This window comes from Haemaphysalis longicornis, unplaced genomic scaffold, assembly GCF_048455015.1.
Source record: "Haemaphysalis longicornis isolate Haplotype H1 unplaced genomic scaffold, Haemaphysalis longicornis Haplotype H1 scaffold_9, whole genome shotgun sequence".
Lineage (NCBI taxonomy): Eukaryota > Metazoa > Arthropoda > Arachnida > Ixodida > Ixodidae > Haemaphysalis > Haemaphysalis longicornis.
In genome coordinates this window covers 11,658,633-11,780,528 of record NW_027526460.1, presented here as the reverse complement: position 1 = coordinate 11,780,528, position 121,896 = coordinate 11,658,633, and the positions used below count along the sequence as shown (strand labels likewise).

Sequence of the window (121,896 nt, the reverse complement as noted above, 5' to 3'; positions counted from 1 at the left end):
GACTGACGTTGCTGTTCGTTTCGTACCACTGGTACTTCATTCTGGTCCGAGTGGTCCACATCAACCTTTAACCGTGCTGTACTGTGTGTCCGTATTGTCGGCGTGTTGCTTCAGTTACTAACGAACGATTTCTGTGAACATGTAGGTATAGCAGGCTCCGCACGTAAAAATCATGAACAATTCCGCTCTGTCAGCACACGACATAGAGGTGACAGGAAATTAAGGTTATAGGTATGAGCGAGCGGAGCAACTTTATTAAGAATTCCTGCGGAACGATTAGCCGTCCCATGTAAGGGAGGCATCACCGTGACGCGGCCATGACGTCATCCCGGCTGTTGACACCTCTACTCCGGCCGCGGCCTGACTACTCCCTTTGGTCGACTGCGCCTGCCCCTGTTTTGGGGTGGCAGCCTCCCTCCGGTTTCGCTCGGTCGTTGCTTCTGAGGGCCGCCGAGATCTGCTGGATGGCCTGGGCTCGGACCTTTTGATTGTAGCAACGCGTTGCGGCCTCGAGCCGCGGTGGGCTCGTTGTAATCGTTGTAGCTTTGTGCGGGTTCTTGGCACACTCCCAAAGGATGGCTCTCTCCTTTCGGCAAACACAACACAGGTCACTGACAGACATTCGGACATATGTGCTTCATCAGTACAGGGGTGCGTAACGACCCTGTCTGTAGTTGTCGATATATCACCGCTTCCTCACGGGTCAAGCCCGGATGAGGTGGCGGCATAGTCCTTCTCAGTAGATTTTCCCCCCACCAAATCGCAGCCTGTGATATATCCTACCTTCACCATCTACCCGCCGCGGTGGCTCAGTGGCTAAGGCGTTGCGCTGCTGAGCACGAGGTCGCGGGTTCGATTCCCGGCCGCGGCGGCCGCTTTTCTGATGGAGGCCAAAAGCAAAAACGCCCGTGTGTACGAGATTTCGGCGCACGATAAAGATCCCCAGGTGGTCAAAATTAATCCGGAGCCCTCCACTACGGCGCGCCTCATCACCTGCGTTGCGTCGGCGCGTTAAACCCCACAATCAATCAAACCTTCACCATCTTGCCTGCTCTGCTGGACACAACATTAAAATGCAGTGGATACCTGGACACAGCGGCATCAAAGGTAACCAAAAAGCCGACGAAGCGGCCCGTAAGGGCCTTGTTTACCGAAAATACCGCAAGGTGTATTTCACAAAAACAGAAGCTTCTGCCATGGCTCACCACTTTGCGGTGACTGAAAGAAGCCGTCTATGGAGCAACTTACAAAATACTCGATGCTTTTTGCACACTATTGACCCAGAATTAAAGCCAAGACTACCGACACAGCTTCCTCGTAACCTGGAAACATTGTACCATCGTCTACGCCTGAACTGTGCCTACACAAATAGCTACCTATTTTGCCTTGGAGCGACGCCAAATCCGCACTGCGACAATTGTGGTTGCGTCGAAACAATTGAACACATTTTATTAGAATGTGCGGCCTACATGGAACCGAGATCCCACTTTCTCGAAAGCATGGAACGTCTAGAACAGGGACCAATTACTCTCAGAAATATTTTATGACCATGGATTCACCCGTCAAAGCAGCGCCAAGCTCTACGAAGTTTATTCTCTTATTTGGATGAAATTAGCCTAATTTCAAAATTGTAAATTATGTGGCCCAAGCTCAGAACAAAAGTCCCCTACCACGCCAAGTACACGACAGTTTTTTTTTCCTTCTCTTTCCTGCCCAGCTCTTCCTTGGGCCTTTTCTTCCCCCATCCTTAACCCACAGCAGAGAAGCATGTAGGCGTCTGTAAATGCCGGCAAACCTCTCTGCTTTTCCAATAAAGAGCCTTCTCTCTCTCTCCTTCTCTAGTCTGTACCACTTCACAATTAAGTTGCAAGAGGTCATTCTGTCCTTGGTTCGTCGGGTCGACGCAGTAGCAGCGGCACGGTTGGTTAGTCCTCGCGCCGCCGTGTTCGCCGTCTCGTTGTGGTTTGCGATGACGCGATCCTACACATCACTGCCCATGTGCGCGAGTGAAAGTCGGTGTGTTGTGATCAAGTGGTTAAAGGTATGAGCAAATTTTATTTCCTTCGATTGTTGACGGCGGCCATCACTAATATAGATACATGCCTTTGCGCAGAGGCTTTTATTTTCTCTGTACGGACCTTGAAAATGGTACCTGTTGTTCAGAGGGGAGAAAAGGACTCGTGACTCCAGCACGTGCCGCGCCTGCGAAGTAGAGGAGCGGGGCGGTGCTCTATCAGTTGTGGTTCGAGTAAAATGAAAAGAAAAGGAAGTGCACTAGGGATACTATAGAGCTCGGCACGGAGTTCACGTTATTCGCATACGACTTAGTGCGGGTGGGGGGAAGTAGAGGAGGAGTAAAAGGGCAGAGCAGAGGGTAAAAGAGGTAGGAAAATCCAAATCTTCAAGGAAGAAGTATTCGGCTTCCAGAAGCCCTAGGATTTAAGGGTAGAATGTAGGGAGTTAACTTCAAGGCTGTCGACGGGACGAAAAGAAGATTAGAATGCTGGTGGACGAAAAACAGAGAGGGGAATATTGCCTAGGACAGCGACCACCTGCAACAGAAAAAAAATGTCCTCGAGGCGCGCGCTAGCAGTAAACGAAGAGTATAAAACAGATATACTAGTTTTTCTTGATAACATGACACGTCATCACTCCGTTTCAAAGGGGATACCACAATCAATCAATCAATCAATCAATCAATCAATCAATCAATCAATCAATCAATCAATCAATCAATCAATCAATCAATCAATCAATCGAGAAGTAAAGAAAGAGAAAAAGGCTGAGTTAGGTGGGCGGCACTCTGGCGCGTTACTCATGCCAGAGTCCTTCAATGCTTTTCTGGTCACGAAACTCCGGCCGAAGTTTCATTCAGGGACAAAAGCTGCCGCTAGGATCGCCCCTGTTAACGTGAAGGCTTCGCCGGCGGGCGACGACGCTTGCGGGCCGGCTGTTTCTCCGTCGGCAACGCGCCTACTTTCACCTGCTCTTCATTTCCACCAGTAAAAATGCGAGAGAAGTTTTTGAGTCAGTTTTTGAGTCAGTAAGTTGTTTTTGAGTCAGTTGTCCCGTAGCTCAGCTGTGAAACTGAGGCAAGACCACGGGTGTTACTGAGGCGGATATGTTGCAGTGTTCGTTTTTTCCGGCAAGCACCGCTGCGTTCTCGCTTCGAAAAGGCGGACATCTGGCGTTTTCAATTTTTGACTAGCCTTTGAGCCGCCTGCATGATTTGAGTGAACTAGCGCCAGAATTAAATCTGTATTCAGCCCTGGGCGCGACATGCTGCGCTGAGCAAATAGGTGTGCAAACGTACAGCACGTTGGGTTAGCGCTGTGTTAGCGCTATTTTATAGCGCGCTAATAATGTAAAACAATAATCGAGATTCGGGAAGTTAGCGTGGACCGCAGGGGAAAAAACGCTCACGAATTGGAAGCAAAATAATGGGCGCGCTGAGGGGCCAGGGTAGGAGTAAATGCAACAGTTTTGAGCTACTTTCTCGGCTGTTCTCATAGGCATAGGGTGTCAAGAGATAAAAACTCGCCCGCTCAGTGCCTGTCACACCCCTCCCACCCAAACGGCAAGTTAAAAAACATTGGTTAATTGATTATGATGTTTAACGTGCCGGCGCTACACAGGCAATGGGGCGCGCGCCGTAGTGTAGCGCTCCGGATTAATTTTAACCGCTCAAGTATCTTTAACTTGCGCCGAAATCTCGAACACACAAGCGTTTTCTTTTTTCTCCTCCATCAGAAAAGCGGCTGGGAACCCGCGTCCTTGGGCTTATCAGCACAATGCCTTAGCCCCTGGGGAAGCGCGGCGGGCAAGTAAAAAAAAAAAAATATATGCAGGCAAAGATAGCCATGCTCGGCTTTCCAAATTCAAAATATCTGGTTGGATAACCAAAATCACAGTAGCTGTAAGTGTCCGATCTTTGTGCGGCGACGAAACGCGACGACGTTTAGCAGACGGATTTTCTCGTTGTGAGCGCGATCGTGGCTTGGGCTTCGTAAGATACGCCGGCAGGCAAATATCCGGGGCGACGCGGAGCTTGAGCTTCTCGCGCTGCAGAAGCACAGGCTGTTCACTTATTTTGAACTCATCGGCTCGAATAATGTCCGTGGGGTCGAAAAATTTCCCGAACACACGAACGGCCTTCGACTCGAAGCTGAAAGCGTCCGTCTCCTGTCGTGGAATGGCTCGCTCCCACCTGCCGCGTTGTTCGCGGTCGCTTGGGAGGCAGAACAACGAAGCCTTTTCCGTTGTATTCCGATAGCCAGAGCGGCAACCAGGTACATAGCATGTCAGAGGCATGGTAGTTCACATAATTTGCCCTTCGTGATGAGTTTAGAAAGCTATATCACACAACAAACACCAGCAAGCTCGCGCTCCAACGCACTGCAAATACGGCCGCCGCCGTCCAAGCCGCCTTCACCAGACTCGTAGCGCCACCGCGCGGGAGCGTTGGTCCCCATATGAAGCTCTCCCATAGCGTTACGGAGAAGTTTCGTGACCAGAAAAGCATTGAAGGACTCTGCTCATGCTTAGCGCGCGGGTGTCTGTGCTCCAAGCCTGCTGTGTGCTCCGAGAGAACCTATCACACCGAATCTTTGGCGCGTGCAACGACGATAGAAAGTCCGATCCGAAGTGGACTGAATTAACGGACTGGAACATCGAATACAGTTCTTAAGATTACTACTTCAAGCGGAGAATGCCGACCCATACACCTACCCACCCAGGACGATTTGTCAATGGTGATTACAATTGATCATGAAATAACCTTGTTCTTTGCTGCACCATCATTTCGCCTACAATCAACGAGGACAATTTTGTTTCTATTTCTTACCCCCTCCCCCCCCCCCCTACACACACACTTTTTTTTTCCGATAATTTACTGCAACGTTGAAGTGCAAACAGAGCCAATCGAGCTTGTCACCAGACCTTGCAGCTGTTTATCTAAGCCTTAAACGTGCCCCCGAAACCCGCAACTTCGCGCAGTCTCCGCATAGGGTCAGAAAGAGGAGGCCAAGGTTTTTATCAGTGGTGGTCATCTTAAGGGAACAACGAGTGTCGAAAAACAGGTCGCCGTTCTTCGTCCTCAATAGATCATTTTCGTTGCCGTTTTGTACTCACGGCGTCATCGATTGCGGTCCTCGAGTTAAAAATTCGTCCGGGTGGCGCTGGAGTGGCGCGACAGAACGGATGAACATGTAGCGGCCGTGTTGCCCGACGACCATCGACCGACACGGCACGCACGCTGTGTTGACCCGCATGATTGCTCGCTCGCCGGAGACAATAGGCGATCCTTCCCGCCCTACGTAGACTCCTATTTTCCGGCCCCCGGCACACAACGCGGCGGAGTCGCTCTGTCATTAGGCGCCGATTGCCCGGGCAGATAATGTCCTGCGAGAATACGATAGCGGATTCTTTTATGCGGTCCCGCCGCCGGCGTTCTGGGTGTACGCGCCTAGTACGAAGGGAAAGGCTTATTCCCGCCCGAAGCACGCCGTTACCTTGGTGATTCGCGGGAAAGGCGAAGTGCGTGCTTATGGGATGTTTTTCGTTTGACTTACCCAGGCGTTGTGTTCAAAGTGTTGTCGGTCTGGCCAAATCTTTCAATTTGCTCCACAGCACATACGATGGGACCTGTTTCGAGCTACCATTTCATTCCTCCCAGTGTAGTGTCATACACGCTAGCCTATCACCCACCCCTCCCCGAAGTACGCTCGCTATAAGATACGTTGTTTTTCTGGTAATTCAAAGTGTTAGAGTGCCTCGAGGTATCCGGCTCCCACTACAACAAATCTCACGGATTAAAAAAATTTGCAGAAGTTCACAGAATTATCTACTAATGCGTAGCATTCTTATGCCACTTATCTTGAGTGTGAGTTTATTTGCAGCCAAATTTTTGGGTTTTCCTATATCCTGCCCGACCAATTACCTCCGTTTAAGCTATTATAACGATTAGAAATTGAACATTCGCGATACCTGCATTATTGTGGAAATGCAGGGCGTTAGAGGGTTTCCTACTTTCCGCAATTGCGTAATATTTTTCTAATATTTTAGTTTTTCAAAATTTTGTTCGGCCAAGTATCTCCATTTACGGTATTATAACGATTACATTTGGAACGTTCCCATGATCTGCAATATTGTGAAAATGCAGGGCGTTACACGGTTCGCCAGTTTCCGTAATAATTTTATAGTCTTCTTATTTCTTCAGTTTTTCAAAATTTAGTTCCACCAATTATCTCCATTTACGCTAACGATTACAGGTGGAACTTTCGCGAAATCTGCATTATTGTCGAAATGCCCTGCCTTATACATTTTGCCATTTTCCGTAATTTTTTAATATTTTCTTAGTTTTTATTTTAAAAATGTCGTTCGACCAGGAATATCTATTTACTCTATTATAACGATTACAGGTGGAAATTTCGCGAAATCTACATTATTGCGGAAATGCCATGCCTAATACGTTTTGGCATTTTCTGTAATTTTGTAAATATTTTTCTTATTAGTTTTTCAAAAATTTGTTAGACCAATGAGCTCCATTTACGCTATTATATAACAATTACAGGTGGAACTTTCGCGAAATCTGCATTATTGTGGAAATGCAGGGCGTTACACGGTCCTGGCTGTAGGGTATTCGACAAAAAATGCTACGCATTTAAAACTGTGCAAGCTATAGGGCATACATGAAAGCAACAGCGGCAATCACGGCCAAATTTGTGCAGTCTGAAGCCGTCTTCTGCATCTTCGAGAGCCGGGAGGAGAGTCGCGTTTGTAATGTTAAATTAAGAAAATATCTTAAAACAGGATGAGAAACCTGTCTTCAGTGCGTGGTCGCTGGTTCAAGTTAACAGAAACGAACGAGCAAAGTCTTGTGAAATTTCCGTATTGTAAACTATAAAGGTTAAAATCTGAGAACTTGTGACCAGAGCTGCGCTAGCACTCTCCAGTTCCTGTCTGGAGGTCGCTTAAAAGGGCGGTGACCTGTGTAAAAACAGGAGGATATCAATAGGAGCTACACCCATGTGGCAAAGTTCAACGACGTTAAACAGCTTGCCGTTGTATATGATCGCAAAAAAATTTGCATGCGAGAGGCGCCGACATCTGTCTTCGAACTAAACGGCCCCAATTTTGACTCCTCTGAAGTGACGACAGCCCTTCAAGGGTGGCGTCGACCCACGTGTTCGGCATCAGCGCTTGCGCACAGCCAGCAGTCCCTTGGCGGCGCTGAAGGGCGCGTGATGAACGTACACAGTGCAACAAAGTTAGGGGCTCAGTGTCACATCCTCCTCAGCAGCGAAGAAAGAGCAATGTTTGTTTACTGCGTTTTTCTGCTGCACCGCAGGACGGCATGAAATATCTTCCTGCGCCCAACATCTGGCCGCCAGCTTGGGAGGAAGACGCGAGCAGAAGAACTGAAGTGTCGGCATCGCCGAATTGCTCCCGTATGCGCAAAAGGCGAAAAAAGTCACAATAACCAAACAAGCGTACAAGGTGTTGTTCAGTGACACCTTAAATTAAGCGGCGTCATTTAAGTTCAGGGACTTCACTTAGCGTGTTTTCATCTCACGAAAAACACATTAATTATTAGCATGACGTAATAAATGGCCCCGGTAAAGTACAGAGAAGAAATCATCAGCTATTTTAAGGACACTTCGTTTATGAAAGAATGGCGCGAACTTGATTGATTGTAGGGTTTAACGCGCCGACGCAAAGTAGGCGATGAGGCGCGCCGTAGTGGAGGGCTCCGGATTAATTTTGATCACCTGGGGATCTTTATCGTGCGCCGAAATCTCGTACACACGGGCGTTTTTGCTTTTCGCCTCCATCAGAAAAGCGGCCTCCACGGCCGGGAATCGAACCCGCGACCTCGTGCTCAGCAACGCAACGCCTTAGCCACTGAGCCACCGCGGCGGGTAATGGCGCGAACTTGCTCGCTCATTTAAAAAATTTTCGCACATGCCCATTACAGGAGACGTAGACGGCTTTTTTTTTGTGTGGGCATCTATCGTCCCATTGCTTTTTTTTAACACATTGTCGCGCAAAAACTTCCGATGCTCTTCCTGCCACTGCTATTTAAACAATAGAGTTCAAAGCGTTTTCACCCGTCGAATAATTTCGTTAACTTTTGCAAGATCATTGCAGAGAGCACAAGGGCATACAAGGCCGACTGCATAATTGAAATAAAGGAATGTGACCGCGTAATTCTAACCATAGCCGGAAAACAAACAAACTAAAATACTAAGAGCTGTTGCTTGTATATATCCATTACAAAGACGTAACCTTCAATTTCCTGCCTTCCAAAAATTATGTCTTTAAGGATTTCACCCGAAAGCATTACGCTTCCCAATAACTTTATCGCCATTAGGTCTAGGCTAGAGTAGTACTGTTGTAAACCGTTTATTTACCAAAGGAAGGCACTATGCGCCAGACGGCTATAGTATAAAAGCATCGTGTGCGAGCCGCGCACTGAATACAACATTGAAAAAAAAAAAGAAACTAATTTATACCTAGCTAATAACACCTCCTCCCTCGAAAAAGGCAGGCTTCCCTTGCTATTGCTTTTTAATCACAAACTTTCCCTTTGGCTTTCCTTGTACCCAACCAACGCCTACAACACATCGCTAACGCAACCACTAACCTTGCATATTGCGAGAGCGACAGTATCATTTTTGTGTGCGTACAGTATTACAGAATTAACTTAATCATGCTCTTCAGGTACTCATTAAAATGCCTCATTTGTTTTGTATTGTCAGTGATGAATTTTAACCAGGACTTCTATCAGTTCATCTTACCATCGTATCAAACAAACAAACAAACAAACAAACAAACAAACAAACAAACAAACAAACAAACAAACAAACAAACAAACAAACAAACAAACAAATAAATAAATAAATAAATAAATAAATAAATAAATAAATAAATAAATAAATAAATAAATAAATAAATAAATAAATAAAGTATTCACTGGCAATAGGAGGCAAGGAGCTGGGATTATACATTTTATCTTGAATACTGAAATGTGATCATAACCGCCTTGGCGGAGTAACAGGACCCACAAAAGTAATTACACAACGGAGGGTTTTCGCCGAACTCCCGAAGGATGCATCCCACGGTCGCAAGCGATGTCCTATTGTTATAAAGGGCCCGCAAATGCACTGAGAGGCCGAATACTTAGTGCTCAAGGGGATCGGTAGGCTCCCAGATATAGATGGGAACAGGGGCTAGACATTAGCCTTGTGCACAGAATTCGCGTGTGGCCCGCGTTTGCCTCGAAACGGCTCATCACCGGAAGCTTGTGGAAAGGAATGCCCGGCGCGAGCTCCTTTTGGAAAGTCTCGGCGTGCTCGCTGCGCAGCGCCGCTTGCAAGCAACGGTGCAATGCGTGGCTCCCTTTCACTGTTTAGCCGGCTGTCGAGGTGGCGTCTGGAGGCAGCTGGCCCCGAATCACGTGCACGACTCGGCGCTTTGAAAAACCGCAGAGCAGTGCGCCGAAGTGCAGATAGCGGAGATGGTGCGAAGCGCTTCCGAGATGGGAATTTCCGCTCCTACAAATTACCTCATCTTTTTTTTTTGCACTTGCTTTCCTATCGTACCGGTCAAATTACTCCAGGAGAGGCGCAGAAAATAGTTAGAAATTACCTCCTCTTTTATTTGTACTTCGTTTCGTATTGTTCCAATCAAACTACCTCAGGAAGGGCGCTGGAAAGAGTCAGAATAGCAATTGGATTTAGCAACCTTCCCATTTCGGGCTTTGGAACGGAACGGATATGGCCATGCATACGTAACCCGGTACCAACATACGTCGCGACTTCGGTGAACAGTAAAATTGCCTCCGGAGCAGAATAGATTGCACAAGCGCCCCTTTGCGATTCGCTTGGTCCAAAAAGAACAAAAGAAATGCTATAAAACAATAAGGACCCTGAAAGTCTCCTTCTGCAAACTTTTTCAATGTGACAATGTTTGTAAACTCGGTGAGGGCAGCATAGGTATACGAGTAACACGCGGAGCGCACTGTATGCAGTTATTTGCATCCTAAGTCCCTCCAAACAGGAGACCCAAACCTGTGTGATTCTAGGCGCACGCAAGCCAACGCTTTGAAAGAAATAACTGAAATGGAGATTCCTTTGCTATGAAGCAGCAGTGCTCGTTTCTACCAATTCTTGATCTTTGAAAAATGAAGACTTACCACTTTTAGGGTGAGCTGTAATATGTAAAGGCAGGCAAAAAATCTTATTTTTTGTTAGAGAGCGTTGGGTGACAGGCATCTATAATCAATTTCCTTCGCCTGCCCATCTCGTACACACAACCCGCTTAACTGTACGTACTAAGCGCCTAGAAGGACACAACGAAAATTCTGCAATTCAGCCCGGTATTCTCGATTTCAACTGATCAGGCATCAGGGTTGCTGTACTGGTTAAGATATGAAAAAAACAATTACACAGTCTTCCCGTGGGGAACCATGAGGAGGATGCGAATCATCATGGGGGTTCAGTGTAGGTTCCATTGTGTTGCCGTTATGTTGTTTCATTTATCGGAGCACGAATAGGAAAGTAGTGTGAACCCGCATGTAGAAACAGAGAAATGTAGAGAAATGTAGAGACAGCGAAGAGACCGACACCCGCGTTACCTGATCGAACACCTCCTGGTTCTCGTCTTTATTGCGTGCACACGCTCCTACCCCGCTGCCCGCCCTCTTCGTCCTCTTCTCTGGTTGAGCTGCAAGGCGCGTGACACTTCCCGCCACAGCTTTCCCGTGGGAAGTTTAACATCCTCCTCTAAAGTTTTCAGTTCGTCGTTTCCGTTGGCGTTCAGCTTCGCGTGCTTTCGTTGTATCAGTAGCTTCTTGACGTAGTTTGAATGAGTGAAGGACATAAGGCGCGTTCGTAGCGCCTGCTCCCGTCCGAGTCGGTTTGTAGCGCAGTGGGAAGAGCGCCACGTACCACCCGTTGCGGCCAGAGAGTCGTGGGATCGAAACCGGGCGCCGCCTAAGTATTTCTTTTTATAGTGGACTGCGCTGACGTCAGCCCAAACGCTGACGGGGGTGAAGAGACGCGCATGCGGAGTAGAGTTGCGGACGGCGGACAACAACGATGGAGGGAGGGACACAGCCCCGAGCATGAGATGCTTCGCATCTAAAAATTGTGGTCGATTCCTCTGTCATAGGGATCGGTAAAACACGAAAGTGAAATGAGCGAAATCTGCAGCTGAGCATGGTTTGCAGGTCGGTGGCTGTCTTGTGGGTGTGCTTGGCGAGCGACGTCCTGCTGGCGGGTCGCTTCGGCAAAGGTGTAATGGCGTCATTTCCGTGGCGGATATGACGTCAGTAAAATCTTGGGGTATCATGGCATCAAACACTTTTGTGTTAAAATATAAAACAAGAAAACGAACAACCCTGAGTATAACGTACTCCTTTGGTTCTAAAGGTTGCTTCCCAGAAAGAAGACCTGCAGGGGTGCACCCTTTACAGGCCGCTTGCTTCGTTATACTGGCGTCACTTCCGTGACGGATATGACGTTACTCAAATGTTTGTGTATCCGGGAATAAAACAATTTCGTGTTAAATACTTGACTCACACCCCACATGAGGGCGCCTCGAACGCTTGATGCTTCTTGATGGCAGGCGGCGGCCTGGAAACTGTTATGAGGACGCAATAAGCTGCAACCAGCGTGCGCAGAGGAAACAGGGCCCGGCTACTATGGGGATAGGTATTAAAGAGAGGGCAGAGGCTCCACTGTGACTGAAGCCTATGACACACCGCTCCACACTACCACCAGGGGTATTGTTACGTAGCGAGGGTAAAAAGGAGCGGTAGAGAGTGCCGAGCTTGCGGTGAAGTCGACAGATGGTCTGGCGTCTTGCAGTCAGCAGGGCTAGAGCTCGCGCAGCTGGCAGGCAGTTGGCGAGCGGGAGTAGGACAAAAACTTTGGAAAGAAAGAGAGGGAGACGGAGAGGGGAAGAAGAGAGATAGATAGATATATATAGAGAGACAGATAGATAGATAGATAGATAGATAGATAGATAGATAGATAGATAGATAGATAGATAGAGAGAGAGAGAGAGAGAGAGAGAGAGAGAGAGAGAGAGAGAGAGAGAGAGAGAGAGAGAGAGAGAGAGAGAGAGAGAAAGGGAAGCTTTCCTGAGAGAATGTATTATTGCTACAGTACCATTACAAATCCTACGTGATGGAGTATTCTTTTTCGATATCTTCCAAGATGAGCTTTTCCGAAGAATCGTACTCCATGGATTTTCCAGCTTCTCCCGGTGACAAGCGATGTTCCCTGAAATTACGAGCGAATGTGTCACATCACAGTGTCGAATGCACCAAGCAAAAAGCTCTGTTCGATTTACAATAAGGCTATTGCAATGGTTTGCTTACAAATTGTTACAAATGCTTTGAAACTAAATAAATCAAAAGCACTGTTTTTCATTTGGTGCGAGATTTCAGGAAAATTAGGCGACAGGCATATTCACTGTTGGGCACCAATACAAGCTGCCCAACTGCGGATATTTCGAAGATCTCACAGCCCGGTCATCTAGTAAAAGGCGTGAGAACAATGGTTTCTCTGAGGTCAAACCAGTTCAAAAAGAAAAACTTGCACTCAATCTTTTTCTAGGGGGGAGGGGCGGGGGGGGGAGGGTGCCTAACACGCCGAAGCTGCCCCTTGGCTAAGATGCGCTCCGTTGTGGAGGGTTTCGGGTTAATTTTAACCCCGTGGGGATCTTTAACCTGCACAGAAAGCCCGACACACGTTTTTTTTTTCTTTTCGCTTCCATCTGAAAATCAGCCCCCACGTCCGGGATCGAACCCGCGTCCTTGGGCTCAGCAGCACAACGCCTTAGCCACTGCGCCGCAACGGCAGGACCAGTTCGAAAATAAATACAAACGCTGGAAAAGAAATATTGCGATGTACCGACCGGCCGACTTACCGAATGACCGAACTAAACCGACAATAAAAAAGAATTTGGAGAACATTTTATTGCTAAAAAATTTTATGGTAATCTGCTTTTGATTTTCACGCCTCTCTTTGAGCAGTTTTTCTTTATAAACCAACGTTTGCTAAGCGTCTCAACGCTTCCGATCTTTATCCCGGTATTTTTCGTGGCTGTGTTGCGTCCTGAATTTTTACGCGTATTTGCAGAAATCACGTTTAATTCGTTTTCTTCGTATTCATTTCTGCGGTGCCGTGCAAATTGAATCTTTTTTTTTTACATTTGTTTACCTGAGTGCAATCGCAACCTCTTGACTTTGGGAACCTCATGTGTTGAACCTTACGTCTTGTACTTCTATTGCCTGAGACTATAAATTTCAGTTGATTTGATTGACTTGGCTTGGCTTGCTCTGACTTGAATTGCTTGATTTGATTTGATTTGGTTTGATTTTATTTTATTTGATTTGGTCTGATCTGGGGCTGGGTACCGGAGACATATTTTTGGACACATGAGGGTCAGAGCTGAAGAAAAGCCAGCCCGCATCCCAAAATAACGGCCGGAACAAGAACCCACCTTGCAACCTTGGTGGTGTTTTGCCGCCTCTGCATGCTGGGCTCGACGGAAGATGGCGCTGCTGAGCCGAAATTGCGTAATAGCATGAAAGAAAACCAGAGATTTTAAGATGGCGGCTAGGTGCAAGTTATTGGAAGTAGCGTTCACAGGAACGTTGTGGCACTGCACGAAAAAGAACTTACCAGCCCCAAATATCGAATTTCCCTTCTGGTGCGAAAACAGCATTGAAAAAAGGCATGAACGCAGAGAACGCTAATTAAGGTACGGCTGGAATGTACCAGTGGCAAGAGACGTTGAAATTACTCGCCTGCTCACGTTGGTTGGCCTGATGGTACTTGCTAAAGTCGTACGTGTCTGCATCGCTCTGAAACGCGGCCAAAGGAAACGACAAAGTGTGAACCAAATTCTCTCGTAAGGACTTCGTATCCTCACACAAGAGACTGGTTGGTGTGAGCTAACCTCGTACATCGGGAGGTTCGGTCTTAGCTCCGGGATTCTTTTGGCTAGTCAGCCTTACTAATACCTTAAGGAAGACAATTCACTTTTCAATCTACCCAGGAAGATGATATTTGTATTTCGGTGTCAGTGCTTACCCGGCTGCAGCTACGCACGTGTCTACAAGTAATAGCGGTATGAATAGCTCCTCACAGCGAATGCAAAGTATAGAGGGTTATCCTACTCGCGTTGCAGGATATCCCGCCTATCATCGTGGGACATCACCAAAGACATCATGCGCAGCATCACAGAAAACATTTTTAGTTACTTCAGTCACGTCGTCACATCATCTTAGGCAGGGTCTGCTGGCTTGTCCCAAAGCACCAGCCCATTAATGTAACTTTGCTTGGTTTCATGAAGTAAAAACTCCTGCAAACTTAAACATTGAAAACAAGAGTGCTGCTCAGGAAACTTCTCCCGTTGCTTAAGGACGCCATAAGCACTGAAAGTACTACTACGATGACGCGAAGTAAGTAACTGTTATGCCCCTGTTTACGTTTGTCTTGAACCGGCATGTCTCTTTTTGCGCGCCAATAGTGGTCAACCCCTGCCGATCGCTGCCCCCAATTCCACGCCATAGGGGGAATGCGGCCAGTTCTTCTTTCTTTTACTGGGAGGGGGGGGGGGGGGGAAACAACATCTTTACTCGCCGGCTAAAAGGTCACGGTGGCTCTCACTCCCTCGCTAGGAGGGGGGTGCCGGCCGCGACTGCTGGCGTGTGATCGCCGCCAGCGCAAACTGCGCGGCGGCTTTCTTTTACTGGGGCGTTAGGGTCACTGGTGTGCAGGAATGAGCAGTAGGCACCCCTTACACGTTATGCAATGCTTATAAAAACGTTTTTTTTTTTCACACTACTCAACCAAGTTGGAAGAAGACGCACCTTCAAAGAATTTGCCCTTAGACAAATCGGTTGATGCCAACTACTTTGTAAACATCGTCCGTCTAAGAGATCAACCATCCACTGGCTGCGATGAGTTTACTGCACGCAGTGTCGAACAAAGACGTCTGGGTTGATGTCTTGCCAGATAGCATTAGTTTAGGTATAGCAGTCTTTCACTTCGAGAGTACTGAGTGTGCTAGAGGCCACTGAGAGTAGATGGTTATGTCACTGCCGCGTGCGTGAGACTACTTTGGCTGTCTTCCCCGTCCACTGTGAACATCCAGGCTGCCCAGAAAGCTTTGTGTCAACATGTGCTCCCAATCCGCGCAAACTTACTGCAACACTATGCCGACCCTGTGAACTCAAAACGACCACTTATGTTCTTGAAATGCTAAAGTTTGTCCCCCCCCCTCTCCCTCTCCCTCTCCCTCCCTCCCTCCCTCCCTCCCTCCCTCCCTCCCTCTCTCTCTCTCTCTCTCTCTCTCTCTCTCTCTCTCTCTCTCTCTCTCTCTCTCTCTCTCTCTCTCTCTCTCTCTCTCTCTCTCTCTCTCTCTCTCTCTCTCTCTCTCTCTCAAAGTCTATTGCAGAGTCTTACCCGAGCCGCGGGCGCCTTGGATGCGGTGGTCTCTTGCTTCGGTGTGAGACCCTGGAAGGGGCCTCGCGATGCGTCCGGTCGCCGATTGGCGAGAGGGGTGCGGGACTGAGCTCCGCCATAGCGCCCTCCGGATGGCACGCTGGCAACAGGCTGGGACTGGGACCTCACGTCGGACCCGGTGCTGCGGCTGTAGGCTTTCTGCCGGTGGCTTCCGCTCCTGAAGCCAGCTGCCGCTGCGTCCCGGGGATGCGACGCCCTGTGCATGAGAATATGGCATTGCCGTGAGCATTGGCTGGACAAGGAGCAACGTGAGTTTAAGTGTGCGTAGTTTTCGCCATGCCTCAGTAAATAACTCGCACTTTTAAAGTTAGAAGAAGCCTGGTACTCTTTTCGTCGTTGGCAAGTCAAAACATAACATGAACCGAGGTTTTTAGATTAACATTCACGGACTTAGGCAGACTCCCCGAGAGGTATACCGACATTTGATTTTCATACGCCGAGGAGAGTGCTCGGTCTGGCATCGATTAACCTATCCGCGGTGAGAAGATCCCCACTACACCGGCAGCATTAAATGAATTATATCCGCTCTCAGAAAAGCTCGCGCACATGAATCGGCTGTTCCACTCTAAACCTCCTACGCGCGAGAAATACACAAATGGCGACGTTCGGGGCACCAAGGCAAGCTTTCTGACAATTGCGTGTCAGAAAGTACGTTGTTGCAGACTTGGGCACCGCGGATATCTGTTGACATGGTAGCAGGACAGGCATTTAATAATGTATATAAAGAAGGTATGGAAGTTACTTCCCGAAGATAAATGCACTTGGCGTAGCTGTTGAGAGCACGCTTCGAAAAATTGGATTTAACAAGCTTGCACAACCAACAGGTGTTCATTATCTGCAGCCTCCACGTTCCTCGATCATTTTCGCACGTGGCGTTACACATATGGTCCTGACCACTTCGCTATCGCTTCTGTTATCTCGAAAGTTGGCGAATTAAGTGGTACCTGCGGCTCCCGTGGCCCATTGACCTTGTCGGAGGCAGCTGCGTCCTTCCGAGACCCGCAAATCTCGCCGCGTTCGTGAAGAGGCCTCGCTCGAAGGAACCTCGTAGAGGCAGCCCCGTCTTGCCGGCATCCAGCTGCCATTTGGCGCCTTCCGAGGTCGTCGTCTTCACCGTCGGGTCATGACCCGTGCTGAAGCCGCCCAAGTTCTCTGCCTCGATGTCCTCCAGTATGCCGTCGGTCATCTGTTCGATCTCTCGAATCTGACTTTCGAGGTCGCTGTGGTGATGCGGCTGCACCGGCGGCTGATCTTCGCTAGGGTCGCTGAGCCTCCGCATGGCGCCCGGCAGCTTGGGCATGGGGCTGTCGGCGCGGATGGAGTGGCGGCGGTCGCTGCCCGTGGCGGAGACTCGGGTGGTCTTCACGATGGGGACGTGGGACGCCTTCGAGGCAGGGGGCGGGGAGGGCGCGACCAAGTCGCCGGCGGGTCGCGGAGGTGGCGAGGAGATGGGAGGGCGCACGGGGGACGGCGACAGCAGTTGAGGGGTACTGTTATCCTCGCTCGGACGTGGCTGCAGGCGGCTGCTATGCTGTAGAAAAGGACTGTGTTCCGGAGAGCCGTCTGACTGCACGCTCCGACCAGCGCCCATTGTCGATCCTCCACCTGGGAACCCAGAAATCAAGATACCAAAGGAGGCACGAGTGTGATATGTGTGCAAGCAGAAGGGAGGCATGATTTACTCTTGCGAAATTGAAAAAAAGAGACGCGAAATCCTGCAGTTAAGCGCTCTACCGAGAAAAAAAAAACTCTGCAGGACGCGCTTTCAGCTATTAAAATTTGCTATGAAATGCCTACACTCCAAGTATCCAGTATGAATTTCACGGCGATGCTATTAGGTGTCAATACCACTTACGAACGTGGATGGGGTGACGGAAGTAGAAAAAGTTCCTACGCAGATTTGCACGCCAGCAACATTAGGCGAGAACGGAAACCACTTGTTGTGCAAACAGACAGTGGAGTAGAGTAGTACTTGAACATATAAATCGCGCCTTGCAGCCTTTTGGGTCTGATAATACGCTCTGCGATAAAATGCCCGGTTTTTGTTTCGGATTACATTTCGTTTTTGTGCACGCAAACGAAGGCTTAAGCGTCATACTTCTTGGCTAGCGTTGCCACTCAAAGTACGTACCCTCCGCGATTAATTTGAGCTCCTTATCACCCCATTTTTACAGGACGTTTCAACAATCATTATTTGCGCTTCAGGCAACTCTAGTGATCCATCCAGGTATACGTAACATTCACAATGCCGCTTTCTTTCGTTAAATTCGCGTGGCTTCGATTGATGCTTGCTTGGTTCTCAGTTGCTCGTCGTCCACAGCAGAGACGTTTACGCATCGCTTGGCTGTTCCGGGGCAAGTAGGCATCACTGTTTCATCGCCAACTCACACGCAGCCCCAATGCCGTTTCGGGCGTCCCGAACGGGAGGGCGGGCGGCGTTTGTATACGGCGCGTAGGTAGGTTTGGGGGAAGTACCGATCGGCGGCCGCGGTTGCCGCCGAGGCGTCGCAAATGGACAACAGCCGCAACCGACGGGGCCGCACTCACGCCAGATCCTCGGGGAGAGCATTGAACACAGTCGCGTGACTCTCCTTCGATGTGGGTCACGGTGGATGGCAAACTTTGCATAGGAGCCACGCGACGCCACCTTCGCAAAATAGGGAACCGCGCTCTCGCCGATTCGCACTTTTGTTGTTTCGCCTTTGACGTCATTAATCACCAAGGAACCGCCACACTGACACACCTACCGTTCACGCGCCAGTAAAAGAAGGGACCTCAAATTTTACGCCCCTTCACCCCAACCTCAAAAAAAAAAAAAAAAAACCCTGCCCGGTTGCATTTAGTGCGCTATCTCCTTCTTGTATGCAAGATAACGCTTTTAGTATAGGAAGCGTACCTTGATGACAGTTCAAAATCTTTAACGGAAGGGCAGGGTTTGGTTAAGGGGTTCTAGCTCAAGTTCGAAAGCAAACACACTTAGCAGAAATGTACAGCGCTCGGTCGCTATATGAGAGCTTGGCCGCTTGGCCAGAGTTTTCTTCGGCAGGTTACGCCATGAACCATCTTTATTCGCTTTTCAAAAAGGGCATAGATTTCACGTTTCTTACCACTTCTGGCAGTGCGCTCGCATTTTATCTCTATATGAAAGCTTGAGGTTCAAGTACGCATGTGTATGTACATGTACAGATACACGCACGTGTATAGAAACCTGCCGACGTCAACAGGCCGATGATAAGAACCCCATGAGTTTGTTCAACCCCACAGCGCCCAGCCTATCAAATTTGATACGAGGTGTTTGAGACGCCAGAAAGGGACGATAAATCGCGTTATGCTAAGACAAAAGCCGAGAGTGTCGTTTTTAATACCCTGACGAATTTTCCTCATGTGAGTAGTTAGAAAGGCGCTGGCGGGGGACTGCTGGCATTTCGAGATAAATGACCGCAACCGGGAGCCCACCGTCATCATTTTACTCAAAAACGGTATTGCACTCTTTCGTCCTGAAATTCTGGCCATTTTCTTCTTCAGAAAATTTTGCAGGATTAAACTGTTCCCTTGGTTGTCATGTTTGAGGCCCGCCCACATTTTAGCGTTGCTTCAAATTTTCGTGTATCATAATTCGATACAGTGGGCCTTCACTGATGGCACAATTTTCGTATCGCTTTTGGTACGTTTTACAATACAGCTTTCCAGCATAAACATTTTATCTGTTAGCTGTTCTTTCATTTTTCAGGGCCTGAAGTTAGGAACATATTGGACCACATCGTCGCCAACGAAGATGTCAGCGATGTTGGGGCTTGTCGGAAAGTGACTATGAAGGTTACATTTCATTAGCCGTCCCGAACCCCTCCGAGACCAGCGGTAATGACCGTGAAGTCAACAAATTGCGAAAAGAATTGCTCAAAAGCAGTCATACAAACAGCCCATCCAACACGGATATCTAATAAATATGGAGGGGCGCACCAAGCAGCTTGTACCATGCTCGCGCGGGCCGTGGCACATGGACGTTTCACTTACGGCTTCCCGGTCTATGAGCTACGACAGTCACATGTTAATGCTCTTCACAAGATGAATCGGCACTTTCTCCGGATGATTAGTGGCCTCCCCTCATTCACCCGGGTAGATACTCTCCACGAAGCAGTTCCTCTTCCGCCTCTCACAAATCTCATTGAAGAGACCAAACTACGTTTCCAATATCATCTGGACCATTCGCCACAGGGAAAAAGACTTCAGAAATGGGTCCGCCTAAACAGCGACTCTGACAGCACGGATTCGCCGCCAGCAATTCCTCCGTGGGAACGCCCCTCCATCGGTATTCCACGTCGACGCCCGATCCGGCGCCATAACCGAATAGTGCGCGAACAATACGTTCGCACGCTCGCAGATGACAAGGCAGGCGACGAAACTGACATTTAAACCGACGCGTCTTTGAATGGGATGATGGCGGCCATTGCCTGGACATCTACAGACCTGCCAGAATTGAATGGATCCCGGCAAATTTCCAACACATACGGCCTTGTAGAAAAAGTAGAACTTCTGGGAATTCTGGCCGCCACCCGACACATTTATGACCATTCCGCAAATCTTACCGAGAAGAAATTTCGCATTATCACGGAGTCTTATGTTGCTGTCCGAGAATTGAACCGTCCATTTTCCCCGAACATCACGGCGACACATATCCTGACCACGATACGAGACCTACAAACTGAAGGATTCAAAATTCGCATTGTTTGGACTCCGGGACATACTTACGGCGCACAAGGCAACCGCATGGCTCACGACGCAGCCAGGGAGAGGGTACAATCACCTCCCACAGTGCCCGCTGCGCCCGTCCCCTCTCTTCAAGCAGATTGGCAACTCAAGCTACGTCTCCTCAAAAAAGAAAGCCGTAAGCGTTTGCAAGCTGAAACTCCGGTTGGCATCCTTGCGCCCCTCAAGCCCTTTTCACGTTCGGGCGAGGTATTTGCCAATAAAGTGTATGCAAATGCAGTGTACACACCACACGTTGTACATAAGTGGTCAGCCCCGGCAGGCTTCCAACTGCACCGACGACCCCACTGCAATCTCTTCCACTTAATTTGGATCTGTCCTATATTCGCCCGTAACCGCTGTCAACTGCTAACTGTGGGTCCTGCACCCACGACTGAACTGGAGCACGTTAGTCGTGTCCGTGAAGACCCCGCTACTCTAGAAATAATTACCCAGTACGCGCTTGAAAACGGTCTGTACAAGCTGGTATAGCGGTCTGACAGACTTTCCCGGACTGGACATTCCCATCCACGACCAATGTCAACAGTGCAAACTGTGCATTTTGGTGCCACTGACAGAGTGAACTGTGCATCTTGTGAATAGGACCTTAAAACTAGAAGTGTGTACACTGTGTGAATTGTGATGAATTGTGACCTCTCCCTTTCTGCTCCCCCTCCACCATCCTCACTTCCCCACAGGGCCTCATGGCCTCTCGTCCTTAATAAAGTATTTCACTCACTCACCGGTGAAACGGTATGAACGCAAGGCCAAAATCCATGTTGATTGCTTCTCTGCAATTGTTCGTGTGGACAACAGTTTTACGGGGGATTGACCAGCGTAACTATCAGGTGTCGCTGTCCAAGTACACCATTTTCTACAGGCGCTGGTACATGTGTCTCATAAACCATGCTATCTTCATCTGCGTCGTGAATGTGTGGAATGTCCCCAGGTGCCAGAGCCATCCATTGAAGGAGCGGCCACTCAAGCTGAAGATATTCATTGCCAGAAAATCAGAAAGCCTGACCTCCACAGGAAAAGCGCCAAGAGGGTGGTCGACCAGTCGTCCTTCTCCTTCTGTGAAGAAGGCGAAGATCTCGCCTAGCAGGCCAGAGATGACTTCCGAAGAGACGGGGGTTCGGCATCTTCCACTTGTGACGAGCAAGCGACTTCGATGCAGGAGCTGTGTACCAAGCGCTAGCACGCTTAGCACAGTTGTGCACGCCAAATGGAATGTCACTCTCCGCCTGAACGTGCAACGCAACTGCTTCTTTGAATACCACACGCCAAATTTCCGCAGCTGGCATGGAGATAACAGAATCTCCCACTGTATCGTATATGATACGTTTAAAATTTTTGATTGGTTTAAAATTTCATTTTGATTTTTGCATAAATGAAGTCACATTATCCCTAAGTAAAGGTACACACGTTTCTGGAATTTTTATTTGCCTGGAAATATGTTTGGGCTTTCCGGGGCCAAAGAGGACCCGTGACGTAGGCTGTTAAAAATCAAGATGTAGGCTGTTAAAAATCAAGATGTAGACAGTTAAAAATCACTGAAGGCAACAAATACTGCTTGCAACTAAAAAATAAACCAAAGAGTAAAACGGCGCTGGAGACAGCCCATAAACACGGGAACACAACGCGCCACCTGTAGCGCGATCAATTTGCCAGCCCTGCACCCACCGGCGCGACCACTGCCTGGAATGCGCTGTACGACCTACTTTGGTCGACATCGCAACGACGACAGCCTGAAAAACAACGCGAGGAGCATATTATCGGTATTATAATCGATCGTAGTCAAGGGAGTTTCTTTTGTACTGCGTAGATGGCCGATGTGATACAATTCTTTCGGTGTCGTTTTTTTTTTTTTTTTCACATGACAGTGAGCTGTCTTTACAGCTTACTGCATCTGGAAGCGAACAAAACGGTCATTTGGCGCTATTGTTGATGCTGCGTTCGACCCTGCAGCGGCGGAAGCGTACCATGAACGGCAAATTAGATTTGCATAAAAATTGTCTTTCATTGAACGCGGGCGTACACTAGTATTCTATTCGGTGCAGTGTGAGAGCAGCACGATTTAAATTGACAGTAAAACGTAACCTAAACGGGCTTCACATCACCAAAACGTGAAGTGAACAAAGTGTTCTGAAATTCGCCACTGACACGGTACCCAATAGAGACATGTTCCAGTGGCGCGAGTTTTCGTTGCAGGAAATTTTAGTTTAACCATTTATTGTTTTTTCCCGAAACGACTTTCTGTCTTGCTCCAGTGCGCACGCCACTTAGGCGAACAGCTTCCACATTTTTCCTACATTTTAGTAAATTCAAACATATCTTGTAGAACACCGGCAGGTATCTTAGGAACCATTTTTTTGTCGTTGCTTTGCGACGCATATGCTGGCGAACCCGTGCATGTTTTTGGCGCAGTTTTTTGGGGGGCGGGGGCGGGGTAGATTTTTTTACAGTGTCAGAAGGGAACAGGAAATTTTCTTACGTTGTTGGTACTCTATGGAAATGCAAAAATATATGTCCTCCGTGCTCGACAGCACGTGCTCGAGATCACGGTCGGTCACGCACCTTCAAAAGTCACCCCAAATTACTCTTCCTTCCTCGAAGAAACACGCCAAATGTGAGAGTCAGTGCATCATAGCCCCATGAACTTAGCCAATTAACGAGAGTTCCAGCCTCTACGCGAGAGCTTGAAATTGACAATCGGCGGCCCTTCAGCACAGGCCAGGGTGTCTGTAAAAAGCAGACGAACGCTTAGAATCGCACAGCAATGTCTGCTCAGCGCTCGCGCTGGACAGTCGGCAGCGGAAACCTGGGGTACACGGTGCTGGGCATACGTATAGAGGGAGAGGGGCGTACTATCTTGATCACAGTTGGGGTGAACAATAGAGTTTCATATTGAGAAACTCTATGGGGCGAATACGGGAGCTTGTGTCATTCCGTACGCGGGAGCAGCCTGCCGGCGTTCCGGGTAACTTCGTATGCATGCGCAGTTTGTTTGTAACGAGACTATGTGTTCACCGCGCGCATCCCGTCGCCAAGGCACTCGCTTGTCGTCTGCTATGCCGATTGTCGTCTGCTCTCTGCTCTTTGGTTACGTGAGCGAAGCAATCCGCTGCGTTGTGAAACTATTGGCAGCGGGCTGCTTTAAACGGCTCGCTCGTTTTATTGTAGTAAACAGGTTTTGATTGTAGGGATTAACGCGCCGACGCAACGCAGGCGATGAGGCGCGCCGTAGTGGAGGGCTCCGGATTAATTTTGACCACCTGGGGATCTTTAACGTGCGCCGAAATCTCGTACACACGGGCGTTTTTGCTTTTCGCCTCCAACAGAAAAGCGGCCGCCGCGACCGGGAATCGAACCCGCGACCTCGTGCTCAGCAGCGCAACGCCTTAGCCACTGAGCCACCGCGGCGGGTTGTAGTAAACAGGTCACGCAGTGAACATCGCTGTAAAAAATCAACAGTTTTATTTGCTACAAGCAAGGATAAAACCACCGATCTTTTCCTGGATCTCTTTTTTCCCTAAGAAAACAGTGTTTTAATTTTTTAGCAAAGGCCGCACTTGAAATTAGTAGCGCGTACTTTCTCCGTCCGCGCAATAACAGCAGAAATCCGGGAAACAGGTGACTCGTAAAGAGCAGAATCTTGGAAACAAGACAAAATCAATTTTAAAGGCAGCATCAGTGGCATATACCAGAATTTTCGTTTCGTTTATTCCAAGCATACAAAACTGCATATTTATTACCGACACATCCACTGCGCGACCTGTTAATTACAATCAAACGAGCGAGCCATTCAAAGCAGCCCGCTACCACTAGATTCACAACGCAGCGGTTTGATTGGCTCACTCACGCAACCAAAGAGAAGAGAGCCGACGACAAGCGAGCGTCTTGGTGACGTGTAGCGCGCGATGAACACATAGTTTCGTTGCAAATGAACTGCGCATGCGTGCGAAGTTATCCGGAACTCCGGCAGGCTGCTCCCGCGTACGAAATGGCACGCGCTCCCGTGTTCACCCCAACTGTGATCAAGATATATAGTGTCACGAAGCCAAAGATGGCGCAGTTGGCTTAAAGGAAAAACAAGTTTATTGGAGCGAACTTGTCCACCCCTAACAACTGAAAGAATACACAGGCGGCGAAGCAGCAGTCAACAAAGTGACGTGCGCAGCCGAGTGTCGGTGAATCGAATGCCGCGGCGCCTGCTCTGCGGGCATTTATCTTTGGTCGCGAGTGTTTCTCCAACCATCGATTTCATCCAGGACACTGTAGATCACAGAAGATTATTCTAGGCTGTTGACATTAGTTCGAAACGTTCTCCCTATCAAACGAGATAACACGTGCGGCATAAAAATAAAGAACTGAACACGGGCTTCACTTGGCACGCGTAAAACACAGATAACATAGCCCGGCGCAGCCGGTCGGCAAAAACAAAACATAAACAAACCCAATGCATGGTTCGCGGCAATAGAACCTGGGTCATTTTAGGCAAGATCGAACAAAGCATGGCTGGTCGACCTCTTCAATTCGCTTGAAACTTCTTTATCTCATTTCCGCACGTAAGTAATGGGCGGATTCTCAAAAAGTTTCGGCGGAAAAATTTTTTTGGAACGCACGCGCGTGGACTCCGGCCGTTTTCTGCCCCTGCGCCGCGGCGACATTTTGTGACGTCTACCAAAAAATATACTCTTTAGGCGCCAATGGTAATTATTATGCTTAATCTACGTCTCCTGTACATTTCCCCTCAAAAATTTCGTCGGCTAGAAAAACGCATATTTCTTGTAATAAATTTGATTGATTGATTGATTGTAGGGTTTAACACGCCGACGCAACGCAGGCGATGAGGCGCGCCGTAGTGGAGGGCTCCGGATTAATTTTGACCACCTGGGGATCTTTAACGTGCGCCGAAATCTCGCACACACGGGCGTTTTTGCTTTTCGCCTCCATCAGAAAAGCGGCCGCCGCGGCCGGGAATCGAACCCGCGACCTTGTGCTCAGCAGCGCAACGCCTTAGCCACTGAGCCACCGCGGCGGGTTGTAATAAATTTACAAATCTTGCTCAGACCGCATTTTGTTCTGTAGTTTGCGGGCAAATATTATCGTAAGTACTGGAGCTAGAGCGTTCAAATTTTTTAGTGAGGGCTGCTCCTGGAAAGTACAAATAAGGGCCGTAAATATCGTGTCTGTGCAAGCTACGGTTAAAAACCAACCGGCGCAAAAGTTTGAAGAAAAAACGAAAACACTCCAAGTTCAGAGGCTTATTTTAAAAGAAAAAAGCACTTCTTCAATTTTTCTGAAATTCTCCCCAGATGTTCGCCTGTGCATGTAATTCAATGATCATAATAACATGTTGCGTCATTTTGTTCCTGGCGCTCCTACAGCACGAGAAAGAGTCCTCGTCGGCCAGGTCTTCACAAGGTCCTGAGACACGAAACAGTGAGATCCACTTCCAGCGCATGTGCCGATATTTTATAATTTTTTTGTACCAAAGGCAAACGATTACTTATAGATAATATTACGGAGAATTTAAAAGCGAAACTAAAATTTTTATGTGAATTTTGGAACGAAAATAAACAATCTGGACACTGCTCAACGTGTACAGTTTGAAGAAAAAACGGAGGAACTGCAGGTTCACGCGCATATTAAAAAAAACGTTTCTTCCAGTTTTATGAAGCTTTCCACAGATATTTTCCTCTAAATTTACTTGCGTGAGCCATTAAAAAAACTCTCGCTTCATTTTGATCACTGAAAAGCATGAAAAGCCTTGTCAAGCAGGCTCGTCACAAGGGGCTGAGGCATGAAACGGCGATTGTGACTTTCCGCAGGTTTCCTTTCTTTATTTTGTAGAAAGGGCTGAATACCTTCTGAGATAAAACTAACGAGAATAGAACAGCCAAGTTACATTTACGAAGCCTCCTTGCCTCAGACTCAGGCAGAGGTGGCTACTACAAGCGTGGTCGTAAACGTGAAGCAGCAGCAGCTCTGGATCGAGCGTAAACGAACTTTTGAGTGTAAGCGTCAGTTTGGAGCGTGCGACCCAGTGTCTTTACCCTGGATAGAGACGTGAAGCGACGCCCCGCGTTGCGCTGTCGGGAAAATGAACTGTGAAGACGCCTTCCACACATACGTTTTTTCTCTCTCTCTCTCTCTCTCTCTACGTTTTTAAAGGGGCCCTGAAAGGCATTTTGAGCACACTAAATGAAGTAGCGCAATCGTTAGATTGGGTCGTCAAGGTCATCTGGGCCAAGTATTACTCTTTTACGCGCAGCGGAAAGCTCACACTTTTGTTGCAAAGTTTGTCGCTTTTTTCTCACCCTTTCCTTCGTGTTTTTGGGCGCCGCCATCTTCACATGTCTACATCATCGATTCCCAGATGTTCGTCATGAGCTAGACATCCTGCTATTGGGCGGCTTTTTCACGCACTTCCGGCAAAGAGATGAGTCGTCTGCTCAGCGTCGACTCGCCGGCTGATCTGCCAGCGTAGTGCCGGAGTGCTTTGACATTTTACGACAAACGAAACAAGTGTAAACAAACGCTTAACCGTTCGTATTGAATGCATCACGGCCATAACACGACATGGATATTCTCTTACCTGAGTACGTTCCATAAAGAAAGCGTTGAAGCCCCGTGGCACTTCTTTCGTGCAATCGCAGAGAACGCCCTGAGCCGAATGCCCGGGTTTGACGGATACATTTTTTTCCACTTCAAAACAATCCAGAGATGCGTTTCGAACGAACACAACGTCACAACATGCGTTGCAAGTCTGAACCGCGATTGACATACTATGGGTTGCCTCCTCCTGCCCGTCGTAAATTCGGCACTCACCTCGAGCGCGGTTTGCGGGGACGAACAGCAAGTCACTTAACTCTGGCGCACAAGCCGAGATGGCTTTTAGCCACGCACACTGAACATACCCCATGCGAGGTTGAGTCGTACGTCGCCCGAGAAAGATAATCCAGGCCATGGGAAGCACTATTCACCCGCAGAAGCACAACGCCGCGTTTCATCGCGAAACAAAGGCGTCCACAACACACACGCCATCACCTCCTGTAATATCAAACGCATCTCGCACTTCCAAATGGGAGTGAGTGGTACGCCTGCAGTGCCCACATGTCGCGAGGTGGGTCCCCGAGCTGAACCGGGATCACGGAACCGTAACTGACTTCTAGAGCGGTTTGTGCCTTGTTGCCAAGGCAACCGATGTTTGAGATCGTCAAAGAAAGGCGCTCGCTCCAGCGCTAGAAAGCTCAGAGCCGCGCCGGAGCATGTTTTGCCAACGTTGCCGCTCTCCACCACGCGTCGCCCCAAGCTGAACTGGTCACATGATTGAAGCGTTTTGTGCACGGGTTCTATATCGGTTTAGAAAATCTTTTTCATATGGCGCCGGCAGGAATTACCACCACCGCAAAATAAGACCCGGCACCAGCGGGGCCACATCTGAATACGGCGCTTTTTGGATAAACAGTGCGCGGTGCATGAAAGGGACCGAGCGCAAGATCCTCCCCAGCGGCTGCGAGTTCGCCGCCGATTAAAAGTCACGTGCTGCACTGCAGCAACGCACACCGCGAAAGGGCAAGGCCAGGCCACCGCACACATGCGGCCAGATTTTTCGTTCGCTTACCCATCCTTGAGCGGAGTGCGGAATTCATGGTGTCAACAAAACTTGCCCGTAGCAGACGGCAGTCGGAGGAGCGTAATGCGGAAGTACGTCACCGCTGACTAGCGCAGCATCATGGGACGGAGTGCTCTCGCGCCGTCAACAGTTGAAAAGAGGAGGAAACGCGGCGCGACGATAATGGGCGGTTTTCGATTTACGATTTCTCAGCTAATACTCATCGCTTTAACAAAATTCTTGCGGGAGGAGATTGCTAATACATTGTCTTATTTGGTTACATGTACATCCATGCATCGGCGGAAGGTATTTCAGGACCCCTTTAAATGCGACGCTCAGAGCATCTTTTGTCGGCGGCCCTGTCCTTCCTGCGTGCGTCCGTTGTTGTCCGCAGCCACTCTCCCGCTCTCCTCTCCAATAGCGAACACTCTCTCGCGAGGGGCATTGGATTGGATTCGATTGGATTGGCTTGGTTTGGCTTGACTTGGATTGGATTGGATTAAAGTGGATTGTGTTGGATTGTGTTGCGTCATAGCCGCGGCAGACGCACTGGCGCCGGCGCGTGCCCAGGTGAGAGCGTGTGCGACCCAGCGCGCTCTCACTCCGCCGGTGGGCGGCGCTGCGCGCGGTGCTGCGCATGTGCAGTACTCTCTCTCTCTCCGCGGTCTCCTCTCCTTCGGGCGCGCTGCGCATATAACCGGTGTGCCGCTCTCCGGCGGCCTTTCGGTCGACGGTTGCTCTCCGCTTGCGCTTGAACCCCCCTCAGCGTCGCATCACACCAGGGTTCCCGCGAGGAAAGGTGGGCGTATTTTTTAATGCTCCCGCCATACGAAGGGAACTCAACTAGAGGGAGAATATAGATTTCAGAACTAGTTTAACGGAGCTCGATACCACGACCAAAACTTCTATTCATGTGGTCCTTGATGAGAGTCATGATTTATATAATCGCCTAAGCAACCCGTTCTCGGACAACAAAGTACCGCTTCCCCCTTGTGAGTAAATCCTTTGCAATACAGTAGAAATCGAGTGGACGTGTAAAACCATTCGCGATATCGGGTTGCAAAAATCAAGCGCACCAGACGCCAGAAACACCAGAAGTGATTGTTTTCAAAATTCCGTACATAGAATGTTTGCGCGCAGGGCTGTAATTGCTTTTTTTTACTTCAAGGGTGGCAAACATCGGTAAACTGAAGTCTCAAGATCCGTTGCTGTTTATACGTTTAAATGCAAATGTATTCTCTTTAAATGACAGGGCTTTCTTGTCACCTTTGGTTGTGAAGATGCTTTTGTAAGGTTCGTATATATATTTTTCGGGAGCTTTATACCTAGTCCGATAACTAATACCTTAAAAAAGACATGCTCCCATCTCCGCTGTGAAGGTGGTTGGAAAACATTGTTGTAAACGACAGCCACAACAATTTCCCATGCGACGTCACTTGAATTCACACCCGTGGCTCTACAAAGAGTGAAACCAGAGACTGTGCTTGCCGTTACCTGGGATTGGTGAGCGCCCAAACGCAACAGCGTCGGCCACGGCTGGACTAGAGCGGCGGACGCCACCGCTGTAGCTCGGCCGTGCGTCGGCGGAAAGAAAACGGAGAGTAGCGTCTTTCTAAGAGTGAGACAGCGGAACCTAGCCATCCTGATGAGCTAGCTCGGGGCTACACCCCGCGCGACACAATCACAGATACCGAAACAATTCGGCATGTGAGCTTAGTGATTACCATTTATGCCAATTTAAACTAGTTAGTTTAGTAAGTTTGAGTATTGTGAGAAAGATGAGGGAACTTTTATATTCGCTATTTATCAGAACCAGCTTCTCCTTTCGCCTTTTGTAATAAAACACAACCGAATAGGTATTTACCAATATAGAAACGCAGTCCCGTTTGTGGCAAGCAGTGCGCAAAAGGTAGCGTTTCTCTAGCGGACAGACATCTGTACGTGGTCTCTACATTTTGTTTTCCCGCCCTGCAAACCAATCCTTAACGTGTATTTGCCGTACGACCACTTAATTCCGTCGGGTCCGGGTTACCCAGGAGGTGCTGTCGAACGAGTACTGTGGAACGAGGACGTGAAGCTGCGCTAAAACAGGCCAAGAAACAACCGTCGCTAAAGGAGACGGCAAAGCCGACGGAATGGGTCCTGCCGACGCGCTCGCCGGGGTGAGCAGCTCCGGCGCGCGGGGAACGCTGGGTAATAGCGCCCATTCTCCGCGCCATCTACACTGTGCTCCGTGAGTAAAAAGCACGCCTTCCCTATCCCCAGCTGCGCTGGGAGTTTCTTGTCGCGCACGCCACGACGAAACTGTCGGCAGGTAGAGGTAGAAAGCTTTGCTTTGAAATCAAAGCCATTTTCTAAAATGAAAGACGGTTAAAACGCCAAGCTTTTTCTCATGCCACCTGAGTCAAAGTCCGGAATCCAAACTGCTTTTCCCGTGTCGAATGGCGCATCATTCCACTTCCGGGCATCGTTGTGAACGGTCGTGTAATCCCCCGCACGGGGCACCTTGAGTAATCTTTGTGACGGTGAGTGGCGACACCGCGTACCCCGAGCCCCCCATACTTAAGCTGTTACCTACCGTGGCGAGAAGTTGAAAGGTGAAGGGTTAGAAGCCGTGAACGGTGGCCGTCGGAGCCCTGGTCAAGCTCCGGCCGATGGGCTCCCTGTCTGTCTATCAGGCTGGGAGCTCCGGGACCTCTTTGACCATCAGGGTAACGTCAAAGAAGAAAGTACCCCAGTTCCCTGCTTTATACTATGCCGCATGGTACTTTCGAAATCCTCTCTTCCAAATGATCGGGCCCCAAAAAGGGCCCGCACCGATGTAATTTTCAAACCTCTGCCCAACATGAAATTTAACACCCCGGACAACTTTCCTCGCTTCTTAGTGATACAATCTAAGAACAAGGAATCTCCAGTTACCTGCAAGTCGGTCTTCTTAATTGCCAAGTTCATTGAGAGTGTAGTTGGCGCGAACTACAAGGCAAAGAAGCTGACATCGGGGGACGTGCTTGTAGAACTATCTACTAAAAAACAATCTGATAGTCTCTTGAACCAGACCGACCTACTTGGCCTTGAAGTAGCTGTAACGCCACACCGGAGCCTTAACAGCTCGCAGGGCGTCATATCTGAGATGGACCTGCTCAATGAAAGTGAGTCTGACCTCCTCGAGGGCATGCGTGACCAGGGCGTTACTGCGGTAAGAAGAATAATGATCAGACGCGATGGCAAAGAAGTAAAAACGAAACATGTGATCCTAACTTTTGACCGAAGTGTCCTACCGGAGTCTGTCACTGCAGGCTTCCTTCATTGCAACGTACGACCTTACATACCCAACCCACGCCGCTGCTTCAAGTGCCAGCGGTATGGGCACAGTACTACCACCTGCCGCGGAAAACTGACATGTGCCAAGTGCGCAGGACATCATGACCCTTCAGAGAACTGTGCTTCTAACGTATTGAAATGTGCCAACTGTGAACAACCCCACGCTGCATACTCTCGGTCATGTGCTAAATTCAAAGCCGAGAAAGAAATCATAAACATGAAGGTCACCCAGAACATTACCTATCAAGAAGCACGACAGAAACACTCAATGTTTTCGCAAAGGTATGCCGATGCAGCTCGCCGGGGGGCGGAGCGGCGTCTAGTCACGGCGGCCACCCAGTACTGCGAAGCAGACTTGGTGCCGTCCCAGCCCCCCCAGGTGCTGCCCAAGGCAGCCCAACCATCCGACACGACACCTGTGGCGCCCGCAAGTGTTGTGTTAGCTGCGAGTGTGAGGAGTGACGGCTCTGCCGTCAGTCCTCCTCTTCCGGCTGCCAGACTGCAGGCGGCCATGGACGTAGATGTGGTTGGTCCCACGACCACTTCTGTGTCCAACAAACAGTCGGGGACGGCAGGGGCTCCTGCCTCCACTTCGAACATATCCCGAGGCGGAGCCCGCAAGGACTCCATCTCGTCACTGTCACACCACTCAGATGATGACATGGAGGTAACACCGTCTCTGCCAGTGCCAAAGGCGGAAAGAGAACAGCGCACCATGGCGGGGCGAGGCAAAAAGCCACCAGCCACCCATGTCACAGGCCCAAGTCAGAACTGATAGATAGTATACATCCAGCCCGAGTCCTCATCTACACCAGGTAAAATCTCCTCCCTAAACATTTATGGTAGCACAAATAATTACACAGTGGAACTGCCGGGGCCTTATTAAAAACCTAGATGATATATATGAAATCCTACACAAAACGCAATCAGCCATCCTATGTTTACAGGAGACACACTTGAAACCTAAGCACACCAATTTCCTGAACCAATACTCAGTATTTAGGAGAGACAGAGATAGCTGCACGCACTGCTCTGGTGGCGTAGCTATAGTTACGCAAAAATCTATCCCTTGCCAATCTCTTCAATTGCGTACCGCCCTAGAAGCGGTTGCAATCCGGGCAATTATTTTCAACAGATTAACAACAATTTGCTCACTATACATTCCCCCTGAATATCGTTTATCTAGCTCTGAATTTGAGTCTCTCATAGATGAGCTGCCGGAACCGTTCCTACTCGTAGGTGACCTGAATGCACACAGCCCACTATGGGGATCTGAACGCACAGATTCCCGGGGCCGCTTGATAGAAAAATTCCTCTTCTCATCCGGAGCTTGTCTCTTTAACAAAAAAGAGCCGACATACTACAACACTACACACAATACATACTCACACATAGACTTGGCGATCGGCTCTTCTGTCCTCTTTCCGGCTGTTGAATGGGAAGTGGACGACAACCCCTATGGGAGCGACCACTTCCCTGTCATCTTGAAAGGCATTGATAAAGCCCGTAACAGTTCCATCTGCCATAAAAAGTTTAAGGAATCTGGTGCTGATTGGTTAAAATTTAAACAATTATCTCAGCTTTCGTACACGTCTTTAAGCTATTTGGGCATTGACGAAGCCTGTGAACTGGTGACTGCACACATTCTTCATGCTGCCGAGGGCTCAATTCCGCAAACATCTGGTGCCACACCTAACACTAGGAGGCCGTGGTGGAATGAAGAGTGTAGGCTTGCACGGCAGGCTCAAAATAAGGCGTGGGGTGTCCTTCGCAGGTACCCCACTACGCAAAACTTGATTTCCTTCAAACGTGCAAAAGCACAAGGAAGACGCATTCGCCAGCAAGCAAAAAGAGATAGCTGGCGCTCTTTTGTGACTTCTATCAACTCGTACACAGATGCAGGCAAAGTATGGAACAGAATTAAAAAGTTTAATGGACGGAAAACACACACCCTACCTTTGGTCAACAGTACAGGCGATACCCTAGAGGACCAGGCAAACACGCTTGCGAAATACTTTTCATATGTATCGAGTTCTGCTCATTACACGAATGCTTTCTTACGACACAAATCATCTATGGAGAAGAAACCGATTCGTGATAACAAAAGATCTGACGAACCATACAACTCGGAATTTTCCATAACAGAGCTTTTGGTCGCCTTGGGAACATGTAAGGCTTCAGCGCCTGGGGCAGATAGTATATCATACACAATGATACAACATCTGCACCCAGAAACTCTCCGAACACTCTTGCACTTCAACAAAATATGGGCGGCGGGATACTTTCCGATAGCTTGGAGAGAAGCAGTTGTAGTTGCCGTATTAAAACAGGGGAAAGATGCCTCACTACCTGCCAGTTACCGACCAATAGCTCTGACAAGTTGCTTAGGAAAGGTTTTTGAAAAAATGGTAAATAAGAGGCTAATCCATTTTCTTGAATATAACGGCATCCTGGACAGTTGTCAGGCAGGTTTCCGATCAGGTCGAAGCACAACTGACCAGCTAGTTGCCTTTGAGTCGTATGTCAAAGATGCTTTTGTCCACAAACAGCACTGTCTTTCTGTTTTCTTTGACTTAGAAAAAGCATACGATACAACTTGGCGTTACGGCATACTGCTTGATCTCAAGGCATTCGGTGTGTCTGGACATATGCTAAACACTATTGAAAGTTATTTGTCGGAGCGGACATTTAGGGTAAGATTAGGGACAGTGGTATCAAGAACATACATACAAGAAAATGGGGTTCCCCAGGGTGGAGTATTAAGCTGTACTCTGTTTATAATTAAAATGAATTCACTTGGGAAATCGTTGCCACCCTCAATCTCCTACTCAATGTATGTTGACGACGTCCAAATAAGCTTTAGGTCATGCAATCAGTCCATATGTGAAAGGCAGATACAGTTAGGTGTGAACAGGCTTGCAAAATGGACGGAAGAAAATGGTTTTAAATTGAATCCTCACAAAAGTACATGTGTGTTATTCACAACACAGCGTGGAATTCGTCGAGAACCCGATGTCACACTGAACGGAGAACGGATTGCTGTCAAGAAAGAACACAAGTTTTTAGGTGTTGTACTTGACGGAAAACTAACGTACGTACAGCACTTAAAGAAACTCAAACAAAAATGCCTAAAAACCATTAACATTTTAAAAGTGTTGTCACATCAGTCTTATGGTGCTGATAAAGACTGCCTTCTACGTCTCTTTGTGAGTTTAGTTAGGTCACGTATAGACTATGGAAGTGTAACATACGGGTCCGCGTCTAAAACTGCCTTAAAAATGTTAGACCCAGTACTACATTTGGGCCTTCGCCTTGCCTCTGGAGCCTTCAGGACAAGTCCAATCCAGAGTCTTTATGTAGAATGCGACCACTGGTGCCTAGAGCACCAGCGTGCTTATACAGCACTCCTCTATGCTATTAGGACAATGTCTATGACGAATCACCCATGCAATTCTATTGTGAATGACATCTCATCCGCCCATTTGTATTTAGCGCGCCCGTCGATCCCTGCCCCTGTAGCCTTGCGTGTCAAAGGCCTTGCAGAGGAGATAGGGGTGTCTTTAGATGATGGCATAAAAACCTGTATCGCCGATATAGTCCCACCTTGGGACATGTCAACTATTCATTGCGACACATCCTTTAATCAAATTGACAAGCGTCGTGCACCCCGCGAATTGATTTTACAGCATTTCTTAAGTTTACAACACAGATATCCATGCGCCTCTTTTTACACAGATGCTTCCAAGTCTTCTTCTTCTGTGTCCTGTGCTGCACATGGCCCGGACTTTGCCAGCACAAGGACATTGAACAGAAATTGTAGCATCTTTACAGCAGAAGCCTATGGTATTCTAATCACAGTGGAACACATTACACAGAACAAAATACAACAATCAGTCATCTACACAGACTCCCTAAGCGTAGTAACTGCATTGGATTCCTTTAAGCCCACAAAAAACGTTATTCTAAACCGCCTTTTTAAAGCTCTTATAACTGCCTATAAGTCAAAGCTAAAAATACTTGTTTGCTGGATCCCTGGACACAGTGGCATTCTGGGCAATGAAATTGCTGACCAGAACGCCACTTTGGCGGCCCTACGTAGTGGTGTTGATGTAGCGCAGGTCCCTCACCTCGATCTGAAACCAGTAATCCGGAGGGGAATCCGTAAATGCTGGCAGCACATGTGGGACACACACACAGACAACAAGCTCCACTCAGTAAAACCAAACCTAGGAAGATACACAACAGAAAAACAAAACAGATTCATTGAAGTATCCATTTGCAGACTGCGAATAGGCCACACTTACGCTACACACGCATATCTTTTGAATGGAACACTCCCACCTGTTTGTAACAAGTGTGGGGAACGGCTCACCGTCCTCCATGTATTAATTGAGGGCACATTCTGCAATGAAGCCAGAAAACGGCATTTCCCGAAAATATATACCTACAACATTCCAATACATCCTTCACTGTTTTTAGGAGATGAACCTATGTTTACAAACAAAAGTCTTTTAAGTTATCTTGCAGACATCAAGTTTTTAAAACTCATCTCGTACAGTGCGTGACCTCAGAGCCTACGAGCAGTGAGTGAGGCCCTCATGCTCCCTTTGTCCGCACGGGAGGCCCACTCTCGTCGCATGCTCTTTAGCTCGAGGTGCATCACGTTGCACCCATAATCCATTTAAGCCACCATTATGAACATCTTCATGCTTTAGTGGACGGGCCCTCTACACCCATATATACAGTATTTTAAGATGTATCATACTCATTTCATACATATTTTAAGCACAAACATGACTATTGAAAGACCACATAACATAGTTCTGGCGCTCTTTGGTCTTAGAAACCCTTGCGCCAATAAACCACAAACATACATACATACATACGGTCGTGTAATCATGATCTCGTACCGAGCGACGATAGCGGCCCATGCCCTCCGAGAAAACAGAAGCGAAGGAAAGGAAGACCCGGATTAGCAGATTATCTTGCCGACGTTGCCTAACCGGCGCATTTTGTTAGACACAGTGTTCTCCTCGCTGGCTTAAAGGGACGAACGCACGGTTACGCGCCGAGTCGAAGACTTCAGGGATTCACTGGCCCAACTTGGTGCGCTGCCCGAGGTAATTTCCTTGGGGACATATCAAATCAACCACGTTTTGGCACTGACTTTCCAGAGTGCAGAAGCAACAGAGAAAATGCTGACCACGACGGAGGTGGCAGTGAAGGGGCGTCGCTGCCTCGTGATTGACCCGCAGAACCACGAAGTGAAGCTCAAGCTTCCCTAACTTTTGCTTGGTGTGACGGGCGAATACATCCACTCCGCGTTCGCGCCCTACGGCAGAGTGAGTGAGGGGACGAGGAAGCGGTGGCGGGTTGCTGGCGTGAAACAAAATACCTCTATCAGACGTATCAGACGTCTAAAAGACGTCTACCAGGCGTCTCAAGCTCAAGTCCGGGCTCGAGCTAGGCGATCTGCCGCGCCAAATTCGCGTCACCGGGGAGCTGGCCCTCGTTGTGGTGCCTGGGCGGCCTATGCAATGCCTTCGCTGTAACGCCAAAGGGCACGTCAGACGTGAGTGTAAGGTGACGTGGTGCTCTCGGTGTTGACGGTTCGGTCACGCTGACACCCAATGTGAGCGCTCGTACGCGAGCGTTGTCGGACCCACTGGCACCGACGCGGCTGCACAGCAAGCACATCATTGACGCCGCGGAGTCTGAGGAAGCTGCAAAGGGGGCCGGAGACCTTGAGTCGACTAAGGAGGCGGCCACTACGGCAGCGCTACAGCAGGGTTGGTGGCAGCGAGATTCCATGGAGAAGCCTGGTGATTCCGGGACCCGTCGAAAGACGCGGTAACGCGAACGGATGACCACCTAAGGGCAAGCCAGACCCCCGATTGACGGATGGGAAACCAGCGAAAAAAGGAGGCAACACAGAAGGAGAGACGAAACAACACAACGCTGGTCTCTCCGTCTCGTCTCTCCTTCGGTGTTGCGTCCTTTTTTCGCTGGTTTCCCATCCGTCAATATGTACCAACTGGCCCAGCAAGTTGCACTTCTTCAGAGTCCCGATGCCATGGAGGTGTCCGGTAATCCTGTAGCCAAGCGTTCCCACGTCGACATTGCCGAGGGTGGCGCCGACAACCTCGCAGCTCAGGCCAACCAGCCGCCGATGAAGACGGCACCAGGGCGTCGTTCGACTTCGCGGCTCAAGCCAAATGTCTCTTTGGGGCGCAGGACGGCAGAGGTGGCGGGAGCGTCACAAAAGCACCTCGATACCTGTGGCCCAAATGCATCACCTAGCGACCCACTGGACGGGAGAGGTAAGTACCATGCCCCAGGATTCTAGTTGCTGAGTCTGAAAATGGAGCCTCTTGAGCCCTTGAACCTTGCAATCCTAAATGTCCGAGGTCTTTCGAGTTAGCGATGGCAGAGCCAGGTGTACCGCCTGTTAACATACCTGGACGTAGATGTCCTATAAAGTGGAGTGGGAGGCGGAGACCGGGGGTATATGGTGCGAAAATTCACGACGCGGTACTCTCCATGTGTCAGTCATGCAGTTGGCCTTTCCGCAGGCTCCATTTTGTTAGTTAAGAACTCGTGGGGCTTGTTGTTCAAGATGTTGGCTCCGGATTATCGAACAGGTTTGTGATTTGTGATGTACCGTTTGGTAGTGCGCAATGGTAGTGTGCAATAACCGGGTGGTGACAGCGATTTCTCGTGCGCCCTGTTCCCAGGAATGAAGATAGGCGGCTGATAACAAGCGAGAAAGGGTTGTGTCGCTCTTGCGGGAACATACTAGCAGACAACGATTGCAATGGCGGCTTTGTTCTGCGCAGGCGAACAGTGAGATGTAACACTGCTCGTTTCGCCGCTTTCTACCGTGATAAGGCGCTGACCCACCCGCTGGTCGACGCTGCCGCGATATTATTAAAAAAAAATTCCCGCGCCTTCCCGCGAGGGGAACACGAGTAAATGCAGAGCATTGGGGCCTCAGTACTGATTGGAGGCAGTGTTGCTTCCATCGCTTCTTCCGTGATGCTGGAGTAGCAGACACGAGTAAACGTGGGCACGAGCGTCAACCAAGGAAGGAAGGAGCAACGCAGTGACTGAAACACGAGCGACCGCTAGCCGCTATATTTGCAGCGCGCGCAGTAGACGGAGAGCAGTACGGGGGGGGGAGAGCGCGTATGCGCAAGCAGCGCGCACCCTTCCACGCCCCACCGCGCTGCTATCACGCACCTGTTAGGCCGAGACCGCGACGGAGCGAACGGGCTGACTACGACGCATGCGCGCGCCAGCTGCTGTTGAGAGAGAGGAGGGAAGGAGAGGCGCACCTGCTGCGGACGCGAAACTGTTGACACCGTCCGACGCAGGAACAGGCGAGGCTAAGAAATGCTCTGCATTTAAAAAAAAATGTTACGGCTGTACGTAACGTGGGCTGTGATTGGGAAATGTGAAGGGTATACCGTAAAACCCGTATCCTTTCCGGACCCCTGCCTAGTCGTGTGCAATCCAGGACTTAAAAAAAAAGCAAGCAAACAACCCTTTACGCGGGAACTATGGAAGTTAAATGACAAGCTGCTTCTAGACGAAGATTTGTTGAAACAGTGAACGGTGATTGATTGATTGTGGTGTTTAACGTGCCGATACAACGCAGGCGATGAGGCGCGCCGTAGTGGAGAGCTCGGGATTAATTTTGACCACCTGGGGATCTTTCACGTGCGCCGAAATCTCGTTCACACGGGCGTTTTCGCTTTTCGCCTCCATCAGTAAAGCGGCCGCCGCAGCCGGGAATCGAACCCGCGACCTCGTGCTCAGCAGCGCAACGCCTTAGACACTGAGCCACCACTGTGGGCCAAAACAGTCAACGGTGAAATAAGGAAAATGGAGGAGGATAAAATCGGCGAACAGTGGGAGTTATGTAAACGAGACGGGGAAGGTCAATCCCTTTTTGCGGACAATTTGCCAAGTGCGCCTCTCTGAAGCGTTGTCGAAATTTGCTGCATCCAGTACCCGCACGCAAGGGCGGATTTTGGGTTATTTTAAAGAGGTTGCGTGTCGGTCAGGTTTATCACAACCCACTTTCTATGAATTGAGTACAGTGTCGCGAAAAAAATCACACGAGGATTACAAGACTCCCTAATGCGAAATTTGTGCGCAGCGCGAACTGCCGTCTTCTCGGTCACAGCGCATAACCTGCTGCGTCTAAGGAAGTTATCGCGGGATCAGCGAACGCATGACGGTGCACGCTACTCTGCCGTTATCCCGCAGTGTTTCGCTGCCGCCGAGCATGCCGTTGCAAATCATGTTCGAACCTCCCGCGCAAATGTCACGCGGTTTACACGAGGAGAAACGACTGGCGAAAGTGTGAGGGGGAGGGAGCTCCTCGGCGGCGACTCATGGTGAAGTGTGAGAGGGAGGCAGTGAGACACTGAACAGCGGCGACGCGCTGGAAGATGACGCCTTAGCAGCGCGTGCCGCCCTCCCCCTCACACTTTCGCAAGCCGCCGCTCCACCGTTTTCTTCCTTCTGGGGTGGCTAATTCGCTCGATCGGTTACGCGGACACCGCCGTCTTTACCTTCGCCGCCGCGAAGCCCCTGTACCGGGCGCCAAAGTGGTGCGCACTAAAAAAATGTATATGGCCGTATGCGAGAGCCTGCTCCCGGTCCTGCGCTCCAGAGCGCTGTACAGTGGAGACCCAGGGCAGGGCGTACACATCATCATCATCATCATCATCACCAGCCTATCTACGCCCACTGCAGGGCAAAGGCCTCTCCCATTATTCTCCAATTGCCTCGGTCCTGTGCCAACTGTGACCAATTTATCCCCGCAAACTTCTTTATCTCATCTGCCCATCTAACTTTCTGCCGCCCCCTGCAACGCTTGCCTTCTCTAGGGATCCACTCTGTTACCCTTAATGACCAGCGGTTATCTTGCCTTCGCATTACATGTCCTGCCCACGTCCATTTCTTCTTCTTAATTTCTACTAATATGTCTTTAACACCAGTTTGCTCCCTGACCCATTCCGCTCTCTTCCTGTCCCTTAATGTTACACCTATCATTTTCCGCTCCATTGCCCGCTGAGTCGTTCTCAATTTAAGTTGAACCCTCTTAGTGAGCCTCCAAGTTTCTGCCCCGTAGGTGAGTACCGGTAAGATGCAGCTATCATACAGTTTCTTCTTCAGCGACAATGGTAGGCTGCTATTCATTATCTGAGAATGTCTGCCATATGCACCCCACCTCATTCTGATCCTCCTAATTATCTCTGCCTCATGGTTTGGATCTGGGGTCACAACTTGGCCTAAGTAGATATATTCGCTTACCACTTCCACTGCCTCACCACCTATGTCAAACCGCTGTACACAAGAGAGTTAAAAAGATGACCGTGTGATCAGGGGAGAAGTCTTTTCTTAAGGTTCATTCAGGGACACTAACAATCAAAACTTGGTTAAAAAAGGATTAGAAACAATACGGGGTACAGAATGCACAATTTTCAAGCAACCAGAGAACATAAAACACGCTTTAATACACTGTTGGATGGGCGTATACTTTTGGGATGAGATGCAAAGAACACTACGCTTTCCATTTAATTCGCACGGTATCCGGAACCTATCCACAGACAATGAGGAAGGGGTCCCGTGTGACATAGTAAGGCTTCTGGGCCTCCGTAGGATCTGGGGGTGCACGCATTACCCAGCTTCATGGCGACGTGGATGTTCGCCCGGCGCGGCGGTTTCTTCGGGGAAGCGCTACACAATTTGTCGAGGGCAGAGAGCCGGACAGCCAGTTCCCGACTGGTTGCGCTTTGTTGAAACACTGACTGTAATTAAGTAATGACCTAATGACAACGCCAAGCCTGCTGGCTGCTCTATATCTGTGCCTGTGGTTTTTTTTTGTGTTTAATGATTTGATTTATGTCGAAGCCTGGGAATAAAGAAAACAAGAAGTGTCGAAAGGGAGCAATCGTATAGACGTCGAATTAACAACGCGAGAGACCGAGGTTCGATTCCGACCACGGCAAACTTTTTTGTTGAAGCGCTTGATGTGCCTTCGCTTATCATCATCACCATCATCATCATCATCATCATCATCATCGTCGTCGTCGTCGTCGGTTTGTGATACCCATTGTGTAAAGTTGGCTTTTCTGCAGTGCGTTTTGGAGCGACATCCAACGCCATTAGCGAGACATAGAAGGCTTCGCTTTAAAAATTGAAATTATGTTGTTTTAACGCGTCGAAGCTACACCCACGGGCCATGAGGCGCTCTATAGTGGAGGGCTCCGGATTACTTTCAACCACCCAGGGATCTTCAGCGTGCGCCCATATCTCGACACGCGGGAGTTTTTGTTTCTTGCCTACATCACAAAAATTGCCTCCATGGCCGGGCTCGAACCTGCGCCCTTGGGCGCAACAGCGCAACGCCTTAGTCACTGAGCCACCGCGTGAAAGTAGGCGTCAAGGTACGTCAAATACCGTAAAAAAAAAGGTCGCCAACAGGTTCCAGGGTTTCATCAATGTGTAAGACGTGGGTGCACACCAAATATTATTTCCCCCAGTACGCCACATTATGCTAACTGCCAACAGCAGCAGAGCAACCAACGAAGCAGTGGTCTGTACCATAGTGGTTCTTCGACGTTCAACTTCGCCACCGAGGCTAACTTTGGATTGAGGAGGATTGAAAACGAAGAACATTTCTTCACATTATTGGGTGGCCTGTAACACTGCGCTTACATTCGAAACCAATTTGAAATGTAATCGTTAGGCACTGAATATGCGAATTCATTTGAATGCCTAACTGAGAATCAGAGTCGCAGAGTGGCCTGGCCAGTCATATCAGTGACAGTTACGCCTGGAGAGTTTGCCATATAACGCTGTGCGTTCTATAAATATTCTGAATAGACAAAAAAAAAAAATGGTGTTCGGCAGTTAGGACAAAAAAACTTCGCTCAGAAACTGCTTCGCCTGATGCTGCTCGGTAGTCTGTAATCGTTGACCACAATTTTCGTAATTGATAACATAATATTTGGTGCCTATCATTTCTGTTTTCAGTTTACTGTTTCAGCGCCGATTTTATTCTGTTGCTGCTCTTTGGCGGACCACCTGGTTAGTGGTACGTGCCATGGTATGCGCAGTAAATTCATTGGAGTTGTTTTTTAAGTTAGTACGAAGACAATTTTAGTTGTTCAGATGTGAACAAGGAGAAGCACAGGTTTCCCTTTTCTCTCTGCTTTTCCAATTATTTGTGGGTTGTGTTCTTCTTTTACGGCTCTTGAGTGTCAGCAACAAATTTTTCCTTGAAAACCATTACACACTGTTATCAGTTTATTTCGGGAAGTAACAACATCGAGTCTTTTGCCCGCAAGCTAGCCACCATAGGTTTTGCGCAGCCACATTTGTGGTCCGACTGAGCTGGGCTGCAATAATTCAGCCGACCAACTCATCAATAACAATGAACGACGGGTTTGCCCGCCTCTGTGTGGATGCAACGTTTTCAGTTGGCTCTGAACATCGACTAAACGCGCACGACTGTAATCCAACTCTATCAATATCCAACGTTCGTACAAAAAGAACACAAGAAAATTAAGAAGAAATTGGATTACAAAAGCGGACACATGGAGCAGCGCGATCTATATTATACAGAAGTGGCGCGCAGTGTGGTTGAGTCATTTTTCGATGTCGCAGTGTATTCCAAGAAAACGTTTTTGAAAGTACTTTAGAGTTGGTGGGGGCACAGAGCTTTAACAAATCGGTTTAGTGTCGCTCAACGATTGCCAAAGCAGGCACTGCATGTTAGTCTGTCAATAAACTACAGCGAAGCCGATGAGTGTCCTCGTTCACTTATACAGTTCGACGAGTTAAAATTAGGAATCCTAGTCTAACTTGTTCCACAAAGTACTTTAATAAGAACGTGATGCAGTCGAATAAATGTTCGCGCAAAAAAAAAAAAAAACGATCTGGTGAACACGGCGACTAAAATGGCACCGTCATTAAAAGATTTCGCGCAAAAGTTAGCACCACGCCATGAACGGCTGGAGATAGCAACAGCGCTAGATAGTGGCAATGCATTGGCACTGCTGCACACACGCAGAAGAGCTGCACGTGGCTGTGCCTAGTGTCACCAGATAAGGTTACAGAGTACCGGCACTCTTTTTTCCTATTGTTCCGCGCCGCCGCCGTGATAATTGGTCAGTTCGCATCACGTGACATTTGTTTACACTGCGATGGTCCATGGCATGGAGGGAAGAGTACTGTTACGGTGCAGCCTTCCTTCGCAAAGTGGTGAAGCCACTGCTAGGTCGAGAAATCGCCCTGCACGGCATGTGGCCAATCGTGGAAAACGAGAAAGACGACAATGGGTGTGGCGCCCGGTAGGAGCTAAAACGGTCATCCGCTGTGTCGCCAATTTCCCCCTTTTGTAAATAGTGTAAATACAGCTAATTGTAACCGCGTCTACCTCGTCTCAATACTCAGGCCAGGCCCCTAGCATCCCAATGCATCGCAAAAAGTGTGGAAGAAGTGACGTCATTTTTAATGAGCCTACAGACAATGTTGCCTAGTTTTTTACGAGTGCGGCGGCTAAATCTGGCTAAATGCCACGGACAATTTTTTACGGCGCTTTGACTGTGGCTGCATTGCTACGCTGGCGACACAGCGCAGTCGCTACGGCGTCGTCGTCGTCGTCTGCAATCTGTGCACTACAGCTGATTTCGCTGTTTCTTCTACTGCCGTTTCCTTTGTGGTCTAATGTTCCTTTCAAGGAAAAATTCGATTTTTAATGATTGAGGTCGTCGTGGATCATAATTGCCGTTTTCTTGCGGCGATATCTCGTCAATGTCGCGCAGTTGTTTTCCATCATTGTCGGTCTTCTGATGAGAAGGTGCGCGTTGGCAGCGACCGGCGACTGGGCACGAAACAGGGAGGCATCTTGCAAACCACTGCAGCCACTTATCCACGTGAGTGAAATTCATCGCAGCTGAGACGTAGCGCACAAAGAACGCCGTGCTGTACGGACGCAAACACTGCTGCCGTCGTCTGCTTTCGATTCCGCGAGCCACCCGTACTGCCCGTACCGCGAAGGTGTTATCAAACCGGAAACAGCAGAGGAGGATGGGAAAGAGTGCTGGGCTCATCGACATGGCGGGTGCGGCTTCACAAACGTGACGTCAGTGCCTATCCTAACCTTTTCTTTCCTCCATGGCTCATGGGTACCGTAATTTTGTTGTTTGTGCCTTTTGTGTCGGTCAACTGTGGTAGTATCAGCTTATCCTCCCTGCTCTGCAGCTGCGCGCAACTGGTGTCGCTCCGAACGCGAATCAAAGAACGCTTCGCAGCATTTAAGCTGTAGAAATGAGTCCGAAGATGCCGCGTGGCGGTCTTCGACAGCGTTGTTTAAAAGTGGCCTCGTCAAAGTTAGTGGTGAGGACGCCGAAGCGATATCTGGCAACATTGAGAAACACCAAAATGGCTACCGTTGCTAACTTGCGTGCCTCAGTGACGGTAGTCTGCATGTGTGCCGACTGCGGTGCAAGGTGGGCTTCTCCGCCCTGCCTTTTCTTCAAGGCTGCTCTAATTTGTCATTGTCTATTATGTCGAACGCATTGGGATTATTCCTTTCAGAATTTCGCACCAAAGTTGTCGGCCCACAGCTGTATTTGTTGGTGGTTTTGCGTTCTACATCTCAAAGGAGTAGCTACGGAGTAATTGTGAAAGTCCACTGCAGATAACCTGTTGATTTCTGCTAAGAAACAATCAACACTTTTGAATTGGAGGATGGCACAAATAAATGCCGCCCTCACGATGATGTTTGGCTTGCTTTTTATCGTCGGTATCCGGCTGGTCATGTTTTTATAACTACATTCCTACTGATTCGAACCTTATACGCTGCAGAGATATGCACACATATTCGAAGAAGATATGCCCGTGGTCAGGGAGAAAAAATAGTAGCTTTCGGCTGATGCAGGCGGCATTTTCGGGTAGACAACCCCGTAACTGTGCTCTAGGGGGACGTTTTGAAATTTGGTTTTGATTGAAAAGTATCGGTATTAAATAGTTGAATAAGGTGATTAGGATTGAGCGACAAGCGTTTCGCTTTTCACTAACCTCTCACAATCCATCATGAACTACCCATTTTGAATAGTGGGCGGGAAAAGTTGCCGACTCAATCGGAAGGACTGCACGAGGCCCGCGTTGTGCTACCGTCTGATCCACCCTCTTGCGGCAACTTTAACCATGGTTGTTCGCAGTAAGCAACTTACCAACTTTCCCCAAACTTAATCTATCAGCATTCAGACAAAAGCATTCACAGACACTGAATGAATATCAGTGCCGTACTGACTGTCTGAAATATTTTTTTTTCCACTAGCAATTAGTGAGTGGAATAATTTGCCAATCAGTATAACAAACAGTCAATCATTGGAAACTTTTTCATCCCTGCTTGAATGTTACTTATTGTCTTTGGAATGACAAACTGAGTTTTTTTTGTACACTGTTTGAAGTGCTCACTATTTTTTTCTCAGTACTAGTTGGTATTGATGTCCTATGGTATTGATGTAGTTATAATTGTAGTGATGTAGTCATAAAATGTATTGCAGTCGGTTTTGTTTCACTCCTATTGCAATATTTCAGTGAGTATTCTTTGTATAAATCCTGTACTTCCACAATGTATGTGCCCTTCCTGCAATAATTCCTAATTGGGGTTGGCAGTATGTGTAAATAAATAAATAAATAAAATGTTCGTCACTACCCCCTGCTTTGTTTTTATAAATGCTGTCTATTAAATCGGCAATAACCTTCTGACTCGAGGTGGCATCGTGTTAGTGAACGTATCGATATCACGCTTGTGTGGGCCTGGAGCACGGTTCTGTTGATAATACAGTGCGAGCATCACAATCCCGTCTTTGGTTTCTACGGCGCAGACGTTTTCACAGTTGGTGCCATTGTCTTCAATGAGTGAAGAATGTATCTTCATTTTTAATTATAAAGTCTCAACATGACCAATGTGCAGCGGTTGGTTCATTCGAATTTTTTCACTGCAGCTCTTTCACTTCACTTCACTTCCAACTTGAACAGCACGAACCTGTGGTGCCTGGCTTGCGAACATCCATAACCACATGTTTCCTTATCTGTTCCCATCTTCGCTCTTCGTAGGCACGCTGCTCTTCAGGAGTCTTAGCTATAGGTTGTATTCACTAGCGAGGCACGCGTGCAGGCAACTATGTGCGTGTGCAGTCACTGGTTCGTCGGGCTCCGCGGGATGGCGGTACTTGTCCGTGCTAAGCACATGACGTGTGTTCGACGTTCCAAACTCTACCCTACCGAACGCAAAGTAATGCCTCGACTCCAGTGTGAGTGCGATTCATAACATCTCCGTTGACACAGGGGCGGTCCCAAGGGGGGGGGGGGCGAAGGGGGCGTTCGCCCCCCCCCCCCCCCCAAACAGGTCATCAGCTACCTTTTTTTTTGTTTTTTTGAAGCATTCCACTTGCACGAGGTTAAATCCCGCTTGTGCGCGGCCGTAAACATGTAGCGATTATCAGAAATGCGGGCTCGAGCCAGACGTTGCACCGCCTAAGGGGCGCTAGAAAGCACTGTGTCGCCAAGTGATTTGTACCCAAGCGGGTTACACCGCATACGCGCACATGCCTGCATGTTTATCACTTCCTCCGCAGAATTCGCGCAAAAAAGGACCCCCCCCCCCCAAAAAAAAAAAAAAGAAAACATTCGCCCCCCCCCCCCCCCCCTAAAACCAATTTCTGGGACCGCTACTGCGTTGACACCACTGTTAAGAATAAGAATCGGGTTGAAGGGGAGCAGAAGACACACGCCGGTGTAATTTTTTTCTGCGGCGTGCGGACGCACTTGCACAAGCCGAGCCATGTCCGTGGAGCTTCGGCCATGTGCGTGGCCGTTTCCAGTGTTGCCAAGTGAAGAAATAGAAAGCTAAACTTTTCAGTGAATACCGACTATACGTAACGTGGCATTCCCACAGCGTCGCCACAGAATACAAAAGGAATTATTCATGCACGTGCGGGTTTTGGGTCGCGGGCATAAAAAATCCTACTATAGTCTAGCCACGTACAGCTTCGCTGCAAAAAAAAAAACTATTTTTCTTCAAGTTCTTAACAACAGTATTCAGAAAAGGATACGCTATTGTCGAAAAATGCAAATAGGCTAAAAATAAGCGTTGTAAACCTATACACTAAATTACGGTTTTAACAGTCTTTAGCAGTGAAACACCATTTGTGAGGACATGGAAATATTTGCTTTCCAGTAATTCTTGTGAAAGCACCTTCTAATTAAAAAAGGATTTTTAAAATGAACATTGTTTCTATTGTTAAGCTCGTACTGTTTTGTTTCAGAAGAGAGCGTTTCACCACTAAGGTATCAAAGTTACTTTCTGTTTACGGCACATGTGCCGCCCCTTTGAAGCAGAGGTTGGCAATTTGTGGCTGGCAGGCCTGCATCTGCATGAACAGCGGCTCTTTCTACACGGGTCGATATTTAGGCCTATAAATACAATCTGAGTGCTGTAAAGACGCACATGAATTCGGCATTTTGTTGCTACGAGCTAGTGACTGCTGCGGCTGTCAACAAACAGAGTAGCTTACAACTCTGAACGACTTCTATGAATGCAGGGACCGGGTTGCGTGTAATAATATGTTTTCTGCATAAGATATGTACACATTCTGCGGACTTTAGGCTCTCTCTTGAGTCCCCCATTACTTCTGTGTGCTGAAATGGCCTCCGTTAGGCGCTGGTGCATTCCGAAATTAATAAATGCAGATGACGCTGTCTTATGTCGTTGTATTGGCGGTGAGATCTTTGAGTGGCGCCCCCTGGCTTTGACGTCGGCTTAGGGATTCGCGCCGCTGTCGTCTGCTACACTCCGCTTGTGAGGGGCAACAGTGCCTGGGCTAGAAATCGCCCGCTTCGTTGCTGTAGTGCGTTAAAAAGCGTATTTCTAGCGACTTAGTTATTTTGCCAGCTTCTGACGCATCTGAATAATTTGAAGCTGTATCCTCCACAAGTTTGCAACACACGAAGAGATAGAGAACAACGTTCTTCAGAGTATCGGTCAGAAGATTGTGTGTAACTCGTCCTTTCTTGCTTATTCGCGAGGATCAGCGATCAGAGCTTCTCGATAAGTATTCAAAATGCGTAGGCTTCCCTGCAGTATTTTTGAGATGCTCCTATGAAGACTCAACAGTCTAATACTACGTACCAAGCAGCGGCCTCTACGCGCTCATCGCACAGCAGGAAATAAAGCGGCTTTCTTCTGTTTCTTTCGTTGTTGTCTTGTATCGGATTAATGTTTCTTGCTTTTTTTTTTCTGCCCAACGCATTAATTTTTCTGCGCCGTCACCAACTATTAGGAGGTTTCGGGATGTTTGGGAGCCTCACAAAGGTCGTGTGGATATTTCCTTCATTTTGTATGGCATACATTCCCTTCTTCACAAATTGGCTTTCATTACGGCTGCGTGCAAGAAGGTGCATATCCGCAGCGTGCTTTGTTTATATACATGCAAATACAATGAGAAGGTTTGTGCTACGCCACCGCGATCGCGCCCTAAACAACGTGGTCCACAGTACTCGAAAGTGGCTTTTGTGCTCCGAATCTCTATCGTAATTATATCGTTATCATAACGAACTGACTCTCAACTCGAACAATGATGACATGATTACGGTGTTGAAGGCATGATATACTCGCTAACTAACGTAATAAATAGTATACCTGCATATATTTCAAGACTCGAAACCGAAAAAGAATTCCAAGTAGCCCTTTATTGCTTTTCAACCCTTCCAGGCGCGAAGAACAAATCCTATTCTACTCGGGATGGCGTTCTATGATTTGAAGAAAATTACTTTTACTCTCTTGTCCTGTACTGAAGACCCGGCCCACTAACCAGATCGATTTAATTGTTAAACAAAGTTTTCCCCTCCTCCCCTTACTCCTCCTCCTCCTCTTGAGGGCAGTTTTCCTATAACGCATATCCGAATATCGGGAAGATATGGCTGTGCAAAATGTTCCGAAATATCTCTCCAGCTCTTAACAAACATATATGTGTTACTATAAATTTAACGAAGACGTGACTCGTTTTGCTCAATAAACCTCCATACTAGCTGGTTAGATGCATAGAATCAGCACGCGCGTATATACACACTGGGTTATTTGGAACTCAACCTACAGTTTTTGCAGTCTATAAGTGCATGTCGGCAAACTTTCATGCCTTGACAACGTAAAGTGATGTGACAAAACGCGTTCGAGCGTTCGACAAGGTTGCAAAAACTGTTGTACCTCACATATGATTACCGGGAATCGTGATGCCTTCTGCCAAAGCCGACAGCCCTGAAGGCCTAGAATTTGTTTTGGTCTTCCATTTTCGCTGTTGTCGGTTATTAGTAGCTGACTGTTCCTTTTGTTCGAATGCTTACATGAGAAGCTGACGCCTAGCTCCGACTCTTCGCGCTCCGCACAGGACCGGCTTCGCAAGGAATGGGGTGGCTCCGGCAATGTTTCTCCCGTAGCGGTATCCAAAAGTATACTTTAATTGACACCATGAGCTAGTGTATGCGATTTTAAGCCTATTATTATGATAAAAAGTTACCCACACGCCAATTCTGGTGCGGACAAGCATCAGACGTTGACCGAGCGCAAAGAAACAGCAGGGAGAGCGATCCTGAGTGAAGCAGACGATAAATGCGAGAATCCCTAAGCTGACGTCACGGAGGCACGCTTCGCAGCGCCGCCTGTGTTCGCGCTCACCGCCAATAGGAAGGACAGTGTCATACCCTCTTTCAGTAATTGATGACAAAACAATGAATTATACTTCAATAAAATCTGCTGTTGGCTAGTTGGTTCATTATGCCTTACAAAATATAGCTCAATTGGACACACAAAGTGAGGATGACAAACAATGCGCATCGTTTGTCTGCCTTTCTTTGTGTGTCCAGTTAGCGCTGTATTTTGTAAGGAAACTGAGTTATCATTGGCTATTTCGTTCATTCAGAGTTCGATCAGTGCTGTGCAGGCAACAAAAAATCCCGGGACATCTCCACTAACGTGAAATCTGGGGAGGGACGAAGCATGCAGTGCATAAGTGTACTCTTGGGGCCTCGGCGTTTTTGCCAACGGAGATGAAACCGTTGGGTGGTAGAGGTATACAGTTTGGCTGTAAAAGTGTCTTGTATTTGAAGCACGAGGCTCTCTAGCGCGACGCGCAAATGAGTGTCCCGATGTTTTTTTTAGTACGCGTTACGAAGCGCTCCAGCGCGGGGCGTAAACGATGCGTCCCGGTGTTTTTTATTACGCGTTACGTTCTAGCGCGAGGCGTAAACGAGTTTCCCGGTGCTTTAGTACCACGATTACATGAGAAGACGATTACGACGACGACGACGACAGGAGACGCCAAAAGCCCCAGCCTCTAAGGTGCTTCGCCCCTAAAAGCTCAGTTCACTTTCTTTACAAGCCATATTTTCGTAAGCTTCCATTATATAAACGTCGATTCATAGCTTTTTGAGTATTAACTGCATTCACACTTGGTTTGTTTGTAGAAGGAATTTGGTGTAATACTGACAGCTATGTTAAACATTTCTTTCAAGGGCATGTACAATTTTTTGCATAGCAGAGGAATAGGGGGAGGGGGCTGCACATGTAAGAGCTGAACCTGGCCTATGAAGTGCGCTTGTACGAAGTGGGAAGACTACAGGTTAGTTTTGACAACCTTATTTTTAAGACTGATTTTGATCTTTAGTAAGGGCCAAAGTCTCGACAGATGGCACGTTTGGTTTTCGCTTCTACCAGAAAAAAAAGGCGGCGTGGCCGGGTTAGAACTCGCGTCCTCGGCCTGAACTGCACAACGTCTTAGCAACTACCCTTCCGCGGCGGGTTAAAGCGCGAAGTAGATTGTTAAAGCCATTTTGAAATGACGCCCTGATTCGAGCATTCCCGCTTTAGGAACACTTTGCTCCCTTAGGCTGCATGAGCTTAACAAAATTCAGTTCATATTGAAAAGTAGCTTCTCGTTTTTCTGCGGTCATTAGGCCCCGGCAGTTCACATAATTCCCTATTTCCGTTCGCGGTATAATTACAGCTAGCCTGAGTTTAACAGACGCCCTTACTCCAACCAAGATGACGGAGAAAAGCATTGTGCAACACACTCTTCAGGACATTTTGTTCTTTACTTCACGTCTTTGCATAAGTAAAAGCTATATTTCTGGCAGAGAGTGAGATCTGCGTGAGAGTTTTGTTTGCAAGCACACAGCGGGCCTGATTTGTTAACTTGCGAAACTGCGATAAAAAGCGAAAATATATTCTGGTCGGTTTCTTAGAAAGATCGAAATCCCAAGCATTTATTCCCTTTTATCAGCTTCCATTACACGTCGATTCAGTGTTCTTGAAGTGTTAACGAAAATTCAGGGTTGATAATGAATCTTTCAAGAACAGCGCACTATATCAGAGGTGAAAGAACGGTAAACGTGAACAGCGGCCAAAGACATCAGCAGTCGCCGTTTTTTTGTTTAGCTACTATGATAACAGTGACTGAAATTTGAAGGGAAGTATGTTTAGCTGGTTTGGCTGTGTCATGCACGTGCACCCTTTGCCAAAATTTTCTAGGCCAAACCTAAGCCTACTAGAACACGAAGAATTCATAAAATAAGTTTACCTTTAAAGGTGACAAAGTTATTTTATGAAAGTAAGAAAAAATACGTGTTTTCTCTAGCTTTCCGCCATAAAACGTTTCAGCCTCGCTCGGAACGTAAGCTTGTACATTGAATTTCTTGCAGCCTGCGTACTTCCGGCTTGGCCTAGAAAATTTTGGCAAAGACTGTACCTACGGGATTTTTTTTCACCAATGGTCCATCATTTTCCACAATCAAACCGTTTTTCTGAGGGCCTTTTTAACCTAAGAACAGCCGTCTTATCAGTGGGCAGGGCTACTGGCGCAGTCGACAGTATTATCGAACTCCCCATGCGCAATACAGCCCAGAGCCTGTCCTGGCCTTATCAAAGATTAGGGGTGAATAGCTTTGTACACCGGTAACATAACCGCGATACAAAAGTAACTCGTGCAGCAGGCTGAGTCCTAAACTGTCTTGGGGATCAGCTGCTATGCGTTAGCTGGACGATGTATCGTGTGGCATGGAATAGGGCACAATGACCACACGTTCGCACGCACGCGCGAACAAACGCTTCGCTAGAACCATTCGTGCGTCAAAAGGTCAACCTATACTCGAGGAACTGATGAATCGCCCGAGATACTCAGAAAGCACGCTCGCTGCAAATTGTTTCGCAGCCTTTTGCACGTGTTGAAAGTGCGAAAGGTACTTCTCAGAAGGGAAGAAAGTGGCGCTTTACTGGGACGTCGAAACTCACCAGATATTGCGTTGCTCCGTAAGTATCGCGTGCACGTTCGAGCGTTGCATAAATGCGGAAACACAGCCCCCGAAATTCGTGCTTATCCACAGGTGTGCGCGGCCGTGAGAGGACGTCGGCGCCGCGTCATGCCGACCGCGGCCCAGTGTTCGGTGGCGACGAGTGCCTGTCCCATCGGCCCTGTGTCCCAGACCTATAAATATTGAACGCTTTGACCGCCTGGCATACTTGCCGCGTGCGGCCGACAGCCGGCATTCAAGGAGTCGTCTGCTGGCCTCCCGTGTATCGACGCGCAGGAGACTAGCGACCTCTCAGCGGAGCTTGAAGAAACACCGCTAAAATGTGGGCGCATGGTGTGCGCCTGTGTTCGTGCGTGTGTTAGTGTTAACGATTTGATTGCGTAATGCTCCTAGTGTCGTGATGATGCATCGCCAGTACAAAAAGTTCAGACGGCTCAGGTAATTTCGCAATTATTCGCTGCTAATATACTTGGCTCCCCGTCGTTCCCCATAGCGTTATGTCTCATTAGCAAGTTAGTTCTGCTATTTTGGGAAGCACGCTAATCAAGACAGGTTTTCTGATGTCTGCATTGACAAGGAAAAAAACGATTGCGTGCTGATTTAAAAAAAGGTAATGTGCCCAAGGTGGCAAGAAAACTATGGCAAACGAGGAAACACAGACTCAACTTTGGTTCTACAAAGTCTGTAAGAATACCTTTGTTTCTCCACTTTCCCCTGTACTAATAATTTATATTGGTTCGTGCGCAATGTAGGCGAAGCCTTGTTTGAGGAGTGTTTTCTTTTCAGGTTTAAGCGAGCCGCCGCGGAGAAAGAAAACGCAACCGAACGATAGAAAATTACGCAATCGACGTGTTCTTTTTTTTCACCAGCGTGAAGCCGGAAAGCTTTAAAGCGTGTCCATCGTTTCTCCTCGTGGCTACACTACGAGGGATACGCAGCCAAGTGGTGCGTACGAACCGATAATAAAATGACCAGAACAATAGCAGCATTCATAACGCGAGAGCGAACAAAATGCTAAATAAATAAAACACGGGGAAAAAAACAGAACGGGTAGAAGCGCGAGCGTCAGAAAGACCACGCGCATTTCTGCTCCGGATTCATAAAGGAACCGACGGAGCAGTTGAAGACGTCCGCAAAAGTTTGAAAGTTCCGTAGCGCTCCGTTCACAATATGCCACGCCGGTGGCTCAACCCCCGCCTCGAGGAGGCTGGCTAGAAAGCGGTCGTCGTTGGTCTCGCAGTAGTTGAGCGCGTAATAGATAAAATATAGCTTCTCCGAGGAGAGGCGTTCGAGGCCCTTCAGGTAAAGGTCTCCGTCAAGGCTCGCAAGAAACGCCTTGAACGACGGCGCCGCTGACAGGACGTGCGCCAGCAGCGGCCAACGCATGCGATCCGACCTTAGGGACATGCCCTCCGGCGTGTCCGAATCGCTGAACTGGCTCCAGACGCACGAGCGCGCGTCGTCCAGAAGCACCCAGGACTTCTGGTGGCCCGTGTGGTAGAGGAAGGCCAGCGCCTTGTCGAACACGTGGCGGTAGACGCTGTTCAGGAGGCGCGGCGCCAGTCGGGCCACTTGGAGGGGAGCCAGGGAGGGCTCGTCGGCGTCTGCGCGGAAGAAGTCGAAGGCCCCCGGTGGAACGTCGACCCGGTCCTCGGTGACGCCGGCCGAAGTCGCGAGCACGCCGCCGGTCCAAGGGGCGTCGAAGAAGTCGCCGGTCAGGTAGCGCTGGTACTGGTTGGCGTTCTTCAGCCGGATGAGCAGCGAGAACTGCTGGTGCACCGGCATCCGGCCCTGGGGCGCAAGAATCGGGGCATTGTCACTGCATTTACGAGAGCATTTTTTAATCAGGCGTCCGGTCTTGCTACTCTTTGTTTTAGGGCGCAGCCCTTTGGCGGCCGTCTCTGGGCTGAGCCGCGTCGCCGTCGTTTTTCTACAGCCCTCTAAATCAAACACCCTACATCGTCCCATCGACGCGCATATCTCACCGCACTGCCCGCCCGTATCAAATTGCCCGTCCACATGCTCGCACTACTACTTTCTCTGCCTAATTTTTCCCCTGTAGCAGTGGACTGGAATGGCCTAGCTTCCCTGTGACGTTCCAGCCATCACGTGTTTATTAACATTTAAAGAGTAGGTGACCACGCACATTTCCATTTGACAATCTGTGTGCATTAATCTGTAACCCACCCCTTATGTAGTACCCCCTACATGGGGGTCTTTAAGGTATTAAAGTGATGTGATGTGATGTAACCCGGTGAACGATGGCAAGACCGAATATCGAAAGAAAGCAAAGAAGGAGAGTGTCGCGACATTGTGAGGGAAGGGCGGTTCGCCATGGCGGCGCGAGCGCTCTCCGAAATACCAAGGCGTTGGACTGGGCTAGTTGGTACATGTTTGAATGGAATACAAACCAGCGGTAAACACGGTAAGCGGTAAGCAGTAATAAAGCCAGCTTGTCCTATCGTTTTCTTCTGTGTCCTGTGTTTACCGCTGGTTTCAGAAGCGAAACAGCTTATGGTCGAGCCTGTTCCCTCCGCCATTGTGTGGGCGCCGTTGCGCGACGTCCGCACCCCCACTGCGCATGCCTGGCCAGGCACCGCTGCTGATGATTGTGGCAGGATGCCCCTAGAGATTGACCAACCAAAGAATCCATCACGAGATAGCTTCGCGTTCAACCACCGTCGTCATCTTCCCGTAGGGGAACCCTGAGTAGTATGCAAGGCATTCCTCCTCTCTTCTCCGGCATTCCTTCTCTCCTCTCCGAAGCTCCTCTCCTCTACGGGATTGCGCAACGAATGGCAACACCTGCGGCTCCGCGCGCGACAATGCGAAGCAGCTTAGGGTTAGAGACGCGACGGTAGCCGCTGCATACTCTTCTGGGGGCGCCACTGTAGCTCCGTGGTATAAATGTCGCGCGCGCGCGATCCGCTCCCCTCATTCTCCTCCCTCAACGCCGCGAACGAACTGAAAACTAATGGGAACTTGAGGCGACCCCATGGCTGCTTCCCATACTACTCAGGGTTCCCCTACGAGAAGATGGTGAAATTTTTTATTGCATTCGCTTTCCGAAAGTTTGCGGTGAGGGAGGGGGGGAAGTATACTGTAAGGAGGAGAGCGTCGCGAAATTGTGAGGGGAGGGCGGCTCGCCGTGGCGGCGCGAGTGCTCCCCGAAAGTGTGTGGTGGGGAAAGGGGGGCAGTATGCTGTGCCCGCACGAGACGCTCGTCTGCGCGACACTGGCGAAAACGTGAGGGGGGCGTACGCGTGACGATGGTGTGCGCTCCCTGTCTAAGACGCGGGTCGCGGTCCTTTCCTGAGACGCACTTCGCGCCGCCGAGGCAGAGGCTCATCATCGCTGCCATCGAGGGAACCCACGAGTGAGTGCTGCCCCAGCGCACTGCTGCTGCGCCCAAATATCACACTAGGGGGTATCGTAATCGCCAGCCAATTTTTTTTGTATGCTGACATGGGTTGTCCGCTTGTCCGCTCAAAGCGCGGTGCTTATTGCTGTCGAATACTGTTGCTAAATTATTCGCAGAAAGAGCAAAGCAACTTCACTATTTCTAACTCAGAATAACGAACAATGCGCTTTAAACATCATCTAATAAAGATAACGCTAACCTGCCAAGGTATCGCTTGTTCTAAACTATCATCCCGACAAACAAAAAACGTTTCGCTTGCGGCTGGGCAATCAGATTCATTGAGTAAACCAAGAAAATTGGTTAAATCTATATATAAACCATACGACGATAGCGATATATAGACATAAAATATATGAATACTTAGGAATACGTGGAATACATAGATAGGAATATATATATATAGGATTACGTGAGCTGCTTATAGTAATACTGTAGAGGAATACATTGGCTGTTATGCAGGTATTTAGAAATAGCTCCATGGGACAGGGCAAGGGACATGTAGAGCGATTGTTCCTACCCTCGTGAAGAAGTAGTCGATGTATTTGGTGCGCGGGCGCTCGGCTCGCACCCAGTCCGGCATGAGGGCGGTCCACTTGGCCGACTTCAGCGCAAGGCTCACGTGCTCCAAGAACGGCTTGGGGAAGAGCGAGGCCATCTCCTCCAGAACGGCCTTCTTCACCGTCCCCACGAACGTCACGGCCCGAAGGCGCCGCATGCTCTGGCCGATCTGCTCGCGAGCCGCGTACAGCGACAGGGCGGGCTCGAACCTCTCGAAGAAGCGCAAGCAGTAGTGCTTCCTGCTCAGGGATGGGTGCCACTCCGGAAACCTGGGAGATTGGAAAGAAGCATTCGAAAGCGCAGCAGAGAGCTCGTATGGGGGATAAGCGTGCTGCCTACTTGTCCTCTCACTGTTCATTACTTCTCATCCAAGCGGGGTCGTGGAATTGTGAACCAATCTTCGCGTGTAATTTCGCTGACCTTTGCAAGGACTATGGATGAAATAAGAGGAAGGGTGTTCTTCACACCTTCAGTTATATAATCTTCAAGCTAAACTTGATCGTGCAATCGTGAATTGATTTATATGCTGCAGTTACAACTTACTAGCGTAGCTATCGTCCCTAGTCTTCTATTTAAGAAAGATGGAGCATGGGGGCCATTATTGTGCGATGAAGTTTATCCCTTTTTTTGGAATACATATAAAATAGCCCCAAACACCATGCCTTCTGACGAAAGCCAAAAGTGTGCTATCTGTTTTGTTACAGATGACCCATGACGTTGAACCCGCCGAATGCCCTTTATATGTCTGCGCCACGGCATGGGATTGCACTGTTTGACGTGCCACTCCGCTGCTTCTAGCCTCTTTGAAGTTAGAACTTGCTGTTACAAAGTCCAACATTAACACATTGAATAGCACATTACAGGTATTTAGACAATATAAGTGCCAAAGTTCAAGTTCTGTTGTTCTACCACCTATGGCGTTTCGCACCAGTCACCGATATCATAACTGCGGTGCTTTTCGTAACACAAGCCAAAGAATCTAAGCTTCCCTTCTATTATGCGACAGACCCATAGAAAGTGTCGTGGTTCGTGCCTTTGTTTCACTGCGATGTCTCTGCACTGTTTTGTTATATCTACTTCTGTTCGTGTGAGACACCGTGCTTAGTGCAGAGATGTGGAGTCGAGCTGTCCCGTTAAGAAATCACGTGGATCACGCGCAGACAAAAGCTGGGCATCAGTTAAAAAATTTAACCCGATTAATCGGCAGGCTTTAATCGGTTAATGGATCGATCAATCGGGTGCGTTATTTGGGAAGAAAAAAGTAAAAAAAAATTTCACATTTGACGGGTGTTTTTACTGTCACGTGACCGACACGGTCAAATTTGTGTAATTCCAGGCATTGTTCCATGGCGGGTAACAGCATAAAAACTGGACGAAAACACGAAAAGGGAGCGAGCTTGTCTGTGTCTCTCCTTTTTCGCGTTTTCGCCCAGTTTTCGCGCAGTTACCCGTCATTCATAGCGAGTTAGCATTGCTCCGTTTGCAAAGAAGTTTGTTAACACTTTCGGGCATCAGTATACTTTTAGGCCTGCTCAGACAATTTAGATGAGGTATGCCGATTGATTGATTGTAGGGTTTAACGCGCCGACGCAACGCAGGCGATGAGACGCGCCGTAGTGGAGGGCTCCGGATTAATTTTGACCACCTGGGGATCTTTAACGTGCGCCGAAATCTCGTGCACACGGGCGTTTTTGCTTTTCGCCTCCATCAGAAAAGCGGCCGCCGCGGCCGGGAATCGAACCCGCGAAGATGAGGTATGCTGATCATCATGCATGCCGCTGATGCGGCCGGGACGCTCATCACCGTGTTTGTTGTCATTCCCACTAGCAGGAACATCGGCACTCATCGATGCCCTCTCCTTAATTGAAAAGGGCTCTGATAAATCATAGTTTACTTACATTAGTTAGTCAATCCAACGGCAAATTCCCGGCCGCGGCGGCCGATTTTCTGATGGAGGCAAAAAGAAAAAAAAACGCCCGCGTGTACGAGATTTCGGGTCGCCGCTGCGTAAAAACTTCAGGCAGTTTTCACGCAGTTTCAAACTGCGTGAAAACTGCCTGAAACTATGGCTGGCGTATCCGAATGATTGCCAGACCAAGGGTTTCCTCTCCGCTAAAAGATCGAAGGCAAAGCAATGAGTGTTATTACTCAAACATACGAGCCGTACTGTTTCTCTAAACACGCTATTTTGGTTCTTTTAGCTACTAAATACTGCTTCTTACGAAACCTGAAACTAATAAAAAGCAGCACTTACTCTGGTTACATTGACGAAATAAAAAAACGCAGGTGAGGCTCACGCATTGCTGCGGGTTATCGAAACAAATAACAAGCTCACTGTTCCTACTTGCATGTTCTGCGGTAAATGTTAAATAATTTGAAGCCTCTTTGTTTTCTTGCGGGTTTGGGATCACGCGAATGTTATAGAGATGTGAAAAGTGTACTATGTGCTATGCAATGTGTATGTATACGTGTGTATTATGCTTGCACTGTTGTCTATTGCATGAATTGTGCGTTGACAATGCCTTAAATGAAGTGTATGTTGCAATGTTGCGCTATGTTTCTTCCCAATCTTCCCATGTTTCCCTGTGTTGTGCTATGTTTCTTCCCAACGCGCCGCTGTACACATGTGTACAGCGGCGCGTTCGCTCTAAGCGTGAAGGCGGAGTGCCTCCTGGGACGAATGGATGAAGTCGCGCATACGGATGGCTTCATGGCTTGCTAACCGCACTTCTGGTGCTCGGTAGGTATTGGCTTGCTTATTTTAGCGCACATTAAGCGCACACAATCACAGTAACCTACCTATTTGTGTTTCCTCAATCCTCAAACCGATCAGCTTACTAAGCCTTCTCCGCATAACAAGCCTTGCTCTGTTTAGGGGAGGAATGTTTGTCCATTAGCTCACGAAAGGGGGAAATCTTCCTCCAACTCCGGGGTAGAAACACGCTCCTGCCTTTTGAAAGGAGAAAATTTCTACCTCTTAGGGAACAATATATGATACATTTCTGCTTCACCCTTAAGGGAGAAAATACCACTCCATTTTTTCTTGGAGTGCATGACAACAATCGATTAACCGATTAAACAAATAATCGCGACAAAAGCATTAATCGATTAATTGGAAGGTTAATAGATCAGTCGGCCACCCCTGGCGCAGACGCAACGGGACATGAGGGTGGAAGCAACTCACTCCGACACCGCCAGGGCCCCGAGCAGAGAGAGCGCCTCGTCGTCCCTGAGTAGCGGGGCCAGCACGAGCTTGGTGCGGAAGCCCAGGTAGGCCATGATCTCCACGTCCTGCAGTTCCAGCAGCGCCTCCTGTAGCGCGTACAGGTAGCGCATGGACTCCACCGAGACGTAAATGGAAGAAAAGTTGAGGTCCGTCTCTGCCATCATGGCTCGGAACACGGCGTCCCACTTCAGCTTGCCTGCGCTCGGGAGCTCGCGGACCTGGAGGAGCCTCGGCGAGTCCGGCTGACCAACGGCCATGGCGCGAGCAAGGGTCATCTCGACGTTCAGCACATTCACCTTAACCCCGTGAGTCAGGTTGCTCTGGCGCAGTATGAGGTCCATCGCCTCCGATATGTAGCTGTAGTTGCCCCGCGTTGGGGGAAGCAGGAAAGAGCCCATGACCAGGGAGGGAAGGCCGATGGAGATTAGGGTCTCGTTCGGGAAGTCGCTGTCCGTGGTCGGCTTGATGGAGAACAGCGCCGGCTCGTTTATCGTCCGGTAGAACATCCCCACGCGGGTCGAGAGGTTTGTGTCCCCGAAGTCCTTGAACAGGGGCCAGACAGAGGTACGAAGTTTACTGGCCATTGTCCGAATGCTGAGGAACCAGCTCACGTTGCCGAACCCGCGCATCAGTCCGTCGAATAGGGGCCGCTCGAAGTCCCCGGACTTGTGGCTTCGGCACTCGTTGTACAGATCCGCGACTCGCTCCAGGTCTTGCGAGTAGTGCCGAAAGGCCGCGTCTACGAAATCCGTGAGAAGGTCTTGTGTCAGGCTGTCTACAGAGACCCTGGCCGATCCGTTGGGAACGGCGACCCGCTGCGACCAACGGCGGCAGACGTGAGTGTAGAAGTCGTCGCAAGGAGAGACGGAGTCGTCGAGCTGTTCCGAAACGTTCAGCGCCTCCCGTTGGCAGGATTTTGAATCACACGGTTTCGGGTACTCCATTACCTGCACACGAGAGACATGGTCATTTAAATATATTGTGGAAAATGTGTGCTGCCAAGAGCTTAATGTCTTGCTTCAGTATATTCTCCAGCATATATAACGCTAGAGATAGTCTATTCACGTTAAAATCAATACTTTCGGTCACATTGTTGACTTCTTGTAAGCCTAAATGCATTGTCTTGATCCTAGTGCTTGGTCAGCACATTGATTAAGGAGCCGAGCAGGGATTATGGTGATTAAGCTCTAAGAAACGTCATGAACGGGAATCGTCACATGTGCTAGCATGCCAACGCATCTGCGCATACATGCCGGATTGAACCGCGCGAGCTTCTTGCTTGCTCGAAGACGGGATGCAAGCAAGTGTCCGAAGATCCCCTGCCATGGATGTTGTCAACCGGGCGACAGACACGACCACCCCACACCGATGACGGGGAATAAACGACAGCCTAAATTACGGGGTCGCTATTGACACAGTGCACCTTATAAAATCAGGAGCCATTCCGCTCCGAAGGAAGATGACCAGCGAAGCTGCTTAGCACACCACATGGAGGTAACACAAAATTTAGGCGAAAGATATGAGCAAATCTTATTTCTCCTAGCGTTCATGGCAGTAATCCCTAAGAGAGACACATACATACACGCGCTCACTTATTTTGACTCTGCATATTAAAAATGAATATCCAAAGGACGAGACGTAGAAGGTTGAGGTATAAGTCATGTTGTGATCGTGGAAATAATACCCGAGGTGATTATACAATCGACGAAACGTAAAAGCTTTATATTCAAATCTTGATTTGAACGGAACACAATCTGGGTAGTGACCGCTTGCCAATAGCACACACACCGGGGCGTTCGTTTTCCAACGTTTCGCGCTATAGAACGCCTCGCGTTGTAATAAAAGGTAGAGCCTCCGAGTTCTCGTTGACGCGTAAGAAAAGTACACAGAACCCCAGCCATATAAGCATATACACCAATAACCGGATCCATCTCGTTACACGTGCTGTCTGAAGAGCGTGTATGATCTGTATTGTGTCCCATTACTTCCGTTCCCACACCGCCTTCTTGCTGCGGGGTCGTGTTGCCTGGTGTTGGGCTGCTATCACGGTGTAAGATACACTATTGCTGCTATGCACAAGGTGGTGTGTTCGATCCCTAACCATGGAGGCATATTTTCTACGACGGCGAAATGAGAGAATGCCCGTTACGTACACGAATTTTCCCCTCGTTAAATATACCCAGAGTGTCTTACTAAATCAGAGGCCGTCCACCTCGACTCGCGTAGTAACTCGGGCCTAGTACTCTTCGTGCGTTATACTTTAGCAACTGAACGAGGCACCCAAATTCCCGTGTGAATGTGCGCAGCTTAAAAATGCGCGAGTTTAGTTATACGGCACGCACTACCCAAACTTGTTTTCCTAGTTAGTTTTAGGGGCGCAGCGCCTTAGGGGCTGGGGCTGTTGGCATCTCCTGTCGTCGTCGTAATAGTCGTTTCATGTCACGGTACTAAAACACTGGGAAGCTCGTTTACGCCTCGTGCTAGAACGTAACGCGTACAAAAAAAAAATCATCGGGACACTCGTTTACGCCTCGCGCTAGAATGCTCCATAGCGCGTGCTAAAAAACGTTGGGCACTCGTTTTCCAACGCCTCGCGCTAGAGAGCTTCCTGCTTCAAAGACAACAGGCTTTTACAGCAAAGCTGTATACCTCTACCCCCAACGGTTTCGTCTTCATTTGCAAAAACGCCAAGGCGCCAAGAATACACTTATACACTGCATGCGTCGCCCTTCCCCAGGTTCCACGTTAATGGAGATGGCGCGAGATTTTAAAGCAAAGCTTTACTACTTTCGTCTACCGGTTTCGCGGAGGGTGCACAAGTTAACCTTTTCACCGGAGACACACACCCGGCAACACATCCCTTGAAGCGCATCGCGTGATTCACCGGGCCCGCTGTCAGTGCTGCGCACAAGACCCCGTTTCTGTTCTGTCGTTGTGGTCACGTAGCGGCGGTGGTCGCGACGGAGCGGCCGCTCAGCTGATCGGTAGCCGACCAAACCCGCAGCCTCCCACACATGCGCCGCTGGGTCATCTCGGGCTATGTGACTCATCTTGCGCCGCGTTCGCCATGAAAGAGGAACGCCGCGTTCGCCGAGAATGAAAGCGAGGCCAGGCCTCCTCCTGTGAGCGTTGCACGGGACCGAACGGCTTTGAGCCGTGGCCGGCAAAACAGCTACATCCAAGCTTAACCAAGCGAAACCAAGACTCAACCAGACTAAACCAAGCTTTTGCTCTACATATCCAAGGTTAGCGGAGCTAAGCCGCAACCATTTTTTTCTTTTCATTTACAGCGTTTTTGTGGTATACGCTGTGTAAAAAATTGGTTGGCTCCTTAAATTTGAGCTATCAGATGTGCGAACACATTGCATGCACAACCCTACTTCTTCCACATTGAAACGTGACGCGTAACTTAACTTTTGATATGTTGCTAAGTGTATCTGACCTGCGGGAGCAACTTGTCTGGCGCAACAGGCGTGTTGTGGTGGTGGGCAGTTGCGGGACGAACCCGGTCGCCAGGCAAGGGCCGGAGGGGCTGTACGGGGACGTGTTCAGTATACAGATGGTTCGCCAGAGAGCGCTCGCGGTCAACGTCGCGCGCCACCACGATGTCGAAAGCAGGGACGCCTTGTTCCGGCATTCTGTTCGAATTCGTCGACTGAGCCCTGCGAATGAGAAACGCATGCCTCGTGTGCAGGGTTGCCAGGCCTGGCGATTTGCCGCCACACTGGCGATTTTTCGAGACTGATTGATCATGAGGTTTTACGCGCAGACCCTACACAGGCGATGAGGCACGCCTTAGTGGAGCGCTCAGGATTAATTTTGACCCCCTGGGGATCTTTCAACGTGCGCCGACATCGGGAACGCACGGGCCTTTTCGCTTTTCGCCTTCGCTACAAAAGCAGCTGTCGCGGCCGCGAATCGAACCCGCGTCATTGAGCTCAGCAGCACAACTTTTCGAGACTTGTGTCAACGAAGATTTCAGTATAGCTAATGGGCTACTTTCCGGATTTTTTAGCATTGTTGATTTTATGTATTTCCGGGCCCTTCCGAAGTCCTCCTTTCCAAAAAAAAAAAAAAGAATCCTATATGACTTTCAGTGCATTTCAGCCGTCGAGACAAACTGAACAAACAGAACAGAACAAACTTTTAGGCAAATGGTGGGGAGCTGGCGAAGTATAGAATAGGTTCCAACGGATCAGTTACTGCAACACACCACCGTACAGAGCGGCTTACCGGAACAAATCGAAATGGCTCCTTTTAATATGCGGCACCTGATTGCATATGAGTATCATCAAAGCCTTCAAGCAATGCCTACGTTTTAAAGTGTAATGCTTCAGGAGTTTACCGAAGCTTGAGATTTCATGATGAGTGGTTGGAAGTGCGTCTGACGATGTATAATAGGCCTGGGAAAGTATAGAGGCAGCGAAAGTGGCAAAACATGGTGTGCAGCGAACGCCCGTTCCAAGTCATTCATATTCTTTGAATGCTCAACCCAAACATGCATATTTTAGCTTTTTTGAGAGATTATTGGGCCACTCAGACCATCAGCTTGTTTCAGCGTTCCAGCAAGGCATTCAAAGCAGTGCTGACATTTCTGTGCAGCCGCGGCCTGGCAGCTATATTGTAGTTGAGGCCCGTAAGGATGAACTTTAACAAGGCGTGTTTTGTATACAGTCAGTCAGTCGGTCGGTCGGTCGGTCGGTCGGTCGGTCGGTCGGTCGGTCGATCGTTCGATCATCGATCGATCGATCATCGATCGATCATCGATCGATCGATCAATCAATCAATCAATCAATCAATCAATCAATCAATCAATCAATCAATCAATCAATCAATCAATCAATCAATCAATCAATCAATCAATCAATTTACCTGCCTTCAAATCTCCAGAGGAATGTTTAACGCGTTCGCTGTAGGGCATACCTGAATGGCCGGCTGTTCTGGGATGCGAACAGCGCCTGCGAGCTGCTCAGAAGGGCAGCCCTGAAGGCCACGAATGGCAGCAGGCCCGCGAAGAGCACCGTGACGGTGGCCAGCACGAGGAAGGAGAACTTGCTGCGCAGCAGGTGCCGGCACAGCGACCGCTGCTTGACCACGGTCCGCTCCGTGCGAGGCTCGCGCTCCAGGTCGTCGGTCGAAATGGAGATGATCTCGTCCGCCGCGTCGTCCGTCCACATGGCGTTCCGGCGGGGCGTGACTTCGAGAACACGAGGAAGGGAATGGCGGGGCCGGGACGTTCTTGGTGACGCTTGAAGCGGCTGCCGGAGGTGCGAGATGGTTGCCTCTCGCGCGGGCGAACTAGGGCTGAATGTTGTTGTTGTTCCTCTTCTGGTGGCACATACCTACGTGGGGGATTGGCCAAGAAACGGGGTGTCTTTTTGGGGCTAAAACGACCACCTCATAGCCCTATACAATCAGCCTGTAGGAATTGGCGAAACGGTTACCGAATTATGTATTAGATCTAGAGAATAATCAGTGATTGATGCCATTTTTGAGAGAAAAGGCTAAAAAATTTTGACCGGGTTAGCAGGACATGCGTCTTGTCTCTGATATGTACGGATGAATGGCCGCAATTATCTCTCTATGACAAAACCCCAGGGATCTGGCCCCGAACGAAAGGAGCACAGGCATCGACAGAGGAAGGCCAATGCGTTGAACTGGTGCGGCTAGATACCGTTTCCGAAGGAAAGAAAAACCGCGGCAGTACAGGAAAAAGTGTTCAATTGTTTCAATTTCACCGCAAGCAGCACAAACACCGGAGGAGGTGAGACCAGCGTGACGCAAACAAAACTAAGGAACGCCCATGCGCGTGATTATGACGATGATGGTGAGAGCCACTGAACACATACGCACTCAACGTGGGGGGGATCAGATGCTATGCGAGTGCAAGAAGAGTCAAGGAAGGAAGGAAGGGTGCAGAAGGAAGGCAGGAAAGTTAACCTGGCTAGAGCCTAGTTTGCTATCCTGCACGTGGGGAAGGGGAAATAGGCAAAAAAGAGAAAAAAAAGAATGAAGAAAAATTGGAGCAGACACGTATGCCAGCGCTGAAGCACTGACACTGATTGACACTGGAGGCGTTCAGTCTATAGTCTGGTGTTTAGGTTCGCCGCCCGTAGAAAGCGTAAGAGTTTCTCAGTTGCCTTCTGAGCGGATGACAGAGAGGGCCAGTGGCACAGAATCTTCTCCTCCGAAAATGGCCGCAGAGAGTCCAGGTTCCTCAGTGCTGACGACAGTTTCTTTCTTTCAGGCGAGTAGCGTGGGTACTCGCATAAAACCTGGCGTATCGTCTCCGGCGTGCCACCCGTTTCGCACTCCTCACTTGCTGCCATCCCTATTGTGTATGAATAAGCATTTGTGAAAGCCACCCCCAGCCAGAGACTGCAAAGAAGAGTTGCGTCAGGCCATGGGAGGCTTAGTGGAAGGGGGCGTTGCAGGTGCGGGTCAGGGGCACATGTGAATTCTTCTGGATATTATTGAAAGGCTGCTGTTCCCCGGGCAAGTATGCGGAGGACCCTAGCTGCGTCCGTCCTAGACAGTCGAATGAGTACAGTCGTCACTCACTGTTTGATGCGCCAACCGGGCGGCAGCGTCCGCACTTTTGTTGCCGACAATGCCGCAGTGGCTGGGAAGCCACCGCAGGGTGACATCATGACCCGCCTGGCCAGCACGGTCGTACACCATTCTTATTACTGTCAGTAGTGGTGGTGGTAAAAACGTTTATTTGAGCTTTAGGGGAGAGGGAAGGGGAAGTGGTCAGCCTCCCATGTCCAGGAGGCCGCGAGCCCGCGCCGATTCCAGAGCTCGTTTCACCAGGCAGAGCTGCTGCTCCGGTGACGAGCTGGTCAGAGCGGACTCCCACTGCTCAAGGGTGGGGGAGTGAAGGGGGGTTGGGTGCTGCGGGCAGGAGAAGACTAGGTGGAAGGTGGTAAGAGGAAGGTCACACGATTGGCAGTTATGGGGGAAGAGGGATGGGGAGATGTGTGAGAGAATCGTGTGATTGTAGAAAGTTTCCGTCTGAAGTCGGCGATAGACATAGGCTTCATGTGGGGTAAGGGATGGGTGGGGATGAGGGTACCTTCTTCTGTTGTTTGTGTAGTGGGAAAGGATGGAGCTATAGGTAGAGTCCAGCGGTGTTAAGGTGGTGCTTGCAGAATCTGGACGTCCTGTGGTATCTAGCCTTGCAGAGGGGAGTGCCCGGTTGTGGAGAGCGCGGGCTGCGGCATGGGCCGCTTCATTCCCAGCAAGACCAGAGTGGCCAGGGGTCCAAATGATTGTTATTTCTATTTCTTCGGGGAGACAGTGAAAGATGGGAAGAGCTTGAGGGGGTGCCAGGCCAGCTTGATACCACCGGCATGCTTGCTGAGAATCGGTGATGATGGTTAGGTAGGGCTGTTTTTGGTGGGTGGTGGTCGCATGAGCGACGGCGAGTGCCTCTGCTGTGGGAACTGGTAGCTGCTTGTAGGTGGCTGCAGTGGCGAGATGGCCGGTAGAGTCCAGGGTGACGAGGGTGGTGTGTGAACCGTTGGGAGTATGGGCGATATCCGTGTAGCGCGTTTGGGCGTCGGTTTCATACCGCCTTGTGAGTGTTCTGACACGAGCTTCTCGCCTTCCCCTATTGAACGTCGGATGCATATGTTTCGGGATTGGGGCGACCCTAAGCCGCTGGCGAATGTGAAGAGGGATGCGTTGAAGTTCGTGAGTTGCAGACGGGGTGGACCGCCCAATGGTGCGAAGCACGTTCCTGCCAGTGGGAGTAAGGGCCAACCGTTGTAGTTGTTCACGCAAGAAGAGTGAAGGATTGCTGGATTGTTAGGGGATAAGAAAGAATTACAATTAACGTAGATATAGCGCCCTGTTACCGTCTTGTCTTTCCTCCTTGTATCCTTCTCAAAGGTAGCCCCGGTAAAAAGCGTGTACGGGATGAAATTTGGGGCACAATCCAGCGGACATACAATAAACCTTTATTCATTAAAGAAAGGGATGCAAACGCCGCAGTTTACCTACAGGGTGGGGTGCTGCGACGCGCTACGTACGACCTCACGGGTTCACTTCACGGCAGTGGTTTCTGTATGGCTGAGGAGACTTACAAACAAATGTGCCAGCGTTGGGGATTTCGGAATATTGTCACCGCATGTGTCCGCAGCTGAAGAATGGGAAGCAAGTACTGTACGTAGCCCCAAGCATTGTGGACATGTGCTATGGCTCAGCTAAAAAAGATGCCGGACACGCTGGGGCTCCGAGGGGCCGCTGGAGGTAAAGGAAGAGGAGACTTGTGCTATACGCCTCGAGATTCGCGATCGCTGCGCCGCCTGCCGCCGCTTCTCCGCGGCGTTTGCGGGATTAGCGCTGCGTGGCTGATAGGTGGTCATGCAGTGTTTTGGTTCTCTTTCGCTTCTCTTTGCCTTTCCGCGCACTAAATAACTTGTTATGGTGACGTCTGTAAGCTAACTGAACGTTTAGGGCGCTTAAAAAAACAGCTGCGTCTTGGTAGAGCGCTCGAACGCCAACAAGAGCTACCCGGGTAGGCGGTTCTGCGCGCTTCTTGGCCGCTCTTGCGGTCGTCGGCGACGGCAGCAGCATATCACCGCTGTCGCCTTCGAACACGTCAGCACAAGTGAATTCTATTTATTGTCACCTCGTTTAGACCTGACATTGGCACTGTAAGAGGTTGGTTCGTTTTGCAGCTCAAACAACAAATGCGGCTTTGCTTCGAATATGTACGGCGTAGAAAAATATATTTCGGGGATGTGATAACCCAATAGCTGACAAAAAACTTGTGCCTTTTATGGGAATATAAGCCACGCGAAAATGTTAAGTACACTCAAAGGCTGTGCATTGTCAGATATGTGCCCACTCATGCCGTATAGTAAGAACCAAGGTATATGTTAATGAAACCACGGGAAAATGAATGGTCTGCAAGTCAGGAATAAATAGAATAGTCGAAAAAATCGAGAGGAGCTTCTGAAATGCTAAAGTCGCTTGTTTGAGCAAGGTAGTATTTACCAGACCAACTAGATGCGAAATGCACTGATATTTCGCTAGACATGGGGGGGGGGGTGAGGAGGAGGGCGCTCAACTATCGTTTGTTTACAAATGCAGAGCGAAATCGACGAACGAACGTTTTAGTAATCACACACACAAGCTGCGTGTTCACTTTTCGTTTGTTTTTCGCCTTCAACGATCGGCTGATCACTCGGCGGACGCATTTTTCGAAGAATACAGGGTAGGCAGTTCACAAGAAATACGAGGTGTCGTTGAAAGAGTTGATTGATTGATTGATTGATTGCAGGGTTTAACACGCCGACGCAACGGAGACGATGAGGCACGCCGTAGTGGAGGGCTCCGGATTAATTTTGACCACCTGAAGATCCTTAACGTGCGCCGAAATCTCGTACACACGGGCTCGTTTGAAGAGTGTCGTATATGATAAGGGTCTCTGATTTCGGTTTATGCTAGATTCTGCAGTCTCCCTGTGTCATACGACGATGTTTCGAAGAAGCGTTTGGTCGCGGTCGCGGATTACTCTATAAGCCCATCTTCGCGATTCTCGTGGAGGATAAATGTAACAGATGATTCTTTGCGAGCGCTCACCTCGGGACAAGACGACCGAGCATTAAATTTGTCGTCGTGTGCTGACTCCGGAGTGTAATTTTGCATTATCCATCGTACTTCTTTGGTACAATGTTTGCGAAATTTATGCCGCATTGGCTTGTTGCAGGGTACTGAGCAATATCTGATATGTGATATTGGCAGGCGTAACTTGCGTGGTGTCAGGTATGAGTGCTCCGCTAGATTTTGTGGTGCACAAAGTCGATTTACATGTGGCCGCAACATGACCATCGGAGGAAACACTGCTTACAGAGACACTGCCACTAAATTTCAGGGCAGCGGAATTGCAATCAGCTGCATGCAAATGCTCGCTTCGGGACGCTGGCCTGTGACACACGCCCGGCGCTCATACAGATCTTTCTAAGATCGCGTCATAAACGTTTATACTCTCGTGAACCCACCAGGCTTGCAAACAGAGTGCCCGCTCCACGTTATTCGGTATTTCGAACGGGGACAAACGGTAAATCGCTGTCTTGAACGAGCCCCAAAAGCAACGGCGACAGGGGGGAGCGGGCCGGGGACTCCCGCTCCTGCTTTCGAAACGGGCCGCTAGGGGGATTACAGTGGCGCCCCTACAGGCCGCGCTCGAGGCGTATAGCCAACACGGTGCTCTCTTGGCTGTGAATACGTGTGTGTGAGGGAGGGAACCCCCCCCCCCCCCCCCTTCGTGTTGGTTCTTTTCAGGTATTCAGTGGCGACTGGAACTTGCCACAGTGCCAATAACTATAGACGAGGACACTTGGAAACGAAACAAAGAAACATTCTTGAGCGAACACCATGAAAGCAAACATGAAAGCTACATGCGGAATGACAAACGGCAGCCAATCACCGCTCGGTGTTAAACGACACGTAAATAAAACTAGGAAATACACAAGTTTTAGAGAAAACATAAAATACAGTCCCCACCGAGTGTTCACCGTGATGAGGCGCTGCCCGCAGGGCATCGTGGGTTCTAGGGACGATGCAAAGCGAGGCTTCACGAGGCTACGATGACGTCATCGCGTGTGCCGTAACGTCGTCGAGGAAGAAGAACCGTTGTCCTGGTAGACAACCAGGCCTCTCAAGCTTGGACGTTCCCTGTCTTCCCTATAGGCGGCGTAAAAATCGACGCCCTACGTGACCAACCTAAAGCGCTGTTTTCGACCATCAAGCCCACCAGACGGCGCAGGCAAAATGTTACTTTTGGTATAGAATACAAAACATTCATTCCGTGACTCAAAGAGCCCACACAGTTCGCTTACAATGTGTTATTTAAAAATACTATTAACAAGTTCCGCATCAAACATCCGTTGAGCAAAAATGTACGCAACTTTTTACGAACAGCCGACTGGTGCACCACCTCGTTTCTGAATTCGCAACCACAAAGCCGCCAATTCAAATTGAAACCGCTGCAACGGCCGACCGTTTCAATGTGCGCGGAGCACCGGTTTCGTGACTGTTATTGCTGTTATGTGCTTTTGCGTCCATCAGTTGTTGAGAGGACTGGCAAAACACGGGAATTGAGTGCTTGTGGAATGACAAATGTGGGAAATTCCGCATCGGAAGGCAGCTGTCGAGGCCAGAATATTCGATTCTTCCAACAGAAGGTGAGTGTTATGCACTCCGCTAGAAAGACGGTGCAAAGGAAACCGTTGTCGCCGTCAATACTTCATTTGTGCCCTTCGTTCGAAATCTTAGCGCAAGTGAACGAGTTGTTATGGCAAAAAAAAAAAATGTTGTCACGAAAGCGACGTACAATTGCAGCGATCGAAATGAAATGATGTCCTGGCCTCTGTAAACTTGCGGATGTCAATAAACGATTTGTTCTCACTTGCTGCTCACTGTGGTCTGTGCCAGTCGAGGCCATCTGGTCACCTGGCGTAACATCACTTCACTAGCGCGGCGCAAGTAAACACGCGACCAGCGTGCCAGCCAGGAGCCAGTAGGAGCAGCCACGGCCGGACTCGACGCCCCTTTCGCGCGCGGGAGGAGGAGAGTCGAGTCCGGCCGTGGAGCAGCGAGCCGGCGGCCGCCGTGCGAGGGCAGCCATGTTATTAAGGAGCTCAAGCGGCCTGTGCAAAAAGCATCCGCCATGTTTACAAAGCCGTGTTTACAGCGCCATCAAGCGGGCGTACTGGGTAGTTCACGACGCCGCCACTACGCTTTTTCTGGCACTACAGGCAAAGCTAGACCTTTGCTTCTCTAAAATCCTCCCTGTTCTGTGAGACAACCGTCCGCTTGGCACACGCTCAGGATCGAGCACTCTGTTGCAGCGGGCAGGAAGCAACCGGCCACTGCCGGTAGACGACGGGTAGCAGGCAACGGGTCGTCCAAGAGCGGAGCACGCCAATGGAGAGTTTTAGCTGACCGTTTTTCACGATCCGCTCCGCTCCGATAGCAAGCGCGAGCGCCATTGCGCATGCGTGCCGCGCTTAGCCGCGAACGGCATTGGCTCCGGTTGCGCTGAGCGTGCCGCTGATACCGGAGCGGACCGTCGAAAACGGTTAGATAAACTCTAATGTTGCGCGCCTCCACGACTCAGGAGTCGCGCCGCGGCCCCGGAATGCCAAGGCGCCCGGGTTAACGCTTCTCGAGCTCGGGTCCCGAAAACCCGACGAGCTTCGAGTCAGGTGGCAGTCGCGCTCCTCGAACGTGCTCCGTCCACTCCTCCCGGCGTTCTCCCCCGTTCTAGCCTCGCCTCCGCAGCTCCTTGCTTGTGGCCACTTCCCATTGGCCCACGTCATTCTCTCGTGTGGATTTCAGCTTCTTTTTCCTCGGCGCAACCACACTGAGGGTAGTCCCAGCAGCCCGACTTCGCGCCACGAGCACTGCGAGGGCATGTTTCGACCACTCTGTCGTCGTCGTCACCACGAGCTTTAAGCTACGTGCACACAAGCGTCGAAATTGCCGTGCCGTTCTGCCAACGGCTGCCAGCGGCGTCGCGCCGCAGCCTTCACCCTCAGCGCGTCGCGACGCCGCTGCGGCCGTCGGCAGGGCGGCACGGCAAGTTCGACGCTAGTGGGCACGTAGCTTTACAGTGTGTTAAATGCACCTTTACTTACACGCCTTGTTCACCGTAACAATATTATGAGACGTAGGTCTCTTCTATGTGGTGCACACCGTAACTGATGTTTAGCTTCAGTTTCTTAACACTTTTTTAAGGAAATCGAATACCTAGGTATTAGCAACGATGTCAAAAGGGACCCACAGGAAGCAGTGTGGCAGGCTGTCACATTCAAGTTCTGATTTAAAGAGTTAACGCACCACAAAACTTCGCAGTTCATAACGCGCTACAATTTTGTTCAGCGGGAAACCGTTCTACAATGCAGAAATTACGTATTTTTGTGGCTTTCTTCTGAGTTACATATCACTTCCTGTTTTCATATTTGAATGATCTTCACTGGGCCCTCGTACCCTCAGGTGATAATATATACTGACGACGTTGCCCTGTCAACTGCCGTATCTGGTTGTATGCATATGAAATGTAGATAAAAAATTTTCCGTTTCATATTTGAATTGTGACCTGCTTCAACAGCGCACAAGAAACTCAACTTGCGGTCATTAAAAGTGTGAAATGGTTAACTATACGTTGAGTTTCTTGTTTGGTACTTGTTCATGAGGCCTGATTTATTTACTCATACAAGTAATCTTATTACTGAGCCGAAGCGACGGCTCATGAGCTTTTGGACTACGAGCTGTATGTTTCCTGGGGAAGAGTGGGTCAGACAATGTTTCAAAGTATTCTTCAAAGACAATCCGCAGGGCGTTCCAAAGCGTTCTCAAACGTTGCTTATGACGAACTTCGCTAAAAAATAGCCTGTTTGTTGCATGAAAATTTACAGAACTTCGCCCACCATCCATTTATCTAAGCAACAGCTGGTACATACAGTTTCTGCTCTTAATGCAGTGAAAAAAAAAAAAAACCTGCCGTTTTCCACCCGTCTCTGCTAACTTAAAAGCGTGGGTTGCTCGCACTTACTAAAGGCTAATCTAATGTCAATCCACGGGAATAGTTCATTCGCGTTGAATTAGTGGAAGTGTCTATCATGGACTGCCCACACTAGCGTCTCCTCCACCGTCATACCTTCCAACGTCTGCCTTCCGTCATACCTTCCAGCATTTCATAAGCGGTTTGCAACAATAAAAATTCCGGAGACCACTTTTAGACTTCTAAGAGTAATGGCAGGCCCCACAATTCACTGCGTCGATTGGTGTCACAATGTCAAACAATTTGCAGTTACAGTTACAGTTACAGTCGTCCATACACCTACTAATTAGTGCGCACCTTTTGTGTTTGAGTTTTATGCTGATGCGGGTCATACTGTCCAATGCTTTGCTCTTGAAGCTAAAAGCCGTCAGACACCTATTTATATTGGCCTCGAGGACATACCCTGGCGCCACCTACAAGTGACGTCCCTTGTGGTACGCCGAGTTATGTTGTCGTCTGCTAGAACACATTTCCTGCCATTACTAGGCAGCATCGTAAAATCGGCGTTAATTCTTGCGTTCATCATGAGCGCTAGAATTACGTGAGCGGCAGGGAAAGTGTTCTGTGTAATTTTTGCAGAAAAATGACTTCTGAAACTGTTAGATAAGAAAGAATAGCAGCGAAAACTACCTGCTTCCTGAGCAAGATCCGGATCTCACACGTGGCACAATTAAACCACATTCAAGCCGCCGCCGCCGCCGCTGGCAGGGCTCCCTACCGCCAACAGAGCGCAGTATCCCCAGAATGCGCTCGCTTCCTAACGCCAGGTGGCGCCACCAACCTTAGCACCAGGACTGATCAACCACAGTATAGATCGACGGACAATATTTTGCGGAATCGGCTTCCATTGGAATAATGGGTAATTATTGTGGCAAAGCCAACTTTCAGTATAAAGCAGGTATCTAGAAAAAAAAATTAAACTGTAATCGATCGCGGCAATAAATCTACCATTACGCCGAGTTTCATTTACTTGCCATAAATAGATAGTTTATAGTGAAGTTGCAATCGTTACTAAATTACCGTCTGCTGTCTATACATGACCGTCTTCGGAGGGAGTATGGTTACAGAAAACGGTGTAACTCTGGTTTTAAGAAATTTATCCTGAAACAAATTATAAAAAAATTTGCCGCTACGACTACTCTAACATTACTCCGACTTTCCTTTACTTGTCGCACTTACTTATTTCACTCTGAAGTTCTAAATGTTACGCAATGACCATCTACTGCAACTCCTATTTCATCAAAACTATCCCCAAGGAAATTACATGAAAATTATTCGCTAAGACGACTCGAACATTACGCCGGGCTTCATATATTTTTCATTGTTACGTAGTTCACAGCGAAGTTGTGAATATTGTTCAATTCCGTCTGCTGCCAATACACGGGTTTCTACGGGAGCGAAACAGACATTCCCAAGTTTGTTAGCTACAATTGCACTTTAGTCCTTGTGAGTTTCATTCTTGAAGATAATTACCTAAAAAAGTATGCCCAATCGAAAATTTTAAAGGAGCGTATTTTGTTTCGTCCACTCCTTCGACGGCGACCCCAGCTTCGCTGGTCATTCTTGGAGTTTCAGTTTTCGCTCCCACAAGTGGTAAACCATGCATTCATGGCTGAGTCGCTCCACAGTCGTTACATAGATGCAGAAACTACGTTTCGCGACATATTGGTCAGAATCTGTTCCGACTGGTACACGGTGTCAAATTCTGCTCAAACACTCATGAGATCCATGCAGTTGAAGAGATATTCCACATAAACAAATTCGCGTGATTGTAAACGAATTTTGGAGCAAAAAAAAAATAACAAAACAAAAGCAAAACAGAAACAGTTTGCGCCGTATATATCAACTTCTGAAGGTAATTGATGGGAACGGAAGGAAGAAAGAGGAAGCCAGTTATTGTTGATATTGATGGTAGGACAAGTTGTTTTATTGTGGAAGCTACGTCGTCCAAATAGAAGTGGTGCGAAGAGGAGACTCTCTCGAACGTTCGTCTCGTCTCCTTGGAAAAAAGCTATAGCGGCTCCATGATGACCCTCTATGAGTCTGGTGAGACCCACGTAGGGCGGATCCAAGTCTTGCATGGCGCCTCAATATTTGGACAGGTTTCGTCCCCCCAAAATTATACATATTTTATCTCAAACTTCGAACACATAATCAAGATATTAAATAAAACATATCAAGCAGGGCCGGCTCTGACGTCCCTGCTTGACGTGTGCATATGACGTCACAGAATCTTGTTTGTGCGATGGGCGACCACCGGCATAAGCGACCGCCCAAGAGACATGACCGGGGGATTAAGGTGGTGACTTTAGTTTCTTTTTATCGCATTCCGTGAATGTCAGTGTGTAGCGAACGCACCTATAATTATGTTAATTCTGATAATTCTGGCCCATGTGAAACCGATAATTCCGGCCCATATTACGTCCGCCTGGTTACGTCACTGTAGACCGAAACTGGAAAGTTTTTTCAACACGAAAGGTTTTATTTTGGGATAACCTAGAGTTCACTGACGTCATATCTGTCACTGAAAAGACGCCAGTACAACGAAGTAAGCGGCCTGTAAAGGGTGCACCCCTGCACACAGGGTCTTCTTGCTGGGAAGCAACCTTTAGTACTAAAGAGTACGTTATCTTTAGGGTTGTTAGTTCTCGGGTTTCATATTTCAAAATGAAAGTGTTTTTAGGCCGGGATACACCAAGATTTCCCTGACGTCATGTCCGTCACAGAAACGACGCCAGTACACCTTTGCCGAAGCGACCCGCCAGCAGGACGTCGCTCGCCAAGCACACCCACAAGACAGCCGCCGACCCGCCAATCATGCTCCGCTGCGGATTTCGCTGCACATTTCACTTTCGCGTTTTACCGATTCCTATGACAGTGTAATCCATCGCGGTTTTTTAAATATTTGTTGCTTTTCTCGGTTAATATGCGTCTTTCGCGGCTAAAACGGAGTTGAGTGAGTTGCCAAAAGCTAGTTCTTTTTTCAAACTCATCAAAATTGTACTTTGTTTTCATGGCCCTTTGCTCGTAAAGCGCGACGTTCCCAGAACTCATAATGGGCCCGACAGTCTCAGAGCAGATGGCCGCGTTCGGTGGTGTTCGATGTAAAAAATAACCACTTCCATTAGGTCTTTTTAGGTGTGTAAAGAGCACAAATAATCTGTGGCATATCCCGAAAACGTTTGAAATTGTTGCTTTCGGGGCAGTGGAAAGACTACGACAGCGCATTCTTGGACTAAGTGAAGGGAAATGGTTAGAGTACATTTTTATATATTGCGCCGACACCCGGCCACAGTTTATGTACATCCTGTCGTAAATATTTAATAAAAATAATAGCAGGCGGCCGTACGGAAGTACGAAGAATGTGAACCCGGACGTTTCTTTACGAGTTCCGGTGATCGTGCCACCCTTTGACAGCGCGTAAAGAAGCGGACTGCGAGGAAAAGTCACGCGGAGTGGGGCGAGACGGCCAGGGAATCTCGTCACGTCCGTCGCCCCAGCAGTGACAGAAACGGCTTCACGGTGCGGCAGCGCGGACAACGCGATATAAACGGTGACGAGGGAGCGAAAAAGAGATGAAAAAAGTCGACCGAAATGAATGCGACTCACTCGCGCCGCCTGCAGGGTTGGACGTACGTGCAACCTAGATTTGGGATCGGATGGGCCTGGTGCGGCTGCTGGCCTGCTTATTATTTCGACAATGTGCCCCTACCATGCAGTTTGGGTGCTCGCCCATGAAATGCTTTGCTAGCGGACTAACCTACCAGGAAGGGCGCCAGTACCGCAGCCGCTTTGTGTTCCGCCGCACTGCTCGCAGTCACGTCCGACAAATACGGTAGCAAGGCTAGTTACACTCCCTGAGCGACTCCTGGTAGGACCTTGTTTTTGTCTTTTGGAACAGCTGCTCGTCCGGGTAATTTGAGCTTTGGAAGGTTAGCTTTGCCTTGAGAACTAAAAATTTCATCATCATCAACAGCCTATTTAGGTCCACTGAAGGGCGAAGGCCTCTCCCAATGACCTCCACAAGCTCCTGTCATGCGCTTCCCGAGTATAATTCTTGGCCTCCGAATTTCCATATTTCGTCTCTACACCCCCATAGGATAGACCGAGTGGGTGCACGGACCCCGTCAAGCCGCTTTTGTTGGCTTTTTGTCCGCGCTCCTGACATCTGTATTATGGTCCCTAGTAATATCTGTATTTCGATGTCGAATAAACGTGACTTGACTTGACTTGACTTGACTTGGGTGGCCGAATTGCTACATTATCTCTCAGCGAATACGAGGTTATGGTGTGCGCTCTTGGTTTGTACACCACTCGGCTCATATTTGTGCTATTGCTCAAAATTTCAGCGCAATGGTCAAGAACTGAAACTCGATTTCAGTAAACCTAATTGCAGCCCAGCGGGGGGAATGTATTTGAGCAACGTTTCTACATGTATTCAAGTTGTTTTTACCCGCTATTGGTGGCTCCGCCATCTCTTAGGCGCCGAAAACAGCAGAAGCGGGCGCAGGGGCTGTAGGGAGTGCGCCGATGAGCCCTCAAAACGCAGTGAAACACTGGTGACTGCTGTGCCAATGGTTGAGGCAGGTGTGTGGTGTGACGTTCCCCCACTGAGCATGCGCGGCAAATCACGTGTCTTCTTTCCTCTCTGAGGCACTGTCGTTCGTTCTTGAGCGCTCAGCGCTCACGCCGCAGGCTTCATGACTAATATATACGAACACCTTTCGGGTGCGGGCTCCTTTTCGCTCTATGTATAGTAATGGCACATATAAGGCTTTCGCGTTAAAAATTATGGGGTATGCTTAGAGCGTTATAAGAGTGGGAAGGCGAAGTCCTAGATGGACCTTCTTTTGTAGCGTAAGCTACACTGGCCGAGGTTGAGCAGTTTCGCGTGGACTTTGAAGGGCCGTGCTGCGCAAGTGCGAGGGGTATTGGATTGGATTGGATTGGATTGGATTGGATTGAAAATTCAATCCAATTGGAGTACGGGTGTGTAGAGAATTGGGTCTGCACATTCGCCGGTCCGCGCATTCCAGAGGAGGGATGTCATAGCCGCGGCAGACGCACTGACACCGGCGCGTGCCCACCTGAGCGCCTCCGCTGCGCAGTAGCCAAGTCTGACGCTGCGCCGGAGCCGCTTGATAGGCGTTTTGCGTGGCTCCTGGAGAGCCGTGCTGCGCATGCGCGAGGAGCAGTGACTGGACTGGACTGGACCGGACTGCACTGGATAAGATTGGACTGTACTGAATTGGATTGGATTGCAAATCGTTTTAGCAGCAGTGAGCATGCTAATCAGCTTATCCTAGACAACCAGGAAACCTAAGAATAATCAGCTGAACCTTAGCTCATGCTACGTATACCGTGGCATAGCAGCGCTAAGCCAGTGCTGATTTTTTATCTCCTGTTGGACTTGAAGGTTCGCCGCTAGGGGGCCGACACGGTCGGTTCGGTTTCGTATGGGCTCCCGCTCTGTGTTCCCGCTACAGCGAACCAAGGCAACTGACCTTCTTGCGACCACTGCCAACCCATTCCTGGCGTGCTAAGGAACATTTTGACACTTCGTGGACCCTCATCGACCATCTGGAAGACCGACAGCCGCCCCAAAATCAAAGCAACGACGGGCCACGCTCCTACCCCCCCCCCCCCCCCCCCCCCCCGCAAACTGGTGCGGCTAACCCTAATCCGCCCGCTCAAGTGCCCCTGCCACGACTGCCGCAAGAGAACTAGACGGTTATCTACCGCCCACGCTCGGGACTCAACGTAGCCAAGTGTACCCCCGCACTCTCGCTATGAGTCTTGCAACGGCAAGTAACTTTCCCCGCCAAAGTTTTCTCGACGAGGTGATCGTGCAAGCACAACCCCGAAACAACCTTCTTGTGGCTAGCACCGCCAACGCACATTTTGCGCTCACCCTGAGCCGTATCACTCGCATTCAACTCGACAATACGCAACACGCGCTCGAACCGTACATGAAGCCACCGCCCGATACCTGTCGCGGTGTCATACACAGACTAGAGGAAGGAACAACCCCAGAAGTTCTCCAAGAACTGTTAACAGCGAACAAACCACCACAACTCCACGCGCGCATGATGGGCCGCACTACCTCCGCACTGCTAACATTCAACGGAAGCAAGGCCCGTTCTACGTGCGCGTAGGCTGCATTCTCCACCGCTGCCGACCTTTCCGACGGACTGTTCAAGTGTGCCGCCTCTGCGGGGACATCGGCCACCGCAGGGACATCTGCCCGCATCCGGACTCCATGAAGTGTTCATCCTGTGGCCTCGCCAATCCTACAGGTGCGCACCGATGACTGTGCCAACAATCATCTAACGGCCGGCAAGGACTGCCCGAAACGCCTCGTCCCCAACCGCCCAGCCCCCAAGCCCCCAACGTCTTCACACCCCGTTGTTCCACCAGCCGTCCGAGCACCTCCAACCCAGCAGTCCACTACAGGTAGGCTGGTCCACTATTGTGTCACACCCCCCCCCCCCCTTGCTCAGGACTTCCCACCCCTCCCCTCGGCACCCCAACCTCCCCCCATCCCTCCCCAATCAACCACCCAACCACCCTTCTCCGAGCCCACATTCCTTCCTTCCCTAACCAAACTTCTCGAAAACATTCAACGCCAGCAAACAGAAATCATGGCTTGCTTAGAAGCACTCGAAGCCGCCAACACCCCAGCCCCCTCCTCTCCAGCTCCAGCTTCCCCCCAGACACCAGATAACCCCACTCCCCTATCCATCCCAACCGAGATAATCAAATCACTGGTAAACGAGCAACTTCAGACACAAGTGCTTCCCACTATCGATCAACGTTTCGACGTCGCCCTAACCGAACTCAATAAACAAATCACGAATTCAACGGCAACAATTCAGCGACTCACTGACGCCCTGACCTCCCGCCTCAACACTCTAGAAAAAGCCCTCTCCACAACACCCTGTACCACTACTCCACAAACCAAGAAAGTCAAAGTGTCCCCCGCACGCGACGATTACTCAGTAGCAATGGACACAGCCCTCCCGGAAGATAATGCCTAACCCTTCTCAGCTGCACATCTACCAGTGGAACTGCAGGTCCCTCAATAGCAAAAAAGCGCAACTAAACCTTCACATCGCACCCGAGCCGCCTGACGTGATTGCGCTACAAGAAGTGGATACCCTAAAACCCGAGCTTCGCGGCTATTGCTCGTATACACAAGACCCAGGCCACCGAACAGCTGTTCTAGTAGCGCAGCATATTACTGCGCAAGAACACCTCATTGCATCAGAAATCGCCCACACCTTTATTGAAATTCTCTCTCCCCGCCCAAATCTCCCAAGTGCCTACATCCTGAACGTGTACAGTCCGCCGCTCTCATCCCTGAAGACCGTTGACCTGTTTATTCATGAAGCAAGCTGAAAGTCGCAGCAAAGCCCTCTCATTGTACTAGGGGACTTCAACGCCCCCCATCACTCATGGGGATATCGTCAAGCCTCTAAAAAAGAAACAGCCCTCCTCCATGCAGCACAAAATCATTCCCTAACCCTATACAATGACCTCGCCACCCCCACCCGCCTGGGAAACAGTGTCTCTAGAGACACAACACCTGATCTCACCTTCGCCCGGAACGTTCCCCATTTAAGCTGGTCCCTCCGTACGGATACCCTTGGCAGCGATCACTATATAATAGAAATCAAGCTGCCCAACCTCCAAACGGCTCGCAAAATCGGAAAAGCCCACATAACAAACTGGGCAGCCTTTCGTAAAGAACCTACATCTCTTCCTCCAATCGAAGAAAACTTTGAAGCCTGGACAGAAGCCCATGAAAGTCTGGTCCGAAAGCACACCGGCACTGTCCCTTTAACCGACAAAAACCCAGTAGCAGACGCCCACCTACAGCATCTTTGGGCAGCCCGCCACGGTCTAGTTAATCGTTGGAAGAAAAGGAAGTACAACCGGTCCCTCAAAAAAAGAATAGCCGAAATTACTCAACAGGCAGCAACTTATGCCAAGATCCTCCAAAATCAATATTGGCATAGCTTTTGCGATCAACTTCAGGGCACGCTCACTACCGAAAGAACTTGGCATATTCTCAAGACGCTCCTAGGCGACAAAGCACCTCGCTAACTAGGACAGCAACAAATCCAACGTCTCATTCATAATCACCGCATCCCCCCCAACAAGAGCTGCTCGATTTAATTCGCACCCACCTCTTCGGGCACCCAACAACTTACCCACCCCCACCTGAACAGGCCTACACTGGACCCTCAAATGACTCACTCGACGCTCCGTTCACTTCATCTGAACTACAAGAAGCACTCGGCAGACTCACACGCAACACGACCCCAGGAAAAGACAAGATAACCAATAAATTAATCCCCAACCTAGACGACGAGGCCCAAGAGGACTTACTGACTCTCTTCAATTATCATTAGAAGCATGGCACTGTACCTCCACAGTGGCGCCACTCTGACATTACCCTGATCCCCAAACCTCACAAGCCTCTAACAACAACCAACCTCCGCCCAATATCACTGACCTCATGCCTAGGCAAGCTCTTTGAGCATCTAGTACACAACCGCTTGACCACCTACCTGGAAAACCGTGACCTCTTCCCCCACACTATGTTCGGTTTCCGTAATCACCTTTCCACTCAAGACGTCCTAATTCAAATCAAGTAGCACATTATCGACCAACTTAGTAAAACCAACCCCAGCTGTGACCTGGCCCTAGAAGTTCAGGGAGCTTTTGATAACATGACACACGAGGCTATTTTGCAAGGCCTTCAAGAAGCCCACTGCGGCCCGGCCACGTACAACTACGTCAAGGCATTTCTAACCAACAGAACGGCCTCCATCCGTCTCGGTACTCATCAGACACCTACTTTTCCAACACCGGCCAAAGGGATACCCCAGGGCTCTGTCATTTCGCTTCTATTGTTCAATGTCGCCCTGTTGGGCATCCCTAAGCTCCTCGCCGAAATTCCGGATCTACATCATGCATTCTATGCAGATGACCTCACTTTATGGACAAACAAGGGTTCTGCCGGGCACCAGCAAGACAGTTTACAACAGGCAATTGATACGACAATGACGTACCTCACCACTCGCGGGCTTACGTGCGCACCTCAAAAGTCTGCACTTCTTATCCTTCGAGCCCGCACTAGAGGACGCCCCCCACAACCTACTCCGGATCCGACAGTTTTCATTCAAGGCACCCCTGTACCTCAAGTTTCGACACTCCGAATACTGGGCGTACCCTTTCAGGCTGACGGCTCTGGCGCTGCCCTCTTACCACAACTACACCGTACAGTCACACAACGTATTCATCTCATCAAGCGAATTTGCACCCACCAGCACGGTCTTCGTGAGCAAGACACCTGCCGCCTTATACAAGCCATTCTCATCAGCCGCATTACGTACAGCACCCCATATGTACAGCTAAAGCCTCACTCCAAGATTGATTCACTCATCCGTCGGGCGTACAAAATCGGCCTCGGTCTTCCTGCCTTCACACCCACCCAGAAGCAACTGCAGTTAGGAGTGCATAACACTCTTGCTGAACTCCTGCAAGCACAGCAGGTAAACCAACTCTCCCGCTTGGCCCTGACACCTACCGGCAGAACGGTCCACCGATCTCTGGATCGACCAACCCCTCCACCAGCAGAGACACTCCAGCATCTCCCGCAACCTATACGTAGCTTCATCAGAGTAATCCCCATACCGCCCCACATGCACCTAGAGTACAACAAGGGCGCCGTGAAGCTCGGGTCAATTACCTCAACAGACGTTATTCTGGCCTACCAGACAGCAGATACACCGACATCGCGCACTGCATTTTACATCTCGTGCCACCCTGGCAGTCACGGATTCTACAGGTGCTATACTCACCTCGGCCACCTTACCTAACACCACAACCGCAACAGCAGAAGCAACCGCCATAGCCCTGGCAGCCACCACCACTACAAGTACGGGCCACCTCACCATCTTAACAGACTCTCAGCAGGCCTGCCGCTACTACCTTCTTGGCCGCATTCCCTAACAGGCTCTCAAGATACTTCCATCCCTCAAGACTCCCCCAACCATCCAGATAGTGTGGACACCTGGCCATGCCTTCCTACCAGGGAATGAGGCGGCAGATGCCGCTGCCCGTGAACTCATTTTCCGGGATTCCCGTCCAAGGACAGATGACTTGGCATTCGCACCATCCCTCCACCCTCTGCCGCTCAGATACACCGACCTGCTTGCCCACTACCGCCACACTCGTTTCCACTACCCCCACCCGTCGCTCACTACAGCAGAGGCACGGACGTGGTGCCAGCTACAGACAGGCACATACTTCAACTGTACCGTACTGTCGCACATCTCCCCTACCACATTCTCCTACTTCTGCCATTCCTGCAACCTCCCCGCCACAACAGCCCATCTTGTATGGTTCTGCCCGCACCATCCCGATCCCCTCCCTTCCCCATCCCCTGAGTGGTGGGAACGCGCACTGACCAGCCTGCACCCGGAGGACCAGCAACGCCTGATCAACCGGGCCACCCGGGCTGCGGAAGCGCGCGGCTTCCTGAACTGAGGACGCCACCCACCTTCTTCTTCTTCTTTTTGCTGAATAAAACGTTTTGCCTCCTCCTCCTTCTCCTGTTGGACTTTCTGTTGAACTTGGCGGCTGCGCCCACCACCACTTGACCAGCCCCTGGACAGCCCCCTGCGAAGCTCGTTCGGCTCGCGTGCCATCACCAGAAGCCACCTGCTCGCCCCCGTCCACCCGTCAAAGGGGCTCACATTTGGGGTTCCGGGTTTTCGGAGTTTATTTCTGGTAAAATTTAGAGGGTGTTTTTTCGAGTTTATTTTTTAGCGAAATTTCAGACGTTTTCGGAGTTTATATCTTGTAGATATCCGACACACCGAAATTCGATTTTATTCTGATGTATTTTAATTACTCCAGATAATGGGTTAAATGATATCTGAATCCACCTGATATCCACCGCAGAATTCTCGGACAAAATTTCGTTGCAAAGATGCGTCCAATGGCTAGGCCTCAAACCGTATGCTTTCCATGCTCGATGTTCACTGCCGTGCTGAAACTGGGATAGTAGAAATCAAAGCTGCTTCGCAAAGGGCAACCTCAAAGCGTTTTTTTTTTTTTTTGAAAAAAAAAAAAAAGACACGTGTTTTTAAAAAGTGCTATAATTTGCTCACGAATAGCGCCAAAACATTATTTTCACAGAAATGTTACAAGAAGCATGCCAAGCCCTTCGTTAAATGTGCGATAGGCGTGGTCTGCGAGGTACTGTAGGCCTTTGGTAAATTTTATACAGGCCAAACCGACCAATGTATTAATGACCGCTTTCGAGAAAGGCTGTTCAGATAAAAAGCGGGACACTAATACTTTTCGTTTTATGCAAAAGATTGTAACTGTGCGCCCGACCTGATAAATTCCAGAATAGGGAAAAAGCAGGCATCGCACGGCACGTGACGTCGCAGAAGCTTTTTGTGTCCAACCAAATCAGGGTAGATAAGCTCTTGTTTAGGCAAATGTACTGGTCTTGAAAGAGGTCAAAGGAGCCTTCTTGTGGGACCGGTGGCCATTCGTAGTTATCGCCGAAAAGTGCGAACGGCCAGGAGTGCCGATAACTTACCCGATATCCTGAAGTACGAATTTCGATCGTCATTTTTTGCCGCCGTGTGCTCTAAAATCGGTGCTCGTCGGATAAATCCGAATTGACCATTATTTCACCGGCGAAGGTTTCTCGGATTTTTTTGGATTAATCCGAAAACCCGGGACCTTATCGGAGTCATATTGCACGTGCGGCAATGGCCTACTCTGTCTAGGCGCTGCTGTTTCCTTTGTCGGCGCGCGCTTCAGTGCTCGCTCCTATATTCTGTACAGGTCTCGCAACATGCTCCATAAAACAAAGCAAGTCTTTCGGCTCAATATATTCCCACAAAAAAAAAGCTCCGGGTATTTACACAATATTCATTGATTGAATGTAGGGCTTAAGGCGCCGACGCAACGCAGGCGATGAGGCGCGCCGTAATGGAGGGCTCCGCATTAATTTTGATCACGTGGGGATCTTTAACGTGTGCCGAAATCTCGTACACACTGGCGTTTTTTATTTTCGCCTTCATCAGAAAAGCGGCCGCTGCGGCCGGGAACCGAACCCACGTCCTCGTGCTCAGCAGCGCAAACTTACACAATATTCAAGTTATTCTTTACTTCCACCCATTTGTACGGCGCATGAGCCTTGGCTATGATTTTAAAGACTTAAAGTTCTCACTTCATGCTTTTATGTCGCCAGCGCTCTCTTCATCTGTTCCGTTCTATATTCCGCGTTAGGTTTAATCCGTTTCCTGGACTACGAGAAAGTCGGAGGTGGTGCCCTGCTTCCACGATGATTTCGACGCTCGGCAGAGCATTCCCTGCTCGCCTATCCCCATTTCTTTCGCATTGCTGGCAACCACGTGTAACGGCCACGGACCGGAGATGAAACTGTCGAGAGTGCAGAGACGGTGAGGAGAAGGGGAAAGGTGGATGGGACGAGCTGTCCCGCCCTGCTAGCTCCCTCGTTCACCCCAGCGTCATCAATCATTTCTGTTCCGGAATTAGAAAGCAACGCAGAGACGGATCTGAGGGAATCAGCGCGAAATAAAAGTTTTCTTTCTCGATAACGAACGACGTGCCGCACCGCCCCGTCCCTTTCCGGGTCTTATTCTTCCCGACAGTCAGAGGTACGCCTACTTTTTATGCTCCTAGGAATGTAAGCGGCCCTGCGTCGAGAGTAAAACTGGGTCCGTGTCGCGAAAGTCGAGGTGTACAACGCGGTCCACCGAAAAAAAGTGCTTGCAAAGATTTTAGAGAAGTTGGTTGTGGTAGTTCAACACCACATACGCGCGCACACATACAAGGAAATAACATTAAGGTATCTGAAAAAGAATTGTGACCGCCTGCTAGACTCTACTTAGCAATATTACGTCTACCAAACGCAAAATGGAATTCACCGAAGGGTGGAAGACAAGGTAAAAATCGTCAAAATGATTTGTGAAGCTGCAGCAGCGAATTTTCCTTTACAATGGCAGATCTCCAAGTTGCCGGTTATTTGACTGCGCGTTTTTTCTCTAAAGGCTTTCGCGAAGATAGTTTTTGCCATCGGCGAGTTCTGTACAACTCTTTATAGGGCACTTAATAGAGCTATGACGAATTTAGAGCTACCTGTCTGGAGTCAAGCACGGAGCCTTTGCATTAGTTTTTCTCTGTTCTCGTGATTTGAGTTGTTTGTTGCCAAAATATACTTCAACCAACAAATACATAATTTCGCAGAATTGCGTCATGCTCTGGAAGACGCAGCTACGATAGCCTTATGTGCTCAAACCATGCTCAAACCCGCAAAAACTGGCAAATAGTTTCAGGCTAGTTTTGAAGACAGGAAATCGTGCATGCAGCCAGGACAATTGGCATTTATTTGTTCAACCTTTGGGAACTTTGTTTCAGCAGAAATTGCTGTAGGTAACTCTTGCCTATCCTCTACTGTATCATTGCCCAAAGAACATGATGCGGCTTCTTCCACCCTCTTAATTCTGATGCCAGAGCACGCCGGCTTCGCCCATGAATTTCTTATCTCACTAGCCCGTAATGTCAAATTGTTTGAAAACAAATGATCGGTTATACGTAAAATTCACTTTTTAAAGATCAACTGCTCTCGCCTGCCCCCTACTCCTTCCCACAACGCTAAGGACTTAGAATGTATAGGGAGCGGTCTTCCGGAGGCTGAGATGGTCAGTAAGACAAATTTTTTGGTAACTTTACCACTAACGCTACTCGAAGATTTTCAACGCTTCTCAGATATCTTATGGCTTCAAAGTTGTATACTTAAAAGGTATTATAAATATTCTACACATATATGGAGGAGAGAGAGAGAGAGAGAGAGAGAGAGAGAGAGAGAGAGAGAGAGAGAGAGAGAGAGAGAGAGAGAGAGAGAGAGAGAGAGAGAGAGAGAGAGAGAGAGAGAGAGAGAGAGAGAGAGATAACTATTCATATCGGGCCTTGTTAGGTAGGGCGGGTGGCCAGCAGCCACAGCTGCTCAAGTGACCTTGGCTGCTCTTTCCGTCAGGGCTTATTGCAGCGTCAATTGAGAGCAGCCTCCTATAGCTCTGGAGGGGTCATGGGGGTAGGGAGTCATCGGGCCGGGCCCACATGTGGTTCTGTACGGTGGCCTTCGTGCCGCATGATGTGGAGTTGGGAGAGGAGAATCGGGAGGGATGTAGACCGTGAATGAGAGGTCTGTTAGGTAAAGATTCTGTTTGTAGGAGTCGCCAGAGCCGCTCTTCCGTGTAGCTAAAGGAAGAGAGGGCGGGGGGGGGGGGGGGGGGGGGCGGATCGGAGGCGAGAGAGGCGGTAAGACGTGGGGATTTCGTAGTAGCCCAAGAGGCTGCTGCGAGCTAACCTGGCTCCGTGGAAGCAATGGGGCTGGGGTATGACCGCGAGGTGAGTGCTCGGGCTCTTGCATGAGCAGCTGTGGGCAAAATGCAGGAAGCTCACACCAACGCGTAAGACTTCAAGGTGGTGAAGCTGTACGCAACTGTCAGGACCATTACGACGGTTTAAGTCCACAATTGCATCCGATTCGCTTCCTCTTCGCCGTTATAGCAACAAAGATGTAATAAAGGTCGTTGCGGCAGCGAAGAAGAAGCAAATCGGCTGCAAATCGTGGACGACGCGAGGAGAGGGTCTTCTTCTACGAACGAACGAACGGAACGCGTACACTTAAACTAGGCGCCGAAGGTGCAACCTGTACACTGTCACGTGTTCTGGCTCGAGCTGGCGGCTTGATTCCTCTCCACAGAGTCGCGGCCGAGTGAGTAAGACGACTGACTCTGCCAAACAGATTCTGACGTCCTGGCCGTTGTTGGAGTTTTCTTTTTTTTTCGGCGTGGGGCACGTGCTCACAAGTGATACGGCGAACGCTGGAGGTTTTTTCTGGCCAATGTTGGCATATATCCCTGGGTAGGCTTAGTTTGACGAATGTGTGCTCGAGGCACGCGTGCAGGTGCGCTCGGCATTTTCTTGGTATTTTTAACTGCGGACACCATACACAAACGGTTTTCTCAACAGCTTCGCTGTTAAGAAGTACTTTTCAGTGGATTAGTTGCATTTCGGATTTCTTGTTAGCCTGCCCTTAGGTGGCAGCTGTTGGCTTGACAATGCGATATTTCGTCCACGGCCAGCCCTCCCAAGGCAGCACACCCACAAACGTCGTTATTCGAGGACTGTAGGCGAGGATTATTGTGAGCATTAAGTGCAGAGAGGAGTGAAACAGTACGGAGAACTGCGCATTTGGAGCAATATATTATTTTTTTTTTCTGCAGCGATATCACATGTTCCACCCGCCGCGGTGGCTGAGGGGCTAAGGCGTTGTGCTACTGAGCACAAGGACGCGGGTTCGATTCCCGGCCGCGGCGGCCGCTTTTCTGATGGAGGCGAAAAGCGAAAACGCCCGTGTTTAAGAGATTTCGACGCACGTTAAAGACCCCCTGGTGGCCAAAAATTAATCCGGAGCCCTCCACTACGGCGTCCCTCATCGCCTGCGTTGCGTCGGTGCGTTGATTGATTGAAGGGCTTAACGCGCCGACGCAACGCAGGCGATGAGGCGTGCCGTAGTGGAGGGTTCCAGATTAATTCTGACCACCGGGGAACTTTGCCGTGAGCCGAAATCTCGTACACACGGGCGTTTTTGCTTTTAACCTCCATCAGAAAAGCGGCCGCCACGGCCGGGAATCGAACCCGCGACCTCGTGCTCAGCAGCGCAACGCCTTAGCCACTGAGCCACCGCGGCGGGTATGTCGTTGCGTTAAACCCAGGAATTAATCAATCAATATACCATGTTCCAATATTTCTTTCTCTTAGAGGGGTGCATAGGGAGGAGCTTTCCCTCTAAAACGCGCTGCTAGGCGAAACGCGCTTCTACGCGTTTTAGAGGGAAAGTTCCCCCCTGTGTGAACTCCGATATCTTGCCTCAAGGATAGAAAACTCCTGCCCGGTCCAAAAATAGCGCGACGCGACATTGGTCGACCACAGCAATTTAACGATGTTTCAGTCACACTGATGATGATGATGATGATGATGATTTGCGGCTTTTTTTTTGTAACGGGGTGGCATATCACAGTGACCTTAGTCGTAACGCCGCTGTACAATCACCTCGTCATAAAAAAAATACCCTTTATGGTATTTTTGTGCTAGTCTTGCTTCTTTGCTCGTATGTCTTCCCAGATTTTTCTCTGGAATTTTCCCACCAACATCCTAACCTTCTTTTATTAATCTTTACTGCTGTCCAGTTCACCTTTCCGTTAACCTTAAAGCCAGGGGTTCCGGTAGCTGTATGTCTTCCTTACCGAGGACTGGACGGGTACCTTTGCCCTCCGTCACAATATGTCGCATGGTTTCTGTCCCCCTGCCGCAACCTGCGCACAGTTCTTTCTGTACCGGCTCGCGAATATGCATTTTGTTTTGCCCGCAAGCAACCCACCCGGGCTTCAAAAAGCAATGCACTCCCTTTGGTATTATCAAAGAACGTTCCCCTCGCGATCTCCTGCTTCCCGATTCTATAGATATATAAGGACTTCTTTGCGTCCATACTTTGTCCAAGTTCGTTGTCTCCGATTCTTTCACGTCATTTTTTATTGCCTTGGTCGTTTCCCCTGCGCTTTCAGGTTTCACGTATTTTGTGCTGAGACTTCTTGTTCTTTTTCTCCACAGAGTGTCCATGCTTTTCATGTTAGGATCCCGTAACACTCCGGCCGCCCATCTCTGGTCATCAATATTTCTAAATCGTTCTTCAAAACATATTTTGCTCTGCGCTTGTCTCACTTGAAAGGAGGCCCATCCCATGTCTCCCTGATCTGCCTCATTTGTTGTTCTACTGTGGGCTTCTAATGCCAATCAACCTACCGCCCTCTGGTTCACTTCTAGTCCTGACAGAGTATCTGATTTGACACACGCTGCTGCGTTTGAAAAGAAGGAGTGCCGGTACCATTACGCCCATCCAGATTCCTCTCAGTACTTCATATTTGTTATATTATCATAGTGCTCTGTGCTTCATGATATAGAGGCGTTTGTTTTCCTTTCGTTGGTAAGTGTTCCTTATGCGGTTTTAAACAGGCCTGGCCTTCGTTTATCCAAATGCCTAAAATATTTGTATTTCTGTGTCGATGCGACGCTTCAGCGCCTGTAGTGGCGTGCCACCTGCGGCGCGGCTTCGACTCATCATTCTCAGAACCTTATCACAGCTTCGCTGTCGAGATACCGCTGGAATGCCCTTCGAAAAGCGTCCACGTTAATTTGCGAGCGCTGGGAACTAAACAGGGGAGGTAGCTTTTAGCTTATTTAGGCTTGGTGCACAAGCCTCTAGAATGGCACAACACTTACACACTTACACACGTTTGTCCTTTCTCGTGCGGGAGGTCTTGCAAACTGGCAGGCCTTCACACCACGTGAAGTAATCAGTTTGATTATTGTAGCAGTAAGTGTTTAAATGCAATATTTTGATGTAGATCGGGATTTAAAGGGATTAATTACTTGCTCTTGTGTCGATCGAACGCGATAATATTAAACTACTGCATTTTAAGCTATGAATTCGTCAACATTTTAATTGACTGAGACATTGTGTCACTTCTTATAGAAAAACGAATGGTTTTCTTTTCACCGATCGCGCTAGGGTCTCAATTGTTTCTTTTGGTAATTCTTTTCGTAGCCGCTTTGACGGCTGGATTTTTCGCACTTCTTATAACCCCATTTAGACGCTGAAGAACCAGCAGGCTGTATTAAGGAAGTTCAGAGGTCGTAATGTAAGTGGAGTTGAAAAAAAAAAAGGGAAATTAGTCACAGAGTCATCATGTATCAATATACGGCAAGGCAGTGCAGTAACGTTTATAGTCCCATCCCTAGGGACAAAGGCCCGCTGTCAAGACAGACTTACGAATGTTCTGCGAAGCCGTTCTGCAGTTCTCAGAATCTGTATGTGTCTCAAGGAAGAAGAGATTGCGCTCAATAACTGCTGATGAATATTTTGCAAGGTGCCCTGTAACTCATACGTCATCAGAATGCTAGGAAGGGACACCCCATTGCTGTACGTGGAGACCATCTATAAGTGTTGATATTATATTCATAATCTCGACATACAAGTATAAATAGATAAAAAAGCCAAGAAATACGAACATCGTGATTGTAGAAGAAGCCTCGACGATTCAACACTTTAGCGAACAAGGAATAGTTGACAATGCCGACGTTCCAAGAAGGGCCACAATCAAATAAGGGCGTCTCGCGTGCTTCGCTAGCCGATGAAAGAGTACAGGAGGACATGCAAAGGCGCAAGTTACGGGAGAGCGCGAGCTGGTGCACGCTCCTGTATTGAATTTCGCCACGGGTCTGCTTGGGGAGGCGGCCACGGACGGCTAGGGGGGCCCTTTCAATGGCGAATCTGCGCAAATCTCGAGTGCCTCGCTCGTAAATTTCCGGCGCCTTCCCAGCGAACGAGGCCATAGGTATCGAGCTTGTACCGGCACGTCGACGCGGGAAAAAAACGTCGCGTGTGGCGCGGGAGGCAGCGAGCGAGACCCTAATTATTTGCCGCCTTCGACGGACAGCTCCATAAATTCCGGGAGCATCTAAGGGAGGCTTCTCTTTGCCGCGTAACCGCTACACTCCTCCTCACTTCCCCACAGGGCCCACACCGTCCCTCCGTGGCAGGGCAGTCCCATCAAACGGCCGCTGCTGTATAGGTCGTTCATGGAAGCAGCGTATACGAAGGGCTCGAATCTATGCGTCACTCGGTATGCATCCACGGCAACCTCCTACTTATTCGCGATGTGCTCATCCGCTCATTTTGTGACAGCGGACCCACTGCGTTGGGTGAGCGAAAGTAGCGAACGGAGTGGACTCTCAGCGAACGGTTCGGGTGAAGTTTTAATGGAAGTTTCTCCGCAACCCTACCGAGAGACACTTCGTGATAAACCGAACGCGGGGAGGAAGCTGGGAGCTGCGGATTACTGCTTGCAACCTAAGCGGCGCATAGGGAACGACAACGGCATTACGTTTTCTGAAACTCCGTTGTGTCTTAGATGAGGTGCTGCGTGTTGGCCACAATAGGTGTTCGTCGCATCGAAGGCACCGAAACACCGGCGGGCACGTAATTCTAGAATAATGTGTTGGACCTGCTTGTTAATGTGAGAGATCACCTCTTTATTACTCCCGGAACTTTCTAATAATGTATACTCAGTGCTTTTACATGCGTCAAAAATTTCGTCCAATAATTTTGAGCGTTCACTTTAGGAAATTCAGTGAAACCCGGTGGTGTAGACAATAAACAATGTTGAGCAGCCGTGCCGGCAGAAAGTATAACAGTGCATTCGCTGTGTGGTTTCTGAGGTGGCTGGTCATTACTTGAGCGTATAAATGTGTTTATCAATCAACCACAATCCGCTTAGTGGAATATTACTGACTAATGAACTAATACTGCTTGCGAACCCATGCACTAGATGAAGAAGTAAAAGCTTGTGTTTCGTCTTTTTCTTCTTGGTCCAGTGCAAAGTTCACTAGCAGTATGAGTTCATTAGTCAGTAACCAACTCGCTCAACTCTCCGGTTTAATATTATTTAGTTTATTAAAGGCAGCTAGCAAAAGCCAGATCACGAGGGTCGTTAATGTTGGTGCCACAAACAAATTGGCGTCACTTTATGTGTAAGGTCTGTTTTCTTCCTGCTTGCCTATTTCTGTGAAATTACTGTTGGAACCATGAACCGAAAAGAAAAATTACACTCAAGCTATAGATAGTGCCAGACGCAGCGTAAAGCACAGTGAATTGGACTTGGTTGTTTAGAGCTTTATATATTTGTTAGCTTGCGTGTCATGCTAATTTTTGTGATGCATTTCTGCCCAACTATTTTGACAATCTCAATAGTAAAAATATTAAATGCGCATTTCCTGGTGCTGGTTATTGTCGGATTACCCGAATTCGGTAGCCTTGTAAGACAGCAAGGCAAGTTTTGTTACAGGCAACCTATACACGCGCAACATTGATGACGTCGTAATTTTTTTTCGGTATACGCTTGGCGCTAACAAGCTTTATGGCTCCTAAGTGGCGAGTTTCATTATTTGCCGGTACGTTTGTAGGCGCGTCCACATGATCCAGGTACTGTACATGACCCATGTAAGCGGCCACGACGGCCGCTTTTCTGATGGAGGCTGTGGGATTCTACATTTCACACACTAGTGATTTCCCACCACGCAGCCATCCGCGCTCAGCAAACATGCCTTGCGAGCGCCGGCTGCGGACGGGTCCGTTGTTTGCGGAGACAGACAAAGGCAGTAGGCGGCGAGGGCAAAACATCAATGGCAGCATTTATTGCAAAGTGCAAACCAAATACACTGCATACAGACTGATCGTAGGCCATAACGGTAACATTGGGAGCGAGGCATTAAACAACGCTAGAGATCGAGACGGTTCGACTCACCGATTGCATACCGGAGCAGCGGAGCGCTGCTCGTGCGAGCGCGGGTGCAGTCTCCCAGCTCGTCCGGACGCGTCCTTTTGTGTCGCGTTCCCCAGGTCAGGACCAGCGCACCGAAACGTCCGCGCGCTACCGTATCCCCGAGACAAGAGAGCGTCCCCTCGTCATGCTACGTCCCACCAGACTTCGCCTTACGGTGGCGCTAGTATCGAGGAAGAGCTGGTTCTCGGGTAAGGCAGAGGGGAAAAGGGTCAACGCTTCCACCAGGGCGAAAACAAACCGTCCGGTCACTGGCGCCCTCCCGTATGGTTCCCGTCGCGTGAGCGAGGCGCGTGTGCACGCCGGCCGCAACGGGAAGCTAGCCAGAAAAGGGGTTCGCGTGAAAGTCGCGATCCCCACAAGGCGAAAAGCAAAAACGCCCGTGTACACGTACGAGATTGCGGCGCAGGTTAAAGATCCCCTGGTGGTCGAAATTGATCCGCAGGCCTCCACTACGGCGCGTCTCATCGCCTGTGTAGCGTCGGCGTGTTAAACCGACCGACCGACCGACCGACCGACCGACCGACCGACCGACCGACCGACCGACCGACCGACCGACCGACCAACCAACCAATAAATAAATAAATAAATAAATAAATAAATAAATCATGTACTGTTACTTTTCATTGCATGTTGAGGACGTACTCTTGGTAGTATGGGAGTTTTTTTTAAAAAGTTAGTCTTATTTTCTTTTTCGTACAGATTCCCAAACGTCGTCGATTTGCACACTTGTTCTCTTCTCTGTTTATTTGCGCGCAATAATGGTATTATTCTTTTAAAAACCCGTACGCTATGGTTCATTGTTGTTTTTACGCAATGTGTCAATATTCTTGATTCGCATAGTGGAGTCCGCTTACATTTTTTTTTCCCGCACTTTATCTCGCTAAAACTTCGTTTTCCATCGCCATAAAAGATGTGCATTGCTATCGCTATGGATTTTATGCCCGGCAGTATTGTTCTTGCGCAAACAAACTGGTTACTGGGCTCAAGCGTATACAGAACGATGAAAATCGACTATTGCCTGGTCGCTGCTTTCCGAGAGATATTTATACCTGTTGAGTAAATACCTCGGGTACGTGGCATCATTTGATTCAGGGGGTCTGGTGCCCTGATTTCAGTGTCATGCATTACAAACAAGATAGCGCACATGCCCTGCACGTGTGTTCCATCAGTGGCTCTAGGGGCGCCCGAACACGTGGCCAGGGGCCCAATTCTCTAAAACTACAGGGCGTCGCTTTGAAACGACGGGGTAGCGCCATGCAAATGCATGTGTTCTGGGGTTGGAGCCGTCGCTTTGAGGAAGCTGTGCACTCAGTGTGAGCCGCAGAAAAGCACTGTGGCAAGGACGCGAAGTGACACCCACTGCTCCCCATCGTTTCACTTGTCGTTTCGCGCCCTTGCCACAGTGCTTTTCTGCGGCTCACACTGAGTGCACAGCTTCCTCAAAGCGACGGCTCCAACCCCAGAACACATGCATTTGCATGGCGCTACCCCGTCGTTTCAAAGCGACGCCCGTTTTTTAGAGAATTCGGCCCCAGGAGTCGACAGCAAACTTTGTGCAGCGAGGATTTGACGGTGCAGGAAATCGTGCTTCCATTCTTGACAGCCAAGCTTTGGTTTTCACCAAAGAGAAAGTGCTGGACTGTGTGCGCGATAATTTTTGTGATTGTGTTTGCCTTTCTTTAAAATTAGTTGCGAGTTCAGCGTCGCCCCGTCTACTTCCTTTATCGTGTATTTTAGGGGCGAAGCACCTTAAGGCCGACGCTTGTCGGCGTCCGGCGTCCGTGCTCACGGCACAGCACCGTGTAAATCGTAACATCTGTGAACAAAAGGTTCACAAACGGTTAACAAGAACAACATAAAAGGTTCACAAAAGGTAAGATAGATAGATAGATAGATAGATAGATAGATAGATAGATAGATAGATAGATAGATAGATAGAGAGAGAGAGAGAGAGAGAGAGAGAGAGAGCTCCTGGAGACCCCTGCTGCGCATACGTGAGGAGCATTGAATTTGGATTGGCTCGGATTGGATTTGGGTATGGATATGGATATGGATATAGATACGAATATGGATTTTGATTTTGATTGGATTCGATTAGATTGAAATGTATCGCATTGGATTGTATTCGATTGGAATAAATTGAATTGGATTGGTTGGGATCGGAATCGTTTTAGCAGCAGTAAGCACCCTCACGGGTCATTTAAACTAAGAACAATCTCCAGTGCTTCACCCACTCGTCATGATTCACTTCGTGGAGATGCGTTAATTTTTTCCTGTTGCGCTGCCCCTCAAGATGCATTTCCAGTGCTACGTTCAGCCATAGAACAAGATTTACGGCTGCAGAACGTCCGCCACTGCATGTTGCTTTCACAATTATTGTTGAGTAACCAGCACATCAGCTGGAAATTTTCCAGGATCTTGAAGCTGCTCTTCAGTACTTGTTTTTTTTTCTGAAAGATAAGTTTGTCTTTGAGAAATAATCTGCCAATTTGTGCTCTAAAGAAGCACATCGCATAGTACTTCACTGGATTCCTGCTCATTATGGAATAATTGATAATGCCTCTTACTCGATCGCCAAAAAGGAACCGAACAAACGAACCACAACAAAGACAACGGATTGGCTGAGTGTCCGCAAACATCTGCAAGCGGCATGGAGCGACGTCATCAAGACCGTTTCATGCAAACGCACCAATAGAACAACCCGCACTGAATCCAGTCGGTACATTGACCAGCACCTACTTACCCTCTGGCGAAACCCCGTGCTTTATAAGCATAGAAACGTGCGCAACGAACGCCTACACGACTCAATCCCGAAGCCCAAGAGTATGCGTACGGGTTATCCCAGCAGAACTGGCGAAAAGTATGCGAAGCGCTCAACGGCAAACCTCATAAGGCTAGGGTCTGGAAACTGTTTTGTGCACTACTGGGGCAACAAAAACCTAAATAAACCGTACAATGCCTTCACTTGTCGATGGCAGACACACCACAGGATAATTACAGAACAGATCCGTGTGATGAGGAAGACGAGGACAGCGGTGAGGTGTGCAATTTTAGACAATCTTGGGTGACGAGGAAGATTAATAAGAAGATGGACAAGCGAAGTTGGACAATTGCCTTTGTGGGCATGTGCCAACAAGATGCCTCTATTAGAGAACCGGCAGAATAGACCAAAATATAGCCGTAAAAGAGCACCGGAAAAGCCGATCACTATGGCAACCTCATCATTCTGACAGTAAACAATTTACACGTTCATCGCCGTAGCCACATCAAGAACCTGGGCTTCATCCTCCAACAAGATGATAAAAGCAAATAATGGGTCAACTGTATCATTGCCCAAAATAATCAAATTCTCCAAATGCTCCTCCGCGTGACGGGGCACCACCAAGGGCCCAAAGGGCACGAATTACGCAAATTAGTCGGAGACTTGGTGCACTCACGCGTCATGTACGCATATCCTTTTCAGCGCCTTACTAAGACACGAACCAACAAAATAGAAACGGCCATTAGAAAATGCATCCGCGTAGAAATACGCGTACGCCCCCATGACATTAATTAATGATGCTACCCTCCACAACAATCTTGAAGAAAAAGCTTCAGTTTATCATGAAGCTCAGCACCACCGTCTGACAACTTCAATGCAAGGGCGGGAAATTCTTCATGCCTACGGGTACCCCACCGTCCACCTCTCACCCATGAACCGACCCTCCCGCCGCCACCCTGGGAGAGCATACCAAGAATCACTGTGCTATCTATACCAAAACACATCAGTCGAGCAACAGATCAGTGACATAGAGCACCTCGCGCTCAACACCTACCGGAACCCCCCCATGACACCTACTACACGGACGCCCGTTTTGTGGAACATGCAACGATCGGTTGGGCCCCGCGCAGCCCACGTGCAGCGTCACGCAAACGTCCCCTCGCCAACAGCTGCAGAGACTCAAGCCATCAAAGAAGCCGTTATACTTCACCAGCATCGGACCGCCCACATCACAGACCGCTCGGACATCCAGGGAGCACTACGAAGCTTCGCCACGAATGACATTCCAGTACCTGTACGTACTAACCTGACACCGTACACGCAAAAGCTCATCCCCAGCGGCCCATTTTCCCCCTTCCCGTCTCCGGCCAGCAAGGCATAGAGGGTATTGAAGGAGCTCACGCTCTGGCACACGACGCTCATTACCCGGCCAGCCCTCAGCCATGGCCTGAAGAGAATACTCCAAGGGGATAGACCAATGCATCACAAAATGCGCCGCGAACATCTCGGAAACCTCGGTACAGCAAGAATGCTACTCCCCTCCCCATCTAAATTCATGTCACTAAGACACGCTAAGACAGGCGTAGACATTGGCCCTTCCTGTGATCTCTTTCTCAATTACATACAGAATTCTCCAGGCCATCGGCACTATCAGGTATGCGGTGGCTATACGATCAATGAACACACATATTGGCGCTGTGTACGGGCCACCTCGTTTCGCACATTTCTTTCCACCAACCCATTACCCCTGAGAAGGGGTATTGGCCAGGGCTAACTCACTTGTTGAAATAAAATTTTGACGGCTCATTCACACCCACAAGCATCCACCGCAACAGCTCTTAGAGGAAGTCCGCGAAAAACTTTTTGGTCCATCTTCCCAGTCTCTTCCTCCTGCACCCCCCGCATACCTGGGGCTCCCAAATCCTAACCTCGACGCCCCCTTCACAATTCAGGAACTGGAACAAGCGCTCGCCCGTCTGACGAGAAACACAGCGCCTGGTAAAGCAAGATTACGAACAAAATCCTGTGCAACCTCGACAATCAGGCCGTCACCTCTCTCCTCGCACTCTACAACAAGCACTGGGAAGCAGGAACCCTTTCGCCCCAGTGGAAACATGCAGAAAAACTTACACCATCTTCCCGTAGGGGAACCATGAGTAGCATGCGAAGCAGCCATGGGGTCGACTGAAGTTCCGATTAGTTTTCAGTTCGTCGTTTCCGTTGACGTTCAGCTTCGCATGCCTTCGTTGTATCAGTAGCTTCTTGACGTAGTTTGAATGAGTGAAGGACATAAGGCGCGTCCGTAGCACATGCTCCCGTCTCGGTTTGTAGCGCAGTGGGAAGAGCGCCACGTTCCTCCCATTGCGGCCAGAGAGTCATCGAATCGAAAGCGGGCGCCGCCTAACTATTTCTTTTTATAGTGAACTGCGCTGACGTCAGCCCAAGCGCTGACGGGGCTGAAGAGTGAAGAGACGCGCATGCGCAGTAGAGTGCGGACGGCGGACAACGACAACGAGGGAGGGAGGGACACAGCCCCGAGCATGAGATGCTTCGCATCTAATAACTCTTATACCCAAGCCACACAAACCGACAACTCCCGACAACCTCTGCCCTATTTCGTTGACGTCTTGCGTCGGTAAGCTTTTAGAGCACATGGTGCACTACCGCCTGACTGCGTATCTGGAGGACAACGACCTGTATCCCAACACCATGTTTGGCTTCCGCAACGACCTATCTACTCAAGACGTCCTTCTCCAAATAAAAGAGCAAGTAATTGATAACCTCAGCAAAACACAGCCCAGCTGCATATTTACTTACCCTTGATGTGCAAGGCGCCTTCGACAACGTTACACATAGAGCCATTCTTCAGGGACTTCAAGCAACCAACTGTGGACAGGCGATTTACAACAATGTTAGCGCTTTTCTTACAAACCGGACAGCCACCATACGCCTCCGACCAATCCATTCTGACACTTGTCCAACTCCCGCGAAAGGAACACCACAAGGATCTCTAATCTCCCCTGTGCTATTTATTATCGCCAGTTTTTTAAGTGCGAATGCACTTTATAAGCGACCCTGAATTCCGTTGACCGCCGTCCGTCCACATAGCAACAGCTGCGGGTGCGTGCGCTCCTCGTCTTCCTTGGCAACAGGGGGAGATGGCACATAGCCACGTGGGAGATTGGCCAGGAATCTCCTCGTCTTTCTTGGCAACGGGGGGAGATGGGCGCGCGCTGCCTGGCCGCTGACATGGCACATACCCACTTGGGGGATTGGACAGGAATCGGGCGTGAGAAGGGCTAATTCACCCGCTTAAAGGAGTACTGACACGAAATTTCAAATCTGAGATCCGCTCTAGCAATCAAGTACAACGACAACACAAATAGGTGTCTATGCATGGCACATGCCCACGTGGGGGATTGGCCAGGAATCGGGCGTGAGAAGGGCTAATGCACCCGCTTAAAGGAGTACTGACACGAAATTTCAAAGCTGAGATCCGCTCTAGCAATCAAGTACAACGACAACACAAATAGGTGTCTGTGAATAAATGCATCTTTCTTTCTTTGTAGTTGTGTGTGTGTGTGTGTGATCTCTCTTTCGCGAACATTACCGAACCGCGCAAATTCAACTCCTGCATTCGCACTTTCACATTCTTCCCCTCGGGGAAATGCGGGGAAATTTTTTTCAGCTATTTCATCGCTGCGGCGATTCACCATCGTAATGCAAAACTGGGCCGGACGACACACTAGCCAAATCTCTAGGGACTATAGTAATACTGTCCGTCCACTACCACTGGGGAGCTGGTCAAGGGTACCGGGATAAACAACAGCATCCAGAAGGAAATCGGCAACGTCAGAGGCACAGATGGAAGGAAGAAACGCGTGACCGCCTAACTTGTCCCGTACTTCATAGCATTCGCCATCCACTTATATCCTTAATGGTACCGAAGTCGAACTCGACATTTTACTGAGAATATGAGGCCACAAGGATCACAAATTTTTATGTACCTATAAAGGCTGCCGGCACAAGCTTTGCGATTTTACTGGTTACGATTTCAGTCACTGGTTGCGATTTCAAGTTGACAACTGCTAAGAGGGACAAGCTTTATTGTGCGCACTACAAAGATAGCAGAAAAAGACGACCAAAATATGATTGATGGCATGACTGTCTTCCCTATAGCGTAAGAAATTTATAGGAAAGCATGCTAGTACAGAAAACAGCGCTTTTCTAGTAGTTTTCTTATTTCATATTGTTCATTCATGTTTTTTGCTGCCTGAAAGAAACCATGAAGTTGCTCTCTCTCTCCCTTTCTCCCTCTCACCCTTCCCTCTCTCGCCTCCCTTTCTTTCTCCTTCGATCTTTCTCTCTTCCTCTTTCTTACTCTCTCTTTCTCTCTCTCTCTCTCTCTCTCTCTCTCTCTCTCTCTCTCTCTCTCTCTCTGTCATTCTCTCTTTCTCTCACTCCACCTTCCTCCTTTCCGGCAGTTACTTCCGCATGAAATATTGTCTTTTACTTGTCGCCACAATTATTCCGCTAAGCAGCACTTCCAGCATGTATTGCTTCGTTCGCAATCCGTTTCCGCAGCATTTCGGGAGCAAAGGGCTGGCGAGAAAGCCGCCATTACGTATTTACACGTCATGTTTATTGAAAGGAAAGCCTCCCCATAGAGCCTTCAATAAAAGAATAATAGCATTTACGCTGCACACGGACGAGCTAAATTCAAGCGATAAAAGTGCAAGAACAGAGATTGTCAACTGCGAACAAAAATGCGCTTGTTTCTTCGGAATGTTTCGCCTGCTCTTTGCAATTGCGTGGCGTGCGGAGACAGGCCTCGTCTCGACCTTATGTTCTTATTGTAGTCAAGGGAATGGAATTGTTAGAAGAGCAAGGGTATTGTTTTAAGCGTGGATCATTATTAGTTATTAAACGCTCTCGGTAAAACGAAAAAAATCAGCACCAATTACTTCGTAAAACCAAGGACCTGGGCTTCAAAACATGCGTTACTAAACCTTATATAGCTGCTTATAAAGAATATGTAAAGATAAAATCTTTATATGGGCCTGTATAGACTTGAGAACGTCGTTCAGCAAAAGGCGTTTATTGCATCTCTGGAATGACTTCCTCCAACTTCGATGCAGGTGGCGGGTTTCACCGCATTGCTTTGGAGTCATGCGGGGCGTTTGTGGAAGGATGTGGGAGTGGTCGAATCGACAAAGCTAATTAGAAAGCCGATGTTAAAAGGTTGAATTGACGATAATTAATCTTTACCTCGTTCTGCGCACTGGATCCGCGCAGCACGTGTCGGGGGCAGGCAGGAAACTGTCTTATTTTCACCCATTTTGCGTTCGACCATACAGTAAGCTCTAAAATAAGTACAGGGGCTTTACTTCCCTCCTGGCGAGTGTTCGATGATGCGTCACGAGCACGCCAGCAGGATGCGAAATAATGCAACTTGAGATTTCGGTAAGTAGCTCATTAGATTGCCGCTAGAAATCGTTGCTCTCGCGAATGACCTCTGGAGTCCTACTCAACAGACATGAAACCAGATAGCAAGGGCAGTTTTGCTTTGTTTCATTAGTGTTGAAAAAAGTGCGCGCATTTCCTCGCCGAGAAAGTAATAAGGTAGTAATCAAAGATATAGTTTTTTTTTGTGTTAAAGCAATTCCTTTACTTGCGGTCTTTTCCAGAGCACAAAGTTTTACACTCCTCGAATTTGCTTGAGCACAACGCAGTCGGTGTAGGACGCCAATGTCGTAACCCAGATGACCGTTTGGCTTGAAAAATGTAGTCTGCGTTGAATTATAACACAATACGAGCAGGACGTTTGGCTCGCGTAATGTCGGAGCTCACACCCCACTTTCCGAGCCGAGCGTACGCTATGTATCAATGGCTTCTTTAGGCGTACCGGTTATCATTCAGTGATACTTGGCTGGAAATCATCATCATCATCATCATCATCATCATCATCATCATCATCCCCATCATCATCGTCGTCGTCGTCGTCTTATTCATCTTCTTAATCATCATCCTCATAATCTTCTTCTTCTTCATCATCACCATCGTCATCAGCATCATCAGAATTATCATTGTAGTCGTCGTCGTCTTTTTCGCGTCAATTGGAGCACGATAGCCGCTCTCAAAGATTTCCAGCCACTCTTATCGGGAGTTTGCAGTGCCCATTCCGTGTCCATTCCCAAGTCCAGGCAGGGGTGAAGAATACGCGCAGAATATCTTCGAGTGTACGCCTCGTGGTGCAGATTCCCAGAGTGGCTGAAGCATGAAAGGTAGCCCGCTAATTCGCGACTGGCCTGCTGGCATGCATGGTTGACTTCGTGGGTCAAGCGATATGATAAACAAAGCCCTGACAATTCTAAACTTCTCTTAAACTTTCTCACGTGAAAAACAGCGTCGTGAATCTGGGCCAAGGTTCACAAGGCAATAGGTGTCCAGTTAAAGGGTCATCGAGAGTAGAGAAGAAACAAGAAGCACGCACAGACAACCCGAATAGCCGCCTATCAGAGCGAGAGATCCTCAGGCGGGAGAACGGCCGTTGCTCGCAAACGAACTCTGTGATTGGTGAGCGTCTATTCTCGAGGACCAGGGCTCCGGCAAGAACGAGCTGCGCTGCGAGAGACGTAATTCGGGTAACGACCGCCAGGAGCGGCGCTGCTTGCTCCTTGTGGTGAGCAATTCAGAAAATGCCTGAAGGTGGAATGACTGGATTGCAGTTACCTTCGACTTGTATATTTTTATCCTGAATAAAGTTAGCCAAGTTGGTTCGGCGCCCGAGGAGTAGAGCTTAGACGGCGAAAGAGCACGTTCAGTCCTACGTGAGGTAATGCGACCTCAAATTTGGGAAGCCTCGCTAGCCAGGTTATTGGTTCAAGCCGCCGCGGAGACTCGCAACTCGAAGGATACCTGCAGCGCCAAGCTGAGTAAGCGAAGATGCACGGGGAGGCGCTAGAACGCACGATGCTGCCGGGCATAAGTAACAGATTTGGAACGCCTTCACCTGCCTTGCAACAGTAGGTTTGAATAAAGCCCCCGCAGTGCGTGCGATCTGGTAAGAACCACGCACCAATAAGTTCGCGTAGCGACACGCTACTTAATTAGGCGCTGAAAATATATAAAAGGTAACTGAAGTAGCATGTGCGTTTGAGACTGATGCCGCGGTTAAGAAACAGTCAGAATAGCTCCGCCTCTGTGATAACGATAGGTTTGATAAAGCTCTGGCTGTTTGCATAAACTCAATCGAGAACTCTGTACCAATGATTTTGCGTGGTTGTGCAGTAATTAGTAAAGAGCTAAAAAAGGGCAATGTTTTTTTTGGCTGTCTGGTCGAGAGCCTAGTTAAGGTGTATACGGTGCTAAGATTTACAGATTCAGTTCTAGCTCTGGCGTGCTTTCGCAACGCACGGGAAGCACGCAGCCCTGTAGGTAATGTGTGTGTGCGTGCGTGCGTGTATATATATATATATATATATATATATATATATATATATATATATATATATATATATATATCCAAAGTTCTAGTTCTTTATCTGTTTAAATGACCTACCACATCCTCCCCTTTGCTTTCCGAGGTTTTCTTGACTGCCAACCCTTATTTCTGTCTTAATTCAACGAGCCCCTCATTTCGTATTCTGATTCGCTACATGCAGAGCGAGGGCCTCTGTTCTGGCAGTCTTGGTGCCATAGGGAGCTTAAGAGGGTTTAACGCTGGTCGACCACTCTCGACATGTCGTAGACAGTCGAGTCGCAGCCTGGGGGTTAAACAGAAAGTCCCCTTCACCCCCAGTAGTCCGAGCGGCGCTGGCTACAACCCCCAAGCGCAGGAAGCAAAAATACCTGAACATAAATACCCCAGAAAGTGGTAGGCAAAATAGCCCGCCGGGGGAGTAGTGATCATCGCACCAGACCGGTATTCTGGAGGTCGTGAGTTCGGATCCCACCCGGCGGGCATTTTTTAAGTGCGAATGCACTTTATAAGCGACCCCGAACCTTCCGCCGTCCGCATAGCAACAGCTGCGGGTGCGCGCGCTTTTCGTCTTCCTTAGCAACGGGGGGAGATGGGCGCGCGCTGCCTGGCCGCTGACATGGCACATACCCACGTGGGAGATTGGCCAGGAATAAGCGCGCTGCCTGGCCGCTGACATGGCACATACCCACGTGGGAGATTGGCCAGGAATAAGTGCGAATGCACTTCTTAAGCGAGCCTGAATCGTCCGCCGGGGAGGTGGGGGCAAGTGCGAATGCACTTTATAAGCGACCCCGAACCTTCCGCCGTCCGCATTGCTCCTCCTCCTCTCCCCTAGCAACGGCGCGAGGAGCGGAGAGGAGCGTGAGGTTTGCCCCCACCTCCCCCGCCCCCCCCCCCCACGATTCGGTGCACGTTCCCCCCAGAGGTTTGCACCAGTGGAGTGAGGTTTGCACCTTTGAGTGAGGTTTGCACTTTGGAGTGAGGTTTGCCCCCACCTCCCCCCCCCACGATTCGGTGCACGTTCCCCCCAGAGGTTTGCACCAGTGCAGTGAGGTTTGCACTCACCCTCGGCGCGCGCCTCTCCCCTCGCCTGACAGCTCCCCCTCGCCGGTACTGCGCCTCTCAAGGCGATGGCACAATTACTACGCCGTGTACTCGCGCAAGAAAGGCATTCGCAGTTCCTCACGATTCCCTTCGGGGAGGTGGGGGCAATTTTCTCCACTTTCTTTCTTTCCGAAATTCTTTATCTGTTTCAATGACCTACCACATCCTCCCCTTTGCTTTCCGAGGTTTTCTTGACTGCCAACCCTTATTTCTGTCTTCAACGAGCCACTGATTTCCTATATATATATATATATATATATATATATATATATATAACGTTAGTAGAGACAGAGACAAACGAGAAAGACGTAGACAATAGAAATAAGTTTACTGACGTTTCAGGGAGAGGACTCTGAAGAAAGGGAGTCCTCTCCCTGTAACGTCAGTAAACTTATTTCTATTTTCTACGCGTTTCTCGTTTGTCTCTGTCTCTACTAACCTTATTTTTTTCGCGCTCTGTGTGAGTTTTTATTTTTTCAGACTATATATATATATATATATATTTATAAGAGAAGAAAAACTTCGAACAAGGTAAAAGCACGATTGGGGCCTACGTTTCAGCAAAGAGAACTTGCTTTCCTCACTTGCTTTCTTGAGGAAAGCAAGTTATCTTTGCTGAAACGTAGGCCACAATCGTGCTTTTACCTTGTTCGAAGTTTTTCTTCTCTTGTGTTCTCTACCATCTTCAAGGTTCTACTACTCCATATATATATATATATATATATATATATATATATATATATATATATATATATATATATATATATAGCAGAACAGAGAGATACGGGACGAGGGACTCGGTAAAGATACATATCAAGGTTGCAGTCGTCATTGCCAGTGCTATTCGGCTTTTTTTTCGAAATATATAATAGGGCCGAATGACGTGTGCTTGTCACGTTTCTTTGATTCATTGATAAATAAGCGAAAATATAAGTCGAGAAAAAATCCGCCGTTTTCCGGGAGCGGGACTCGAACCCACATCTCCGCATAACCGGTGCGGTGCGTTAACCAATTACGCTATCCCCACAGCGGCTTCTCTCTCGACTTTAAAGCGGGGGTTTATATTTACAAGAGCTCTGAGGCCGGTCAACTAGCGCCGCCCCTCGACTACCGCGGGAGACGTAGAACGTCTTCTTTCCCAGCGGCCGCCACGTAGAACGTGGTCGGAGGTCGGGGTTAGCAATTGGCATATCCGAACTGCTGGAGCCAGTGCCTCGTAATGCATGTAGCAGAGCCGAATAGCACTGGCAATGACGACTGCAACCTTGATATGTATATATATATATATATATATATATATATATATATATATATATATATATACCGTATTTTCGTGATTCTAAGCACCCCCTTTTCTACGAGAAACTGTGTGTTGCCCAGGCCGCTAAACCCCGCTTGCTTGCCTGGTACATTAGCCAGAGCTGTCAGAGTGGCGCATTCTCCGGCTTTCCGTGCGTGGCCAGCCTACAGTGGAGGCGTGCGCTCCCTCTCGTTGAGGTTGTCCGCCTGTGCCTGGTGTTGCGGCGTTCCAACACAACACATCAGAAAGCACAGAACGACGGCAAAGCTGCAGAAAGCGTCCCCGTCCACGCTTAAGGTGGATTCAGACACTCGCAAGCGGGTCCAGGTTGACGTTGTGACCAGGTCTTTCAAGAAATGTTGGATTATAAACCACTTCGACGGAACAGGAGGAGGAGGATAAACTTGATTAAGAGCATCGTAATGTGGTGTGGGGCCCTCAGTCCAGGAAGTGACCTCTGTGGGGTACTGAGAGCAGCAGCTCGAGCCTTGCGACACACTCGAGTGGTAGGAGAGTGGCTGAGTATCAGGCACAAGCAATAGGTTGACTGTCTGTGCCTATTTTTTGAATGTGTGCTGTATAAATCATTCCTCACGCGTCTCGTCTTGATACCGCCGCGAAAAGCGCGTGCGCGCGCGCGCTCGTGTGTGTGTGTGTGTGTGTGTGTGTGTGTGTGTGTGTGCGTGCGTGCGTGGGTGGGTGTGTGTGTGTGCGCGTGCGTGTGTGTGCGTGTGTGTGTGCGCGTGCGTGTGTGCGTGCGTGTGTGCGTGCGTGTGCGCGTGCGCGTGCGTGTGCGTGTATTTGTGTGCACGGGAGGGGGCCCTTTCTTATTTTTCGAATCTAAGTACCCCCCTCACTTTGAACATTGCGATCGGGGTAAAAAGGGGTTCCTTAGAATCGCGTAAACACGATATATATATATATATATATATATATTGCAAATTTAAAATATTTTAAATTTATTGATTTCCAACTCAGAAATTCATAAAAAGCATAAATGTTTCGAAGTGCCTCGGATTTTTTTTTTACCTTGGAGCCGGAAGCCCGGTTCTGCTTATCCTGGAGTTGTTCCCGACCTAATCTGGGCATCAAAGACCATCTTTGGCTTCTCCACCCGATGTTCGAACCTATTTAAGAGGCTACCGTCTTGCAGTGGATATGCACAAAGATTTTGATGACGTAGATCCAAATGCAATCCTCTAAGGGCTTGATTACGCATTCTCTAGCGGCGGACTCAGAACTGGTGCGTAACTACTCCGAACGTCGACAGAACCAATTAAAAGCAAGGATGCGCAGATTACACCCGCCACACCGAAGCTGCGCCCAAAGAAAAAACCCAAGGCATTTTTCGATAAGACGGTGTTTCTCAAGGATTTATTGTTGCCCCTCCCCTTTTTTAACATTGCCACAAATTGTGTGGCCCAGACGCTTGTGCAAGATTCCTTAGCAGGATTCGCCTCCTATGCGAATGACACCGTTGTCTCGATTGAGGCAGAAGATTGCGATAATAAGGCGAAACTGCAAGGTGAACACAGGCGACGATGTTTAGTTTTGAGAGTTCCTTCACGGGGCTTTTGCTGAAACTGTCACCGGAGGTGATGATGAATACACTTTATTTTTCCGAGTCGAGGTGCTGGTATTAGGGCACCCGTCCGGTGGAAGGCTTCCTTGGTCCGGGACGCCTTGGACAGTACTGGTCATCCGTGCCCTGTCCCTCAATAGTCGCTGGTCTGAGAGGGCAAGGCCGGTCAGCAGCTCCACCGACTGCTCATAGGTAGTGTTCAGGTTAGGGGTAAGGGTTGGATAATGCTAGCACCCCCATACCACGGGGCACAGTGTGCCTAGTTAGGGGCAACATTTGCATGAGGCGGGGTATAGGGCGGGATACATGACATGTCAAAGGGTTTTATGGTGATATGAGATAGTTTGTAGTCGCCAGAAGGTGGTGGCTTCGTCTCTGGTGAGGGTTGGGGGGGGGGGGTGAATTGGTATTTGCGATGCTCATTTCTGTAGTGCGCAAATGCTGGTCAGTGCGGAAAAATCCGAATTTTCCCGCACTGACTGACGACATCTTAAAAATCGAATCCTTTTTTTAGGTAAAACGAACCAGAACGTATTGAAATGTATTTTGACATGCACAATCTGACTCTTCAATGCGAGATGAAAAGCAAAACGTTGGCCAGATTCCGCTGAAAAATAAAACATATACATAACAAAACGGTAGAACGCTCTTCCTTCACCCCCACCCGCCTCAGCGAGAAAAAAAGATTAAAGAAAAACGTGAGGAGAATGGATCATTACCCAGTTACCTCCTGCCTTGAGTGTACTCCAGCATTGAAAAAAAAAAAGACCACAGGGATGGCGTGCCCAACTCCAATCTCCTCATTAATAACGCGTAGCGACGTAAAAACGCTTCAACGGGCAGATATAGTTCAGCATAGCCGGAAGCAAAGCTTGAAGAGCGGACTGACATCGAAAGGCCCTAATTATTCGCTGCTGACAATTTCAGAGGGTCGACGTGGGCTAAACATCTCAGATAGCTTCAAGTGCGGTGTCGAGATCCACCAATAGGAAGAGACACGTCACCGCCCAACCAAAAGCTCGTCCGCTTTAACGTTGTGCATAAATTAGTGCGGGCTCTTGTAGATGAAACCACGCCTTTACTGGCGCACATTATTTTCGGCGAACGGGGAATAAAAATATTGTGGATAAAACGGAAACAGAACTCTAGCAAGGAAAACAGCACTAACAGTTGTAATTGGTTCAAGGTTATTACGCATTCCACATGCGTGCGCAACTCCCACTGTAATTACGGCGCTTATTAATGGAGCTCGGATGAAGTGAAGTGTCGTGTAGGCAGCCTAGTCGCTCAGTCACGAAATAAATATATTTTTCAGAGATTCTTTCGGCATATTTCTTTCTTTTCATTGTCAATGCAATCATTCAAGTGCATACACTCGGAAGGCTGCACTTCGTACGCGTATGTGGCAGTGCATGTACCAAACGTATGTTGCCCTTAGCCTATTTTCATAGTTGTGCACGTAAGCTGCGCTCTTAAAAAATATAAGACGCGGCGGTAATCTTTTAGAACCTAATGAAAATTTTTCCCTCTCCCAACCATACTCTCCCTTCACCCAGCTGACAACAATAAAACAAGCAGTAGCAGGAGTAAGATGAGGAGTACAAGTTGAAGAAATGGCATCGTTCGCCATGGAAGACCAAAAGAAGTCTGTGAAAGGTAGTCAGATATCGCGACGTGGCTTCGCAGAAGTTTTAAATGAACTAAAACCTGAAATAAGTTGAAAAAAAAACTACAAATAACAACAGGACCTCTAAATTAAAAAAAAAATATTTTACGCACTGATCTCTTTCAAGGCGCATTTTAAATATTTCGGACTAAGCATTCTTTCAGAATTCTAAACTAGCGAAGAAAGCCCTGTGCGAATTTTTGTCACACGTTAAAGTGGCGCAAAATTCTTGAGGGATTCTTGCTTTAGGTGAAAGATCCCACTGTTCAATGTTTTGACTTTTCGACAAAAATGGTGCTTTGTTTGTTTAGAAGTAAATAACTGAAACTTTCGTTTCTCTATCTTGTTCCTCTTCAGTTTTTTCGTGACGAGGACCACGAAATACAATAAAATAAATAGTTCAATAATTGAAATAAATAGTTTTGTTCTGTGGGTAGTACCTAATATACAGAAACACAGTGGAAGCATGAGGAATGGCGTCCCCGGGTACCATGCTGCGCCGGCATACTAAGAGGTTTTCAATGAACTATCAGAATGTACTAAATATTGATTTGAGTTTAACAGGTAACATTCAATATGGAGGTATCATTCAAAATTAAATTGATCTAAGAAGACGGCCGACGTATCTACGGGTTTGAAAGTTTGCTGGTGCTTTTCTGTGCTTGTTGGATGCGTGCGTGTGCGCGTGCGCGTGCGGGCGTGTGTGTGTGTGTGTGTGTGTGTGTGTGTGTGTGTGTATGTGCGTGCTCGTGTGCGTATGTGTGTGTGTGGGTGTGCGTGGGCGCGCGCGCACGTTTCTGTTTGTGCCATGTCAGTTAGTACTCTGCTCTGATGAAGGCCAGTCTGCCGATAAGAAATAAGAATTCGAAGTTCTAAAAAGAGATGGAACTGGTCTGAGAAAAGCTGTTTACTTTTTAACTTGCAATTCCTCGTCCCTATGTAATTTTCCCGTAATTTCTGGAGATATTCGCCACGTGTTGTGGCTCACACGTAAGGTTATCTATATGCCCAGAAACAAACACAGATAACACCAGCCACATGCAGATTCTGCTCCATCAGAAAACGACAGAAGGTTCATGAATTGTGTAAGCGGCGTCAAAATCAGCTATTGCTTCAACATTGGGCAATAACGTCATGCTTCATATCTCATTTTATGTTGAAAGGTCACCTGAAAAATAATGAAGGGAAGTGGTGCAGCCGGGCCGCTTTTCAGTCATTGTGACGCAACTAAATGGAGAACGCTGCGCCGCGCAAACGAATACTGCATATAGTAGTCCGCATAAACTGACTCGATACCGTCACCTAAAATAAATGCCTATCATTCAGACGGCTCATCGATCGTGCAGTCGCAGCTATTTACGGGTTTATATTTGGGGCATGATATTTTTGAACATCGAGAAACCTAGACTAGGCATGCAAGAATGAATGATATCTTTATTGACAACAACAGGTGCAGTTGTTAGGGCACCCGCCCGGTGGAGGGGATCCCTATAGTCCGGGATCCCCTGGCTGCGGCTGGCTGCGCGGGCCCTTTGCACCAGGTCAAGCTGGAACGTAGGGTCCTTGCTGGTCAACCGTGCTGTCTACTGTTGTACGGAGGGGTTAGGGATTGGTTGCAGGTACGGTTTTTTTTGCACTCCCACGCGTGATGGTATAGGGTACCGGGCGCTGGGTAGAAGTGGCAGGTGGCTTGATAGTCTGTTGTATAAATGGCATGAAGGAGGGTAGGGTGTGGAAGTCTGGTGGTGTGCGGCTTCGAGCTATGCGTTTGACTGCTACGGACTCAACGTTCTGCGTTTCAAAATAACCTAAACCTTGAAGGTTCCCGTGGATCACTGAGTTTTTATTGGGCTTTCATGCACAATAGAAGAGAGAATTTCTTTCTGTTTATATTTAAAATCACTAAAGCTTTCTGCCTGTTTATTCTTTACGTCATGTTTTAAATAAATTATCACGATTATTTAGTGACACTTCTCTCACGGGTTGTGGGTTGTGCAATATTGCCTTCCAGATGCCGGAATATTCCCATAACTCTAACACAACGTTTAGAGCGATGCATTCAGGGTAATCGAAGAAGGGCAAGCAAGTGATTCTTGAAGTGAAGCTTATACAACCAGGGTTATATGTATTTTTCATGTCTGTGTACAAAAACTGCCATGCTTGAGGTGTCTGGTGTGCCTGCGGCGTAATGTATTGCGTGAGGCGTTAAGAAACAAACACCACGCTGTGGGCGTTTTTATCACGAGGGCACCACAAAAGTCGCACGCCATCGAAGACGTTGACTTGGACCTCAAGCCTGTATGTCTGAGCACTTGGATATGCACTTTGAGTAGAGTATCTCTTCAATAAACACAATTTTTATGATCAAGAGTCAGAAGTGTGGGCTTCTTTCAAAGGGATGACTGCCATCTACGCTCAAGAGAAAAAAAATGGCCGTGTATCTGCTCCTTTCGTTGCAATGTCGACGAAAGACGATAGTCGGCTCACACCCCTGCCACGTAAATGCCTCCCTTCTCTTTCCTGCTCCCCTCACGCTGTTCCTATCCCGTCTAGTTCCTCCCAAGATAACACGCTAGAGGTTTTCTCAAGTCAATTTAAATTTACAGCGTTCCACTGCTCCAAGTCGGGTGCCTCGATGCCAGCGCTGCCGTACGGCGGAGACGTGCGTGAATCGAGGCACCCTACTACAACGTTTTTAAAACCACGTTGCGCTACTCACGGAGGAAAGAAAAGTTTAGGAGGGAGTGTCACGTGACTATCGTGAAGCCTAGTCATAAAAAATAAAAAGGCAAAACTGATGGGAGATGCCCCACCTCACGTGATAGGCAAGCGGTATTTCTTTGCGCCTCATGCGGCTGCCCGCGCTATGCTGCGTCGTTCCGTTTGGTTGCCGGGCCGTCCGGGTATTCGGGTTTCGGCGACGAGTCCCCGTCCGGGCGTTGCGCGCAGCGCTGCCTGCAACCCTAAACGCGCAGCGGGCTGATCGTGCAGGCAAAGTGTTCGGACGGGAGAGACCGAAAACATCTTTATTTATTGGGCTCTGGGATCCTTCGAAGTGCGCCGCAGTCTAAGTGTCGTGTTCCGCCGCAGTGAAAAAGTGGAGATGTCAGAGTACGACATCCGTGCCTCACATTTTATTTCACAAAACACACCTCACTTCCTTGGTTCTGGTCATTTTATCTTTTCACATCGCAGGCGTAATTTAGCGTTCGTTACCCATATACCTATCGCATGGATTGAGCAGTACTCGGACAACGAGCCCGCGTTCTGTATGCGACGCGAAGCGGAAAATGATTTGTTCTTCCCGTGCCCGCACCCAACATCAGTGGTTCTGCACCTTTTGTTTTCTAATGCACTGACGGAGACAGCAACGCAAAACAGACGTCGTCACGACAATTGTGGCGCGTACAACGTGCTACCATGCCGGAGCACCGATAAGGCGAATGTATGCAAGTGCGCACGCGAGCGAAACCAAAGCTTTTCGCACCACCTCTGAGCTGATGGAACACTCGTTACAGCTCTCTGATGTAAAGGGAAGGTGGCGCGATAACTCCCAGCAAAATTCGAAACGCAATCGTAAAAGCACACCTGGCAAACACCACGCACCCGTACGCCGCTCCGTGCTTGTGAATGTTTCCAGCGGCGCGTTCGAGCAAATCCGGTCGTGTTTCCAGCGGTAAGCGTCAAATTCGGCTCGCAGCTCGTGAAGGTGCTCCCTGAGCATGGGATCTGCGTATCGTGTCGCTTTGAACAGCGACAGTACTCCCACGATACGTGAGTGGGAGCGCAACGCTGGCGAAAAATATTGTACGGCGCCTTCGGCAACGCCACTTGCCTCCACCTCCACCGGCAGCCAGCCGGAGCCACTAAATGCTACCACGGGCCTGAGAGTGGTGCATCTTCCATAATCCATTGCGTGGGAGGAGCCCGAGGAGAGGAGAATGGGGCATGAGAGGAGGTTGGCTTGCCAAAGCTGGGCCGCCTGACATCATGCTCCCTCCTAACATTTTGCTTCCTCCATGGCCCTACTCCACGAGTGTTCCAATCGGAATGTAGAACATATCTAGTGGAACCTTTCGTTACTGTTGCCGTTTGATTTCTTAAATGCCGCCATGAGCGCAGACACAAGCAGGCCACGTTTTCTGCAGTTGATGTAGTATTTCATTTGCTACCGCAGAAACCAAGCATCCATGAATTTTTTATTAAAAAGCACTGCAGATATCACTTATGTATTGATTTTCTGCCTTATATTTGCGATATGTCTTGTTCTTGTTCAACAACGGTGACAAGTATGAACACTGACACCGGTCTCAGACGTTTAGATTTAGCTGTGGGTATGTAAGACTATTGCGCAGCTTCTGTTTCACTTTGGCCGGGTGGCTGAATCGAGTGACAGACAGACAGGCAGACTAAAATTTCTGCGTTTAAATAGCCCAAGAAAGACCATCGTCTTTAATAAACTTTGCTGATACGTTTCACCCATATTCTGTGTCATTTCTACGTTGTGGGCTAAAAAGCTTTGCCGGTAATTCATCTCCACAGGGTACAATGGCTCATGATTTTTGCACTTGCATTGTATGGCCACGAGGATATAGCTACCAGTCTTTCCCCTCGAACCTCGATATTTGTCTTTATCCCTTACGACTGCATTTACAGCCTTGCTATCTTCCTCCCTCAGACACAGGCAAGAATAAAATAGCCAGAGACTTAATAATTGAACTCGCGGCAATTGTCACTTAGCGCAAAACCCTTGGTATATAGCTAAACAGACACATTGCAGATCTGACAGTCTGCCTACTAAACGTGCTAAATAACTTATTGCTTGCACTTGTTTATACTCTCATAATTTTTTGGTATTGTGCACGTTCTTTTAACACAAAAGTGTTTTATTCCCGTGTACACGAAAATTTCGCTGACGTCATATGCGTCGTGGAAGTACCGCCAGTACAACGAAGCAAACGGCCTGTAAAGGGTGCACCCCTGTACACAGTGTTTTCTTGTTGGGAAGCAACCTTTATAACTAAGGAGTACGTTATACTTAGGGTTGTTCGTTCTCGGGTTTTATATTTTACACGAAAGTGTTTTATGCCGCGATACCCCAAGATTTCACTGAAGTCATATCCGCCACGGAAATGACGCCAGTACACCTTTTCCGAAGTGACCTGCCAGCAGGACGTCGCTCGCCAGGGATACCCACAAGGCAGCCACCGACCCGCAAATCATGCTCAGCTTTAGATTTGACGGCACGTTTCACTTTCGTGTTTTACCGGTTTCTATAACAGAGGAATCAACCGCAGCTTTTTTTTTTTTTTTTTTTTTGGAGGACGACAATATTATGTGTTCTTGAGAAGCTAGTCTTCTGTCCTTTCTATGGGCCGCAGAACAACTGTGTCCCTCTCACACAACACTACTCTCTGTTCCTCTCTGTGTATGGCGGGAATCTTCTAATTGTTGTATCAGTTGCTCTGATTTCTTGATTACTGAAATCGCTGCTGGAATTACTGGAAAAAGATATCACAGCTTTCCTCCCATCGTCTTGCTTTGTTGTTTATGTATGTAGTGCTTCCCATTACAGTGGTGCGATTTGTCGCTTTCATATACAAATCAAGTTGAAGCAGCCCAATGCACAAACATTTCTCTTTATCCAATAAAATAAAAATGTTCCCCTAGACTATTTCAGGAAGCAATGCTACTAGCTCAAACTTGTATTTTTTGCCAGCGCTGCCAAGTTCTCGCAGCGGTAGTAATTCTATCATGTCGTGGATAGATTGGGCCGTTCATTAGGGTAACGCGTAGCGCGATGGTATACGGAGCGATCCTGTCGGGGCGACATTTATTTCTATTCGTTCATTTCTTTTTTCAGAGAGACCGCAAAAAAATGGGAGAGAGTGTGTAGAGGTTGACAGGTACGCAATTATAGCGACCGCCTGGTTTATTCCTGTCACGAAACTAATGGCGTACGCGCACGGTACCTAATCGCGATGATTGCCAATGGCGCGGCGTCACACTAAGGGTTTGTACTGATTCCATTGTCTGGCATAACTGGGCGTGCACGTCAGCTTCCCGCCCGCGCTACTTTTAATACGTGTTCTGCTTGGAGTATGGACAACATGTACGCTCTCTCTTTCTTTCTCTCTTCCTCTCTCTCTTTCCCTCTCTTTTCTGTCTTTCTTTCTCTCTCTCTCTTTCTCTCTCTATCTCCCGCGCGCGGGAGGGTTTCTTTTATAATAATAGCCATAAGGCTGCATGAACTGCAACCTTACCTACTACTTCATCAGTGAGGGTTTTCGCCTCGCAATTTGTTTCAGCGGAGCGGCTCGTGTTTATCCAACCCAACTGCGCATGCTCAAAATGAGCCTTTCTATTCAACGCACGTGCAGTCGCGTTTTCTCTCTAGTCAGCCGGAACATAGTTTTTAGACAAATGAAATATACCTCGGTCCGTCCACCCCTTCCCCGACGTCCGCTTCCCCCAAGCAGAACGCGAGTGTAAATCCGCGAAGTGTCGAATGTTTATGAAGGAGGTAAAAGGGGCAAGTTGGCACCAGTTCAATTTTAGTTCAGCAGCGCAACTCAGACGAGGACATACGAAGAAGAAAACACGAACGAAGAAGACGACACGGGTCCTCCAAGTTGGAAACTCCCCGCCACACACTTTACCGTATTTTGCTCTAAACCTCCCCTTACTCTCCCCATTAGTGGGGGCGACGTTTTGGTGAAGGTGTGTGTTGGAAGGAGTACCGAGACACCCCTGTGTGGGAAGTACCGCTGTGTATGGTATGTTCATCGGGTGAAGAGAACCGAAGCGATACTTCACTTCGCTTCACGCAGTAAGCGAAGCGAAGTATCGTATTTTTAGACGTCACTCATCGCATGCGCCGTTTTTCTCCGCTAAGCCGCTGCTTTCCTCTTGTGCCACCCTGCTTCTTTCCAAGACAATGCCACCCAAAAACGGTGCCATTCGGCGTCGAAAAGCACAATAAAAACATCCCGTTCCAGTAGAAGCAGTAACGAGTTCCATAAACGGAAAGAGACAATTCAGATTGCATCAGTTTTTGAGCAGCGCGAAGAGCAAGCGTGCGTGCATTAGCGGAGACGGGAGAGTTTCTGGTGCGCGTGTGCATGCGGGCGTCGGCGAATGCACGCAACAAAGCGTCGCGGCGCAAGCAAAGCGAAATAACGGGGCCGTGGAATAAGCGAGGGGCCGCAAAGGTAGAGTAGGGCTGCGCATTCGAGTGCCGCCGAGTGGGCGACAGCTTTGACAAATGTGCACCGTAGACTCGTTTGTTTCCCGGCGCGGAACGCTCGGCCGTTCAGCGCAAAACCAACGCCGAGGCCTAGGAGGCACGCTGAACACAGTGTCGCAAGGTACGCTCCGGCCTCCGCGTACCCGTGTTCGGAACTGAGGAAGGCACTACGTGGTTCGGCGAACCGCGGTTTTTGGATTGTTTCTGCCCACATAATGGCAGAGATGGAAGACCTTTTACCGAAGCGCGAAGCTAACCGCGTTTCTATATCAAGCTGCATACTTTCGACTATCATGCAGTGAAAGATCGCTGCAGCAAACCCAGTATGAATTCTACTGACTTGAACGAGAGAAACCTGTCATAGATTCGAAGCTTTGTAAGCGGCCTCACACTAATAGGAAGTTGCTTAAGCGATAATCATTTGGGCCAAAAGATATTCAAAACCCACGACCTGTTCGGGTGGGATACGGTCGCAAAGCCCTCGATTAGTTATTCTTTTCCCTAGTTTGCGCGTTGTTCTTCCGCTGCCAAGGCTTTCTTTCTGAGAACTGTGTGCAGCTTGTGTATGGGAGCGGCTTTCCTGGCGCATGATGCTTTCTTTTGCCGCGACCGTTTCTCGGTAGAGGGGTCTGCAATGCGCTGCTCTTACGAATGGCGCTGTTGTAATTCCGCGTTCACGTGGTGTCCACCTCCACGTGCCGTCGTCTGGCCCATGAATATCTCCCCAGGAGAACCCTTTTCGTCGCAAAGACAGTTTCTCTCTCTCTCGCCTGTTTACTGTAGGCTGGGGTAATGTACTTCCCTTATTGCATTAACTCTTTCCACGGAACGGGTTCCTTCGTGCTTGGCGGAAGAAAGACGGCGGAAAAGCTCGCAGAATTTATCCTAAATCTACTTTTGCCCTTAGATAAGCCCGTAAAGGAAGCTGCGGACTGCTGCAATCTGCGACTGCGTCGGAAACTGGTCAAGTGCTCGCAGTCGGGGCCATGAGGGAGGCGTGTGCCTTCAGTCAACGTTTCAGCGCATGCGCTGGGAAGCCACCCGAGACTACAAGAGCTGTAGCCGTCGCTAGAAGCGGTCACTTGGCCGCAGCGAGACGACAGGAAAACACCCAAAGTTGAGCCTGAATCTACTTATATACTTGCGGCATTATGCGGCAATATTAGCCCTCATTCACACAGCCGTCACCTTCTCCGTCACGGCACCGTCATGCCAAAAAAAGAAAAAAAAAATTCCACCATCTCCACGAAGTGAATGATGATGAGAGGGGCGAAGCAAAAATTCTTATCGGTAAAACCGTGAAACATTCGCCCGCACATCATATAAAGACTCGACACGTCAATCTTTCCACCGCTCCGTTGACAAGCCCGTCGACGACGTCGATGCTTGTGGTGGTTATGTAGGGGTTGTTTTGGACGATGAGAATCGCCAGGGGTAAGTTGGCGAATTCGGTGTGTGCCATTTTAGCCACCTTGGCCGTCGCCTTCTGCAGAGCGTCTTGTGTCGTGTACCCCCGGTACGTGTCTTGAGCTCGCAGGCGACGAACGACAACCTCTTCTTCTTCCTCTCCTCCTTGTTGGGTAGCAACGAACGCGTTGAACGTTTTGACCTCTTCGGCCAATCTTTGGTTGGCCAATTCCTATGGGGATCCAGCCACAATCATCATTAATGTGCCGGATACAGCAGCAACGAGGGACGGGACAGGGCCCGAGCAACAGGAGCTTCGCCCCTAAAAACGCGACGCAGGCCTAGCGGAGTAGCGTTCGTACTGAAGCTCTCCGTCAGAGTACGGAATCGTCTGCCTACTGATCTTTTTAGCCTAGAATTGAGCGTGCTTAATCTGAAACGCAAAGAAAATGTCTTAGATTTTTACGTGTGCTCATTTTTCGCTATATTAAGCCGTAAAAATTTGTTTTCTGATTGGCTAGTTTACCACGAGGCTTGGTCCCGTCGCGTTGGCGGAACGGAAACGTAGAGCTCGGCTTCCCGTCACCGTCGCATCGTTTTCGGCGAGAAATCACCCAGAAACCATCACCCGTGACGGAAGACGGAGCCGTGACGGTGACGTGACGGGGTGAAAAACGGCTGTGTGAATGAGGGCTTTCACGTACAAACACGCAGGCGGGCCATTTTTTTCGCTCCCAAAATTACATTTGTGAGGAAGAATAACAGTCTGTATTTTTTGCGCAACGTTGGCCTATTACTCAAGCCACCCGACGTGCAGATGAATCATGACCAATACACATCCAAGCTGTCAGAATCTCTGGGCCTCGCAATCATCGTGTGCTGGGCACGAGTGAAGCAGCGTTCGCTCTCGACCAGTGAAACTGATGTGAATGCTTCTCCACCTCGTCACTGTTGCCATCTACTTAGTCGACGACCCGTAATAACACCGGATGCGCCGCAGTAGCCGCATGCATAATTCGCACGCCGAAAGTGTGCGTAGCTCCCCTCTGCATCTGCCTTCGAAATTAGCAATGCGCGGAGGATTTCGTACAGGCTGGAGGTATCTTTCGAAGTTGGAACGCAAGTTCTTTGGCAGGGTGCTCCCGTAAAGCCAGGACATCTTGTAACTCGTCGTTCGTATACGCTGACATGCGATGTAGCCTTGTAACCTTATAAATATACAAATTTCTGGAGCCCGAGGTTTGGTTTGAAAGGGAGCCAGATCTGACACAACTTTGACTGATGGACAGATAAAATTGGGCAGGATCGCAGCGAAGAACGCTGAGGATACTTGTGTGTCACTTGTTATGCCCTCATGAATTACGAAAATTGCGCCAACTGGATATACAGCGGAAGGAAGACAAACAATGCGCACGTTTGTCTTCCAAATGGAAGACAAACAAATGCGCATTGTTTGTCTTCCTTCCTCTGTATGTCCACTTAGCGCAATTTTCGTAATTCATAATGCACCAACTAGCCCAACACCCCATTTGACTGGAGTCTTATGCCCCCCTGGCACCAAAATCACTTAGAATATTGTGTTTTTGAGAAGATTAATGAAACAAGTAGCGTAACAACGTGAACAAAATGTTTTTCGGGGCACTTACAGCTTCGATACAAACGAAAAAATCCTGCGTCAATATTTCATTTCTCGTGTCTCCCGTCTGGGCCACTGCTCCTCAGACTCAACTTCAGACTTCTCTTCAGAGTTGGGAGAGAACTTTGGATGCTCCCCGAGAAAGGAAACGCCACTAACTGCAGCACATGGTAACTCTAACAGCAGACGCCTAATCAATTTTAGCATGCCTGCGCATTATACCTGTCGCCAGACCATTATGTACTATGTCATAAAATATCAAAGATAGAGTGAGAGTTGCCTTTTTAACACGAAATGGTTTTATTCCGGGATTCACGAAGATTTCACTTGTCATATCCGCCACAGAAATGACGCCAGCACAAAAAAGCAAGCGGCCTGTAAAGGGTGCACCCTTGCACACGCGGTCTTCGAGCGGGGAAGCAGCCTTTAGTACTAAAAACTACGTTATAGTTAGGGTTGTTCGTTTTCTAGTTTTCTATTTTAACACGACAGTGTATTACGCCGGGGTACACCCAAGATTTCACTGACGTTATATCCATCACGGAAATGACGCCAGTGCACCTTTGCCGAAGCGACCCGCCCGCAGGACGTCGCTCGCCAAGCACACCCACAAGACAGCCGCCGACCCGCAAATCATGCTCAGCTTCAGATTTCATGGCACGTTTCACTTTCGTGTTTTACCGATTCCTATGACAGAGGAATCAACCAGTTTTTTTAGGTTTCATCTGTATGGTCTTCGCCAACTATTTTTGCATCGACAAGGACGCTTTCGTTATGGCCGAGGCATGTGTCGACACTACAAATCTTTTTTAATTAATTAGAGTCCTCAATTTACAGATAGCACGATGCGCGCCTTTTTTATGCATTTAGTTGCACAAAGTTAATTGTTGTTAAAACTCATGAAATACCCCGTGTAGTTGTCAGATATATGCTTCCTTTTGTTGAGCAATAACTTTTGCCTCGAATTCACACTAGGTATCTTTTGCAGGAAAGAATATTGATCAGAGCGTTTCCACAGATTGCAATAGTAGGACTATGAAATATGCCTACTGTGATGTAGTACAGGCTCTTCTAACGATTCCCAGCGTTACGGACGGGAGAATAACGAGACAGGGCACCGGAACATGGAGAAGAACTGAAGATGGCACGCTTTATAGGGTTGGGTAATCGCAGAAGCACGCGGAGTAAATAGCGACGGGGAAAGAAACTAAACAGGGCTGCTAACTAAAAAGAAACACGAGTCCGTTTTAACGGAAGTCAAGTTGGCCGACTGCAACAGTATCACGTGTTGAATGAGCTGTTCGGGAGGGTGCAGATTGGCTGGAGCGTCTTCGGCACGCCGGCGGAACTTCCTCGAACGTGGGCAGGTCGTGGGGAGCTGGTCCGTGCTGTCGTTCCCTGGCCGTCGCCTTCTAGGCCGTCGCAGGAGAACCACGGTCGCGCACCCAGTACTGGATCAGCGGCGTCCGGTCCGCAGGCTGCCCTCTTGCTCACGATCACCGCCGAGCAATCCAGAAGACACCGTCCCCTTCGCCGGAATCGTGGTGGTGGTGGTGGTGGTTCCAGTGAAATGGCGCGTACCCACTCAGGGGGATTGGCCAGGAAATGGGCGCCTTACCGAAAGAAATTAGGTAATTCTAGCCCCTCTTCTTCAGCTTCCTCATGGCACATAGCCCCACCATAGAGATTAGCTGTCTTCTCTGACGAATTGGTCTTCATAAACGCAATGTTACCGCTACTTCCTCACTCCTACACATACAAATCAACGGTTGTATAAAGTTG

The 121,896-nt window shown here is 49.0% G+C and overlaps 2 protein-coding genes and 1 long non-coding RNA gene across 3 annotated transcripts; all 3 read right to left on the bottom strand.

The window, feature by feature from the left end:
• Positions 1 to 12,159: 12,159 nt before the first annotated feature.
• LOC144153886 (uncharacterized) lies at positions 12,160 to 13,722 on the bottom strand. The gene is made up of 3 exons (XR_013319405.1): positions 13,695 to 13,722; positions 13,513 to 13,573; positions 12,160 to 12,287 (listed from the first exon to the last, which is right to left on the bottom strand). It is a non-coding gene; the product is annotated as an uncharacterized LOC144153886 (long non-coding RNA).
• Positions 13,723 to 13,738: 16 nt separating this feature from the next.
• LOC144153885 (uncharacterized) lies at positions 13,739 to 52,999 on the bottom strand. Its single transcript, XM_077685641.1, has 4 exons — positions 52,604 to 52,999; positions 16,487 to 17,147; positions 15,483 to 15,738; positions 13,739 to 13,876 (listed from the first exon to the last, which is right to left on the bottom strand). The coding sequence occupies exons 2-4, from the start codon at positions 17,131 to 17,133 to the stop codon at positions 13,769 to 13,771; spliced, it is 1,011 nt and encodes a 336-aa protein (XP_077541767.1). The 5' UTR covers positions 17,134 to 17,147; positions 52,604 to 52,999; the 3' UTR covers positions 13,739 to 13,768.
• Positions 53,000 to 53,185: 186 nt separating this feature from the next.
• LOC144152509 (membrane metallo-endopeptidase-like 1) lies at positions 53,186 to 65,005 on the bottom strand. Its single transcript, XM_077683796.1, has 5 exons — positions 64,752 to 65,005; positions 63,271 to 63,490; positions 59,787 to 60,775; positions 56,562 to 56,871; positions 53,186 to 54,414 (listed from the first exon to the last, which is right to left on the bottom strand). The coding sequence occupies exons 1-5, from the start codon at positions 65,003 to 65,005 to the stop codon at positions 53,689 to 53,691; spliced, it is 2,499 nt and encodes an 832-aa protein (XP_077539922.1). The 3' UTR covers positions 53,186 to 53,688.
• Between the last annotated feature and the right edge of the window lie 56,891 nt (positions 65,006 to 121,896).

What these genes read in the sequence shown, in the direction of transcription:
- LOC144153885 (XM_077685641.1), bottom strand. Translation starts at nt 17,133, where the DNA reads ATGGGCGCTGGTCGGAGCGTGCAGTCAGACGGCTCTCCGGAACACAGT. An exon ending in ATGGGCCACGGGAGCCGCAG is followed by an intron (nt 15,739 to 16,486) that starts GTACCACTTAAT and finishes TCTCATGCACAG; the next exon opens with GGCGTCGCATCCCCGGGACG. An exon ending in CCAAGGCGCCCGCGGCTCGG is followed by an intron (nt 13,877 to 15,482) that starts GTAAGACTCTGC and finishes GCCGCGTTTCAG; the next exon opens with AGCGATGCAGACACGTACGA.
- LOC144152509 (XM_077683796.1), bottom strand. Translation starts at nt 65,005, where the DNA reads ATGTGGACGGACGACGCGGCGGACGAGATCATCTCCATTTCGACCGAC. An exon ending in CAGAACAGCCGGCCATTCAG is followed by an intron (nt 63,491 to 64,751) that starts GTATGCCCTACA and finishes TCTCATTCGCAG; the next exon opens with GGCTCAGTCGACGAATTCGA. An exon ending in CAGACAAGTTGCTCCCGCAG is followed by an intron (nt 60,776 to 63,270) that starts GTCAGATACACT and finishes TCTCGTGTGCAG; the next exon opens with GTAATGGAGTACCCGAAACC.